Source organism: Coptis chinensis, chromosome 4, assembly GCF_015680905.1.
Source record: "Coptis chinensis isolate HL-2020 chromosome 4, ASM1568090v1, whole genome shotgun sequence".
Taxonomy (NCBI): Eukaryota; Viridiplantae; Streptophyta; class Magnoliopsida; order Ranunculales; family Ranunculaceae; genus Coptis; species Coptis chinensis.
The window spans coordinates 105004728-105148906 of NC_141459.1; the positions used below are offsets into that span (position 1 = coordinate 105004728).

Consider the following 144179-nt stretch of genomic DNA (forward strand, 5'->3'; position numbering starts at 1 on the left):
GAGGCCGAAGTAACCCCCGCGTCGATACCGTTGCATACTTGTTGTCCGCGCCGCCGAGTGGCTCCCACAATCCCTTCATGTAGCTCCTCGCCTCGAAATTCCGGCCCCAAGCATTTCAACAAAGGTCCTTTTGAAATTCCTCGGTATAACTCTCCTCCCTACTAATGTGTATCTCCGGCGGTCTGTTCCAACCTTCTCTCCACTCGGACCAATATTCTCCCCTCTGTCAGAACCGCTTGATAGGCAACATCCATCCTTCGGCTCTGTGGTATTCATTATTCTCGATGATTCCTCGGTGCTCGGTCAGTCCAGTCTTCTCACCTCTATAGACCTTTCTTCGGACCCTGGCATGGTTGCGGCCACATATGCTAGAGCATCGGTATTGGTTCTCCCCGCGGTTAAAATGTACAAACCCGATCGCTGTGAACCGCGCCGCCGACCGGAGGACCCCAAATATCTTGCCATCCAGGACATCGTGCCGCGAATCCACCATTCGCCTGGCACACGACTAAATTGGAGTCGGAGTACACATTAAGTTCCTTCACCCCCAAGCCTTCTGCCATTCCCATGCCCGCAATTACCGCCTCATACTCTGCCTCGTTATTGGATGTCGCGAACCCTAATTTCATCGTCAGCTCTAGCCTGTTATTGTCTGGCGTGACCAATACTACGCCAATTCCGCTGCCTGCATCCGTCACTGACCCGTCGGTAAACACTCTCCAACCGTTACCTTCGTCCCATGGATCCGAGCTATCTCGCTCTTTTTCTCCCTCACTTTCCAAAACCATCTCCTCCCCCCAAGTAGGGTCCTCTGGGGAACTCATGAAGAACTCAGCCGGGGGCTGAGCTTTCTCCATTTCCTAAACACGGTATTGGATCTCATATGCACTCAGCATCACGGCCCATTTCAACATTCTCCCTGATTTCTCTGCCCTCAGAGCCTGATTAAGGGGCAAGTTCGTGACCACGATCATTGAGTGGGCTTCGAAATAGGGCTTTAGTTTCGGGGCAAAAATATCAAAGGCGATTTCTCCACGCCGACTATATCTGGTTTCCGCATCCAACATCGTCTTGCTCACGAAAGTACACCGGGTCTTTCTATTTTATCCACTATTCAGCGAGGACCCGGTGATTAAGTAATCTGTGACCCCGGATCTGATACAACTTTTCTCCCTCTTCCGTCGCGACAACAAAGGGCATCTCCCCAAATAACTTTTAAGCCCCCGAATGCTGTTCACACTCTGCCGTCCATGTAAAATCCATGCGGTGTTCCTCGGCATGCAATGCAATGGCCCGCATTTGTCGGATGACCCGATATGAACCTATTGAGAGCAGCGACCCTTCCAATGACGCGCACTCTTTCTTTGTCTGCGGGCGAGGGCATCTCTACCAATGACCTAATCTGCTCTAGGTTTGCCTCTATCCCCCGCTGTGTCACAATATACCCTAGAAATTTCCCTGTGGTTACCCCAAATATACATTTCTCGGGGTTGAGCTTCAAATTGTGGGTTCGCAGTATCTGGAATGTCTCATCCAACCCCTCCAAATGTTCCTGCTCCGACATGCTCTTCTCCACCATATCATCGATGTATATTTCAATGCCTTTGCGAATTTTGCCCTCGAACATCTTCTCCCCGGTTGGAATGTGGCCCCGTGCATTTTTCAACCCAAAATGGCATCCTCATTATAGCGATATGTGCCTCCTTCCACCACGAAGGAGGTTTTCTCCCGATCCGGACCGTTACATCGCCACTGGTTGTACCCCAGATCGTCCATAAACGCGAGAACATCGCGGAACCTCGCCGTCCTCGCTACCAACTCACAACTCGCGGCATTGGATAAGCGTCGCCGGGCACTCTAAATTTACATCCGTGGAAGTCAACACACATCCGACCTTCCCATTTTCTTCGGGGACGCGACTATGTTGGACAACCAGTCCGTGAATTCCACCTCCCTTATAATCCCCGCATTCTTTAATCTGGAAACTTCTTCTCGGATTCCTTCCGCGTATTTGGGTCTCATACCCCTCATCTTCTGTCTCACTGGCTTCGCGTCCTCCCTCATATGCAGGCGATGACATGCGAATTCCGGATCTAAACCAGTGATATCCTCTATCCCCCACGCAAAGACGTCTTTGTTTCTCACCAAACATTGCACCAGCTTCTCCCTCCATTCCACTGCAAGACTCGACCCTATCGATGTGAACTTCTCTTCCTCTCCCTCTCCCAGGTTTACCATCTCTATCTCATCCAAAGTTTTTGGGACCACCGCGGCTTGCTCCCCCCCTTCCACGGCCCCGCACTGTAATTGCTACGCAGACCTCTTCCTGGAGCTCGTCGGCTTATCCTCTGGTCCGCGGGACATCCTCTTGATTGTATTCTGGTGACTGTTTTTGGATGCCACCTGATCGCCGCGGACCTCGTATGTTCCCGTTGGGGTAGGGAATCGAATAACTTGATAGTACGTCGACGGCACCACCCTCATCTCATGTATCCATCTCCTCCCCAGGATCGTGTTGTACTGGGAGCTGGAATCGACCACCATAAACCTTGAGAACACTGTCACATCCGCGAGTCCCGTTGTTCTTGGCGGCGGGGAGTTCCCCCATAGGCTCAGTGACACTTCCATTGAATCCGTACAAACTTGTCTGCGGAGGTCTTAGTTGCCCCGGTTGATCCCCATCTCCTCAAAGAGCCCCTCGAACAAAGAAATCCACGGCGCTACCACGCGTCTATCGGGGACCGCTTTTGACCACATAATTACCCATCACAACGATAATGACCAACGCGTCCTCATCGCGGTGTATCCACGGCTCGGAGGTCTGCCTTGGAGAATGTAATTGTCTCTTCCATTGACTCCACTCTGTATCTCTGTCCTCGGTGTGACTCATTGACCTGCTGGATACTCGCTGTCCTTCTGACCTTGTCCCGGTGGGCATTATGGCTCAGTGCTTTCCCGCTGAAAATAACATTTATAGTTCCCGATGTTAAGCCTCGCAATGCTACCGCTCCCTGTTTGGAGGCTCCCCCACAAATTCCCTCAGCATCCGCTTCTCCACCAATCTCTGGACTAACCATTTTAAGGCATAACAGTCGTTGGTTTCATGATTGTGCACCTGGTGATAGTCGCAGTATGGCTTGTTAGGCATTTCCGCCGGAATGGTTCGCGACCCTTCATATCCTTTGCAAATTTTTATCAACGGGCAATATCTCACTCGGCCGTCTCACCCGGTAGACGAACTCTAATTAGTGGTATGGCTTCCTCTCCTCTGCTCTCTTGGCTTTCCTTCCCCTTTCCGCCTCGATGATTGTCCATGGTATCTCTCCTTGTCTCGATCCTTTCCCCCCTTCTTCACTGCGCTCCCTCCCTTTCTCCATTCACGATCTTGTCTTGACTCCCTCTTCGATTCCTTTTCCTCGCGATGGTATCCTCATTATCTAATGTACTTTTCTACCCACGGTATAATTCGTGCAAGGTCACAATCTCGTTCTTAGCCACGGATCGATGGACCGCCCCGGTCAGCGACCCCTCTCGAATGCTATTACCGCGTCCTCTCATCCGTCATTTTTCCACCTTTAAGGTCTCCGCCTTTGAAGGCGACATTACGGATACTCTCTGACAGACTCAGCGGACCTTTGTCTAACATTAAATAAGGCCGCGATATCTACCACTCTCCTTCTTCATGTATAAAATGGTCAATAAATGCCCTTTCCAAATCTTGAAATTGGTTATGCTCTTTGAGGTAATCGATAGTACCGACCGGAAGCTCCACCCTTAAAATTTAGCGGGAACATCATGCACCGCAGACCATCATACTCGCCTCTTGCCGGATAGGCATCTGCCGTCGAAGTGATGGATGTGATCTGCTGGTCACCCGCGGCTGGGCCATATCTCGAATCTCGGCCGGTTGGGCGTTTTGGGTACCTCGGAAGTCCATATCGCGTCCGCCAGGGGGTTGCGATTCAGCCCCGCCACCACTTGACTGGCCGCGCCCGTTTGGGCCCTTGTCTGTTGAAGGTTCGCCTCTCTGTCGCTGTTAATCATTTGCCGGACCTGCTCCATCGTTAACCCGGTCACCGAATTGTCCACCAAGGTCGGTCCTTGCTCCTCAGCCTCCGTCTTTTCTTTCTCCGCTTCCTCTTCTGTCTCGTCCCCGGATTCTTCCTCCATTCTCTCTTTTTCTCTTCTCAGCTCCTCATTTTCCTCCCTCAGCCTCCCAATTTCTTCTCGCATGAGCCGCGCCTCCTCCTCTGCTCTTCCCTCCTCTCGTCCCTCTCCTTCTTCCACCGTCGCTTCCGGAATTTGTTCCGAGACTCTCGTCTTTCGGGGCCTACCCACCGCCTTCTTTGGTGCCATTTCTACCTTGTTCCCACAGACGGCGCCAAATGTTATAACTCAAATGATATCTGCAAACACTGTTCACTCACAAATGTTATAACTCAAATGATATCTGCAAACACTGTTCACTCACTCTCCATCTAGGCAGTATTACCACTCCCTTTTTTCTCTCCTCTTCCGCCTCTCCCTCCTTTTTTCCTCCCTCTTTCTCTCTCCCATCTCTTCTCTTTTATATCCCCTCCATCTCTCATCTCAACCCTCCACCTGTCCCTCTATCTCGCGGTCCCCTCCCCTCCAAGTGTAGGGTTTCCGTATCATCCACTACCACGTCTTTGTCATCATGATCGTCTTTAGCGGCCTTGTGCGTTATGTTAAGTCCGGCCCCTTTTCCCCGTGATATTACGGGACGGCATCATGCCACTACAGTCCTGTTTTCCACATGACACATCCATGGATGCCCCCTCCCCTGCGCACTTAAAATGGAAAAAACGAACAAAAAGCTAAGCATGCATGTCTACTTATTAATCTGTTTTTCGAAACAGCCAATTCCACATTATGTTGCAAACAAAACTGATAACTAAGTTTCTTAAAATTAAGTGTAAACAAAATGAATGTGCGACAAGAGTATATAATGAGTTCTTGCAAGAGAGTGCGCAAACACAACAAATTTTAGTGCTGAGGAAATCATATAGTAAGCCGGGTTCAGTCAACAAAACAATTATTATTGTCACTAAACAATTTGAGAGTAAAATAGAGATAGAGAGTGAAATATGTTGACTTTAGCTCTACTTTATTGACTTTAGCTCTACTTTAGCTCTATTTTAGAGCTACTTTATTGACTTTAGCTCTACTTTATTGACTTTAACACTACTTTTAAAGGGATAGAGAGCCATTGGACTCAGCCTAATGTGAGCCTATAATGTGCCTATATAATGGGAAAACTTTTATATATTTTCAGTTCTATATATAAGAAGATGAACAAATAAACCATGTTTTCATTGGCTGCCATTTTTGGATAAAAATAAATTACAACCTTATGTAAGGAAACGAAGCATGACAGAATACTATATACAATAAGTTAGAGAACAATTTAGTGTGGACAATATATAAATGTAAAAGTGAATGGGCATAAATGAAGAATAAGTTAAATATGCTACGTACTAAAAGTCAAAGAAGGGGAGAAGTTTTTGGCTATGTTGCATTTAACAATGGTGAAATGAGATAATGTCAAAAGCAATGCATCCAAAGTGCAAGAATAGTTCTTTAAAATGAATGAGATGTCTTATTACATTGTGAGCCAACACGTAAGATGCACAAAGAGCCACAAAAGATTGGTAGCAGACACCCAAGTGAAAATTAATAATATAATAAACAAATAATCCAGAGACAAAATTTTTATAAAGCACTATGAAATCATTTCCAATAAAAAGAAGAAACTAAAGATGTAATTACTATGAAATCTTGAACTGTGTCATGCCTAGTGCAACTTTACAATGACTGCTATCACTCTAGTGTGTAATGGTGAAAGTTATTCTAAACCATTGGCATAATGATCATGAAACATAAAATCGTATTGTGTAATCTTTTATGTGGAAATCATTGCCACTAACTTTCTCGTGCACAACAATTCTACTAATCAACTAATATGTGAATTACATACAAAAGGCCACCTACTAACGACACATTTTATCCAATCCAAATTTCAAGTATATCCTTGGGTGCTCAAAGAGACCCAAGTGGAGAATCTACTAAAATGGTGCGTGTGAAACTCAAAAAGGTATTTACTTAGCATTCTATTGTTTCCAATAGGTGGTAGTGCCATATAGACACAGTTGTTAGAAAATTAAAAAGTTCATATTGCAGTCAACACGATAAGTATAATCAGTTGGCAAACAAACTATATGACAGGAAAAGAATAGAATACGTGATGAGAATGAATATTCAATAACCTTAATAGTTTACTCGTTGGTTTTGAAATAGGTATAAAAAACGTTGAAGCAAATCAATCCACTTCTTCTTATTGTAGGTTAAGTATCTTCTCTTCAACTTAATTCTTCCCATAATTGATTGAGTTGTAAGGATTTGTTCAACCCATGAATCGCTTCTTGGCGAGAGGATGTCTTCAACAAAAGAAAACGGGTGAAGGTTCATTCACAACTAAGTTCATTAGCAATTAATAACACATTACGTTCAAGATCTACTCAATTTCCATCATAACAAAGGAAATATAATGAAACATAATGAACCAAGATTAATGAAAACATTATTTACACTTTCCACGGTTCATGAAAATAGATTGGAAGAGAGATGAATCTAAAATGGATAGTATGGTTAATAATATAATACAATATTCATAGTACCATCCTCAAAATGTATACCTAAGACAATGATTATAGCAGGAAAGACTAAAAATGGAAAAAATAATAAGTAAAACAAATATAACCTGTTATTCAATAAGGTAAGTTATTCAAATGTTTTTTATTGCTTTAGCATCTAAACAAATGGAGAAAAAAATCCATATCAATGGAAAAGTAGTAGTGGCTTTAAGCGACAAATAAAAGAGGCACTTCGTAGTAATATTATAAACTCCATATTTAATTACACATTGTTAAGTTTGTTCAATACTCATGGAAAAAGATATGTTTACGGAAAACACAAATGCAAAGTACAGAAAGATCACTCTCTTTTGGTGCCTAGGAGAAACTGGTTCACACACAATCAATTAGAAATCCAGAGACAGCTATAAGCAAAAATACATAAACAATTTTTTTTTTGGATACGCAAAGCCACCAGTAGAATAAAACAATATATAATTGGAAGTCATAAAATTAATATGAAAGTACCAAGTGAAGTCAAGTCAATGGCAACAACCCAAACAGTGCACTTTCTTACTAAGTAATAGATCAGAGTTGTATATTCGGACAAAACCGTGGTGTTTCCATGATGTATCTAGATATTTGAATACCTAAGCGTACTTTAAATTGGTCCATAATCCCATTTTGAGCGAAACTGTAATGAAGCATTCCTTCACCCACCCTGTGTTTGAAATTAACTCTAACAATACTAAAATGAATTAATAAAATGTTTAGAAAGAAATCCAAGAGTAATATGAATTAAGAAATACTAATGAAAAGAGATTTTAAATTTTTTTTATCTGTCAATCAATTCAACTTTTTTCTAAACTCTACTTGATAACAAACTAAACAGTGGAAAACAATAAAAGTGCAGTACACGCTTAATTCCACGTAACAGAAAATTAGGAACATAGTGCTATTAGTATTACACTATCAAAATGCATTGGAAAGAATCGAGTGACAGTATAGAGTGAAGCATGTAATGGAAACAACAGAGCAACATGTAACAGAATTAACAATACCAACTATAAAATGAAGAACATAAGCAACAATAGTATGGCAATCCATTAGTATAAAGAAACAAAGAATGCACATCCAATCTAGTTCACACATAGTACGTCTTAGTAACAAATAATGCATTAAACTCTGGGGATAATCACCAAGGACGAAAATTGAAATGAACACACCTGAAAAATGGTAGTTGCGAAACACACACCATTGGATTAACTGTTGATACTGCTATTGTAATCTGAAAGTACAATAAAATCACTCTAAATACAAATCTGATCTAAACAAAAGATAAATGCAAAAAATGAAATTGGAAAATAAATTGTGGGCTAAAGAAGAAGTATATATGGGTGAGAGAAAACAAACCTTTTTGGTGGTTGTTCCATTTTGATTTAGAAAATGAAAGACACGAAGTGAAAGAACCTTGATTGTTTGAGAGTAGAAATCAATTCCATCAAACTAATGCACATGAACATGCCTCGATGCTATGCAAATGCATGAAAGGGAAATGGCAAAAGAAAAATACTATGTGGACTTTTATTAAACTACAAACTATGTAACAATTAAGAGAAGAAAAAAGAAGACAGAGACACTACTTACCACGAATTAGCAAAGACGAAGGCGAGGCAGAAGCAAAGAGTAAGAGGATCACATCATTACTCGCAAATTTATGATCGACTGTCCAGAATCCCATTTTGAACGACACTATTGTTAGTAGTCCTTCTAAGTTCTAACAGCGACCTGTGTTTGACAAAAATACGAAAGCCTCAAACAGATTTTGGGAAGCGCTAATTGATTAATATTAAACAATCCAATAGTAGCAAAATTCAAGTGAAGAAAAATGAGGAAGAAGAATAAGAGTTATTCAGGCATTTTTTCAAACAATTAAAAGTTATGTGGAAGAAAAATGAGGAAGAAAATGCAATCAAACCTGTTTCTGAAGATCGCCATGGAACATTGTACGCATCATTTTTTAATCTGGAAACGAGGTCTAAATGGTGAGAGCAAAAGAAGGAATTAATGAATTTGAGAAAGATAAGTGATGGAGTTTCGTTATTTTGTTTGGAGAAAGAAGTTTTTTTTTTTTCTTGATGTTAATTTTATACCTGTAGATAAACTGGTAAAGTACTCGAAACGGTGCGTCTGTTTCGGTTTATTATTCGGCAAAAAGAGAGTGATTGCAAACCGGGGAACGGGAACTAATTGGAAAATCGGAAATATCCTTGCACTTAAAGCCCCTTGCACTTAAAGCCTTCCGAGAATTTCGCGGGTGAAACTTTTGGGTACCCTTTAGATTAAAAAGTTTGGTCTAAAAAATAAAATACGGGAACTAATAAATGGCGGCTAGTTTTCCCATTATATATAAGATAAATTTAAAACAAAATGTACTCTTCACATAAACCTTTTTGCTTCTATCCATTGATTAACAAACTTTTCAACAAAAAATAGCTGTGGAAAGAACATTCTCTTCTCCACTAAAATTCAAAGTTATAAACTTAGGCTTTGGATCACACAGCCTATGATCAAACATGATTTTTCTACCAATAAAATCACTAAATATAATTAGAATTACACATGCCTGGGTGAGAAATGCACCAAAGGGGTTGAAGGGGTTCAGCCGCAATACCTCTGCTCACCATTCTATAACGCCATTCATTCAACCTATCAGTTGCCTCAGCATACCTCTTCTTACCACTCTCATCCTTGTTCCCTGACCATAATGTTTCAGCCATTGCTGAAGTTCGAAGCCATAGTCTAGCATCTAATACTGTTGAATCAGCTTGTTCTGACCAAAGTGCAACTTCTCCTCCTATAACCAACTTTGCTTCTTGCCCATTTAAACCATATGTTATATCATAGTCATATATCGTTTGCCATGTCTTAAATGGCCCACACCATGACCCACCATTTTTTGGAACAGGTCCTAAAGTCTCATAGCTACTATCATTTCCCAGAAAATCGCCATGACCACAATCCAAATAGTAAAACTCAGATGATGAAACTATTGCTCTGTATCCCGCGGAAACAATGAGTTTAGTGTTGTTTGGTCCATTGTTCCATGTTTGTAAAATGGTGCTTCCAGTGGGGAGAAGTGAAGGGTCTGCCTTCACAGTTGCATCCAATAAGACATCTTCCCAATAGACCACAGTTCGGTTATGCGACGTGATATATGGTAAAGTTGAATTTATAAAGATATCGAGAAGTTGACTAAGAGTTCCACCATCTGATAAGAACTTTTGGATGCTTGGGTCAGCCTTCCAACAACCGGGAACAATCTCATCTGCTCCTCCATGGTAAAAGTTTTCTGGGAATATAATAGAGTTGTAACATCATGGATGACATTTTTGAGGACTTCATAGGTTTTTGGGTGAAGTGGGTTAAGGTGACCAGTTCCAGGTTCAGATGCAAGTCGATCTTCCCAAGCAGTTCCGGATGGTAACCAGAACATGTTTGCACAAGCGACGATTTCAGGATAAGCTTCAGCCCATGAACCTGTATGCCCTGCAACCAGAAACAAGAACCATGAAGAGTCTGAAGATAAATTCTGAGGAAAATGCAACTTATACAAACCATGTTTCCAATCTGTCAATTAGGCCTTGTTATTTGGCATATTTTGGCCGGCTCCAATTTACATACACAATATAATACCATTTCATGTTCATAAACGATTAAATTAGGGTCCAATCTCTTTTTTTTTGCATGCAAGTAGGATTTAGGGTCCAATCTCAATAGGTAGTACAAACTTGAATTGCTAACTTCCCAAACTAACCGATGATTCTATCTAGCAATTTGGTCGGAGTCTGATCGCAAAATGCTAATAAGCATCCGTGGAAATTCTATCAGATGTCACCTATCAGTATTCACTGACATAGCACCACCATGCCCACAGCCCATTCACGTTACCAAGGCATGCAATAAAAGGAGTTGACTCTTACCAAAGTAACCAGCCAACAATGTTTAAAAATCAGAACTGTTAGTACGTAGAATTGTAGAAACCTAACTCCTCAATCAAAATCCTATTATGTATTTATGTGGGGATTTTAAAAAATTTGACCAATCAGTCTTTTCATAATCTACATCAGCCAAAAGACCCAAAGGTGTTCACAAAATACTATCTGTAATATGTACAAACTCATCCAAACTCTTAAGAACCTTCCACTACTCTCTAACACCAAGTAAAGCCGATCTAACTCGGTAATCAATAACTTGCTGATATTATGAAAAAAAAAAATAATACATATAAGATAAATAATTAATTGGTCCAACTCAACTAATTAATGCATAATATTCAAAATATTTAATCAAAACTAATTAATTACTTGAAAATTAGTCACTACACTCGACACGGGTTTTGTATCACGTGTAGAAGACACAACTTGCATATCAAGTGTTTCATTGGGATTAAATTGTCAATCAAAGTCGTTCAATTGATACTCAAGTACATAGAGATGTCTATCATCGGTCAGTAGCGCGTCAACTTCTTTTCCCAATCGCCTTGTACTTTCTGGGTTCTTACCTCTACATCACCAATGTCGTTTGGTAATCTTGCAATACTCATCGTCAACACTGTCGAAAGGTTGAAAATGATCCATATAAAATTTCAAGAGTTTAGGTAGGTTTTTGTTTTTTTTACTAAAGAGAGGGTTTATGAATTGAGAGAAAAGTTAAAAATGAATAAACCACACGGTTTTGGTCATGTTTATAAAGACATAGCACACGGTGTTTCAAACACCGCGCAGCTTCTGGAAAACCGCATGGGCTTGGGCTTTTAAGATGGGCTTCAATAACGCGGTTTTGAGAAAGCTGCGTGGGCTATACGATGCGGGTCATTTGATGTCAACTATTTGATATCGCTCATGAAGTTTGTTAGTGTTTTTTTGGTTTTGTTCAAAATTTTAGTGTTTTCTTGGTTTCTCTCCTAAAGATGCTCCTAATTCCAACTTAACCAAAAAAAACTCATTAATTCCAAAACTAATGCAAAAATGTGCTTGGTGAACTTTTAGGCAATGACCCTTTTCTGATAAAACCAGTGATTGTCTATTTGTTTTAGCTCTTAATTATGTAATTATTAGGCAAGTAATTATGTAACTCATAACGAATTATTTTTAATAACCTTCAAATGGATTTTGGATACACATGCATAGTGCCCAATTAAGATATTGGGGTGCCTAAGGCTAAGTCCAATAGTTTGGTGTGCTATCCCACCAAATCACAATAGTACAGTGGATAATGATAGCGGATTAGCGTTTCCAAAACCAATGGTTTTTATGACAGCAGCCAGTACCAATCGTGCGTAGGAAGGAATTTTGTTTTTTTTTTTTAGACTCTCCACTCTCGAACAGCGTGTGGGAAAAAAGATTTTTTAAAAAAAATCTACCCGCCATCCAATGTGGGGGTGGATCTAAATTAAATTGGGGCCGAAACTTCCAGAACAACCGAGAAACTAGGAATTTAGAAAGTAGACTCCTACTCGAACAAGTAGTTAAAACTTGCTATAAATAAAAACACTGCCAAGGGGTTTAGAAAAAAACATACAGGTCTCTTTGTTTGTGAGAAATCGAAATCAATCGAACATGATGGATGATCCTTTTTTTCAACACTATTGGAATCAATCTCCTTATCTACACCGAGAAGCACCAAGATCTCGTCGACGTGAACCATCAGTCGACAATCTTGGTCAAACTCAGACACCAAAGGTTATTCATATACCAGTTTTTGGGCCAGAGGAAACGGAAGCAGTATCGAAACCAGTGGCAGCGACGAGAATTCAGAAGGTTTTTAGAGGGTATCTTGTTAGGAAGTGTGTGAAAAAGATTAAGGGAATAAAAAAAGAAGTCGATGAGATTGACAAGGAAGTTTCAGTTGAGTTGTTTAGGAGAGATGATAAGAAAAGGTTGAAGGTGAATGAGCTGTTGATGAGATTGTTGTTAAAGTTGGATTCTGTACGTGGGGTTGATTCTGGGGTTCGAGATTGTCGAAAAGCGGTTATCAAGAAAGTCATCATGTTGCAAGAGAGACTAGATAATGTTCATGATCAAACTGAGACTAATTGCAAAACCCAAGAGAACTGGGAGATTGTCGATCAAGTGATGCAATGTGAAAGCTTTGGGCAAATTTCAATAGAAGATGATTATTGCTCTGCTGCTAATCAATTTGAATGCACAGAATTCGAGCCATTATTGGTTGCAAAACAAGTATGCGCGAAAGAGTTATCATCTGCAGAAAAAGAGAACCTGGAAGAAGCTGAACATGAAGAGGAGGATGATAGCGAGGAGGGCAAAGCAACTATGGACAGAATTGTCAAGGAGAACGAGAGATTGCGTAGAAAGGTAATGCTGTTGTGTGACAGTAACAAGCAGCAAAATAACTTGATTAAAGCTCTGTCCAAGAGGGTAGACCATCTTGAGAAAGATTTCAAGAGTGAGAAAGCCAAGTCTTCCAGGAAGAGAAGACAATCACTTCTAGCACAGGAGCTATTTTTTTAGAACTTGACTGTGCTGTGTTACATAGCCAGATTATTTAAGAGTGCTATCAATTTCCTGTTGTCGAGAGTAGAGAGGACTTTTCATTCTGTTTTTTTCCTTTTGAAATTTTGATGTTTTTAGAATGTAACGACTCTTAGATTATTATTATATGGTGCTAATTTCGATTTCATAGATCTGTTTTATGATTGATGCATGAATGTTTCTGTGGATTAGATTTTAAGTTTAACGTACCTTTCAGCTGATACAGCTGATAAGATTATGTAGTTAACACGCAAAAATTAGGTTTCAAACGCTAAGCTGTGACAGGTTGTTAGGTTGTACAGCTTAATCCTGAGATCAAAGCATTATTATGCATCCCAGTATTCTTGGTAAGCTTCAGAAACTTGCTGTTCTGTAGTCAATTACAAACGGAGGTATTTATTTAGCACTTAAGAGTTATGTCCATCAGAAAAATACAAGTATGCTAGAATTTCCAAGGGAAGCATTGCTATTGAGGTAAACGTTGACACTTCCAAGAGGTATGTAAACGGTTTTACAATCAATCTCATTTGTACTGATTCAAATAGACACTTCGAAGAGGTATGTAAATGGAACATCTCTCTTAAAGCATACTTAATTGTACAGTCTTCATTGTGCAAGATGCAAGTGGCACACAGAAGCTTTGAATCTCTCAGTCCTTGCTATGCCTGGCCGCATTTGCTCAAACAACCAACTCCCTCTTCTAGGTAATCCTGCCTCGAAATCCAGAACTCAGGTGCATCCTGCATTTAAGCCATGTAAAACTAAAGGTCTCAACCAAAGAGGCAGAAGAAGTCATTGTACAAGTATCAAGTGTGTGTGTGTGACTGACGAGAGAGAAAGAGAGAGATGTACTTCCATGATCCCTGCGAGGACTGCCCCTCCAAGGTATACCATATGCTTTCTTCGTGGAGGATCCTCTATCCGTAAGCGCAGATTCTGCTCCAAAGAAACTTAGTTTGATGAGTCTTCAAGTGATTAATATAATTTACTTTGATGTAGGTGGGGTACCCAGCACAAATTACAATTTTTTTTTGTCAACGACAATTTTGTAAAATAATTTTTTTTTTGGTCTGCCCAACACAAAATGCCCAACAAGATTAATATGATTAGAGCATTAAAATAAGATTAATATTTTTCCCTAAATCCACTTAAAGAAACTTTACTCACCAACCCAAAAAGGTCCTCTCAACTACCACAAAACAATAGTCAATATCCTCTTTCCTGTTCATCTGTCTTTATGTGTTTGGTACATTAGTACAAGTCTCATTTCACCCCTCTCTCTCTCACACACACATTCTTTGTCTTCTACTCTTTTTCTCATCTACCCTCACTTCATTCCCATCTCAACAAACCAAGAACAAGTTATGGGAAGTGAAGGCAAAGTGTTTACTCTAGCTGAGGTTTCTGAACATGACAACTCTAAAGACTGTTGGCTTGTTATTGACGGCAAGGTATTGCTCTGTTGTTGAAATCTTTTTTAGTGTAGTCTAGATTGGAAAGATTGTTTTTTTTTTTTTTTTTTTTTTTTTGAGTAGTTGAATCTCAGTTGATTCAATCTGAACTTTTAGATTGAAAAATATGAACTTTATCCTACTTGCTTGGACTTTTTACTGACTGTGTTGATTAAAGGGCTTAATGTTTACTTAAAAGATTTGATTAAGAACTAGGAATGATGGTGGTTAATTAATATAATTTGCAGTATATTTGTGTTTAGCATTTTAACTGTTACTTGATTCTTAAATTCTATGGTGAAATGCTTTGCTATTGAGGGATGGATCTATATGTAATAACTCGGATCCCTGACTTTGATCTCAAGGAGGCAGTCTGTTTGCAAATTTAAGCACATGAACTCTTTTAAGAATTAAGGCACCCCCCAAAGCTGTTGGTTACAAATGGGACAGAGTGTACAGTATTTTTATAGGATTGTGATGCTTAGCACACAGGTGTTTTACTATATTCGTAGATGGCTTAGATAACATAGAAGTTTAGAACTACAAAAAAGTAAGAGTAATGCTTCATGTAATATCTGTATTATGTAATGTGTATACTACTTCATAGACTTCTCCTTTATGAAGTTCACTTTGTTTTTATTTTTCTTCATCAACAAATATTGATCTCATTTGCATTTTTCATCTTATTGAGCTAGGCGTAATGAGATTGACTTGAAAGTTTTTCGTGAACAATGCTTTAATTATAGTTCAAACTTCAAACCTGGGTTAGTCATTCGTACCTATTTATAGAGCATGTACTTGTAGCCTGTTGGTTTGTGCAGATCAGCTATAGGTTAGTCACTTAGTTGTTCAAAAGTTTCCGGACATAGTCAAGTGGTAGAAGTTTTGGTTATTCTCCCTCCAGAAACAGCTAAAAACGTGTAATTGTAGCTAACCGTATTTAATTATTAGACAGACTTCATGCAGCTGTACCTCTATCTCATAGTCATACCACTTGTAGTTATGCTGACCTCCTCACCAAAACCAATGTCTATGAAAATTGGAAGTAGTTGTCAGGACTCTTATTAGTTTACCCAAACCAGTTGAAAGTTAAATTCTTTATGTTAGCTGCATAATATTTCGACGAGAATGTTTTGAATAGTGCCCACCTTCATCCACTTTTTTTCGGTACAATGTTCCGGGGGGAAGGCGGGCATGCTACCCCTGAGTTCTGGGGAGGTAAATATTCATTTACTATACCAACATATACCATTTTTTCATAGTTCCTAAGTATTTTGAAATTAGTCCATAACTCAAGTCTTCACTTGTCCAAATATTATTACTGAGTAGCACTTCACTTAACTTTTATAGGTTCTAGTTGAACATTTATCAACTCCCCAAAATCCACGATTAACGAAACAATGAACATTTTTGAAGATTAACATTTTTAGGAAAAGAATGCACTCTGAGAATTCCTTAGTTTTCATAAGCTGAGTGCAAAGCACGATCTCTCAAAGGAGACTGAGCAGTTTGATGGCCTATGTATAAATGAGTTTGGGCTTTCAAGCCAAGTGTCTAATTAGTGACACTAGTCACTTAAGGAAGCATCCAAATGAATTCTTAGGTTTTAACTACCATATCAGTAAGCTAAGGTTGAAATAAATAAAAATTAAAAAATTGACGATTTAAGATGGACCAACACCTAATTTGTTTGTCAAACTTCTTTGGACATTTTAGTTTCTCTTATTCTGAAAAGAATGCTTCATTTTGGAGTGTATTGCATACTTTTTTTCGTATGACTTAAACTTCATGAGAAAACAAATCTATGTTGTGCTCACCCTGGAGTAAATTCCTGGCTCGGCCACTGTGGCTGCCAATACGGAGTTGGCACAGGCATTTTAAAATGATCTGAAACATTGCATTGCAAGTGGAAAATCGGGAACTGACTTTTTAGTCAAGGAAAATACTAGTCACAGAGGAGTTAGTACTTAGTAGTGCTTTCCTATTTGAATCAAATTACTACATATTTCTATTAATTATCAACAAATTATGATATATATTGCAAAGGTTCATGTTTCCTAATAAAATCCAAACTCTTGTGATGTAGCAATCTCTCGAAGGAGAGCACCACCTAGGAGAGAGAATTGCACCGTAAGCGTGGACTCTGCTTTGACGTATATGGATTATTGGACATAGGTAGAAAGAATAGAATATACAGAATAGATAGATAGATAGATACATAGATAGGTTGGTCGGAATTATGCATGAGGTAAACCTTTCATTTTGGTGGTTATCTGTAGTCATATTTGCTTTCTCCTCCTATTTTTGTAGCCAGTTAAGAATTTATTTGATTGTTATAGGCTCATACACTGCAGAAAAGGAAGGGAAAAAAAAATTATCTTTGGCCTTGAAATTCTAAGCCTGAGACTTCTCAGTATCCCCTTCTTCATGTGCACTAGCTGACCTAATTTGCTTTAAGTACTTCTGGTTGGGGGTAAATAATATGGATTATCATTTTCTTTAACTTAAGTAACTCATGGTCATTACTTGTAAATTCTTTACTTCTTGCACACATGTACACAACTCCTTAAACATATTCATGCTCCTTTTGACTATCCTTATTACTTATCCTTTATCCTCTTGTTCTCCTTAAGCTTGTGTAGTACAACAGTCTCATTGTACTTCTTTTCTATGAAAGTTTCATTTTTTATTATTTTTGGTTTTCCCCCCTGAACTATTGGTGTCACACTGATTCGTGGCTGATCTCTCCCCTGAATCTGAACCAAATTACATCATACTCTCTCTTTCTCTGTTCCTTGACGGCTTGACTATCACTCTGAATATAACTCACTGACTGTGCCCAAGTTCTGCATTTCACTTTTCTGTTTTTCCACTCAATCATTTGTCTTCCTCATCTACCATCTCCATTGCAGTAAGGCGCAGCCTGAAAATTAGAGAAAGTGGCATACTTTCTCTTGTGATAACACATGGACCTTGCGATCATATATGTTTTTGCTGATGTGTTGCCATCAACACTTCTTTTTTGTTTGAAATAGGTATATGATGTGAAGTTTCTGGAAGATCATCCTGGTGGGGATGAGGTGTTGCTATCAGCTACAGGTAATATTGCCTGTTGAACATCTCCCAGATTGATTTCTAGTTCTTTTAGAAAATAAAGTCAAATCGACTGGTTACTGATGGTTTGCAGGTAAGGACGCCGACTGATGATTTCGAGGATGTTGGTCACAGTAGCAGTGCAAGGGCTATGATGGATGAATACTATGTCGGGGACTTTGATACATCTACCATCCCTCCACGCATACATATACCCCTCCCTAAGCAGCCACATTATAACCAGGACAAAACATCAGAGTTTCTCATCAAGTTACTCCAATTCTTTGTTCCATTGGCAATCTTAGGATTGGCTTTTGCAGTTCGATTCTATACAAAGGCAACCTGAGGATCTGGAGTGTTGCTTGGAAGACATGTCAAGATAAGCCGGAGGACTGGATAAAAGACCATATTTAGTTGTTTGATGTCTTAATGTTTTCGTTGTTGCATTTTCCGAATTGGGTGGTAATATATGCTGTGAACTTATCTGTGGGTTGCTTCACCTGTTGGAAGTATTTTATGCAATCTCTCACTTTCTATCTCTTGCCTTTACATATCACTGTCGAATAAATTTTCCTCTATTATTTGCTAATACACTACGACGTTACTTGATATAAATCTCAATGGACATGATTTAGATAATTATCAGTATTTGTGCCAGCCTAATTCTAATCTGCTGCTTCTGAAGAGCTTCACTTCACTGAACCACCTTTCTCATATCATGTTTTGTCATGAATTATGCATGCGGTAAACATGTCATTTTGGTGGTTATCTGTAGTCACATTTGCTTTGTCCTCCTATTTTTGTAGCCAGTTAAGAATTTATTTGATTGTTATAGACTCATACACTGCAGAAAGGAAGAAAAAAAAAATTATCTTTGGCCATGAAATTCTAAACCTGCGACTTCTCAGTATCCCCTTCTTCATGTGCACTCTCTTGCTGACCAAATTTGCTTCAAGTACTTCTGGTTGGGGGTAAATAGTATGGATCATCATTTTCTTTAACTTAAGTATCTCATGGTCATTACTTATCCTTTATCCTCTGGTAGTACAACAGTCTCATTGTACTTCTTTTCTTGAAAGTTTCATTTTTTATTATTTTTGGTTCCCCCCATAAACTAAAACACTGATTCGTGGCTGATCTCTCCCCTGAATCTGAACCAAATTACTGTTAAGTTGCCAACAGACACACATTACCTCGCGAACGACTTTGTATTGATCTACATATCATTCACGATCTTTTATATTTTCTCCGGTTTGGTTTAGGACATTAGCCACAGCTCAACAACTATGGAGGGAACGAACAACCCTCCGCTAACCCACCTGCACCCGTTGCCATTAACAGGTTTGACGTCGGCAACATACAAATGATCCACCCTATCTACATCCGCAATGGAAACTTCGAGCAGGCCAATTCCCTTTTGTCCAGGCCGTCATACCTGCCATGTACCATTGGGCACCCATAGCGAACATGCCTCCGTCACTGGCGCTGAGCGAGGCCGACCTGTTCATCAGGAGCGCATATGTCTATGCAATGGCTGCCGCGGTGATGGAGCCCATGGCCAGGAAGGCTGCCATCATACTCGGGACGGTCAGGGCTGCGGTCACAAACCTCTACGACATTGCTGAGGGTGACTTGATCGTGGACGAGAGGCTGGCCCCCCTGATTGCGGTTGAAGTGGGAGAGGGTAGAATCACTGCCCGCACGACTGTCCCTGCTGCTGTGAATGCCCTGCCGGCTGATGTAAGGGCATATGTGATTGCGAACTTTGAGCTGACACAGGCGGAGATGGAAGCCATGACTGCAATTGTACAGTGTGCAGCCGGGTGCCTGCCCTACAGGGTGGTCGTTCATCAACTGCCAGCACCACTACCTGATTGATGTGAGGGACTATTCACGGAAGGTCTTTGATGTCGTGGAGAAGCAGTTCTGGAGGTCGGCAGCAATCAGGCACTTTTTTGAGGATGGGGTCGACGCGGTGCGGGACCTCATGTGGCACAAGTCCTGTCACCCTATCAAGGTGGACCTCAAGTACAAGTGGGCCACTGACAACAATGTGCGCGCCATGCTTGAGAAAGCTGGTTGTGGCTCTGCGGCCGCAAGGCTCCCTGCTGTGGAGGCCATCCTCAAGGCGGCAATGACTTAGGAGACCTTGATGACGACTGTGAGGCCCTTCTTTGCCGGCTATGGTGGCGTGCTGGACTTCTCTTACCTTATTTTTTCCATTGACCGTGACCAAGCGCTTCCCTGTTGGTAACGCTGAGCTGCCCCAGGCCTTTGTGCGCACAGCTGTTAACCCGATGAACCCTGCCAACCCATTTGTGATCCCAGCCCACATCATCACTAGGACACAAGCCCTTGAGCGGCTGAATTGTCTCATGAAGAACAACCAGGACATAGTTGCGATGTCATACGGCTTCTATGTGGCCCTGTCGGACAAGAACGCCATGATGGGAGCAGAGGTGGTGGCCGACACACTCAAGGTGGCCTACTCCCTGAAGAAGCTCAAGGCCCAGTGCATGGCTGCATACATACAGGGGCAGGAGTGCCACAGGGACCACACCCCAGTCAATGTATCGTTCGCTAGGGTGGGGTTGGCTGTAAGGTGGCCAGATGGGCCTGTGTTTAGGGGTTGTGCGACTGTGGCAGGTGTAGTCCCACTGTGCCTGTGCACTTGGTAGAGGCCAGGTGTTCCTTGCTGCTGTGCAGCGCCACCGAACATGTGGTCTTTTTAGCTTGGGCTAAAGTCTAAAAGTAAAAAAAAAAAAATGTAAAATTGCTAGTTTCTCCGTAAGCTTAAATTTATGTAAAAGGTAAATTATATTAATATACAAGTATGTAAACCGTGCTACACATCAAGGTTTTTTTTTCCCTAAAGTTTTGAAACCTGTCATTCGAGATCAATAATTAGCATTTTTTTTTTTTTTTAATTGTAATTACATAGGGGAGGCACATCTAATTTAATATAAGGAATAATTATATTATTTAAGTGATATTAGAGAGTTTTTTTTCTAAATTATTAATAAAAGAGGGCTTGTTCTAAATTCAAGGAAAAAAATGGAGAATAATTATATAATTTAAGTTACATTAGGAGGGTTCTTCTAAATTATTAATAAAAGAGGGGTTTCTAATTTTTGTGAGGGAGATGTTTATAAATTGAACAAATAAAGAGATTTCAATTTGCTTGCTCCATAGTGGAAAAATTATTAATAAAAGAGGGCTTGTTCTAAATTCAAAGAGAAAAATGGAGAATAATTATATAATTTAAATTACATTAAGGAGGTTTTTCTAAATTATTAATAAAATGGGAGTTTCTAATTTTTGTGAGAGAGGTGCTTATAAATTGAATAAATAGGGAGATTTCATTATTTCAAGTTGCCTACTCAATAGTGGAGAGTGGATTCCTCAAAACCCGGCTATCATATAATGAAGATTAGAGTAGGCTCGGGACACTCATATATGTCAACAATTACATCATACTCTCTTATTTGAGGGCTTGACTATAATCTAACTCACTGACTGTGCCCAAGTTCTGCATTTCACTTTTCTGTTTTTCCACTCAATCATTTGTCTTCCTCATCTACCATCTCCATTGCAGTAAGGCGCAGCCTGAAAATTAGAGAAAGTGGGCATACTTTCTCTTGTGATAACACATGGACCTTGCGATCATATATGTTTTTGCTGATGTGTTGCCATCAACACCACTTCTTTTTTGTTTGAAATAGGTATATGATGTGACGAAGTTTCTGGAAGATCATCCTGGTGGGGATGAGGTGTTGCTATCAGCTGCAGGTAATATTGCCTGTTGAACATCTCCTAGATTGATTTCTAGTTCTTTAAGAAAATAAAGTTAAATACGAGTGGGTACTGATGGTTTGCAGGTAAGGATGCGACTGATGATTTCGAGGATGTTGGTCACAGTAGCAGTGCAAGGGCTATGATGGATGAATACTATGTCGGGGACTTTGATACATCTACCATCCCCTCCACGCATACATATACTCCTCCTAAGCAGCCACATTATAACCAGGACAAAACATCAGAGTTTCTCATCAAGTTACTCCAATTCTTTGTTCCATTGGCAATCTTAGGATTGGCTTTTGGCATTCGATTCTATACAAAGGCAGCCTAAGGATATGGAGTGTTGCTTGGAAGACATGTCAAGATAAGCCGGAGTGACTGATAAAAGACCATATTTAGTTGTTTGATGTCTTAGTGTTTTCGTTGTTGTATTATCCGAATTGGTCAGTAATATATGTTGTGAACTTATCTGTGGGTTGCCTTCACCTGTTGGAAGTATTGTATGCAATCTCTCACTTTCTATCTCTTGCCTTTACATATCACTGTCGAATAAAATTTCCTCTGTTATTTGCTAATACACTACTATGTTACTTGATATAAGTCTCAATGGACATGATTTAGATAATTATCAGTATTTGTGCCAGCCTAATTCTAATATGCTACTTCTGAAGAGCTTCACTTCACTTCACTACCTTTCTCAAATCATGTTCTGTCATGAAAACGAAAAATGTAACTATCAAATTCTTAACAGCGTTGCACGTCTTCGCTAGAGGATGCGACATTTGGAGGATAGCCAGAAATCTTGTGGCTCTATTGGAGTATTGCTCCTTGGCATTTTGTCTTTTAGAAAGGGTCTTTCATGTTTTAGTCTTCTTAAATAATGGGTATTTGGGCATTGGTCCTCACTAATTGACTTATTTGGCTCTGGTCTTCCTAAATCGTCTTAACTAAACAGTCAACCAAATTGACTGTCACCCATTAGTCAAAATGATTTAGGAAGACCAAAGCCTAATAAATCGATTAGTGCGGACAAAATCCCAAATACCAATTATTTAGGAAGACCAAAACCTAAGAAATGATGAATTATACTTGAAAGTTGTTTATTTCTTTACTTATTTTCGGCAAGATTACAAGAGAAGGCCGGGGTGTATATAAGAAATCGTCCCTTACTCAGTGCAATAGTGAGTTCTTACATTGCTTATCTTAGTGATCATGGTTAATGTTGAACACCTATTACTTTTAAGAGGGCATGCAACTGAAAACCTCATCCTAATTTCACCTTGTGAGTAACTTCATATTTATTTCATAATTTATGTCCCTCAATTGTTTTTTTTTTTTCTTTTCAGTTGTAGCAGTTATATATGTCTAAAATTGTATTAGGGAGAGTTCATTGATTGGCTAGTGTACCTATTTAAATATTTATCGAAGACATTGCATTAGTATGATTGTCTGGAGGTTAATGATTCAATCTAAAAAGATTAATGATAAAATGATTTTTCCATAATTGAAACAACTTTACTAATAAGATCAAAGTTTGTACTAGGTAGAAAAGATAGCACACATTCATTTCTTATAAATGAATAACAACTTCACCATAAATCATGGTTAAGTTATTAACTTATTCATAGTACCAACTATCAAAACACGTCTTTCCTATTGCATGATACACTTTCAGTTGAGAGACATAAATATGACAGATAAATTATGGAACAGATATGAAGCTCACAAGGTGGAATAAGGACGAGGCTTTTAATTGCATGCCTTCTTAAAAGTAATACGTGTTCAACATTAACCATGATCACTAAGGTAAGCAATGCAAGAACTCACTGCTGCACTAGTAAGGGACGCTTTTTTATATGCACCCATTCTCTTGTAATCTAGCCGAAAATAAGTGAAGAAAGAAATAACTTTCAAGTATAATTCATCATTTTTTAGGCTTAATGAGTCGATTAGTAAAGACCAAAATACCCATTATATAGGAGGACCAAAATCGAAAAGGCCTTTTGTAAACACAAGCGGAGGAAGTCAAGGAACACGGAAGTGGCTAGTTTTTAATTTGGTGGGCTGAGACCATAATCAAAACTGGACCATGGGCGTTTTTGCTATAGTCTGGAGCTTGGATAAAAGATAGACGGGTTTGGGTTCGCAGTTCAACCGTTTTTCTGCCCAGTAAAATTTAAAAGAATGGGTTCGTGGTTCAATCTTTTCAAGTAACATGGTTAATTGTAAGGACTTTCTTCAATGCAGTTGAAACATAGCCAAAGTATTTGCATTGAATTGATTTCTTGACTTAGAGTCCCGGCCTCTCAAAACTCTTTTGCGTCTCTCTCTTGCTTCTTTGAACCTCCTAATGAGAGAAATGGTAAGTACTCATTTCACTATCTCTCTGTTGATGGTGTTTGTTTTCACCTTTGTAAAGGGTAGGGTATAATATCATATGTATACTTGTTTTACTACTGGGATGATTCGAGCTAGTCACATTGTACTTAACCATTCATAATCAAGTGTTGGCAAAAATGATTCTATGTGATGTGTTATTGTAACACCCGTATTTTTAAATACGTATTTTTCTATTTATTTATTAATTAATTTAATTATTTATTTTCAAAATTGGGTTTGATTGGATTCGGATACGTGGAGTCCGGTTTTGGGCCCGAAATTAAATGTTGGGCTTTAAAGTTTGGGACCCAAGTATATAAACACATTGTTATAGAGAATAGGGTTTTAAAAATAATAAAAATAATGAAAATGGAGGCAGAGCTATAAACGCGTTGGCTAGAGCGTTGGAACGCCGACGCTTTCGGACTTCTGGATTATTCGGAGCTTGGGATAAAGGTGAGTAGCTATTTTGCTATTTCACCGGATTTGTAGTTTTTCGTATGTGGTGTATCACGGTCCTCTTCGTTTCTTTTTTGATATTGCTCATTATCATATTGTATTGGACTTCGTGCCTTTTGTTTTATTAAACTTTGTTACATTTCGGATTTGAATTTAACTGTGGGAACTGTTGGAACTTCTAAGTCGTCAATGGCGTTTCCAACAATGGTAAATCGCCCATATTTACGTCAACTTTATGGCCGGTTAAGGGCAGCTAAAGCCCAATCTATAATCTATAGAAATCGTCATTTGTTTTTCTTTGTTCACTACACCAAAATGGCCATTTTGTAACAGGGCAAATATTCCATTTGTAACGCTTATATCCGTTACTGGCTTTCTAACGGATATAAGCGTTAGGCATTACACTATCCATTACTGTACATTGTTTTTTATTTATTTTCCAAGGATTTCTTTATTTTCTAATTTTGAGTAACAATTATATCTGTTAGAAAAGTCGTAAGTGAAAATAAAACACACTTAAAAGAAATTAAATAAAGTCCAAAATCCAAAAGGAATCACCTCTCTCTTCTCTCAAGCTCGTCTCCCTTCACGAGTTCAATGTCCTCCTCTCAAGCAATGAAGTCTAGGGTTCCAGATATATCAATCAAAGAGGAAGTCAACCAGTTTATTCGAAATTTCTCTCTTTCTTTTTTGGTTTAGGGACGATGAATCAGACGAACCAGATCGAGGAGGAGAGCTTAAAGGAGGAAGACGAATCAGGTAAACCCCCTTTCAGTCTGATTTTTCTCTTCTCTAAAAAATTCTAATTATTTTTCTTTTTGGGTTTTTCAATTTGGGGCGAGGACCTTAATCTCCCCCTTAAAATTACTTGGGAACTTATTCTGAACGATGGCTTCTAAATATTAATCATTTTTCTGTTGTGGAATTTTTAGAAGTGATATTCAAGTGTTGGTAGTTGGTATTTAACTTGCTTTATGGTTAAAATTCACTTTTTATGAGTAACACTACCTGATTTAGATGTTCTGATAGGAAATCGCTCTACTGATCGAGTTGCTTGAGGCATCAGAATATAGTGCAGTAGACGGTATGTATCCATGGGACTACCAATTCCTGGACACTCCTTTCTTTGTTATCTGATCCAATAATGTGTTAATGTTGTGTGTGTGTGATTACCAATTCCTGCAATATCACAGTATGTTTTAAATTTAGTATCCTGTGTGCATGATTCTCGTTTTTTATTCTCACCAACAAGCACTCCTTGTTGCATGGGTCATAACTCGTAGCTTCGCCAAGCAAGATGTGTCTAAATGGATGAGAGTTCTTGTTGATAGAGCTCGCAATATTAATCACTCTTGGAAAGTTAGTGGGTTTCTTGTTGACGATGTAGCTGCCGAATACGATCTAATCAGGCAAGATGCTCTGAATTTAAATATCTGGATTTATTTAGATGATTTTGCTGTAAAATCTTTCTGGGTCTTAACCTGATATGTTTAATTTTTAGGGAGATATTTTGTTGTCCTGTTATGTTTTGCCTTTGGCGTGTCCGTAGGTCATATGGCTGAGGAACATTGTCATGAAATGCAGTAACATTGAAGTTTAGCGAGAGATTTTTAAACGTCTTGGGAAAATTGTGTATGGCATATGGAGTGGAGTTGATTCTGTCAGTTCCATCGAGGAATTCATCCAAGATTTTGTTGATCAAACTGCTTTCATTGACAACTTTAGAGCCTCTTGGGTGCCTAAGATTGGTAATTGTCCCCCCGAATCATTTGATTGTTAACAATTTTTATTTTTCAATATTGTAATCATCTCTCTCTCTCTCTCTCTCTCTATTGTTTTATTCTTCTTTGAGTTAAGGTTATTAATGGCTGAAGCAATCTTCAATTTCATGCTTCCATTTTCTGCAGTAGCTGGAGGTTATTATTGATCGGAACAAGCTTCAATATCACAGGTTTGTATCTTCCATTAAAAAAATATGCTTCTTTTATTTAAGTAGTATATTGGGTGATGCATCTTTCTTATGAAATTTATTGGCGTGGTTTATTTCTGATATGGTGGTATTAAAAAAATGTTTTCTGAATATTTCAGTGCTATTGGGGTGAATTATTAAGTGAGGAGTTTTAGTTGGTTCAGTTGACTGGATTTATAAGAGATGAATGATTCAAAAAAAAATTTTGAAGTTCTGAAATTATATGTAAGCCTGATACTGTAGCTTTCTGCACGGCTCCATATTGTTACTCAAGAGTTTGAAACAATTGAGTGTTATATCCTAGAGACTGATCATATAAAGTAGAAGAGAAGTACGTGGACAGACCTATATATGCAGTACGCCACTGTTTGTTTAGTAGAGGTACCTTTGTTGTTGTATACTAGGATGCTACGAGATGTAGTCTAGTTTTAAATAGTGATATGCTCTCATTACCTAGCTTGTTTTAGATGGAATGGTGAGGTGCTTATGGTGTGCTCAACCACACCATTCGCCCGTAGTTTTTTTTCTCTCCAACTTTACACATACCGAACCAACTAGGTAGTTTTGCTTCTTGGGCAGATTTTCTCTGGAAGTTGTAGTACAATACCCAAGATTCAAAAGTGTAGTTTCACTTCTTCCTCCTGTTGTCCTTTTCCATGGAACTGCAGATTATTCCATTCCATTAGATTTCGGGTACAGATCTCCTAATAGAATTAGTTAGCATGTCTTTAGTGTTTATCTACCTGCAACCCTTCACTAAAGGTACTGCGCTTTGCTTTTGGTTGATATAAAAAAAGGATTTGTTTTTAATCTGTAATGTGGAGACTGGAGAGTAATCAGTAGAAAGAAATAAAACAAATAAGCATTTTATATATTAATTTATTTGTAGTACATAACTTAGATTCCTTCATGAGATATTTAGTTCATACATGAGTATTATAAATGAGAAATTATAGGAGTCATGCTTCCTACTCAATTGATTAAATGAATTGTGGTATCTTTGGTTTAACTCATTGTAGCAATGACTAGCGAGTGCATGTACAGATGACTTGGTCAAAGATCTAATTTCTTTTATTCATGCTGGTGATCAAGCACTCATGCCAAAGATGTAGTGTAGACCTTATATACAGCAAGTTCTTACTTCTTCAGAAACTTATGTTACTAGGGGATGGGATACCTATGGGTAAACCTTATATACAGCAAGTGGAGGTCTTTAATCTTAGTCACTGAGCATTCTCATTCACTTATATATTTGAAAAGGCTAACCATAACAAGTGAAATGACCTTAGCCGAAGTTTGCCTCTCTTGCAACTTAGTTTTGACTCAAGTTATTACTGCTATATTTAGGTTTATCATTGTGGATATATGCTGTTTGTTCCTTCATTTGTGCCGTGCTTGCTATATTTAAGTTCACCGTGGAGTAAACTTAAATAAATAATGAATAGTATTTTCTGAAGCAACTATCTTATATGTTTGTGAGCTTCTGGATGAATCTAAACATAGTGGCAGCAACTGGTTGTTAGAGTTGGACACAAGAATAGGTCTTGGTAGTATCTTTTACTAATTTCAAATGTTACTGATAGGCTATCACTTGGTTCCTCTTTCATTAATTAAGCATAAATTATAGGGAAGGGGCAGTTGATACGTTTAGTCCCTTTATATAAAAGGCTTTTAGTACTTATATCTAATATTGTTGCTCTTTTCTTTTTACCAGCAGATCTTACCACACTTCTCGTTGGCCTTACTATTGTTAGTTTTTGGTTTCATGTGTTCCATTTTGTTTCGACTTAGTTGCATTTTTACATTGACCGTGTTCAAATGTTCTCTCTCTTTTGGATAGGTTTGGAAGAAATTTGAGAAAGTAGTGACAAGAAAACAGTTTCTGCCCATCTTTGTCAAATGATAGAGATTCATATCTTGTGTTCTGTTAAGGTAAATTTCTTCCTTTCATTTTGAGGTCCATGTTGTGTCTGTATTTCATAATTTATAGATATTAGGATGTGAGCTTTACCTAATGAAAAGTCCATGATAGATCCATTAGGGATCCCCTTTTTTTTTTTAATTTACATTGATGTTTTGTCACCTTTTAGTGTAATAGTTGCACTCTTTCAAGTAATGTTGGTGGTCCAGGATGATACGTAGTTTTGAATTGAGTCATGATTGTTAATGTTTGACTTTTGGTACCATTTTCACTTGTCAGATTGGATATGGATTGGAGCTTTCTATATTAGCTCTCATACTTGCTTCTGGCTGAGGGACTTTCAATGACTCTAAAAGTCCCACGAGGACAGACTATAGGGATTTGTTCCATGTCCTCAATGGCTGGAGGAAGTACTTAAGTGGATTTGCTGCCACCATTTTCTCCATTGATGTGTATCATGTACATCTTTTATGTTCGATTTGTAAATTTTCTTATATGTTCGATTTGTAAATTTGGAATTGGATTGGTGGGTTATTTCTATAAAATGTTTAATCGGGTGGAGTTTCTCGATTTTCACTTTTTGATTGAGTTGATGTGGAATGGGAGATCTTTGTAAGATGGAATAATGAGATGTTTGCTAGATTAAGCTATATGTGAACGGTGACTTTTTTTTTGAATTATTTTTTCCACTTGACTATAATTTAGTAACAGATATATCTGTTAGTAACAATGTTACCATGAGAAGGACGCCAAACTTTAGTAACACTTATATCCATTACAAACAAACAATTTTAGAAAATAATCAACAGTTATTTATTTGTTACAAATATTTATAGTAACGGATATAAACGTTAGTAAAATTAATTGTAGTAACGGATATATCCGTTACTAAATTTAGCCTAAGTGACAGTGACGCTCCAGAGCTAACGGATATAACCGTTAGTAAAAATAGAAGTAACGGATATAGCCGTTAGTAAACGTTTTTTATGGTGTAGTGGTTTCTCTGTTGTATTGTATTGAACTGTTGAACGGTTCAAAACTCTGGAGCTTTGGTAATGGAGGCTTTGCCCCCATGGGTTAAATCTTGCCACTTATATTAGGGCGTTTGTTTTGGTGGGGCGTTGGTGTATTGGAGAGTTGGGTGGGCCGTTTGAAGCTTGGTAAAAGCTTGAACGGCTATTAATGGCGACCAAGAAATCGCCAATGAATCTATTATGGTTGGTTTTGTGTTTTTTATTGTGGATGAATGGGTTGATGTTTGGTTGTGAGGGGGTGTGTTTGAGGTTTGTGTGAGGGTGTTTGTTGGAGTGGGGTTTTGGAAGCTTGAGGCCCGACCATTAATGGCGGCAAGAAATTTGGATCTAGTTTGGTGAGGTTTGGATTGTATGAGTTGGGGTTTTCGCTTTCATTAATGTTGTTGGGTTTGTTATGGGGATTAAAACCGCTTTGATCAAAGGGGGTGGTCGATTAGTGCTTGGTGGTGGCGGATTTTGGTGCCCAGTGGAGTTTGGAGGAAGGAGATGACCGGCCGGCTTGGGCCTGGCCTGGTTTCTCCCGGCTTGTTTGGTTGGTTACTTTGGGCGAAATGTTTTGTTTTGGTTGGGCCCGATTTGTTTTAAGTTGTTGGGCCTTACGGTTCAACTAAGTTTTGGACCAATTTGGATTAGTTTTGGCCCGTTCTAATATTTCTTGGGGCCGTCCATGGGGCGTAAAATAGTTCTTTTGGTTTTTCAACTTTTAGACTTTTCGGGTTTTAAGGTTTGGGGGCTTGGCGAATAGGTCCGAATCCATTACCTTGGCACGAGCCCCGATGAGCCATGCACCATTGACCTTAGCCATGAACCATGGCTATGACCCTGGACTTGTCGAACACGAAAACGATAGTTTGACTTTGACCATGACATGTTGACTTTGACCAGGATAGTTTGACTTTGACCATGACATGTTGACTTTGACCGTTGACTTTGACCGTTGACTTTGACTGTGGAATGTTGACTTTTCCAGTTTTTCACATATTTGAGTATATGGATAAATATAGTAATAAAATATTGTCGAAGATTATATAACTTTGTTTGTCATTATCTAATTTAGATTTGACGTGAGTAATGTGTAAAGCATATAAATATTGGGCTTTGATTGTGACCGCTTGGATTTGTTTTAATTGAGCTACGTTTTATGTTGTATATTGTATGGACAAATCAAATAATAAAATGCTGTGGAAGCCTGCATAATTGGTTAGTCATTATCTAAGAAAGATTTGACATTGATGTTGTGTATTTTTGACACGTGACGATATTGAGATGTTAGGAGACATTATATTCCTAATACGCTATAATAAAGATATATGCGATACGTTTGAAGCAATTGTGATATCATATGATATATTGGGATATATATATTGAATGCAATAGTTTTGGAGAAATAAAGGTATAACCGCTCTATTATTATATATGTGAGATGCTACTATGAGGTAGCATAGTATTTGTGAATATTTCCCACCTGTGTGGTGTAGTCTGAATAATATATTGGCACGTGAAAGTATGAAAGTGGTTATGAGATATAATTGAGATATTTCTAAATATTATGGCTTAGTGCAATAAGGTAATTGACCTGCACGTGATATAGTGGATTTATTATGAGTCATTAATGTATGACACTTGAATAAATTACGAACAAAAATCCTAGAACCTAGCTACCACAACTCATGTGATTGGCCCTTCCGGCGTTCGCTTAATCCCGAATGGCTTTTCGGGCATAAGTAATGTGATTGGCCCTTCCGGCGTTTCAGCTTAATCTGAATGGCCTTCGTGTAAGTAATGTGATTGGCCCTCCGGCGTTTGATAAAAATTTGAATGGCCCTCCTGGCGTAGCCGAATAGTGGCTTGATTATTCCGTTCGCAAAATATAGATGATGACGCGATATTTTTATGCGAATAGTGGCATTACTTACATAATGGCTTCCGTGTGAGGATTTACAGTGTCGCGGCATCCCGCCAGTGGTAGTTACGCATACGAGTGGTACATTATGTAAGGGGAGACATATGGATGTATATGTTCGGCGTTGGGTAGCGATTGTGGTAGCCGGGAAACTAGGTAAAGACATAGATACGACGTGATTTTAGGGACACACAAAGAAAGTCTAAACAAATAAAATTATGGTAATATGTTGGTAAATGATATATCTCTAGATAGATGGTTGTATATGTTTGGGGTTAGTAGTTTAGCTCGAACCTAAAAGCTCGTGGGAGGAACTAAATGCCTTTTATTATTATCGTATGGTATGTTGTATTAGTTGTTGGAAGTTAAAGGCCGGTGGAGGAACTAACCTAACCGTATGGTTTTGTGTATATATTGGTATAAGTATATGTTGTATTTTAGGGCTACTCACACCAAAGATTTTTATAATGCTGACCCGATTTGCATGTTTGCTTATCGGGTGTGCTCATTAAATGAACACAGTTGATAAGTCTTGACAGGTTTAGTGTTGAAGAAGATTGGTTGCTGCTTGTGGCTCGCGTTAGCGTCGCATTTCAAGATAGTCTTTGTTTTCCTTGGAGGTGATATAGAGTTTCAGTCGAGACAAAGTTATTTGTATTTTCGTTTGTAAATTTTTGTAATGAAGAAGACTTTTGTTTAAGTTAAAAAATTTTATTGGTTTTTTTATTATCCGCATATTTAAACTGTTTATGGGTTTTTGGGAGTTGAGAGTGCGTCACACCTCGGAGATCGAAGAGTCGGGAACAAATAATGTTTTCCGAATTCTGTTGAAATTCGGGGCGTGACAGTTATAGTGGTGAAACTTTGTTATTCTTTGCAATATAAATCTCAATTTTATACCCTATGTTATGAAAATGCAGTAAATTTTTCATGCAATATAATTCCAAATGCACGCTAGTCACAATGTACTGTTGACAGAAAGTGGTTCTGGGGAATGTTTTTTATTGCAAGACTTTATTGGTTTGTGATATTTTTATTGTTAGTTAATAATAGTATTGGCTTTGCGAAGGTGTTCAGTACAATCTTATAGGAATCTAAAAATTTGTTATATGAGAAATGTTATAAAATGCATTGCAGTTTTAGTATTGGGATTCAAGCTAGTGACATTATGCCTAAACAATCACACTGAACTATGGACAATAAATTGAATCTGTGGAATGTTTATTTGTGTGAAACTACCTAGCAAAAACAAAGTTTACTTGTGTGAAACTGTTGTGCTTTGGGTTATCTTCAATGTTATTTATTTGTATTTGATTTGTGATTGTATTGAGTGTTTGGGGTGTGTTGTTATGCCAAATGCAATATAATACTTAAGGCATTGAAGTTGTATATCGGAATTCGAGCCTATAATTTTGTATATTTTGCATGTAACCACTGACATTAGATTGTGAGCTAAAAAACATTCTGGGTGTTAGTATTGTGATAGCTGAAGCAAATTCATGAGATCGATTTAGGATTTCCTTCTCACTGCAAGAAGGAAGGATGCTCGTTCTGTTAAGATAAAGAAGAGAAAGGATGTCATCAAGTTTAAGGTTCGCTGCTCCAAGTATCTGTACACACTTTGTGTGTTTGATTCCGAAAAGGCTGATAAGCTGAGGCAGTTTCTCCCACCTGGTATGGCTTTGACTCTTATGTATTGCTTTTCAGTTTTCCTAATCTTACTTGTACCAATGAATATACTTGATCTGTTTGTATGGAAAACCCTAGTTGCATATTGTACTTTGTGGTCATTGACATGTTTTAAGCCCCATTTGGGATTATGTTAAATTTGCACATGAACGGATAACTATTATCATTGTTAAAAACAGCTAAAATTTTTAATGGAGCGGTTGCCCACACTTCTTAAGAGTTGTACGTCTTTAGCGGCTGGATTTTATGTAAGCTCAAATTTTTAATGGAGCACAACTATCTGTTGTGCATTTTGATCGAGAATGTGTCAACTCCAGCCACTATTTTGGGTGTTGTGAGAAAAAATGTTATTCTGTGGAAGCAGTTACTCCGTTGCTCTGATGTCTTAGCTCTCTAAAGCTCCCCCCAATGTAAATTTGGCCAGGATTTTGGTGGCAAATCAAAGTATCAAACAGTGGCAAATTGGTCTTTTTGTGCATTCGCCACGATTTGGCATGACAAATAGGACACAGCCTTATTCCCCACGAAAAAGAGAGAAAGATGTATTCCCCACTTCCACTTTTCCAACGAAAAAGAAATGAATAATGCATTTGGCTTGGATGGTTCACATTGCATACTCGAGTCCAGTCTCGGATAAGGCTGTGGACTTGACTCGAAAAGCTGCTCGAGCTCCATTCTGTCTCTCCTTGATTTCGTTTTCCTCTGCCATTAGTCTTCAAAATCTCATTTCTTCTTTGTTGATAAGAAAAATAATGGCTGAAGCGATACTTTCTTCTGTCATAGGCCAGTTGGCCCCAGTCATTCGAAATGAAGTTGAACAGGAGGTGCGGTTGGTTGTGGGGGTTCGTAAAGAAGTAAAAAAACTCGACACTAAGCTTCGTTTGGTTAAAGCAGTGCTTGAAGATGCTGAAAAGAAGGAAATTCATGATAATGCAATAAATATTTGGTTGGAAGATCTCAAAGATGTGATGTATGATGCTGATGATGTATTGGACGAATGGAACACGCAGATTCTCATCTCGCGGATAAATGGATTTACTGTTGGCTCTCACGTGGCCAACATGATGCATTCCTACTTGTTATCTATGTGTGCTTGCTTTAAACATGTTGGCGTACGCCATGACATTGCTAAGAGGATTAAGGGCACAAGAGAAAGACTAGATGAGATTGCTCTCAACAAGGGTCAACTAAGCCTCGTTCAAAGTCATGGTCATGAGGAACCTTGACAATTCACTAGCTCTGTTGTGGATGTATCAGAGATATATGGTTGGGATCTTGACAAACAAAAGATACTACGATACTGCTTTGTGAGACTAGTCAACAAGAAACTCAGGTTTGTATACCTATCCTGTCAATAGTTGGAACTGGCGGGTTCGGTAAGACAAGTCTTACGCAGCTAGTGTTTAACGAAGGAACTATAACGACCACTTTTAGAGCTGAAAATATGGGTTTGTGTTTTTGATCATTTTGATCGTGAAAGGGTTGCCAGAGAAATCATTGAACAAACTATTGGGAAGCCACCAAATGTGGTTGGGTGGGAACCTCTGCATCAACTTTTGTGCAACTCAAGTAAAGGGAAAGCGGTTTTTGCTTGTGCTAGATGATGTTTGGACTGAAGATTCCGATCTTTGGGAGCCATTGAAGCTGTCTCTCAATGGTGGTGAGCAAGGAAGCAAAATCATCATCACCACGCGCAACGAGGTAGTTGCAAAGATGATCGGCTCAACTTACATACATAGGCTTGCACAGTTGTCAGATGATGACTGTTGGCACATATTTAGACGTATAGCTTTTTGGGGAAGAGCGGAAGAAGAGACTAAAAGATTGAAGGGAATTGGACAAGAAATCACGAAGAAATGCAAGGGTGTTCCGCTTGCTGTCAAGACATTAGCAAGTCAAATGCGATTCAAACAAGCAGAAGAAGACTGGATAGATGTATTAGAAAGTGACATTTGGGAAACGCAAGAAAGGAGTTTCTTACCTGCTCTTTTGTTAAGTTATCATACTTTGCCGCCAATTCTGAAACAATGCTTTATGTACTTTGCAATCTTCCCAAAAGACCACAACATACAGAAGGACGAGCTGGTGAAGCTATGGATGGCTCAAGGTTATCTGAGCTCTGATGGAGCAAGAGAGCTAGAGAGAGTTGGTGCCCAATATTTTGATGATTTGGTGATGCGTTCATTCTTCCAAGATTTTATGAAAGACAAAGTTGGAAAGATTTTTGGATGCAAGATGCATGATCTTGTACATGACTTTGCCGAGTTCCTCACAAAAACTCAATACTCTGTTTTGGTGAATAATGAAAACATCAGTAGTCCAAATGTTCGTCATTTGACTGTTGATGATATAGAGAATCCCTCTATATATGAGGTGATGAAGTTGCGCACATTGGTAGGTAAGTCATTCAAGTTAGCACCTTCTGCATTACTATTCCACCGGTTGACTTGTCTTAGGACATTGGTTTTGAGTCCTCAAGGCATATATTCTATGTCTGTCCTTGAAGTACTTCCAAGTGAAGTGAATAGATTATTACATCTTCGGTACCTTGATTTGTCAAATACAAAATTGAAGGAGTTGCCTGAGACAATGAGAAGTCTAGTTAATTTGCAAACATTGAAGCTTAACGGTTGTTATCTTCTTTGCAAACTGCCAAAAGGAATTGGGGAACTTTCTAACCTAAGATATCTGGAAGTTAAAGGCACTTTGAGCCTAAAGTATTATCCGCGAGGAGGCATTGAGAGATTGAGCCAGCTTCGAACATTAAGTAAGTTTGTTGTGAGTGATGGAAGCAAAGGGTCCGTGATTGGGGAACTAGGAAATCTCAATTTTCTAAAAGGAAGGCTAGATATTAGAGGGTTAATGCATGTAAAAAGTGTGAATGAGGCTAAACTTGCAGAATTACAGAAAAAGAAAAACATCCAGAACTTAGGGTTGAATTTTGGAGATGATCAATTCTTCCCTTCGTTCTCGAGCGAAGAGGAGATACGAAGGATGGAATGTGTTCTTGAAAATCTGGAACCACATAAAGAAAGCTTGGAACGATTGTTTATACGATACTATGTTGGCTTCATGCTCCCTTCTTGGATGTTGCCAGTCGAAGAATCTGTATTGTCCAATATTGTCGTCTTGTGGATTTTCCAGTGCCCAAATTTGAAGGTGTTGCCCGCTCTAGGCAAATTACAATTTCTTGAAGAGCTCTCTCTAATGGCTCTAAGTGCGATGAAACATTTGAGTGCGGAGCTTTTGAAGATTGGAAATGGAAATTCAACGTCTTCGTCATCGTCATCATCAGTAGTGCTGTTTCCAAAATTGAAAAAGCTTGAATTGTCTGGATTGCCAGAGTGGGAGGAGGAGGAGCATGATGTCCCAACAACAAGTGATAGTACTACTATCATTGTCATGCCCCGTCTTCATAAACTAGAGATTTGCAATTGTCCGAAATTGAAGGTGGAACCGCACTACCTTTTTCCTCCTCTGCTTGAAACTTTGAAATTAGAGTTCAATGTAGGTGTTCTTTCAAAATCGTTAATTTCCCTCACCCACAACAACAACCTCAAGGAACTTAAATTTTTAGCTTTTCCGCATTCCTCTCTCCCCCAAGGATTAAACCAACTCACGTCACTTCAAGAGTTGACTTTTTTGAATTGCGAATTCCTTGATTTCAAGTCAAAGGAGTTGAAACCACTCACCATGCTTCGCAAATTTCAAATCTACGACTGCCCCTATTATTAAGAGAGAACGTAGCAGAGAGGAGGACTGGAGCATCTTAACCCACATTCCCAACATGGTCATATATTGACAGCTTAGTTCTTGCACGATGACTTATCTCTCGAAAACAGGTGACAAACAATCCCAAATATTAACTTTTGAACTCTTAACTGTTGCTTAATGCTCTCAAGTTTACTCTTCCTTCGTAAATATTCACTTATTTAGCCTGGTTGCAGGGGACCTAATGAAGTGCCGAATCTTTTCTTGCCTCGCTCTTATCTAGTCAAGTGCAATTTTGTTTAGAATGGATGAATTCACTTCAGTGTTTTCAGAGATACAAGAGCATGTAGCTAGCCTTAAGTCACTATGGATGCCCTCGATGAAGTGTTTGGTGTGTTACTGACCTGCATATTGCATCATTTAGTTGATTTTAGGGAGATGGAATTGCTTGGTTTATGCTTCCTGCTTCTCTTTTGTCCATTTTGCAGTTAAATATGAAACCCAGATTGAGGATTGTACAATGGTTTCCAAATATGAAGGGGTGGAGTTTACCGTTGGTGATGGTGGGAGACTGGGAGTTTTGTACCTTACTTTAGGGTGAATACCAGTTGGTTATCTTTGTTGCGACTTCGCTAACAGGATCTGCATGTTCTGCCTTTGCAACCAGGTTAATTCATGCCCAGCACTATGGAACGCTGCAAAGACAATGAAGGGAGAAAAGGCTCTCCTAACAGTGAAGCTACAGTGTAAGTTTGCTTGAAACGGATATCACTGACTTGTAAAGATTGTGGAACCTGTCACTTACATTACATTTTTGTACATTCAAATTGCTTTGTGGAGATGGGTCGACCAGCCTCTGGTGTTGAAGGCGCTGTGCCACCAAGTGCCACACTTCTTATAACTCTTGAATTGGTTTCGTGGAAAACTGTGACTGAAGTAACTAATGACAAGAAAGTTATAAAGAAGATCATCAAGGAAGGAGAAGGTTATGAGCGTCCAAATGAAGGAACGGTGGATAATAAGGTGTATTAGATCGTTTTATATTATAGTAAAAAGTTATAGGAGTTCTTAGTGGAATGGGATACTTTGTAGTGTTCATAATATTATCTCATTTGTCTGACAGTGAAACTTATTGGGAAGTTGCAAGATGGAACTGTGTGTTTCTGAAAAGGGTCATGATGACGATGAGCTATTTGAGTTCAAGATGGAAGAAGGTAATTTTTCATGCCGGTGGATTTGGCATGCTTTCTTTGTTATCATGGTTAAACTTGATACTGAAGTATAGATTTACATTTTACAGAGCAAATTATTGATGGACTTGATAGAGCTGTCATGACAACAAAAGAAAGGGGAGGTTGCAGAGTTGACTATATGGTTTCAGTTCATCTGAATCCAAGCAAGAATTGGTTGTTGTTCCCCCGAATTCAAGGAGTTGAGCTTGAATCCTTTGTCAAGGTATCTACAGTGAGATTTCTCTTTGTACGGCTCTTGCAATGTGCTTGGTATGAGTGAGTTTGAAATTTTCCTTTTCTATGGTTAGGAGAGAGAATCGTGGGACATGAACACACCTGACAAAATTGAAGCTGCTGGTAAGGAGATAGAGGAACAAAATGTAACATTCAAAGCTGGAAAATATGCTAAGGCTTCAAAAAGATATGAGAAGGTAAGAGAGTTTTTAGTAGGATCGAATTATATTATTGACGATTTCATTTTATTGCAACTGACTGAAAATCTCCTTCTAATCAGGCTGGAAAATTTATTGGATATGACACCAACTTTAGTGAAGAGGAAAATAAACAATCCAAGGTTCTGAAGGTAAGCTGCAATCTGAAGAATGCAGCTTGCAAGCTGAAGCTATAGGAATACATACAAACAAGCAGAGAAGCATAGTGTTTCATTTTAAAGTGCTTTTCTACTGCCTTGCATTATGTTCAAACTATTGAAGGACCAAAGGACATCGTTAGGGGTTATCTTTCTTTGCATTTTTGTAAATGAATTATTGATTTGTTATTAATTAAGAGAAGAATATGGTGTTGTAATCCAGCCGCCTGTAGATGTTGTTTTACATGTGTTGGACCCTAGCACTTATCACAGGCACATGCATCTATGTATAACAAACACCCTATCATAGTATCTATGTAGTAAAACTAGTAATATGGGTGCTACGCAAGGTAATATTTTTATCTGTATAAGGATCTATATACTTCATTATGGTATATATTGGTACATCCTTATTTAAGAAATCAATGCTAAAGGTCGCTGCTCTTATGGGAAGTGTTGGATGAATGGGCATGCATCAAGTCTGAAATTCGGATGTAGTTTATTTGCAATAAGGGTTGGAGATTGTTGCGTGACAAACTCTTTTATGTGGCTCTTCACTGTTCCAAAACACTGAACAAGCATCAAGTTATTCAGGATACCATGAAACGAAAGTACAAAACATGGTGTTTTGGAAACACTTGATGGGCCGATACCATAATCAAAACTGGAGCAGGGGCCTTTTCGCTTTAGTCTGGATAAAGAGTAAACGGGTCTGGGTTCGCGGTTCAACCGTAAAGCCAAAATTGCAATTTGAGCTCACTCATCAACATCACAAACAACTTGGCACCAAAATTGTGAATTTTTTTTATGGATTTCTCATCATGGTTTCGAAAAACTCTGTTAAAAAATCACATACCAAAACCAACTCAACTTCCCACCACCCCAACCACCAAAAGTTCACAAAACAAAGAAGAAGAAGAAGAACTGGGCATAACAGAGCAGTTACAGAACTTCATCAAGTCATTCACCTTAGAAACATTCAAGAACTATTCTTTACAAGGTAAAATTTAAGTTTTGGTCTAAAAGTTTGGTATATAAGTTGTTTATTGAAAACAATAGACAATTGTTTGACTTTTATAATGTTGCAGATGGTCAGAAAACAAGTACAAGCAACGGGGATATTGTAAATAGTTCTGATAACAATCAACAAGACCTTAGTGAATGGCAAGAAGGACATGCTACTCTTGTTCTCTCCAAAGTAAAGGTATTAATGATGCTTTACATACTATTTTATGTATGCATGTTGTAAATATATACACTTTAAAGTTCAAAGCAGTGGTGGGAAATTATACTGCCCCCTCATATACCTTGCCTCCCTAACCTAGCTTCCTGGTTTCGTCCCTGGTGGAAGGGGATGCCAATGGGGAAGTTATTAACGACAAACTGATGTGCTCCAGAACAAGGGAGTTGTGATAGGAGAAAAGTAAGAGATTAAATTGGTATTTCTAGTGTCAAGGAAACTTGTTAAAGACTATAGACAACGATAAAATGCCTAAATGAGACTAGAATAGGAAGTATTAATCACATTACTGAAGCCTGGAGAAATGAAATTCTATGTGAGGATCTCTGAGCATCAATAAAGGGAGATAATGCGGAAGTAATTAAGCCAAAAAAAGTGCGCTTTGATTGGGCAGGGGGTTCTCCTTTAGATGTAAGACAATTGGAGAGACACAACACACAATTGCTTCACTAATTTGTATGTATTAATATAAGTTGTTAATCATACAGTAAAATTTGGTAGTTCACATTTTTGGGAAAGTCCTTCCAGCTCGGTCTCTCCCCCTATTAAACCCTCTTTTTTCTTGTTACTCTTTTGCTCTCCTCCCTTTAAGATGTTAAGCTGTAGGAACGTTGTATTATTTTATTTTATTTTTCTTCAAAGAGAACGTTGTATTAAGTACTACATATTCATATGTATATTTGTAATCAAGGATCCTTGTTTAGCAGGAACTATGTATACTGCATTAACTGTGAAAAAAGAATTTCCAGTAGTGTGCTTATCTGTGGCGCATGTAGTTTCTAGAGTTCTTCAGAGTTATCCTGTTTGTTGTTTCGGAAAAAAGTATTTTAAAAGTATCTTGCAGCAAATTTTACCTTTAAAACTCTGCGATATTAATATATAATAAGATGCAGTTGCAGATAAAGTAGTGGTACTGATATATGATAGAGAAGTTTGGTTCCTTACCTTTGTGTTGGATTTTAGTTGCTAAAGTGAAATCTTCATTTCCCATACCAATGTGTGTCAAAATCCGTATGTAGGACGTGCCATTATTGAACACACTTACCTTGCTTAGTCTTCTGAAATTATTAATCCAATAATCATTTAATCTCATATTCTCTTTCAGGAAATTTCACAGCTTAGATATGTTCTCTGTCCTCGCCACTTAAAAGAGAGAGAGTTTTGGAGAATATATTTTGCTCTTGTCAAGAACTATGTGACTCCGTAAGTATCTTCCTTATTCTTGAAACAGCCTCCCGATTGTGGAAAATTTCGCTGAAAGGAATTGCACATGCTTGGATACACTATTGATCACCTGTTTGTCATTTTATTTATTACTAGCCACTTTGGACCTGTAAATTACCACAAACATCTACCACAAGTTTTTCAACTTTTATGTGAGTCACAGTATCCAGCCTTCTAATGTCCAGGGAAGGGGTTTCCAATGACCTTAATTTCTTTACACCGTTCTCGGCCGTTGGTATCTCTGAGGACTTGTACCCTATTCATGACATGGATTCTGAAAGTTTGTTATGATGAATATTCTGTCTGAACGTTTGGCATGTTTTACACCTATTGGTTTCTATATACATGTTTTCCACTTTGTGGTTTTCATATACAATTTAGTAGTTCAAGGTTCATACCTCTAATAATAATGTCGTGTAACAAGAAACATTGGATGACTAGCTGTGTCCTTCCAATTGAAAAAGTTCCTGGGTGTGCGTACCATGACTAGCATGGATACCTCATTAGTCTAAAACACCGTTAATAGCTTCTCTGTTTCTCCTAAGGAGTTACAGCGTCTGATATTTTTAGAAATCAACAGCATTGATGAGATGAAATATCATAATTTGATTAAAGATACTTGTCTAATACTGTAGAAAATAATGGGCCCTACCAACATTCCCCAATTTTACTAGTAGAAGGCAGGGCAGGCAACAGACATCACCTGTTGAGGTCCTACCCTCCAAAGACTTCTAGAACAGAATTTTCTTTCACTTGGCGTAATTTTAGGCCAAGTAGTCGTAGGGGTTATGAATTGTTTAGCAACATGTAGTTTCATGTCTTTTCACCAGCACGCTTAAATTTTAGGCTAAGAAATAGTAGGGTGTTCGAAATGTATAGACTATAATGTGTAATTCCAGTCTTCTCAACTTAACAGATAGGCTTGAGTTTTTATTTTGTTGTTCTATTTTGGTTTTATTGTTTGTAATGTTATCAGTAGGTGAATTTGGTTTGTTTTCACCTGTCTAGTAAATATGTTATTTTTTCTCATTGTTGAATATTAGGTATGAGATCCGTGCTATACAGAAAGCAAAAGTAAGAAGGATTGGAAAGGAAGATGAGAAGATAGTGGCTAGTGCATATGAAGTGGAGATGGCAGAGACAAAGGGAGCAATAGCAGTGTCACCCTCTTTTGAAGAACACTAGTAGAGTTGTTTTTAGTAAATGGTGGAAACAGAGTTGGCAGCAAGTACAACTTAAGAGCACAGTGACCGACTATTTCCTCTTTGGTGAGAACATAGGTGTGTGTTGTGGTTTAGACAGGTTAACACTGAGAAGGAAATAGTGAAAATAACTCTTTAGATGGGAGCATTAAAGAGATACCAAGATCATTCAAGAGGAACATATAGCCATTTTTGGACTGAACCAGGTTCCAAAAGATCTGCAAAATACATCATTAGAAAGTTGTAATTACTTTGAAAGGGTGCATGATTGATTATTGACAATCACTATCATAGTTTGTTTTATATCATATTAAATCTGACATAGATCAGTTTTGATGTTTAAGAGATACATGTAAAATACAAGAAGTAGCAGACCTGATCAGGATCAGTTAACAATATGGGAATTGTCATTTATCATTTAACTGAGTTTTTCATGCAGTCAGTGTTTTGGATACACTTGTATACTAGTGTGAAGTTGTGAACCACAATTCTAGACCCAAAGTCCCAAACATATCACAGAAATTCGAGTCTTCACAGGTCAACCATATGAAAGACAAACGGCGGTTGTCCTAATAAGTAACGCTGTTAAACCAAACCAACACATTTCTCACCCGAACCAAAATAGAATATTCCCTTCAGAGTGATTTTTTGCTCCCAGCGGGATTTGCTCCAAGAGCTCCGAGCGAAATAGGAACCAGCCACGTGTCTACTAAAAAGAGATTGACAGTTATCAAATTTCTTTTTTTAGAAAAAATTTCTTAATTTGCCCCCACTAAAAATAGAAATAAATAAAAAAAAAATAATTAAAAAAACTCTCATTGTAAAATATATAGGAATTCTTTCCATCATTAGCTAAAGATTTTTTTTTTTCTTTTTTAGTTTGAAAGAAGTGTCACTAGTTCAGCACTTCAAATTTTTTATTCATTTTTTTTCCCAACAATTAAAACCAAAAACTAGATTTTATAACTAGTTAAATTTTTTTATTTTATTTTTTTAAGGTTCGGGATAAATCAGGAAGCATATATTAAGGTGGAAATTGATAACAGTTGACCCGTTTTCAGTGGACACTTGGTTGGTTCATGTTTCCATTGGAGCTCTTGGAGCAAATCCGCTGGGAGCAAAAAATCACTATTCTCTTCACACACAACCGAACCACAACACCTGTTAACAAACCAACAGATTTCAGCTTCGGTTTATCCAAACCTCAGCTTTCGGTTACCGAACCAAAACTCCAGTTCACTATTCTTTTTCTCTCTCCCTCTTGAAAAGTCGGTGAAGTATATAAATAGCAGCACACACACAGACACACACTCGTTTCTCTTTCTGTCTCACTTCTTCTTCTTCTTTTCTTAAACTAATAATTTTATTAAAAAGAAATAATCTTTCGAAACATTTGAACTGAGAATTGAGAATTGTTGTCTGGTTGTATTAGTTTGGATACTTTTTTTAAGGTTAGATCACGATCTTGAACTATTTTTTCTTTTTTTTCTTTTGATTTGATTCATATTTGATGTATTGGAATTGTGTTTGCATGTGTAATGCAGCTTGAATTTCGTTTTTTTATTGGTTAAATTGGTTATTGAATTGAAATGGTTTGATTTATTTTACAGGATTGTATGTTTTGAGAGTAAATTATGGCGCAGAGTAATTGGGAAGCAGATAAGATGTATGTGAACTTAATTATTTATTATGGTTGAATTGTTGTTTTGAAATTATAATTCTTTTTTTGGTTTTTGGGGCAGGCTTGATGTGTATATTTATGATTACTTGTTGAAAAGAAATCTTCATAATTCGGCAAAGGCTTTTATGACAGAAGGGAAAGTAGCTGCGGATCCAGTAGGTAATAATAAACAACCAACTGAATTATATTGGAGTCTATAATGGAAGTTTTAACTATAGAGGTTTGAATCACTGTATTGTAACATACAACTAATATCAGTTATGAACAGACAATATAGCTGTTTGTCTGCATGCAAAGTGATCATGTAGTAATAATAGTATTCCATGAATTGTGTAGTTATGGAAGTTGCTATTAGAATGATGTTTGAGCATATTAGGGAAATGAAAACCTTTGTGTTGGTATGCAGCGATTGATGCTCCTGGAGGGTTTCTCTTTGAGTGGTGGTCTGTCTTTTGGGACATTTTTATTGCAAGGACGAACGAGAAACATTCTGAGAATGCTGCAGCTTATATAGAGGTATGTGAAATCAGTATCGAGTCATACATTAGTTTCCAGAGTGTGTCTCTTACTTGATTCATAATTTCTGTATGGAGGGACAGACACAACAAATCAAGTCAAGAGAGCATCACCAACAGCTACAAATGCAGCAATTGCAGATCATGCAGCAACGTCATGCTCTGCAGCGAAGGGATGGTAATCATCCTTCAATCGGTGGGCCTGGAAATGCTATTAATGCTGAAGGAATGATTGGAGGGTCTACAGCCAGTGTATTGGCAGCAAAAATGTATGGTGAACACATGAAGCATCCGCACTCAATGGAATCAGAAGCATCACCACAACTTATGGATGCTAGTAGAATGGCCCTTTTGAAATCAGCAACTAACCATCCAGGGTAATCTCTTTCGTCACAGTTTTTACTTGCTTTGCTTGAGTACTTCGGTGCTCCTCCTCCCTCCACGCCGATATGCGACTTGATCATCTTTTGCTCTTCATGACACAGCCAGTTGGTTCAAGGTAATCCAGGAAGTGTCTCCGCGGCATTGCAGCAAATTCAGGCGCGAACACAGCAAACCACTGTAACTACTTGAACCACATGTCTTTTCCATTATTTTTATTATTATTATTATTTTTTGCCTGTTAATTTTTTGTTTTTGGTTGGGTTAGATTGCATTCACTTACATGTTTTTCAAACAACTGTAGGACATCAAGAGTGAAGTTAACATGGGCGCCACTCAAAGATCTTTGCCTATGGATCCATCAGCAATTTATGGACAAGTTATGCAATCAAAATCTGGAATGGGCAGTGCAGGTAAACTTTTCCAAGATCTCCCAATGTTAATCTTTTCACATGCATCTACGTAGGGTCTATTGCTTCTTTTTGCAAGTCTTGAAGAAAGTTGTGAGCCAACCTTGTGACCAGTTAGAATTTGAGAGTGAGTTTTTTGTAGACTTCAGGTATGATTCTATCTGAACAGAAGTCCCTGTGAGAGAAGTAGTTGATGGCCCAAAATGATCTATTGAAGCATTATTTGTCCTCTTGGTTATTGAAACTTGGATCAAGATTGTGAGGTTATAAAGCTTACGCTGAGGAAACCTTGGAGAAGGTTGGATGTCACTTTGGTGATAAGGCGTTAGAGTTCCCCTTGATCTGTCCTTTGTCCTTGACATGTTGCTAAAAATGCCAAATCATTGTGTGGATTTTGAGTAATACTGCATGTGAAAGTTAAGTTATTGCCCTTCTATAGATGATGTCCAGAGTGTATATGGTTGGCACCGAGCTTGCATATGTTTCTGGTTTTGTAACATATCATTCATCATTGGCATTGGACACATGTCTTCGCTCCTCACTATCAGGCTATTTAGAATCCACTCAAAAGAACATACTTTGTTTGTTGACTTTTAAGAAACCAACAGAGTTTTCTGTTTTATCTTTGGTGATTAATTTTGTCTGGAACAGTTTTAGCGATTTATTTTGGTGGTGCTGTTGAATGAACAGTTTTAGTGATTTATTTTAGTGGTGCGGTTGAATGAACATTCCCCATGTCTTTTCCTACAGGATTGAACCAAGGTGTTGGTGGCCTACCTTTGAAGGGTTGGCCCTTAACAGTAAGTGTAATAGTGAATTTCTTATTTTTCTCTGTTGGACACTATCTTCTTATTGCGTTTTGAATTATTCTGCATCATGTAGGGCATTGACCAAATACGACCAACTTTAAGTGCACAAGTACAGAAGCCATATCTGCAGAACCCCAATCAGTTTCAACTTCTCACACCTCAACAACAGCAACAGATCTTAGCACAGGCTCAGGCACAAGGCAACCTTGGCACCTCTCCTAACTATGCAGATATGGACCCTCGAAGGTTTAGGGTTTTACCTCGGGGAAACATTAATACAAAAGATGGTCAGCCTACAGGGAATGAGGGCTCTATAGGTTCTCCCATGCAATCAAGTTCACCGAAGGTTAGAGGACTTTCTCAAGATCAAGCTGAATATATAATGAAGGTCAGCATTAATGACAAATTTGTGTATATGTAGAGTATGAAATTTGTTATTGAAAGATGAAGTAAACAAATGAGTAAGAATAAATTCAAATAATTTGAGAACGCGAAGATCAACAATCTTAAAATGGTTGAATGCTATCTGTCTAATATAAAATTTTGCTTCATATATTTTTTCATTTATATGCATCAAGATACTATTGATTTTAATATGACTGCCTTTGGCGGCTCTAAGCAGATGAAGATGGCCCAAATGCAACAGTCTTCCTCTCAGCAACAAGACCAGCTCCAACAGGTTTGTATGGTAATTTCAATTGTTGGTTCAGTTAACCATGTTGTTTTTTCCTTACCCTGGAAAATATATGAAATTGTGATAATTTTTTTAGTAGATTTATCTAAACATCACTTTTCGTTGTTTTTCTTCTGTCATTTTTTTTATAGAGTAACAAAAAAAGGAGACAACCTTCTTCTTCTGGAGCTGCTAACAGTACTGGTACTGGGAATACAGTGGGTCCTTCACCTAATTCACCTCCTTCAACTCCATCGACTCACACACCTGGTGATGGAGTGGCTATGGCAGGGAGTATGCAGCATGCAAACAATATGCCAAAAAGTTTGATGATATATGGTTCCGATGGAGCGGGGGGTCTGGCATCATCTTCAAATCAGCTGGTATGTGTAAACCTCCCCTGCTGCCTACACAATTGATTGAAGTTGACAATGAACAAGTTATTCGGTCAGAGGTTTTCTCAAGCGAGGACGCGTTCTATGGAACAGACCACGCGAGAAAGTAAATTTAAGGAAGAACACTGATGTGGTCCCCATGCTGTAAATTCTTGTTTTAATTGGAATAAAATGTCCTCTTTGAACAAAATAATTTAGGCGAAAATTCTCCATATTTAAAATTCAATTTTTGTTTGAAGAAAACTTCTTTTATCTTGTTCCCATCTGTTATGCTTTATATTGATTTGAAAATTTAATAGTTTATTATCTATGTTACATGGACGCGCCATATTTTGAAAAAAATCCGTGTTGGATACGTATCCACGTCTGTGTCGGACACATATCGGACGTGTCTGTGATTTACCTCAATTTTTTAAATTTTGCCGTGTCAGACACTTCGTATCCGTGTGGGATACCAACAGACCTATCTGTGTCAATGTAACTTAGTATATTATTGTTAAAAACAATAGGTTATGCATTGACCCAGCTGGGGTTACCACTAATTTCTTTTTTAAATTGCAGGAAGAAATGGAACTTGGTTCTTTGGATGATCATGTGGAATCCTTCCTGCAAGATGATGGAGATGGTAGGGACCTTTTTGGAACGCTAAAGAGAAGCCCTACTGAGCATAGTACAGAATCTTCGAAGGGTAATATATATGGTCTTTGTGTACCTAGTTTCTACTATTGCTTAGAGTGACAGTTGTTATGACTGGGACCTCTTTCAGGGTTTTCGTTTAGCGAAGTTGGTTGCATGCCAACAAGCACTGGCAAAGTTGTCTGCTGTCATTTTTCATCTGATGGAAAGTTATTGGCTAGTGCTGGGCATGAGAAGAAGGTATTTCATTGTAGCATAGGACTAATTGACTCTTTTGAACACGTGGCATCTTTCTTGTCATGCTTTTATGCCTTCAATTCCGTTCCTTAAATGAATATATCTTGTCCATGAAGTCCTTCACCATTATTTAGATGCTTGTGATTTTCCAATCAAGTTCTGAATTGTTTAAAAGCTAAAAAATGATTACTCATCTATTTTTCCATGTAACTAGGCCGTTCTTTGGAATATGGACACGCTGCAAACAGAGAGTACTCCTGAAGAACATGCTCTTTTTATTACCGATGTTCGTTTTAGACCGAATTCAACTCAACTGGCAACATCTTCCTTTGATAGAACTGTGCGACTATGGAATGCAGCAGAAGTAACAACTCTTCCTCAATTCCTCTTATAAATGCCTGTTCATATCTTTGAACTTTGTGCTTAAATCAAATAGCTGACAGATTATAGACCATTAATTATTGGGCTGGTTTCACCTGTTGAATAAATTTTATTTGACTGGCAAATTGTTATAACATATATTAAGGACAAATTTTGCTTGAATTTGAGATTGTATATCAGTATTTTTAGATGTGAAATTAAGATTTAGAGGTAGACAGATTTATTCCTCATCGATGCTAGTATTGATGCTGACATATTTGATATTTGCAAAAGCTTTCCCAAGAATGCACTCAAAGGGTGTTCCACATGATAGTGTGGAAAACTATCCTTGCTTTTGGTTCTTCATTTCTAAGTTAGACTTCTTAATATGTGTCTTCAATGATCTCAGTCCTTTTTGAAATTCCTTGCGGATGATTTGGATCGACCGCGAGGCCGGCGAGGGTTGTTTAAATGGAAACATTTTCATTGGTGTTTAGGCAATTACGTGCAGTGGACTCTACACAGCTGTACACATTTGTATATGATATAGCCATATAAGTGTGTGTTTGTGTGTAATTGTGCATGTGTGTGTTGGCACTTCTTTTCTATTTTGTCATTCTGGATTGAACATTTAATTGAGAAACTTAATTCGATAGAACTCCTGAAATCTTTCAAATGAATTCCATTATAAACTACAAACTACGGGAGAAAAAGAAAAGAAAGAACAATAACCCAAAGGTGCAACAGTATGTGGTGCTAAAGTTGGGTAGTTGTTTTTTAATGTGAGAATATTTTGTAGGGACTGGCAATCACTAGTCTCATTACTAACACACAATGGTTTGGAGACATTATTTTAGACGTGAGAATAACTTAGTCGTTTTTAGGGGATGAAACTTGACTGAATTAATGTTATAGTCATGTTAAATTTGCATTTGGCAATGTTATAGTCTGGCACACATGAAGAGAGGTGATAATGATCACGTGTGAGAGAAAGAATCGTTTTAATTGGCTTTTTAAATTCTGCACTTTTGACTTTTTATACATTGGGTCAATCGTTTATAATATCGATATATGCTGGCGGAATATCTGCCGTGATCTTTCATATGGCTTCTATAATTAGAAACAGATTTGAGGAATAAATTTTTAAATTTTTTGTCAGTCACACGTGAGAGTATTGAAGGCATGCACAGGAATGCATTCAATTTTTTTAAAATTGCTGTAGTGTCAATCTTAAGAGTCTCAATAAACATATTTTATCAGAAATCGACCTTAGAAATTGGCGGAAGGTTCTGGACAAGGAGAAAATAAAAAAAAAACTGGAAAGAAGGGGAGCCCAGAGCCTACTACCTTGTTGTGCTCAGCTGAGGCTATAACAGCTGTGCACCTCGAGGCCATAATCCTAAGGTGTTCTTAGCCTACTACCTTGTTGTGCTCAGCTGAGGCTATAACAGCTGTGCACCTTGAGGCCATAATCCCAAGGTGTTCTTCATCTTGGAAGGCTTCAAGCCATACAGAACTTATGCAGGTTTATAGCCTCAATGAGTTACGCGGTTCTGGCTTTGAGGTGTGCTTCGGTGCATTTTCTTAAATACTGATACTATTCAAAAGGTTGTGAACTTCCCGCTCGATCTGAAGCAAGGAATACAATATTTTCCGATGTCTTGCAGAATATTTCGGTTTCTGAAGCTATTGAATTGTTTAGTTGCACAAATTTCAGGGTAGGAATTTCATTAGTTTTAGAACATTTTTAAAACTCTCGGCCTCCTAAAATTTTGACCTTCAGACTTTTTGATGTATTGGTTGTATAATATTGATTGATATATTAAAAGAGTTGGTGACTTTTGAAAATTAAAGATGTCAAAACATCTTATTTCTTTGTATAAATAGAAAAAAGTCCCCCTTCCTTGAGCCGAAAAAACCTAAAAACAATTTAGAAACTAAGACACTAAGTCCAAGCACCCTTGCTCTTTGTTGGTAATTAATTGCTCAGTGTTGCCTATGCAATTATGCATATTGTATTCCCCATCAAAATCTCTAATCACCAAGTATATCGAGCATGCTTTTCTCCAGACATTTGTAGATGTATGTAAACATGTGTTTGTGAATTTCTCCTGGACACATTGCTAATTTTGTTGACATCCAATTGTGGTTAAGAGGAGGATATCTCCTCCCGTAACATGTTCACTGGTCTTTCCTTTTCCACTTTACCCTTATCAAGTATATATTTTTTTAAGTAATAGCGTAACTTAGAAAGTAAATGGGTGTTAGCAACAACTTCACATCTCTTCAAGGTGATATTTAATCAAAGCCACAGTGTAACTCTCATTGGGACCTTTTGCTCGTTAATCACAATTATTATTTTTACTTTTTTTTGAAGAGAAGATTTGGAGGGACACTTCTTTTTACTGTATAGAGTATATTCACTTTGCGTCTTACATTTAGCTTATCGTCTATTTCATCTAACTTTTCATGTACACATTACTGCATTAAATATTTGTCATTAGCACATTCGGAATGCAAAGTTTACAAGCTGCATCCTTATATAATACATTACACATGTGGTTTAATTACATATATACATATATTTCTATACGACAAAAGAAGACCAATAAGTGGAGAGTAACGAAAATGACAATTTTACAGTGTAAGGCATGCACAACACTGGGTGTAAAGAGGCATGATATCATATGCCTCAAGGAAATGTGTGCTGGAGGTAGGTGGCTGAACTTTGACGCCATCTGAACTGCCACTATATGTCTATATTTAGATTGAAATATGTGTTACATAAGAATATACTATATAGTTAAGGTTTCGTACTTGAGTAGTTTAGTGTTATACGTGCGTCTTATTATTAGATATTGCAGAAAGTTTCTTTCTTTTGTAGTGCAAAATATTGTCCTCAAAATTCCCTGAAAATATTTCGTCTCTTTAGAAGCTCAAGATTTTGATTGAAATAACTTTTTTATAATCTGTAGTTTAAGATATGAAGAAAATGCTAATGCAGGTTATTTTAATTCTAACGAAATTCATATTGGTTAGATTTACTTATTGAATATCAAACTTGTGGTACTTATTTTCTTTCACTTGTCGTTATGATATCTAGGAATCATATTGCACGTAAGATTTATAAGCCAAAAAAGGTGGGTTATGATTGCTTGAAAAGATTATATACTAGGGCATTTCCAGGGTAAATTCATACTTATTATCTCCCAAAAGTATAAAAAGGAAAGAACTCTTATAAGGTATGTTTTGAGTAGGAAAAAGAAAAAGTAGGCCTATAGTAGTTGTCTATTATATAAGGTAGCTACTTAATGTTAGACACATGCTCTTTATAAATGATCTCATGCTCTTTATAAATAGTAGAATTGCACCCGATAACACGTTGATGTTAAATGCTCATGATCTTCCCGCTGTTGATTTATTCCTCTTAAATATTAAATTGTTCCATAAATATTTACATCATTTTAAAACTTCCCGAAGAAAACAAATGTGGGTTAGATTTACGATATGATCAATGACCGATAACATTTAAAGTTTTGTACTTTGTTGATTCTCTGTATTGTAGAAGATTGTACTTGGTAAAGTCAGTGGGAGTTATTACAAGCCACAAGTGGGTTCTTAAACCTGCTGCCAAATGTCCACTTATCCTTTAAAGAAAAAAGGGTTCCTACTATATTGCTTTATCATTTATTTGGCTTTGTGAGATAAACTTGAATCTACTGGATCTGAGTTTTTTTTTTCTTTTTTTGTTTGGGACACGTCATTTATAGGGTCTGTTTTTGCAGCCAAGTTATTGCTTACATGCATATACCGGGCACAGTTCACACGTGACGTCACTGGATTTCCATCCCAAAAAGACTGATCTCTTCTGCTCCTGTGATAGTGGTGGCGAAATACGCTTCTGGAATATCAGTCAGTCTTCTTGTAGTCGTGTTTCCAAGGTTTGTTCATGAACTCTTGCATGACCTTTACTTTGATCTTCAGATTGACTTGGTTATAACTACCATTGTTTGGTGGAGCAGGGAGGTTCAGCACAAGTGCGATTTCAACCAAGAACGGGGCAATTATTGGCAGCAGCAGCAGAAAATATTGTGTCCATCTTTGATGTTGAGACGGATAGGCAGACACATGCCTTGCAGGTGTGCAGTGGTTTACTCTCAAATCCAGCTACTTATATTGATTACCGTTTTTTCCTGAAATTTATATGAAACCATCGATGGTAGTGACATAACCATATATTTTTGTCAGGGGCATACCAAAGAGCTACACTCTGTTTGCTGGGACGTTAATGGAGAGTACTTGGCATCTGTTAGTGAGGATTCCGTAAGAGTATGGTCATTAGCCTCAGGAGAGTGCATTCATGAGCTCAACTCTAATGGAAACAAGTTCCATTCTTGCGTCTTCCATCCAAGTTATTCTACCCTTTTGGTGATTGGGGGATATCAGGTATTCCTTTAAAACTATATTGAACATGACAATGAGTCCAAGTTACGGAATACGTATGTATTTGAAATAGAAGCAGGAACATAAGATACATAATGATATGGATACTAAAAGCTAGTAGCCTTGGTCTGATATTTACGCAACTTGTTGCTTGCAGACAATGGAGTTGTGGAATATGGCAGAGAATAAGAGCATGACAGTTCAGGCACATGATGGTCAGATTGCAGCTTTAGCACAATCACCTGCTACTGGGATGGTTGCATCTGCAAGCCATGACAAGTCTGTTAAGTTATGGAAGTGATTCGATGGTTGGCATTAAGATCTTGCTCTAGAGCTGTTTGCATTCCTTCTCTTGTTCCAAAGAAAAATTGAGGGATAGTATGAGGAATAGGCGTTGTGTTAGATTTTCGTTCCCTGTCATTATCTTTCTTTCTTTCTTTTTAAATGTAATAATCTGGGAATTTTAAGTTCCCTTTGCTTTCCTGAACACTGGTTGGTCAATGATGGGTTTGTTTAGGGCAGTAGGTGTGGGTATCCGGAACATGTGTAAATTGGAAAGCCGTAGGTTGTTCATTGTAGCAATAGAAAAGAAATATACCATGGGGTGTTCTTTTTTCCCTTATTTGTTTCATCTAATGATCGGCAATATTCTTTAACATTTGTAGTCTCAATTTTATAAATTGCAGAATCATTTTATGGTGCTAGTCATGCTGTCCCTCTGATAGAGCTTACCAAATGCCCTGCTTCTTGTTTCAGACCCAACAACATAAGGTCGAGTTCAGTTGGAATCAATTCTCTGACCTTTGTTCGTAGGTTAAATAATTTCATCCAGAGCATATTTGTGTTTTATGTATGTACACACACAAGGAGTATATGATCTTTGTAGGCATGTAAAAAAGAAAAAAAGAAAGTCTGTTTTTCTGAGCCTCTGAATGCTGAATGACCCCACTCTCTGAATGTTGATTGTTGAACTCTAAATAATATGTTTGTTTTCTATCAGAGTGATCTGGTTTTGAATGCTGAATATAAATTGGACAATTTCACCTTTGTTATCTATTTTGAATACAAACTTGATTATTTATGAAAACAAAATATCATAATTTTTGTTTAATAGAGTGCTTCTATATATACTAGAATTATTTATTAATTAGTATATTATTGAGTTAAAAATTATTACAAGGTTTTAGATCCGGCCATATAGGCGGAATCATTTTCTAAAATTTTGTGAGAAATTCAATGACTAATAATTATTAGCATAAGCTTTTAGAGTTGATTTAACAATGTTTTTCTTATTGGAGTCTAAAATTTTACTTGTCAGATGTTGGTTAGGTGGGACAAAAGGTTGTTGTTTGGTAGGTTTCTGTTTGTCTGTCCTTACTTATCCCTCTCAACCAAACCCTATCTCTCTCTCCTCACCCTCTTCTCTACCCTCCGCTCACGCCTCCACTGCTCAGCAGTTATCTAATATTATGAAACTTCTTATAATTAATTAAGATTTAAGTGTCCATGTGGCATATCCATGTCTCAAGAATGCACTAGAAAATAGATTGTCCACATAATATGATTTTCATAAAAATATCAAAATGAAAAAATAAATTAAGAAAAAAAAACACTATATGCCCAAATCTTATATTTTGTTCAAAAAGTAGTTGACACTTGACACTTGTTATGATCACCATGCCATCAACTGATTGCAGAGAAGCAAACACACCTACTAGTTTTTAACATACCCTCTCTCTCCCCATTTTCAATACCATAACTCAACTACTTCAACTCTATCCTATATTTTTTATCACAAAATCCATCATTGGATATAAGTTAGAAGAAAAAATGGGTTCTACACTTGTACACATACCAGAGAGAGAGAGGGGATAATGAAGGCAGGAACAAAGTTGGGTTCTTTTTTGTTTCAGCACTCAGGAGGAGGAGGAGAGAGAGCAAGAAAAAGAAACAAGTTTGGGAATGCTGAAACTTGAAAAAACAAACAATGATGATTGTTGTTTGAGAGGTAAAGAAGAAAACTTGCATGATAAACATTCTTCTCGGTCAACTCAAGGTCTCAAACACCCTATCTTAAACCTTCCATTTTTATAGGAACACCCTGTAGTTCAACGCTTTAGACTTAATTTAACAAAAAGCCATAACAGTATTACACGTTTACACCCTTCACATAATAGCCTGTAAAGACTTCCATCCACGTCTCATTCTGCCATCCAAAACCAAAAAACTCCCACCACCTTTTTCGCAAGAAACATACCAAAAAACTATTTGTTTGTTGTCCTTGTTCTTCATACTAAAACCTGCCTGTCTTTCATCATGCCTTCTTCTTCTGCTTCTTCTTATCATTGTTTTATTCCTTGTGGTTCTCTTGGGGGACCTTCTTTTTTGTCCTTCTGAATCCGACCTCTTGGGGTGTTTATAGTGCGTGTAGTGCTGGATGTTTAGGTGGTTGTAGAGTGAAGGAAATGATAGACGTTTGGCAATAGTGGGATAAAGAAGCTGCATTGTATTAAGTTTCATATTCGCTCAAGACATGAGCTGCTTTCCATGTTTTGCATCCCATGAGAAGAAATCTGTTAGTAAGAGAATAAATGATAACAGAAGAGTGCAATCAGAAGCAGCTCTTGATAAGCAAAATGTTGCACCACACCATAATGGTGAGTTATAGATTTCCTGCCCTGGTAATATTGCGTTTAATTTGGTGTCCTATCTATTCATCGTCCATAATATAATTATTTGTTTCATCTTCGTGTGTCTTTTCTTTGATTTGGATTATAAAGTATATATGGATGAACCATATAATCTTCAGGTAGGACCTGAAATGCTACATTTATTATAATTTATTTAATTTATGTGTGGCTATAATCTGGAACATTATCTTGCAGCAGCACTAGTGATTCAATGCAATGCATTTGCTATTGAATAACACATGTATTATGACATAGTGTGCATTCCTTTTCACCCTCAACCCCTGCCTCAGCCGTTGATCAAATTAACTAATGTAATCTTCAACGCCACGACTATAAGAATCACATTTAGAAAAGGAGAAAAAGAAGAAGTGAAAGAATGCTGTCTATTAGAACCCAGATTATTTCCTGTTTGTTATTGGTCGTATCAACTAGTCTTCAATTTTCTCATTTATTATTTAAGTTGCGAGACTGGAGAACTTCAAATTTTTCACGTACTGTATTTGAACTTCAAAGTTCTCCTATTATACTGAAAGTTCTCTTTGAAGTAGATAGCATGTGAATGTGCAACACGAACCCGAAACCTACTCTAGTTGTTCAAATGACTCTGCTTAGGTGGTTGTGATACTAGTAGTAACCACGATTATCATATATAAGATAGATGGAAACATGTTCAGTTGATATTATGATATTTGATATGCTGGTTTTGATTCCTTCCTTGTGTTACTTTGCACTTTCACTTGCATTTTAAGTCTTTTCGTAAAAGCTGTGGCGCAGGAATATGTTCAATGAAGAGATCATATATGCAATAAATTGAGCGGAATAATGAGGGTGTGTCCTTGTTGATCATCTGACAAAAACCTCATGTAGATAAGTTGTCACTGTTACATGTAGCATCGACTCTGAATGAGATGTATGACCTGTATATGATGGCTTTCCTAGGGTCCCTTATATAGGTTGCACACTATTTGCACCTTGATTTCAATATAGTCATTTTATATTCAATTTTTAGTGACTCATAATATCAACCTCCCCTCTCTTCTAGGAATAGGATGAACATCTTTGGTTAGTTTACCTCCGCAGTGTGTGTCATTTCCATCTTAAGATTCTCAAGATGACTATACTAAGCCTACTCTTCCATGAACATTAAGTAAGTTTATTTATACTAGTGAGAGGGTAGAAACTTTGATTGGAATCAACACTTAGAAGCTTCTAAACAAGACGTCAAGGCATTTTGCAAACAATTTATGCTTATTGAAGAGAACTTACTGTTGGAATCATTCTTTCACAGATAATAATCATAAAACAAAGACTTCAGAAACCAGAAACAGAAATGATGCTTCAGACAAAGCTGGAAAGGGAAATATTGCCGCTCAAACTTTCACCTTCCGTGAGCTGGCTGCAGCAACAAAGAATTTCCGACAGGAAAGTCTATTGGGAGAAGGTGGATTTGGAAGAGTCTATAAGGGGCGCCTTGGGAATGGTAACCAGGTAAACGCCGAACCTATCTTTCTAAGCGTTTTAGAAAACCTAAGTGGCTAAGTCCTTTTGTTTGGATTCTTAAAGAAATGTTACAGTGATTCTGCTTCATTCTGATCAGCCTGCAGCTATCAAACAACTAGACAGGAATGGCTTGCAAGGAAATAAAGAGTTCCTTGTTGAGGTTTTGATGTTGAGTCTCCTTCATCATGAAAACCTGGTCAATCTTATTGGATACTGTGCTGATGGAGATCAGAGGCTTTTAGTTTATGAGTATATGTCATTGGGATCTCTAGAAGATCATCTACTCGGTACTACTCTGATGTACTATAGTTTACAAATTCAGTGGAAACTTTGACTTTATATGTACATTACGCATCATATTTTCATCTGCAGATCTTACACCCAACAGAAAGCCATTAAGTTGGTATACAAGAATGAAAATTGCTACAGGTGCAGCTAAAGGTCTTGAATACTTGCATGATAAGGCCAACCCTCCGGTTATATATCGTGATTTGAAGTCTTCCAACATCTTGCTGGACGAAGAATTTAATCCTAAACTCTCAGATTTTGGACTCGCAAAGTTAGGTCCTGTTGGTGATAAGACACATGTATCATCAAGAGTAATGGGCACATACGGATATTGTGCCCCAGAGTATGCTAGAACAGGTCAGCTGACATTGAAGTCAGATGTATACAGTTTTGGAGTTGTTCTATTGGAGTTGATAACAGGACGTAGAGCAATAGATACCACCAGACCAACAGAGGAACAGAATTTAGTTTCTTGGGTAAGTCGCCTATTCCCTCCTATTCATTTTCGAAGTTTTATTAATATTGTCCCTAAACTGCTTAGACAAATATGTGAGGGTACCTCTGTTTTCAAAAGACAGTAATCATGATGACTTTATGACTTCAACACTGTCGTATTACTTAACAACATAGTTTGTGTAAATTGATCAAACCTGTGCAGGCAGGGTATATCCCGTATGTTAGTTAAAGTTGTTTTGGGTACATACATAAGATCCGAGTGTAAGGCATTGTCTAGGCTAAAGGGTTAGAAAGTAGCATCTGCATAGCATGATTACTACTTGTTCATACAGTTAGTATATTCAAAGTTTTTTTGCCTAGCCATTAATGACCTTACATGCATGCTTCACACATAAACATATTTTCTGCAAAAAAGCCTCCAGATAAAATGCTTCTTTCGGATATTATTTGTCTGTTAATGATACTCCGAAACATACATGTTCTATATTCACAAGTTGAAGCAAATTCAAACTCCTCTCCCTATCTTTTAATCACAACAACATGCCATTACCTTGTCCATTTAATTGTTTTATGTGTCCTTTAACAGGCACAACCATACTTTAAGGACCCAAGTAGGTTTCCAGCTATGGCTGATCCACTACTTCAAGGGGATTTCCCTGTGAGAGGCTTGAATCAAGCAGTTGCCGTTGCTGCAATGTGTCTCCAAGAGGAAGCAGTTGTGCGTCCCTTGATGAGTGATGTCGTAACTGCCCTCAGTTTCCTTGCTGTGACTCCACCAAATGAAGGTGCTTCTGCACCCCATCCCGCTTCTTCTTCACCTTCACTGGACAAAATGTCTGGTGATGATAAAGATAGACGGGATGAAGACAGTTCAGAAGAACGCCAGAGAGCTGTTGCAGAAGCCATTCAATGGGGCTCGAACTCAAGGGACGAGCAGAAGAGAAGATCCAAGGGTGGAAGTGGTTTTTCTTTCTGAAATCTCCATCCTGTTGTCGTGTTATTGTGATGAGTGTATCTAAATTTGGTATATATTCTGGTCCTCTCCAATAGTATTTTATGTACCTTCTTCCGAGTGCAAGAATGATACTTTAATTGGGAGTACCATTGAGAGCTGAGCTATATAACAGAAGCGGATTTTGAGTGAAGTTCACTTCTCTGTCTATCTCATTTGTGTTATACATTGAAATATATATCCCGGTATGCCTACTCTGTACGACTTTTAGGATAGTTTTTGTATATGTACAAATTCCCACCACCTTTTTCTCCGGATTTTGCAAGAAACATACCAAAAAACTATTTGTTTGTTTTCCTTGTTCTTCATACCAAAACCTGCCTGTCTTTCATCATGCCTTCTTCTTCTGCTTCTTCTTATCATTGTTTTATGCCTTTTGGTTCTCTTGGAGGACCTTCTTTTTTGTCGTTCTGAATCCGAGCTCTTGGGTTGTTTATAGTGCGTGCAGTGGTGGATGTTTAGGTAGTTTATGTTTGTAGAGTGAAGGAAATGATAGATGTTTGGCAATAGGGGGATAGAGAAGCTGCATTGTATTAAGTTATCATATTCGCTCAAGACATGAGTTGCTTTTCATGTTTTTCATCCCATGAGAAGAAATCTGTTAATAGAAGAGTGCAATCAGAAGCAGCTCTTAATCAACGAATTGTTGGACCACACCATTATGGCGAGTTAAAGATTTCCTGCCCGAAATGCGTTTAATTTGATGTCCTATCTATTCATATGTCCGATCTCCGTCCATAATATAATTATTTGTTTCATCTTCCTGTCTTTTCTTTGATTTGGATTATAAAGTATATGTGGATGAACCATATAATCTTCAGGTAGGACCTGAAATGCTATATTTATTATAATTTATTTAATTTACGTGTGGCTATAATCTGGAACATTATCTTGCAGCAGCACTAGTGATTCAATGCAAATGCATTTGCCAGAAAAGTTTTCCTTGTTAACAATCTTGTGTTTGTAACTCAGAGTCTCAGACTACATGCTTTTGAATAACACATGTATTATCAGAGATCGTGTGGCGTTCCTTTTCAAACTCAACCCCTGCCTCAGTCATCGATCAAATTAACTTCTTCATCGTCACAATTGTAAGAAGCACATTTAGAAAAAGAGAAAAAGAAGTTTGAAAGAATGCTGTCTATTTGACCCAGACTATTTCCTGTTTGTTATCAATCGTTCCAGCTAGTCTTCAATTTTCTCATTTATTATCAAGTTGCGAGATAGGGAACTTCAAAGTTCTCCTGTTATACTAATGAAAGTGATAGTAGTAAGTAGTAACAAAACAATATTATCCTAGAAACTAGGGAACGAAGAAGACCTTAGACCAACAACAACATACAAAATTACAACAGCCTGACATAGACGATCCTGTGTTGTATTGGCTTCAGTGGCATCCACTGCCTTTGTTCCTTCTTCAGCAGCGTCTCTTGTTTCGTTGGGTTTGATTCACCTTCTCAATTGGCTGCTCTGCTACCTCGGTCTTGATGCCCACAAAGATGCGAAGAAAGGAAGTCAAGCTCGCAGCAGATCTGGATCTTCCAGACTAGTAGCAATCGGTGAGTTCAGAACTGCCCGATATCGGTCGAAGCTTTAAATCGCAGAGGTCCTTGTGATCAATCCATTTGAATTCGATTCGTTCGCCCACTCAGAATGCTTACTGGACAGACCGGCTTAGCCCTTATCCCTTATCCCTTATCCCTCCCAAGACTTCTGGTCACAATGAGCTCGATAAATCTTCCAGTAACACCTAGATATATGGCACAGACAGCTGAAACCCTTCAGCAATTCCAGCCAAGAATTTTAATAAACGAACATAAAAGTGTTCCCTTCTTACCTTCCCCTCAGTGATAACATTAGTGGGTCTTCTTAAGTCCCATGGTGGTAGGCATCTTTTCAAAGGCGTATGTAGATATAAAGATGTTGATAACTGTTTCTGCCGCATTGAAATCGAACACAAGCAACTGAAAGCACTAGTCAGCCTCCTTTTCTCGCTGTGAAATCCTTGGTAATTAGGCTCGTGTTGTACAGTAGCCACCTTAAGTGCCTCAGGAAGTAGACAGTTGTAGACTGATCCTGTGACAATAATTCATTCAATTGAAGAAACATGATTTGTAAACTATAGGTGCTCCAAAAGTTAAAAATGCCTATACACATCAAACTAGTTATGATATTATGATATTTGATAGGGTTTTTTAGACTTTGGTATCACTTTTTAGACCGATATTAGGAAAGAGTACCAAATTTCAAAAAAATTAGGAAATAGTACCACTTCTGTCAGTTGACCGAGTTGACCGAAGTCAAACTGTTTCAATCTGTTAATATTTTCATAATGTCCACAATACCCTCAATGTGGTTTTCCCCAACCACCTAGAAAATCTGGAAAATGGTACATGTTTGACTAGTCATACCAAACAGGCAGGCCACAAGTTAGTCCCAAATGCCATGGCTTCTCTTCCTCCACACCCATCCCCATCTATAATCCAAGACTCAAAGTTTAAAACTCACAAACCACTTACTGTTTGTTGAAGGAAATTCTATACTTTGTCACTTGAATTATCAATATTCTTTTTGAAAGGATGAACGACCTTTTGTCATGTTCTCTCTTTCCATCTAGAGAAGATGCCTATAGTGTTGAGATGCGCTCAATCGGGATTAGCTTAGATAAGTTTTTCGAAGATATTGAAGGGATCAAGGGTGAATTCAAAGAGGTAGAAAAGTTGCACCAGAAGTTACAAGCATCTCATGAAGAGAGCAAGACTCTTCACAATGCTAAGTCTATCAAGAATCTTCGTTCTAGGATGGACGGACGCCGATGTTATTCCTGCTCTCAAGAAGGCTAAAACGATCAAACTCCGTCTAGAGTCCAGTGACCGAGCCAACGCAGCTAACAGAAACCTCCCTGGTTGTGGTCCAGGCAGCTCTTCTGACTGCACTCGAACCTCAATTGTGAACGGCCTAAAAAAGAAGCTCAAAGAGTCCATGGAGAACTTTAACATGCTTAGACAACAGATCGCGTTAGAGTACAAATAAACAGTTGAGCGTAGATACTTCACTTCTCCGTCCATCTCATTTGTGTTATAAATTGAAATGTATATCCTTGTATGCTTACTCTATATGAGTTTTAGGATAGTTTTTGTATATAGTCTAAGTATCCTTCAAGGTTTAAACAATGATTTACCCTAGCAAAAAGTCATTGGAGATCACACATGCTTTGACCAAAAAAACTACTTTTAATTTGTGTAAACTAATCACAATGGAAGTATAACAACAAAAATGTTTAAGAGGATTAGGTAATAAGCTGCTTACAGTTGCGAATATGTCAGCTTACAGTTGACGTGGAATTATAGCTCCACCAATCAATTTCTTCAGCTCCTCATCATCCGTCAGAACTCGCAACAAGTGAAGTGGTTGAATTTGGGTGTCACTGTTAGCTTTGGCAACAGAGCCAGCCAAGCGAAGGACCTGATTGACATCAAAAACAAATAAATGGCCAAACAAAAAAAAAAAAAAATTTGGTACAATGAAGAGAATTGTGAAAAGTGATAAACTAACTTCTTCTACTACGTATTGAATTGTTGCAGCTAGATAGATTGCAGCATTTCTGGAAACACGCCGTGCATAGTAGCCTATCTTCAAACCGCGTCGGGTCTGACCAACAGGAAAGATTAGACCTTGTCTAACACTTCCTGTGGTTTCTGCTCCCCTGTTTGCACGCACACAGTATTGCCTCAAGCTTCGTGCTCGACGACGTGGAAATGTTGCAATTAGACCTTGTCCAGAACTTGTGGTTTCTGCTCCCCAGTTTGCACGCACACGGTATTGCCTCAAACTTCGTGCTTGACGACGTGGAAATGTTGCAATCGAGGCTGCTCCCCAGTTTGCACGCACACGGTATTGCCTCAAGCTTCGTGCTTGACGATGTGGAAATGTTGCAATTGAGACTGCTCCCCAGTTTGCACGCACACGGTATTGCCTCAAGCTTCGTGCTTGACGACCTGGAAATGTTGCGATCGAGGCATCCTACAATACAAGCACTCTGTGAGACAAACTGACAAAGAACAAAGAAATAAACATGATTAATTTCCACCAAAACCACACTTCAGAAAAACGCTGTGTGCCACCAATTCGTTGAGGGGCTGAGCACACCAACTTACTCATAAATGATATGAAGACTTATTGATATGTAGTGTTTACTCACTATAACAACATATAAACGTGAAGCTAGGGCTATGCTAGATAGACTTGGGTTGCAATTGGAATATTAAGCTGACCAAGTTACTTAGTGTTCATGTATTAACCCACAAGATGACTTTGTGCCACTACTTACAGAGCACAGACATGTCGTTGGATAGATGTGGCATTAGAGGTCATGTTAGAGACAATAATGGTGAAGTACTGCTAGCATATATGGTCGAGATGGAAAAATGCCAGTTCCTTTTTAGGAGCTTAAAGCTATATGAAGAGGTTTTCAAGGGTTCCAGATGATTAATCAGGTTAAGGTAATAATGGGTACCGACTCCCTAAGAGCAGTCCAGGTTTCCTCAATGGTAGGAAAGCCCCACCTTGGTACTGCATGAATGTCGTAGCTGTGATCAAGCGTTGCATTTCCACTCTTGTGGGTCTCTTTTGTGCATGTTTTCAGAGAAACTAACAGAGTGAGCGGATTGCTAGTCTGTCCAGTGAGAATGATTGTACTTATTTCTTTTCTCCACTGTTTACACGTGTTATCTATATTAGAGGATAATCCTAAGACTTATGTTCGGCTTTATTACTGGAGAAAAAAAACAAACATCTTTGAGAACAGTAAATCTTGACCACCTTTTGACTCTCTCAACTGAAAATCCTAGACCTCCTGTTCCATGAAGACTAATTTCTAGAACCTCGTTTTCAAGAGCACTAATGTTTTGTTTTATTCTTTGGTGAGAATTACAAAGGTTTCAAAGTAACAACAAAATGACACACCTTTTCTTTTTCATAGATAAGCATGCATGCATCTTTCTTTTTGCCATCTACTTTTGTAACTTCTCCCTACAAAAGAAATTGAAAAATCAAATAAAATTTAAGGATAAAACGATTCTAAACTTAGTTTTTAAATTAATAAATGATGTTTACCTCATCATTGAACCAGCCATTTTCAGTTTTCACAATACAACGATATAAGCCACCACCACGTTTTGCTTTACTTACAGAAATGACTCCAACCAAGTTATACTTGTTGTGTATGTGTAGGGTGAGAACCATAGGAAAAGAAAATACATCACCAATTTGTCTGTTGATCTTAAAGCATACAACTTCTCCTAAGCTTGTAAACTCGGTTTCTTGAAACGCCAATTGCTTTCTCAGACATTGAGAACAGTCATACTCAGGAATTGTAGACTTCTTGTACAAATTTATGGACTCCATCAAACTTCCAGCTGCTCCTAGACATGTCAATTCAATTATTCGACACATTGAGTCCTCTGTATACACTTTATTGCACGCACATGTTATCTAGAAAGTATAATAAAATCTTAGTAAACAAATTAAAAAACTCCAAAAACATTAATATCCAAGAACTTTATGTAGTATGCATACCTTTTGCCTATTTTGAATCTGATATTTATCAATACTTAGATAACATCCAACTGCCATGTTCCAGAAACGAACACACTTGTCTTCCTTATACTTGACAGATTCACCTGGTAGGAATTTGAATTAACAACATCAATAACATCCATCGTTAAAGGCCCTCAAGCACATAAAGAAAACTATGCAGTACACTAGATACTTAATAGCTAAGGGAAACAAAACTAGTCTTCGGCATAAGTCATGTTCTGCAATTATTCTTAGCTTGAACTCTCAGGCAAGGAGTCTACCAGATGATACTAATGTTAGTTCACTGGTTACAAATGGGAGATGGACCCTTCATGTTGACACTCTACCACCTAGTGGCCTAAGTAAACAAATTAAAAAACTCCAAAAACATTAATATCCAAGAACTTTATGTAGTATGCATACCTTTTGCCTATTTTGAATCTGATATTTATCAATACTTAGATAACATCCAACTGCCATGTTCCAGAAACGAACACACTTGTCTTCCTTATACTTGACAGATTCACCTGGTAGGAATTTGAATTAACAACATCAATAACATCCATCGTTAAAGGCCCTCAAGCACATAAAGAAAACTATGCAGTACACTAGATACTTAATAGCTAAGGGAAACAAAACTAGTCTTCGGCATAAGTCATGTTCTGCAATTATTCTTAGCTTGAACTCTCAGGCAAGGAGTCTACCAGATGATACTAATGTTAGTTCACTGGTTACAAATGGGAGATGGACCCTTCATGTTGACACTCTACCACCTAGTGACCTAACGGAGAGATTAATTCTGACCAAAATGAAAACTTGCTGATTTGGTCTGCTTCTAGCACTGGAAAGTTTACAACTCTCAAGCACAGAAAGGTAAATGTGAAGTGGTACACACTGGTATTGGGAAAGGGAGGTATTTCTCCTAAGCACTCCATCTCTAGGCAATTGTTTCTCTGGCTGTCTGTCACTCTACCCAGGACAGGCTTGCTTAAATGAAGGTCATCAACCACTCTAAGTGTACTCTGTGGCAGACAAGAAGAACTCTAAACATTTGTACTTAGTGTCCTTTTCAAAAGGCAGTTTGGTCAAATGTAAAGGTTTCTATGGGGATCAATGCAACTGTACTACCCTCTTCTTCTGAATGGTACAAGGTAAAGAAGTCTACTAGAGTCACTACAACTGATGTGGAAACTGTCAGAGCCATGGTACATGCAACTGTATATGCCATATGAATGAAAGAAACAGTTGAGTATCTTAGAAGAGAAGTCATGGTGCTACATCTATTCCAGCCATATTCATAAACTCAACTCCCTTGAGGTAACCGTTTTCAACGTTCGTCAACTTTAGATTGAAATCTTAACAAAGCAAAATCTTGTTTCCGAAATAATAGTGTGCAAAATACGTAATTCTCTCTTTTAATGGGCAGTTTCTTAACTGTTTATCATGATTTGCCCTATCTACAGTCTTACCAACTCCTTCCTAATGAAACCCGCTTCTCGCAAAGATCAAAAAAAATATTCGTGCTTGCAGTGACCAAAATAAAAGAGATATCAAAACTGTAATCAAGATAAGGTAAGAGAAAAACTGTAATCAAGATAAGGTGCATTTTTCTTTCAATTTTACTATTCATCCTCTCTTTCTTGCTATGATGCACGGATACGGGTACGGATACCCGATACGGCGACACCAGTACGGGGTACGATACAACTTTTCTAAAATATTGGGATACGGGTACAGCCTATGGGTACGTCTAATTATTAGGAATATTTTAAAATATGTGTATTACAAAAATTCTCTTAGTAGTTCTTTGAGTAAAGTAAGTTAGGAACATGTGAAAAACAATTATAACACATGCCAACTTCAATATAGCTTAAAGCCTCAAGAGACAGTTTACATTTTCAATGGAGCAGAACTCTCGGGATCAGGTCTATTTCATGGATTCCAGCTGGAATCCATTTAGAGAAGTTCAATATCTTTCGAGAAAGAAGAGGGATTTGGGAAATTTTGGTAATTCAAGTGAAATAACTTTGCTAAATCTCCTCCGCCAGCCTCTCTCTCAAAATTTATTGGGCTTTGGGTGAGGTATCCTAGAAGTATCCGGTACCCGTATCGGTATCGTACTTGACCAATACAGGTGCAATGACATTTTAGGAGTATCCGTGCATCATAGCTTTCTTGGTGTTACGGAAGAACCACGTGTAATTTCTTTTCCATTTTGGTAATGAGTTCTCTAATGGAGTACAAACTAATGGGAGAATTCGAGAACAAGTATCTTATAAGAAAATGGTAAAGACTCAACAATTTCAATATCTCTTCTACTTCCTTTCACCACATTAGTCAAACAGAGCAAATATCAAACAACCACATTGCCACTTGGTACCATATTTACTCTCCATAATAAATATAATTAACCACATTGTCAACAAGAGGTAATATTTTTCAATAAGAGTAGACATCAAATATCTCTCCAATGTTGCAAAGGCAAAGGGGATATGGAGTGATTAAGGAAGACAACATACGTAGAACTAAAAAAAGATACTAAAAACAACAAGCAAAGTTGTGAGGAAGACATCAAGATCAAATTAAAAAAACGGAAAAAAGGAATCTTCCCAATATTTTTAAGTTCTACTTAACTAATTATTATTATTTTTTTGCTAAAATAATGGTACTAAATGATAAGAGAATAAAAATTGCAAAGGAGTGCGAAGTTACATCACAAATTACATCGAAGGATACACTATCCCTTACAAAGGAGTGATCAAAATTACATAACAAATCTATAGTAGGTGCTGTTTTGATTCCCTGTACCCTTTAGCAGAGTAACAAATAGCTACTTAGGACTGGGTGAAAACAACATATAGCATAGGATCCTTTAAACAATGGAAAAAACTACCGATATGGCAATAGAATAATACTAGTGACATATCAGTATTGATTCTACTTCCATTACACTTCTCTGGAAAACAAATTGCTTCCTTAATAGGTCCACTGTTAAAGATCGAGGGAGAAGATGATCAGGTAATATGGAATGCATCTTTACATGGGGAATACACTATGAAGTATACATATGAAGATATTAGGCAGACAAGGCAGCCCATACAATGGCATGCTTTGGTCTGGTTTCCTAATAGAATCCCAAAGGCGCTCCTTCATATCATGGCTAGCTCTCAAGGAAGGACTCAAAACACTCTCTAAACTCAAAGAATGGAAGGTCACAAGCTTTTTATTATTAATGAAAAGGGGTAAGGGACCTCTTTAACAACCCTACTTGCTGATTAAAAAAAATAATAATAAAAAATAGGTCCACTGTAACACCCAATGTCCAAGACTGAATAGGAAATGAGTACTACAAGGGATGCATGCATACAAGTAGAAAACTAGAATGCGATCTACCTATATGAACTTTAATGACATCAACGATGTGAAATATTAGCTAAATGCAGTGTATTGTATTCACTTTTTTTTTCAACTACCTCAGTGACTCAGTGTTCTCTTTATAATTTTTTTAGCTCCAGTCATTATTCCTTTATCTAATAGTACCTCACAATAAATTCAACCATCATCTCCAATTATTTTATTATAAGACCATTCTTTTTCCCACCTTCTTTTAAAGGAAATTTTCAACATATGTAATAGCTATGTTCAGTAGGGAATAAGGACTGTTTTATTTATTTATTTTCTTGTTTTGTTTTGTTTTTTAATTGTGCAAGAATGGGCTGATGTGAAATGATAACATCTAAACAGGTTTGACTTTCATAACAAGTGGAAAAAAACATTAAAAAGTGAAAGAGAATACAAATTTGGCTAGACTTTTATCTACTGAGTACTAACCAATTGACTAATCACATCTGTGTCATGCAGGCGCAACGCATGGGCCCAATCACTACTAGTCAAGAAAATGAAGCTTTACTTGCAAGCACAAACAATACTAATCTTAACCTTTTACACTCAAATTCTTGGAACACGGATTTTTATGGCCTTACTTATACAAATCAATCCTTAGAGCAAAAGAAATCATAATGAGAAAGCAATTAAGCTTAAACTAAATCCTACTAAAATTACAACTACTAACCAAAACAAAAACAAAAAAACATGAAGAATACCAGGTATATGATGTGCAATTCCATCACAACAGATGCTTGAGTTAAGTTCAAAGCAGTATTGTTTATAAAGTGTGGTCAAGAAACAGCTGAAGCATTTCGTCTTGTTGCATTTGTGCATATATAGGCCATCTGGCTCCCGTTGAAACAAAATTTGCAAGACCACTGTGATGTATGAACTGCCCAGGATGCGTCTTACCTGCGAAGAGAATGTGGGGGTTAAGGGATAATCAACCCTTTGCTGTTTTATTTGCATGTTAAATTAAAGAAGGGGATCGGATGCAAACATCTAGTCTCCATGTTTAAGCACATATAGTCCAAGTCAAAATTGTTGAGGCAAATGTGTCTTGTAAAAACTTTGTTTCCTAATGTTCTTTTATTTTCTAGAAGCCATGTTGGAGAGCAGATCCACTTAAAATTATGGTTATTTTCTATTTCCAAGTTCAAATGGATTGCTCGATTAGCAAGCATATCCAACCTATTGTTAGGGCCATCGTTAGTTTCAATGTTTTCTGAAAATCAGATTCTGAAAATTTAGTGTTTTGCGGTTTTCCCCTTTTGTCAAACTTACTTAAATGAATTTGGTTTTTTCAGTCAAAGCTCTTTCCACGATCGATTACTTTATTAACAAGTTTTAAAGTGAAGAACACCAAGTTTAATTAAGTAAAACTCGACTACAGGGTTTCAATCACTACAGAAAGAGAAAATAACTCGATTCTCAAAATTCAACTGTTGTAAAACATCAATACTACCAATGACAAACGGGAGCCTTCGGTCTTACGTAAAGATGGATTCCCTTGCTAATCAACTAATCAAGCAATCCGACTAAGACGCGGACTTGGATATAGAAACTAACAAGGACTCGTAATTGGACCAACACCTCTAACAAACAACATGACTTATTTGTAATACTCGTTATCAATAAAATTTCCACTTGATTAAATAAAATAAATTTAAATTAAAAAATAAAAATATTAAACAAGACAGATCTTGACAATTTTGAGTTGCCCTTGGGCTTACTTTGACATGGAGACAAGATGTTTGCATAGTTTTCCTTCTTTGAAGAATTCGTCCATGACTCAGCAGATTAAAAGCAGTAATTCCAGAAATATAGCATACGCATCAACACATCATAAACTCTTTCAATTATGTTACGCATGAAAAAAAATGCTACAAAATAAATTACGTCTCATAACTGCTATAAATATGATAATGCGATGTGCGCAAAGTTCCATTTAAGTTGTGCTTATATACTCAATAGAATAGTCACTCCTAAACTAATCACCCTCTGCTATTGCTATTACTAGCAGTTAGGCATGTCCAATTCACATAAATTTCTTTTTGGCTAATTACAGAGTTATTCCATTGTTAATTAAATCCATGTAAAATATGTAAAAGCTTATTGCTTACCACTGGCCTTTTTACAATGAGAGATGGAGGAGTCTGCAAAAGAAATAACACCATCATTTGGTTTAGTCTAACAAACATGCAGTAAGCACATTGAAACCCTGAAGAAACTAATAGGTTTGAAATGAACACCATAGTCTTCACTAACAAATAAACTTAATTAACCATCAATTGATCATTAATTAGTCATGAATCTTAGGAATAATTAAAACACTAATGCGGAGATGATCTTTCATGTGCATTGTGGAACCAGTAATCTGGTATTCCTACTCATCTCATAAATTGTTTTGGGCGCATTTAAGTCTTGCTGATAAATCTAGTACACAATCATCTGAAAAGCATCCACTTTTACCATTACTGGCAGATCTACAAGTACCTTGCATGTGCCAGACAATGTTGGAGATGTTTCTGAACTAAATAGCAAAGATTGATGCCAATTTTGGTTTTGATTTGCATATCAGGTATATCGTTACCATCTCATTTTTTTATTGATTTGCATATCTATCATAGAGGATGCACACACAAAAGGTAGATTAGCTGGTCATATGTATTTATTACATCATGCACGCCTAATTAATCTGTAATCAAATGTTGGAAACAATCAGTCAACCTGTTTTTTGTATTTTTGGGTACATGAGATTTGGAGTAACTGTAACCAATATTCAATAATATAACAATATTTTTCATTAAGTGCCATGAGTCATTTTAACAAAGGTAAGTCTTGTCTTGCATATATGTTTAAGGCCAGGTGGTGAACATGAATTTTTTTTCATACTGTGCTGTGGATTTTTCTTCCACATCTGACACAATGATCAGAAGGCCCTTTTGTAGATAGGTCAAAACCAAAGAGATACCCTCACGGAAAACCATATGACAATGCATCATTAAGCAGTAGTTTTGCAAAGAAATACATGTCGGGAATTCATCTCAAAGTTTGAAACAAATATTAAGTAAGAAGTGCATTCCCATTGTAAGCAGCTACCTAAAGTTGATGACTTAGGAATGCCACAATTTAAGAGAAGAGACAGTTGCTATCAAACTTTCAGCTCGCTGTTTAAGAGTTGTAAAGATTTTGTGCAAAGTACTTACATACCAGGCATAGCTTAATGCTGAAATGAGTTATAAAATGGATATACTAAATATGAGAACTTTAAAGATAAGCCAACACTAATAAGCTAATCCAGGATGACTGGACTACCTATAGTATACATGTTACCCTGATACAAGTGCCCATAACATACCAATATTACCAACTAACATGCAGAGTCCCAGATATCATAAAGTTCAATCCTTATCATCCAAACGTACATAACTATAAAATTTACCACATAGGTTATAATATATGAGTGTCCATCATCACATTTTTACTCATATGATGTTAATCACATATTTCCTTATCGATAACAACACTACCATTACAAGATGTATCTTAAGATACACACATGCTCACAAGATATATCTTGCTACAGAGAACAAATCCCATCAAACTACTAACCAGTACAAAGATAAAATTTTCATAGATGCATGATTCATACAATTGACTAGCTACATAAAATAAAGCAATTAGCATATTCCAAGCAATATTTTAAATGGTTTCTAACTAGTACTACTATACAATGATGGTTCAAACCTTGTCCTTCCATTTCTTTGAGATAAACAACACTAAATATTAATATCATCTCATGATTTCTAACTCCACTCATGACAACAACAGTGACCTATTAACTCTTTGAGTTCTTCTCAATGTTTGCACTAATCAACATAAAGTAGTGGCATATTTAATGACCTATTAAGATCATACACCTACATGCTCATGTGCTTCACATAGTTTGACAATTATAAAATCTTTCAATCTAAAATATACTACTTCAAACTATTAGAATGTCTGTAACACACCAATATTACCAACTGACAATGCAAAATCCAAGATCCCATAAGTCCATAAGATTCATCCTTATCATCCAAAAGTACACAGCTATATACCCTACCACATAGGTTATAAGGTACCATCGTCTATCATCACAATCGTAGCCAATATGACATCAATCAAATAATTGCTCGTTAACATCAACACTACTATTGACTATTTAAACTATTATGGGGATGTCAATCTTAAGATACATGCATATTCACAAGATATATCATGCTACCGAGAACTAACCATATCTAAAACATAACCAGTACAAACATAATATTTTTGTCGATGCATAATTCATACTAATGCCCAGCGACATGAATTAGAGTGTTTCTCACTAGTACTATTTTGAAATGATGGTTCAAACCTTACAATACAGGCATCTGATCCATCCTCCCCCCTCACCAGCTTTCACTTTAGGTTAGGCCACCCCTATGGCCCTATCCCACCAAATCTCTTTAATGGTTAGAACGTTTTAGTATATGAAACACAACATTATATGCTAGGAATTCTCAATCACATGGTACCAGACTTTTTCAAAAGATTAAACATCGATACAGGAGATTAAATATGTGAGAATGAGGGTAATACCTTCTTGAATGTATCCCAAAACTGACACAGTGCTCCACGAACCTGGAAAGCTTTATTTTAGTAAATAAATAGGTGCAAGTAAACCAAAGACCAAGACAAGAAAAGGATAAATCTTACCAGTTTGATTAGATGTTTAGTATCTTCTGGTATCACCAGATCCAAATCCTCGTAATTTTTCTTGTCTCCCAATAATGTCTTCACACAAGAAAGTACACAATTTGCCAATGAGTCTGGATCGTAGCCTCCCTCCAAAGTCATTACAATTTTGCCTCTAGCAAACCCCATCAACTAAACAAACAAATCATATTCTACATGTGAACTTTGATATATAGAAATAAATGATAAGATGTGCTTCACCAAAAAAATGAAAAATGCAAAAGAAAAAGAAATATTGTAAGGGGGCATGATATACCATAAGAATAGAAACCAATCCCAACAAATACATAAAGGAGAATAATTGCACAGACCATTAGGTAAAAAATAAGCACTATTGTGAAATTATTCCCAATAACAACCACCTTTGAATATAGCCACAACAAAAGAACTTGAGAAACTGAAAATCTTCTTCCTCTATGGTGGAAACATCCACCACAAATCGGTATAGCCACAATGAAAAAGTGGCTGAAATATAACCCCACAATTGACATAGCTTAAATTGCATACTGAACTACTTGTCAACTATGAACATCTTTTGACACACAAGTCGATGTGAGAAAATCTGTGTATATGATTAACCATGATCTGTGGGCGTAACTATAGAATTGCCAAGTTTTGAAAATGATATGGGACTATGGAATAGCACTTTCAGCTTCTCTCTTGCTCTCTTTCCAATCTTTGTCTCTCGTTCTCCTCGGTTCCAAAGTTACAACCATTTCAGGAGTAATTTTCCTCGATTCTTCTTTCTCCTATCTTTTCTTTCCTATCCTCCCTATTTTTTAAACTATGGGTAGTGAACATAAATGTATATCTGAGGGTTGTGTATAGCTGTTCATGTGCTTGGAGTTTTATAGGTGTGGGTTATAGAACATATTTAGTTGTTCAAGTCATGAATCTGACTCCAATTTTTCTACCCAAATTCTTAAAGCAAGTGTGTTATGTGTGAAGCAGCATGCCTTACTTGTCTACACAGGTCATTTGCGGTGGTTGTTTGTCAAATGGCAACCTATTCATTCAACAAAAACTCAAGTGGGTGTCTTTGTTCTTAATTAACAAACTCAAAGTTGTGATTGAAGAGAGCATACCAGAATCACAATAAGCAATCGCTAAAAATAAGGGTATTTTGATTTTAGTCTCCAGAACGTGGGTTTGACTATCTAGAAAGAAGACCAAAAGAAAAGACAGTTTAACCTATTAAGAAAAACAGAATGAAAGAACTATAACCAATTAAACCAGCTAGCTTGTGTCTTGCACAAAAAGGAAGATGGGGTTGTTTTTCAGAGATCTGTAAGGGAGAGAGACAGCCTGGCAAAGGACATTCTTGAGTGACTTTTTCGAAGACAAATCAGGAATAAAGTGTTCTATCAAACATATTTAACCACTGGAAGATGTCCTCAAGTACCTAACTCTTAAGAGGGTACCTCGCTACCAATCTTCTATTGAAACAAAACATTAAGATTATGCAAAAGATATCTTTTATGAACAGAAAAAAGTAACTATACTAACCTTCTCTAACAGTCTGGCGAAACACTGTGGAGTTATACGGTAAGTTAACCCAACCGGATCATCTGTCGCTGTTGAATAAAATACACCAACGATATTTAGATTACCAGATGAGTACTTACATCATACATAATAAAATAAACTAACACCATAAACCAATCAGCAATGTTCTCAGTTGCCTGCATGGTACAGCTAGTTATATCTTATGACTTTCGTTTTTGATAATGTAAGAATTATAACTATTTAGCATAACAAAAAGTGATTTAATGAGCAAATGAATGTATAAATCATTTATGTTAGCCTTCCAAGGTAAGCGTTAACAAGTTAATCACTTAAAGCTAGAGAGTCATGTAATTTATGAGAACATGTTAGTATGTTACATGCAATGGTAGAAGATTAACAACAAAATGCATAGAGTCCTTGTACAATATTTAGAGAGTGGGTGACATTTATATCCGTCCAACATATAAAATACATTTTCTACCCTGACATAGATGAAACTTGAAGATAGAAGACATCAATGTCCAACTTAATATGTGAATGAACAAGATGTAGGACTGAGAGCCTTAAGGTGTCAAACAGATATTAGGGAAGACAACATATTTAATAACTTAATAAGCCTAATATTTCTCTAAAGGTAAAAATCCCATGGTCACACATAACTAGATTACTGCAAAGCAGTGGGGACTGAGCACTGAGGAGAGAGAGAGACGAAAGGGGGTCAAGAAACATTCTCCCCCCCCCCCTCACACACACACACACACCCAAAAACGTTCTCGATTATTTAAGTATCGGTTCTGAGCAAAGAAAAAGTTTTTAAAAATTCACAACTAGACAACAATAATGGCTCCTGCATCGCAGGATTCACACCCAACTAGATGAGTCACTGCAAGGAAAAGATCTATATATCCAAAAGCAATTAGCAACATGTGCCGACTATGTTCCACGACATCAGCATACTGGATGAGTCAAAGCAATGAAAAGAATATGTAAACAAAATACCAGGTAAACTCGGTAGCTTGATTTTATAATTTATGTAATAGTAGTATCAATCTCCCATGCCTTTGACACTGACCGTAACTGACGTATTTGGTACGGAATTTTATGAACAAAAGTTTCCCTCCTAAAATATAGTTGGGGATTTCTAATTTACCCAATATTTAGAACTTTATAGTAAGTACAATTGTAATTGGCGCCTCAACCTGTGTTTCTTAGGAAGTTTTTACTTTGTAAACCCTACTTTTTGATGTATCTTGTCTGCGAAAGCTTCAATAATAACAAACCAATTAATTTTAATGAAAGAAACACCTTAATCTAGGGTTTGACATCCAAACTAGAATAACAATTCTTTGAAAAATAATATTCAGTAAAACCAAACATACAATGATGGCTAACATGCTTTTATATACTAAAGTTTACTCCTAAATAAAATAGGAAAAGGAAATAGTAACTTCCTAGTTACTAATTAATAAACTAATAATTAAATAAGACTTAGGAGGAATTTATAACAGTTCAGCAGTTCAGAAGGCCGTGCAAAAAGATGTAGCACGTCTATGTACCCCCACCCCCTCTCTCTCTCTCCTCTCAGGTCAAAGAAAATTTGCCATCGATTTTTGTCCAAATATTGGCTCACAAGTAAAATGAACGGAAGGCTGCAACACATGAAATAGGCGCAGAAACGCTTTTTCTTTTTTTTCACAGCTCTGAAATTTTGATGCCTAGGTATCAGAAAACCCACCCTCAGTTCTCTTCTCAACTTCCAGACCAAACTTATACATCACGTACAGAATCCTGACATTACAGGTACCAACCTCTAATTCATCGTGAGCATCAATACTTCCCCTCTTTTAATCCTAAAAGTTGTAATCTAGTATCTTCTACATCAGAGCCTAATGTACCTTCAGAATCAGAATAATCTGGAGATGCTGAAACAGATTGCCCTTTCTCTGCCATTGTCTAGGAGAAAGTCTTTTATTCTGGTTCTGTTAAACCTGCTCCCCCTCCCCCCCATTTTTAACCAAATTCAGTACTTCCTCGGGATTGATACTCTACTTAAGCGGGAAAAGAAGGAGGACTGATAGCCTTATTGTTGTTGTTCTTATTGTAGTAGTTAGAAGGCTGCCCGATGCCGCCATCAGGTTTTAGAGCAGTTCTGAAGTTAACAGATCTTTCATTTACCATCTATAACGAAACTTCATAACATTCTTTTGACAAGATTGAAATGTTGGAACCAGCTGAGTTTTACGAAGATCATGTTCACGTTGACAAGATCAACTTCACAAAAAATAACCTCTTAACTAATGTGACATGGCTTCGATGAAATAATAGCCAATAAGGTTATTAATTGATGATAACTATGGACGTATACTTTTTCGTGCCTTGAACAAATTCAAAACAATTACCTGCGTCAAAGCCTGCAGATATCAAAATTATATCTGGATTGTATTCCAAAGCGACAGGAAGTACAACATGCTCCCAGACAGCTAAATAGTCAACATCATCACAACCGGATCTCTTGCTGAATGGCACATTGATATTGAATCCCTCACCAGGGCCTTCTCCTATCATATCGTAATTTGCTTCTTCACTACAAGGATAAAATGTCGCCTCATCATACCTACATAAATCATTAAAAATAATATGGATTTACAACCCAGAACTAATAAGCACCAGAGAAAAAAAAATTATAAAGTGAGAAAAAAAAAATCCAAAATAGCACACCAATGTATAATAACATCAGTATACAAAATTTAAAAAGAACAACCACTAAGTTTTTCTTGTATGGGAGCACGAGGAATAGTTAAGAGAGAGGAAAATTGTGAAAATCTCAATTAAGGAGTCCCAACGAAATTATTTGTTTTTCGGTTTTCTACTTCTATTTATTATATCTCTTACTGTAATTTTTTTCCTCTTATTTCTCTTCGAGTAGGTTACATGAGTTGGCTCTCATAAAGAAGACGCCAGATGTCACATTCTTATTGTTTAATAAGGACTATTGTGGTAAAACTATATTAAGAACGTAACTAAGGACTAGCCACATAGTACATTCAACAAACTACATTCTTTTTAATACTCGCTACCATCTTCAGTACCACCACAACCAACTTCAAGCCACCACCCTATTATACACTAGTTAATGCCTGTGCTAGTCGGCACTCTAGAGACAATGCTTGTGCTTGTTCTTCTTTTTCGCGAAATAACTCCCTAAAAGACCATATCCATTGGTAGCAGGGGGTCAATGTTATTACTTATTTCACGTGCACACTCAAGTGGGCTTAGAGGAATCTTATATATACGTTTCATTTCTCGTAAACAAACTCATGGCACCTACTGCTACATACCAATTCACGGCAACTCATGTGCAAAACAAGCTGCATGGACCATACCAAATATTAATGATTGAAATCACTTTCAGCTACGACACGAAAAAAAAATGCTATGATACGGAACCTAAAAGTACAAACTATAAAATGTTTGCAGATGCGACCATGAATCGAACCAGCTAGGAAATGCAACTGAAGTTTATAATCAAACAGAAAAAGGAAGCAATCAAAAGGGAATGGTCAATCATTGTTCGATTTCTATAATTGATTGAGCTTACACAGTCTAAATGAGACTAATTACTTAGTAGATGTATAATATACCCACACTACAATTATAACTCACAACCTACTAGCAAGCAAGTATTCACACTAACTATGACACAATGTTATCAACAATTCCATTCATTCACCCCATTGCAAATAACAATTATGCATTATACATACCATTATAACTTGAATCCAAACATAACCAGGTAGAATATGCTATTTATAGTGCACATATTCGTGAGTTTTACAGGTATGGGTTATAGAACTTAGCAGTTGTTCGAGTCATGAATCTGACTCCAATTTATCTACCCAAATTCTTAAAGCAAGTGTGCTCTGTGTGAAGCTGCACGCCTTACTTGTCTACACAGGTCATTTGCAGTGGTTGTTTGTCAAATGGCAACCTACTCATTCAACAAAACCAACTCAAGTAGGTGTGTCTTTGTTCTTTAATTAACAAACTCAAAGTTGCGACTGAAGAGAGTATACCAGAATCACAATAGGCAATCACTTAAATAAGGGTATTTTGATTTGAGCCTCCACACGTGGGTTTGACTAAAAAGAAGACCAAAACAAAAGACAAAACAAAATGAAAGAACTATAATCCATTGAACCAGCTAGCTTGTGTATTGCACAAAAAGGAAGATAGGGTTTTTTTCAGAGAGGAGAGAGACAGCCTGGTAAAGGACATTCTTGAGTGACTTTTTTGAAGAAAAATCAAGAATAAAATGTTATATCAAACATATTTAACCATTGGAAGATGTCCTCAAGTTGTTTTCTGTTGTCTTATATTGGGTATTAAAGTTCCTAACTCTTAAGGGGGCACCTCTCTACCAATATTCTATTGAAACAAAACATTAAGTTTATGCAAAAGATGTATTAGATGAACAGAAAAAAAGTAACTAAATTAAACTTCTCTAACAGTCTGGCGAAACATTGAACTTCAAAATTTCTTAATCGCTTTCTCTAATACCTATACTTCTTTTGCTCCTACATTAATTGACTTCGTAGGCATCCTTGGGAACAAGATTTGTCTATGGGTGTTTGATTGTTCTGAACTTGGTTCACAGTTTAGGTCTATAGATAGACTTTCCTAACAAAAGCCTCACTGAACTTCAAAATTTCTTAGAAACATAAACATCTGCAAGTGGAATGTTAAATTTTACCTATGCAGTGAAAGATACAAAACTCTAGGATCCTTCCAGAACATCTTTTGTATTCCGTTGCCATGGTGGATATCCCAATCTAACATCATAATCTTGTTGATCCCTAGATCCTGAAACGGAAAGAAGAAACCCCAACATTTAGATACAGTTCATGATATTTGAAACAAAAAAATATTGACTTATAGTGCACATACTCAAAACAAAATAATAAAACATCACTTGTCTATAAGTCAATAGTTGAGTCTAATAGAGTAATAGTAGCCACTTAAACTAATTAAAGATACTCACGCTTTCAAGGAGATGGGTAGCAGCAATGGCGTTGTTATTGAAGATGCAAAAACCTCTGGCTCTATCAAACTCTGCGTGATGGCCGGGAGGTCTGACCAACGCAACAGCAGACTGTACCTCTCCCCTAGCGACTGCTTCACAAATCTGCCTAAAAAATGTTCCATTTAGAATTTAATAATAAAAAGGTAAAATCAACTTTTCGTTATGAGTAATAATGATTCCTCCCAAGTTGGAATGTTTTTAGGTTGGACTAATGCATTTAAAGACACTCTCCTTTCATGGTTGGACAAATGCAATGAATGATGATATAAGTGCTTTACAGAAGAAACAAACAAGGGACCTTGTACCACTTCCACCTGAGATGCAGAATGTGGATTGTCGTTGGGTGTATACTATTAAATACCTCCTTGATGGTTCTGTTGAGCATTTCAAGGCGCGGTTGGATGCTAAAAGTATACACATACATGGAGTTGATTACTTTGAAACTTTTTCACCTGTGGCTCGTCTTAACTCTCTAAGAGTTTTGTCTGTTGTTGTAAATTGATCACGACCATTATATCAATTTGATATCAAAAAATGCCTTCCTACATGGAGATCTACAATAGGAGTTATATATGAAACAACCACCTGGTTATGTAGTCCCTGGTAGTGAGCACCTTGTGTGCAAATTGCAGAAGGCTAAATGGCCTGAAGCAGTCTCCTCGTGATTGGTTTGATCGTTTTAGTGTCGTGGTACTGACCTATGGCTTTCGACTATCCTAGTATGATCATTCTTTTTTTCTTCATAACTTTTTCGTTGGTACTATTGTTTTGATTGTTTATGTGGATAATATAATTATCTCGATCTGGCGATGATGCTATTGGGATTGCCTCCCTCAAACTGCATCTGAGCAAGAACTTTCAAACCAAAGACTAGGGACAGGGACACCTTCAACATTTCCTTGGAATTGAGGTTGCTTGCTCTTGTCAAGGATTATATCCATCTCAACGATATGGCCCTGATTTATTGTCTAAAATACGAAACTTTTTTTCCCTCTTTCTTGCCTGCTTGAAGCTACGGCATCCCGCCGATCCTATCCGAAAGGATGAGTTGATGTTAGGGTCGTGCCTTGCCCTAATTGTTTAGTTGCTAACCTAGCTAAACCATTCCCACCGCTCTTCTTTTGGAAAATAAAAAATAAATAAAAAAGAAAAAAAAAAAAAAAAAAAAAAAAAAAATCCCAAGTGATTTGATTCATCAATAAGGGACCCATACCATAGGAAGTTGCTAAGGGTGTCGAACTTCAAAGGGGAATGCCAGACCTGATCCAAACGTGTTATGCGATTCTTGTTTTGGTTCTTCCGAGTGACAATGCTAGAGTTTGGAGCTATCAGGAATTGGGAATTGTCAAGGTTGCTGCTGATCAGGTGACCATAGCTCTCTCCCATGCTGCAGTACTGGAAGAGTCTCAGTTGAAGAGAGAAGTTGGTGGAGCAGAACCGAACATTGCAACAGGCTAAGAAAGATGCTTTGATGGTGAGTCAGGCAAGGAACGCCTTTCAAAAGGTGATGAGCTAGGGGCTGAGGAGGCCAATGCATTCGATATCAGGTAGGTGGATTGGGTGTAGGGGTTTTATATGCAGGGGGGATGCTGTAGAGGCTTAACCAATGTATGGTTGCTTGTATCACTTGTAGAGTGAATCTCTCACACTACATCACAAGTATTAAATATAATATAATATATTGTTTTGCTGATTAAAAAAAAAGCATGTCATAGTGTAGGTTTTTAATTTTTTATGCTATATTGTAATATGCCCCTTGTATGGGTGCCCTTATTATAATACTTCTCGATAGTATATAAATCTAATGTCTACAACCTTAATTGATAAGGTTTAATTGATAAGGTTGTGTGACTCTTTCCCAGATCTACTCTTCTCCTACCTTCTAAAACACCCAAGCTTAGATTTTAACTGAAATCTTACAACAAGTAATATTGATATCAATTGTACCTCAATCAAACCACCTGCTGCGAGAAGAGCAACCTCATTTGTAAAAGCGTTCATATAAACATCATCATTAAAGATTTGTTTGATGTAATCCGTCCTTGTTGTTGAATCATAACTTTCAGAGCATAATTCTTCTATCTTAGCTACATATTTTTCTTCATGAACTTGAACAACTGATTGAGATGGTGCTTTTCTAGCTTCGAAAAGCAAACACCTGCTTATGTAAAAAAGTTAAATAGAATTAGGCAAACTATTTCCTAAATTAATATATAGAAAGAAGTGATAGAATGTATATATATATACAATAAAGCTCTAGTCCGGACTCCCGCACAAAATAAAGTCAGGACCTAAAAGAAAACACGTGACCGATTCCTCTCCCCACTTTTTTCTCCCTTCCAACCCCACATACTCTCTCTCTTTCTCTTCAACAAGTTATCAACGTTAGCCTACTTCTAGATTCAGTAAGTTATCAACGATTAGCCTACTTTAGCAAATTGATTGAATCGTCAGTATACAATCCAGACGCAGTGGATGTTCTGGCACTCTTTATAGCCCATGCTAATAATGGCAATGGAAAACCGAGCATTTGAAGACTGACTTCTGGACTTATTGAAGGAAGCATCTGGTGAAGGACTTGTTAATTAATTCAAGTAAAAGAAAAAATAAAATCAAAGCCTTCAGAAAAATAGTGTCGACAAAGACACTCAATCTCTTTAGCCAACCAAGGACCCAGCCTATAACTCAATCTCATCAATTCAGTTGGTATTTCAAACTGGGTGTGTATGCAGGTGTTGGAGCAAGAAGCACAGATGGGAGAACCACAATCCCTTTAAGACCAATGCTACAGCTAGAGTTTATCTTTTATTCTATTTCTATTTTGAATCCTTAGTTAATTAGAATTAGACCAGTTTCTATTTTAGTTTCCCAGGTTCTATTATGATTAGGATTTATTCTTTTTAGCAACTAGTTATCTTTATAAGCAGATGTAAACCTTAAGATTTTCAGACTTGATATTATTATTATTGAATTAAGAGAATTCATTTTTCTATTCAAATACCTTCCAGGGATATCTTCTGATTGAAGTTTCCTCCAAATAGCCTTCCCCTTTCTGGGTCTTCATAATGATCTCCAACTTCAATGCAATGATCGTAGAATCGTGGATCAAATAGAAGACCAACATGTAAACTGTTCACAGTCACATAATTACCATCAGTAGAATGTTTGCATCTTTACTGCCATGCCTAGATTCAGTGGATGATGATATTTTTTTTCTGGAATTGATATCAAGAGAAGCATTAATAATTTAATATCCTTGGGAAGCATATTCAAGCTAAGTGTCAGCCTGTCAGGTATCATGCAGACATGCAGTCCTTATTTTGTCATAGTAATTATTAATACTAAAGATTTGAAGAAAGTATGGATTACCTATCATGATCAAGATCATTCTCTCCATGCCCCAATATAGCAGATACGCCTTTCGTTGCAGCTAGATCATGGGATTTGGATGCATGATCCCCAGCTTGGGCATCACTTGATTGACATATATTCCTGTTTAAATGATAAAGGATATTAGTAAATCCATAACATTGAAACTAAAAAAAAAAAAAAAAACAGCCGAATAAAGGAAAACTAAATATAAAGTAAAGGGAGCACCTTCTTGGATCTGCAGAACTTAAAATACCATTTCCAACATTTTTCTTTGTGACAGAAGAAATTTCCTTTGAGCATTCTACTGTATCGACCACTGGTCTGTTGAATAACTTTGACTGTACAGTCCCACTTCCCTTCTCTTTAGGAGGCTGAGGAGCTATGCACTCACTGCATTAAATTGAAATCTCAGTTGCCTGAACCCAGTTGATCGTGCTAGCATGTGAGAATTAATTCCAACACACTGAGAATATCGTTTAATGTATCTTTTTGTTCTCTAAAGTGGTTGGTACATTATTAGGACAAAGGAGAGTGCATATATGCAAATGCTAACAAACTAAAAGTTTTATGACCATGCCTAACCTTGTTGCAAGCAGAAGCATGGGGGCTTTTCCTTTTTCTGTTGCAGTTCGTGTACTGTGGAACATCTTCTGTGCCAAATTTCCACCTGTAGAACATTTCGTATGTTTACTAACATGCATAGCCTTATCTCCTCGTGTATCTTCCATCTGACCGTCAATTTGGTCGAGCACCATCTTATCACTTTCATTCATTGTGCTCTTTGGTCCTGAGATGCGTGTTGTAGGTGCCTCAACTTCATTTCCCTCTTTCGATCTGTTCCATTGATAGATTCTTTAAATTGTTTTTTTACTTTTTGGGGTGTATAATTTATGAATAGCTACCACTATATATTTTCTTTTTGGGCAAAGTTAGGGGGGCTATAGTCCCGGACAGCCCTAATGGAAGTTAGAACTACGGCTTACCTAGCCAGAAATTTCATGATCATTTAAGTTTTTTCGATTTTCCGATATAACATGAATGCTTTTTTTGCCGGGCCAGCTGAAACACGTGAATTCGCAACTTGGGATTCCGGGAGTCAGGTTCCAACTCGAATTCATCTGTTTCAAGAGGACATTTAGTACAATAATTAGTTTCAACCATCAAACGCGAAAGAAAAAAAAAGGATCAAGAATTAACATACATAGATTGAAAATTTTCGTCTCTGATTCCTTCATTTAAAATATAAGGAGGTTTGAATATCTATTATCTAAAAAAAAACACTAAATTTGATTCGGTTTGTAATTGTTTTCAAGAAACCCTAAATTATTATTAACTGAAATAGAACAAAACGAAAATGGAGAGAGAGAGAGTAAAATGAGTTACTTACGAATTTCCTAAACAAATTTTAATATAAGCACAAATGAGCTTATATTATTAAATTTTAATGGAGGTTCACTTGGAGCTCAACTTCAAATGAGCGCTATTTATAGAAAAGTGGGCGCCCATTGGATACTGCCTCTAATTACCAAATTATCCTTGCGTTTTGTTATTTTTCATGCATATTGGTGGTGCCTAGGTAATGACGACTACGGCGGGCCTAGATCCACTGGGCGTCGAAAGCCCATAAAGCGGAAAAAGATTTTAACTTAAAGCCCATTAATTAAAGAAAGTTTACCCATCATACGTGCAATAATATTCACTGGTGCCATTATCCATGGCCCATAAAAGCTAGCCCATTGCCTGGCTACAGCTATCATTTGGTGGTGGCGTGGTGCATGTGTGGAATAGTCATGGTGCATTGCTAATTAGTGTCATTGTATTTCTTCTATTTTTATGTTGTGTTTGTTATTTATGAATTATGATTCAGTGTTCTCTCAATGTTTGCTATCCTACCTACTGCGTTTGCGTTTGATTTAATAATTGAGTTTCTACATAATAGATTGTGTTAGTTGTTGATACGTATCAAAGAAGAAAGTAACAACTACTTGCAGTTGCTAATTGCTATCCTCGTAACACTTCTATGCTAGTTTTGAAAGAAGAAAGACTAGTTGTACTTGTACATGTATTTTAGTGAATGTAGATGGAATCCTAACAAATCCATTGATGTACACCTTTAAATCTTCTTCTACATAGCGTACGCTTTTTTTTTCAAGAATTTCTTTGGTACAATTTATTGAAACTGATAGTCATATACTCTTTTTGGGCAAATAAATATTTTTGGAGCCCTAAAAGAGATACGAAAGCACTTCGTGCTTCCGAAGCAGATTCAATTCACAGATGACGACCATTGCAATTGAAACTTTTAGCTCTGTTGCCTTTACTGAGGTGGTATCCTCAACACTAAAGTTCGTACGTTGTATGCTATCCATGGCGGGCGCTTTGTTCTAGCCCTTCTTTCGTCACTTCTAAATTCCAAAAGTCCCCGAGAAGCATCTTTGGATTTTTATCAGGGGATTTTTTTTGTTCTTTATTGGCATTTGCTGGTGCGGTACTTCCACTGGAAAGTGAGTACATATTGTTGCCACAGACGGCGATTGAACCTTTTAACCTTTTAGCCTTTGGTGGTGGCACAATTGAAGTCCCAATGGCAGCTATTGTTGATTCAGTAACAGGACATGCTCCAAATCTCATGGATTAGTTGCTAATTGCTATCCTCGTAACACTTCTATGCTAGTTTTGAAAGAAGAAAAGACTAGTTGTACTTGTACATGTATTTTAGTGAATGTAGATGGAATCCTAACAAATCCATTGATGTACGCCTGTACCCTTAAATCTTCTTCTACATAGCGTACGTTTTTTTTTTTCAAGAATTTCTTTGGTACACTTTATTGAAAATTTGAAACTGATACTTATATACTCTTAACATAAAACTAGGTTCAAAATCCTGATTCCGGCTTTTATTAGCCTAAAACCTATTGACTTTATGAATTATAGCTAAAGCCCACCCAGTTTTTCAAAATATGAAATAAAGGTTCCAGTTTTGGGTAAGTTTAGAGTTGAAGTTTTTTATTTGTGTTTCATTTTTTCAGAATACCCATTTTACCTTTTTTGGGTTTTTTCTCACAAACACCTCCCCTCTCAAAATACATCTTCCTTATTGCACTCCAACGCACACTAGATGCCGACCTTCACATCTCCCACAATCAAAGTAATCTCCTTGTCTCTTCATCTTCTTTTCTCTCCATTCCTTTTTTCCCTTTAATCATTCCAAAAAATGGGTGTTTTTATTATTATTTTTATTATTTATGATTTCTGTCTTCAAAATAACCTTTGAAATTTGGCATTGATCGACCTTTTGGATTTCATATTTTGAATTTCATATGTGATCTGTGTCCACATGGGATTTGTGTAGTAACAATTCAAATGAAACACTCCTGAGATTATAGAATAACCTTTGAGTTTTGTAATGTTTCTTTTGTCTTCTAGGAGCTATGAGTGGAGAATATGAGAGTTCATGGCTGGTCTTGTTTAGCCGCAAAAAAATTCTAGACGAAGGTCCTTCGTTGCCCCTTGCCCCCTCCCCTCCGCTAAAAACTCTGTATAGATTATAGACACGTTTTTTTTTTTGGTAAATGATAAGCACCCAAAACTATAATATTAAACCCCGAGAGACATAACATTTTGGTCGATTATGTGTTTAATAATCATGTAATAATTATATTTTTCGTTATTTTTTTCTGTGGTTTCCGCATTTAAAATGAATATAATGATAAAACATGCATCGAAATACGGGAATACTAGAATATTTGAAGTTTCCCACTTAACCCCAGTGAAGCCCAATAGAGCCTGACTAGAGCCAAAGTTTCCAAAAAGAACAAAACCAAAAGTAAACGGTCCACATATAAAGAAGCGAGAAACTTCCGAAACTCAAATCGATAAATCGAAAGCGCTAGTGCCGACATTGGCTAGTGAAAACGCCAGAGCAACCCACTCTGTGGCCCAAAAAGGCATGAAACTCTTTTCCACTAACCCCAAAAGGCGAAAGTTGTAAAAGTTTCGCAAAACCAAATCGATGCTTCCACTTCAATCGACATACTAAGTGGACCCTACTCAAGGGCCTAAAAGGCATGACGAAATACTAAGTGGACCCTCTCTCAAGGGGTCAAAAGGCATGACATGTGACAAGTGATGATGGTTTTAATTTGGTGCCACCTCGCAATATAGAAGACACGTACCAATTCAAACCAGGTGGTTTGAATTGAAATTAGCTAAAGGACGAAACCTTAATAAGGTAAAAGACAAAATTTAAAACAGATAAAAACAAAACTTTGATTCTCAAAGTTTTGAACGTTTCAATTAGCATAAGGCCAAAACTCAATTAATCCGTCTCCAGTATCCCGCCTATATATATGAGGGGGTAGCCTTCATTATTTTTCCTTCAACATTTTCATGCTTTAGCTATACATTAGTTTTACTTTAACGTCTGTAGTTTCATTCCAGCACTTAAACTCTGTCATTTTTCATTCCAAATGGGTTTAAATCGTAAGTCATTTTACCCTTAATAACATCGTTTCTTTTTCTAGTTTAATTCCGCCTTGCATTTATTTACTTAATGTATACATCAAATTTTATTATTCCTTCAATGACCATGAGCTAATCCCCCCGAGGGGGGTTATCTTTGCTTTCGTGTGAGAATCCGATTGACTCTTTTTAATATTCTAGAATCACTACTTAGGAATTAAGCATAGATTAGACATCCGGTCCCAAAATGATCGGATCTGCACAAATTTGGAGTGTTGATGCTCCATAACATCTCGGGGCGACCAAAATGTCTCGCGTGAGACTCTATGGTGTCGGGCGACTCTCCAATTTGTCCAAATGATGTGGAATCGAGCCAGAGTCTGAAATGATATTCCGTAGATGAAATATTAGTTCAACTCCTTATGCTAGTGTGATGCGGCGAGAGATGTGGGCATCTTGCTAGGGATCAATACTCGGCGCCGTCTCCTAACACGTGGCCGAATTAGAGATGTAGTGATGTGGTAATATAAACCTGTTAAAAATGATTCTTGCATGAGTATGATTAACTCTCTCCCTGTTTCTCTATTTTTGTTTACCTACATATAATCACCGTAGTAATTTACATTATTTGCATTACCGTTAATTTAATTAAAACCAACTAAAAAACCTAAAATCCTACTCACCAAAAGTTGTAATTCCAGTTGTGAACCTTTTCCGAGCCCTAAGGTTTGGATGATCCCTTACTCGACCTATTCTACCAAACCCACGTGAGTAAGGTAACTTGACTAAAACGTACGACTATACAGACGTTGGACTTTGGACTTTGGACTTGGGTCTTTGGATTTCGGACTTTGGACTGTGGACCTCGGACTTAAGAAAATAAGTAACTGAAAACAATAAACGTGCAATAAAATGCGTTTTTATCAAATGGCGCCGCTGCACGCCGAAGGACTCTGGACTTAACGTAATAACTGGAACACATCACGTAAAACTCCCTCCCCTACCTCTTCAATTTTTTTTAATTTCCATTTCTTTTACGATACTAACGTGTTACGTAACTGTTTGCCCTAACTTTTTCTACTAACAAATATCTGTGAACCAAATCTTGTTTATTTTCATTAGCACAGTCTAAGTATTCCGTAGGAACTTGAAGTACTGAATAGACAAAAGAGTCTCGGACGAGACTAAATTAGTAGCGCGCGAGACTAACCTGGAGTATCAACACTCCGGTTTTTAGGTACATGCCACTTTCCTTTTCAGTACTCTTTTGGACTCTCTGGTCCTGTTTTTCCAATAAGTTCACGAGCTCGAGAGTTAGTTCGATCGTGTACGAGAAATCGCGGGACGCCAGGTTTCAAATTCTTAAACTCCTCAAACTTGTCGAGGATATTATTTGGTTGTTACTATAACCTGTTTTACCTTGCATGTTTGTGTGTTGGCATAAGAACTCTTTGCATATAAATGTGATTCATCATTACATATTCACATTAACATGATCAATATGATTCGAATATATTTGGATGTATGTGTAGTTTCAAACCACCTGTTTAGAATATTTTTGTATGTGTATGTTACATCAATTCAATGTGACGCGATATTCATTTGTATGAGTTAGTTCTCTACATTCCCCAGCTCATGTATAACTCACATATAGTTGCATGTATAAGTAATATAGATTTGCATGTGTAGACTTTCTCAGAACTAGTATATGTTAATTAGTTTCTATTTTGGCATCTATCGCTTTTAATTGCATATTTCATAATCATGTCTCCATAATACATTAATTACGTAAACTAAAAATAAAAAATAAAATAAATAAAAAAAATAAATAAAAAAAAAAAAAAAAAAAAAAAAATAGTAATTAAAAATTTCATCTAAATCATCTTAATAACACCCCGCATAATACACCATCATAAATCATCATCCTATTCCATCAGTGCCTAGGAAACTTGAAAAAAATTGAGGTTGCCTAATTAAGGAACGTGCTAGCACGAACAACCTCCCTCAATTCTCTCAGGTGACTTGGCTGCTGGAATATTCACACGTTATCCTAGTTTACCTGCTCAAGTTAGCAATAGCTTAGGAGGACGTGCTTCACCTCTCTCTTTCCTTAATTCTAAAACCTCCAGTCGTAATTCGTTCTTTATGAGCCTTAAATTAAAATTTATATTTGTATGAGACTACGGTCTGGTAAACATAAGGAATTAGAACTTATATATCGGCGTCAGAAATACAATAAACAACTTGCTTATGCTATCTCCTAGACATAGTTCCTCCTCCGTAAACCAACCTCGTCAAACATCTCCGTTGCCATCATCTCCCTTAATTATTGCCCAGGAAAATCTCATAGTCGAGAAACCCCTTTCGGATTTCTATACTGCCTTACAAGAAGGACTTGCTTCTTGCATTAAACTTGATGCTATAGTAGGTGATTTTCGAAAAACCGCCAAACATTTTCGGTTTGATCCTTAGAAGGCGCTACATACCTTGATGAGCTCTTATGCAAGCCAATTGTTGGGGCTACTGTAGCAGCATCCGTAAAAAACTCAGTCTCATTCTCTAAGAGATCATCATCTTTATCCTCATATCTAGCAACTAGCCCTTCATACATGTTTCGTTCTCTACTACTTGGAAGTTGGTTAATCGGAATAACTCTAGGCTGATGACACTATGTTGGTGTAACCGTATTACTCTTATCTCTCTGGTTATTTGAAGCTCCTCTTTGCGATTGAAGAGTATCCATAGTTTCACCAATCCTATTTACTATAGGAGTTGATATCTCATCAGGCACATAAAGTGCTAATTGAAGTCCAATGGTAGGATCAGCTCCAGTATCATGTCCACTAGCATCAAGCTCTTCAACCACTGTTCCATTCCCTTGAGCACCAAGTACTGCGGCGGATTCTTCGTTCTAACGATGGAAGGACCCACACAAACTATTGGTAATGACTCTTCAAGAGGAGAGTTCGGCACCGCAGTAACATTCTCTGTAATGGTCTGGACCACCACTTGAGTAGGAAGATGACCAATCCTTGTTGTTGTTTGCTGAGCACCAGCATCACTACTCTGACTATTTACATTTCTTCTCGAAGTCCAAGTATTAACTACAATGTTATTGCATTTGTTTGTACTGTGTCCAAACTTCATACAGGTGGAGCAGGAGGAAGGTTTCCATGGATACTCGACACCAATGCTTATTTCCCTCTCACCAACTTCAATACTAACAGATTTTGGGTAGTGAAAGAGTAATGGAATCTCAACACATACCCTCGCAAACAATAGTCTCAGCTTTTTAACGGTGGCATCATCTATACACATGGGTTTCGCTATCAAACTAGCAAGAAAAGACAGTCCATTTTTCGTCCACAACTCTTTCGGAACATTCGACATCTTAATCCATACTGGGATAGTAGAGATTTTGTTTCTCATCATTTCAGCCTCAACATTCCAAGGTATGATAATAAAAATTCTCCCAGCAATAAAGATTGCCCCTTCTAGAGCCATCTTCCTGTCCTCATCAACAGTAAAGGTAAAATAAAACAAGTCTCTATCTGTAGTTAGTTAGCTCCATCAAACCCTTCAATTTCCAAGCTTTCTCAAGTGAAGCTTTCACACAAGGAAAAGCTAGTCTTTTTTCTAGAAAATACCCTACCAAGGTATCTTTCCACTCCTCAATGCCCTCATCAATGAGGTCTTGAGGTACTACAACTACTCATTGGTTAGTTAAGGTGTATAAATTCTCAAAGGTGTAGTATTTTTAGAAATACAAGGATTACTAAAAAGAGAGCTCCAAGACATAGGTTGTCTTGAAATCGGTTGAGAGATAGAATCCCCCATGATTAAACAGAATATTGGAAGAGAAAATTCGGATCTTCTTCAACCTGCGCGGTCTTGAAAGATACCATAAAAGGAAAAAAGAAGAGTGAAGAAGAAGATACGAGTTTCTTACCTACTAACTTTTGCTAGAAAAGGAAATTTTTAGAGCACTGGATCATAGGTTGCAAGATATCCTATCTAACAGCTAGTCGCCTTAGAATCGCCTCAAAAAGTGACCCCATCGCTATTACTTGTGCACACTAGTTTTGGAATTTTTTGGCCGAACTACGTTACAAATTGTGTTGTAGTATGTTTTATTTTCTTTGCATTATTAATTGTTTGTAAAAATTGTTTAGGAGTTGGGCATGCTAGTTTAGTTGTAGTGAAAATTTAGATTCTTGTATGGAAAAGAAGTTGGTTCAATTGCAAGTTATCTTAGTAGTGGGGATCGATTGGTATCGTGTCCCCAACACTAATTGAATCCAGTATATGATTACGCTGTTTGATTCTCCTCTAAGCAAGTCACCGAAAACAACTAAAGTAAATAGGGTAAGTAAATATTTACAGTTACACTGTCTATTTTGGATGAATTGACTGAAAAATGTGACTATTATGTTGTTTCTTTTGCATTTTTTTTTTTTTGTTCAGTTAGTTTTGTTGATGACTACGAGCCAGCTGCCTCAAGTATATTTGAGTTGGAATTCACACAATGTGAATAAGTCGAGAAATAGAAAATTCGTTCTGGTAGTGCAAATGACAACTTGCTATTGCCTATTAGCAATATGACTACAACAAAACTTTTAAAGAAAATGGCACTTCCAACTTTGCAAGCTTCTACATCCTAAATTTCAAAGAACATGTGAAAAGAAGTCCCAATCTTACTTTGAAGGCATTGTCACAAACACGTTGGGAAAGTCGTGTGAAAAGTGTTAAAGCGATTAGAAGTCAAACTCCACATATAAGAGATGCTTTAATTGACTTAATGGATACTAGTGATGATCCGAAGACCAAGAGTGAAACTGAGTCCCTAGCCACACATGATATTGAGAATTTTGAGTTCTTGATTGGTATGATTGTTTGGCACACGATATTGAATGGTGTTAATGTTGTTAGCAAACTCTTACAAACTGAAGATATGCAGATTAATGTCGCTATTAGTGAATTGCAAATGTTGATTTCCTTTTTTGAAAAGTATAGAGAAACCGGATTTGAAGAAGCAATGATAGAAGCTAAAGAAGTTACAAGTACTATGCAAATTGAGCCTATTTTTCGTGAAAAACATATCATTTGTAGAAAGAAACAATTTGATGAAAACGCGGATAAAGAAGTGCCACAGTCAGCTGAAGAATCATTTAGAGTCAACTACTTCATTTTTATTGTTGACCAAGCTATTTCTTCTCTTAAGAGTAGGTTTGAACAATTTCAAGTATATGAGAAACATTTTGAGTTCTTGTTTAATTTGGAGAAGTTAAAGTCTATAGACAGAGATAGTTTAAAGGCTTCTTGTGGCAACTTAGCAGAGTTTCTAAAACATGACAACATTTTTGATATTGATGGACATAGTTATTTTTGGAATTGCAACTCTTGAAACAAGTTTTTCCAGATGACGCAAAGAAGGCAATTGAAGTACTAAACCATTTGAACTTAAAAGCTAGTTTGCTTTCCAAATGCGTGGATTGCTTAAAGAATATTATTAACTATACCCATTACAGTTGCTTCAGCAGAGAAGAGCTTTTCAAAGTTGATTAAATCTTACCTTCAATCGACCATGTCGCTAGATTAAATGGATTAGCTATGCTATCTATTGAAAAAGCTTTGGCAAAAGAGCTTGACTATGCAAATGTAATAACTAATTTTGCAGCTAAAACTGTGAGACGGAAAAATTTTCGATGATATTTTACTTAATGTAATTAGTTTGTAACTTGGTGGGGTTAGATTTCATTTCCCCTATTTTCAAAATAAATAACAAAAGAAAAAATTTTGCCTATATAATTTTCTTCTTTCTTTTTTTTTTTTTGTTAAAGCTGAAGGCCCCGCTTTGAGAGCTTGCCTAGGGCCTCTCAAATCTCAGGGCCGGCCCTGCTTGAGGAGCTGTACAACATCAATAATTTCACCAAAAAATCTAGGTACAGCAGCAGCTTATGGATCCAAAAGTAGCTTACCCAATGAAAAGACTCCACTTTAAGTATCTTTTCTGCGGCAAACAACATCAGTAGTTGTTCCCGGCAGCTGGTAAGATAAATAAATTACAAAGGGAAGAAAACGATAGAGAAACTGAAGAAAACAATATATTAGATTGGAAAAATAGGAACAAGGGAAGAAACAGACAGACGAAGTAAGAACGGAAGCTTGCATGTAAAAGAAAAGAGTCCAAACGGAAAGAAGAAGTGCAAGACGAGATAAAACTATATAGAGGGAGACGTGAAAAATGTTAAAGACTTTAACTGTTACAGACTTTGAAGACAAATAAGCTACGGCCATGTCTAAGACCTCTCTGTAGTCTGTAGTACAAATTGCAAAACCTTAGATGCAGACTGAAAAAAGTAATAAGGCCTAAATTCAAGAGCAATGCTGAAATGCAGTTCTTAAAAGAGAATAGAGGATCAAAACGACAGGGTAAAGACATGAAAGTTCACAGGCCTGACTCAGCAGTTCTAGTTTGACAGCATAATTAAGATAAATACCATGACAAGATCTATCATCTCTGAAAGGTCACACCCAATTACGCACCTCCAACTGTCCTCTTACGCTTCTTATAAGTGCGAGCGAAAGGATATCCTTTCGCTCGTACTTGTAATAAGCTCTTGCTATAGGGCAGTACAGTTAGAGGCGTCATAAACCCAACCAATTCCTCGAAATAGTCATATACGTCCTCCATATTTCCTGTTTTGATGTCATAAGCGCACAAACTCCCTCGTACCTCCATGAACAAAACATCATCTTGGAAAGCGTATGGGCACATAAGTGAACTAGGGTGGTTGTTACAGTCTGCTGGCCAATTTTGAATTCTTTCAAAATCATTCAGGCTTGGATGAGGCATTTCAAAAAGAGGCTTTGAGTGCTTTAGAACCCATTTGGGTACCGAATATTCATGGTGAAGGACCCAAACCATTAGTTCAACCATGCTGAAGAATATGTAGTGCATCTTTCCTTCTGACACTCCCAAGCAGGTCCCATCACTTCCCATATTCTCATGACCTGGCAACTTGATAACCTGAGATATTTCCTGTTTCAAATTGAACGAGAGAACACTGTGGGCTGTAGTCAACCAGTAAAAAAACCCATTCGCATAGCAACCTTGGTGTAAGTGTAATCTATGAGAGAGTGCACAAACTTCTTTGGATCGCCTCCATTGACCAGTCATAGAAGAATAAATTAGGAAGCGATAAGGATCTTTCCCAAGTTGCAGTGGTCGCTGGACCATTAAAACTTGAAAACTAAAGAAGCTTCCTTTCGAGATCATAGAGGAGCCAACAGGGTCGTAAGCCAATCCAAAACAACAACCGGTTCTATATTTACCTCTTGGTTTTAAAGTCATCCACTCCTTGGTAAAAGGATTGCACAGATACAGAACAACCTTCTCAGGGTCGTCTTTTTTCTGGCTCCATGGCAGATTATGAGGAACAGACTTTCTCATAAAATTACGACAAAGAAGAACTCCATTGGACGATGCTATAATGCTAACCTTTTCTGGCAAGAAGTCCAACATTTTTGCTAGTTTTATCTCTGCCCTCAGGCCCAACTGATATATACTCACTTGCTTTGAGACCTAGGTACCTTTCACAGCAAATGCAATAAAAATGCCCCTGTACAAAGAATCCAGAGATGGTTCCAGGGGAATTTTGGAAGTGAGAAGTGACGAAAGAAGGGCTGGAACAAAGTGTCTGCCATCGTTTGCATACACACTTTAACTGAGGTACATCCTCAATAGGCAACTTGGAAAAAATTTCAATAGCAGTGTCATCGTTTGAGAATCTGTCTTTTGTAGCACGAAGAGTTTTCATATCTCCTTTGAAAAGAAACCTGTATCACATAAACATGTTTCAAGTTAGGTGAATAGATGAAGCCTGACTTGAGCAAGTACATTTATCTCATTTAAAATGACAATAGTAGGGCATGTGTGAATGTGTTTTCCGTGCATTCAAATGGGTTTTTAATCGGTTCAACTTTTGTGCATTCACATACAGACAAGAGAGAAATAGAAAATTACGCAGAAACGAGATAAAAATTGAAACTTTACAGCAATTTGCTATTAAACTCCAATTACACAAAATAAGAATATAAATCATTATCAAAGTCAAAACATAACTGACCTGCACAATGGATTTGTTTTTCTTCTTGCTGGGTAGCGGATCTTATTCCTCCACTATAAATAAATAACAAATTCTAGGAATAAGAGATCACAGAGATATACATATACAAGTAGATCTCTTATTCTTCTTCTTCTTCTACATCAACAAGTTTTGAAGACAAACTTGTTTCCAAATACAAGCAGTACATCTGTTCCGATGACTCCTCGAAATGAGAACTTACTTATTTGGTAGTTGGTACGTATGTTGCTATAAAAAGAAATCGTTAAAACTTTCCTGTTCTGAGGTTCTGCCCGAGCCTCAAGGCCCTTATTTAGAACGGCTATTTTGTGTCTTTCGAGGATCAACGGCTCTGTTGTTATCGAATAAGCCCAAGCCCAATGAGTGGTTTAGTTCCTACGATGAACAGTTTTTGTTTTGGGATTTCAAAATTTCAACAAGCAGTTTTCAGTTGGCTCGACTCACAAAGTGCGTTGCGTGCATGCTTGATGTATGTCTAGCTATACAGCCTATACTTGTAACTCAGCTTCCAGTAAAAGCTCGTATACTCGATCACCTAGACTGACAAATGGGTTTGATGCTCTCAAGGTGGATCTACGTAAATAGAAAAAAAGAAAAGAAAAATCGGATGTACTTAGTCATGAACACTCGCATTAGACTCGAATAAGATTCTATGGAAAAATAATGTCTTATTGCTGTCTTGCATATCAAGTCTTCGAGTCATTGTGGTCGTGATTGTTACTCAACTTATTGACACTACTCTTCCCATCACTGAGATACTTTCGATCAGCCAGCCAGGTTTAATTTACCTGTAGAAACTCATGACTTCTAGGGCGGGATCCATCTAGCAAAATAAGCAACAGCTTAAGGCCCCGCAATTCAAGAGCCCCCAATATATTCTAGCGGTCCAGTCCACTATCGCGGTAAGAGAAAAAAAAAACCTTTTTACATTGGAAACTAAAGAAAAAAAAAATGGTATACGTCAGAGAGGAAACAACAGACACTTTGTTTCTCTCGCCTTCAGCTTCTCCACCGTTTCCCACGCCTTCAATTCTCAAGAAAAAAAATGCACGCCTCCATAACTAATCAACGTTCGTTCTTCTTCACCTCTTTATAAAACCAACAATATACTCTTACCTCTATCATTTTCTTTTTGCCTTATTTGGTTTTATAATCCCTCATTCTCTCTGACTCTCTATATTTTTCTTATTCTCTCTATTTTCAAGAAAGATAAAAGAAAAGAAAAGGTGGGTGTCTCTTTTTACTTTAATTGTTAAATTGTTATCTTCTAAATTCTAATTTAATTCCACTCAAACTCATTCTTTTCTTTTTTTTTTTGGATAGTGGATAGTGGTTTTAACAAGTATAATTGGACTAGTTGCTTAGCTAAAGTGGTTGTCGTGGTCTCGTGGATTGTCTACTTTTTTACCCTATACTTCGAACGCAACTTCGGCTATCAATTAAGCTTCATCTCATGGTGATTGTTTCCATTTTATTTTATTTTTTGGTATGTTATGTGACTATGTGAGGACTTATTGCTTGTTGTTTGCATATTATTTTACTATTTTGACATGAACCGAAAGTATAAATCCGGTAATAAAAAACGTCAAGAAAAGAGAAAAGTAGATGAGGCGATTGAATCTCAAAGAGGATCTATTTTAAATTTATAAAAAACTATAAACAAAGTGAATCGGTTAGTTCAAGTGATAATTTAGTAAATGAACAACCTGACCAACCAATAGAAGTGGATAATAATGAAAATATAGAACACATTGATACTGATCCTAATGTAAATTTTGCTCCTAGTGTTTCTATTCAAGATAACATTGAAGAAAATCAAACAAATAAAAGAAATGATAACTCAACAGAAGACTTGCTTGGCTAGTATTGATGAGAACCTCAATGAACAATCCAACTCTTTAGTTCAAGATATTTATGACCCTGGACGATGGGGTAAAATTAATACAAAACTAAGAGATCTGTTAGTTAAGAAGGGTCCAATTAGAGTTAATGACGTAGAATTTCCTATTGATATGAAGACAAAAAGAAAATTTTCAGCTAAATTTTACACCCAAGTAGCACCGAATGGAGATAAGTTTGATAGAAATTGGTTAGTATATTCAAAATATTGCAATAAGGTATTTTGTTTCTGTTGCAAGTTATTTAACTCAAGTTGCACCCAATTTCAATTAAACGGTAAAGGGACTGATGATTGGCAAAATATTGGTACCAAACTTAAAAAACATGAACTTTCTATTGGTCACATTGATAATTTGACACTTTGGGATAAGTTAAGCGAAAGATTAAACAGAAAAACAACAATTGATAAGCATATCCAAGAGCAAATTGATAGGGAAAAAGAACATTGGAGTAATGTACTACTAAGAATTATTGCTGTTGTCAAGACAATTTCTAAAAACAATATGACATTTTGTGGAAATAATGAGAAAATTTATGAAACTAATAATGGTCTGTTTTTTAGCTTAATTGAAATGATTGCAGAGTTTGACCCAATTATGCAAGAACATCTCCGGCATATCAAACATGATAAATTAAAGGTTCATTATCTTAGTCACAATATACAAAATGAATTGATACAATTGTTGGCATCTGAAATAAAAAATAAAATTATTCTAAAAATTAAGGAAGCAAAATATTATTCTGTTAAATTATACTTGATTGCATTCCTGATATTAATCACCAAGAACAAATGATTGTCATATTACGTTGTGTAGATGTTTCCTCAAGTCTCCTAAGAATCGAGGAGTATTTTCTAGACTTTATATATAATAGTAGAAGACACGTCGGGTAAAGGACTTTTTAATGAGCTATTACGTGTTTTAGAAGAATATAAATTAGATTTTAACGACATAAGAGGTCAAAGGTATGATAATGGATCAAATATGAAAGGTAAAAATCAAGGCGTCCAAAAAAGATTGTTAGATATAAATCCTAGAGCATTTTACTCTCATGTGGATGTCATAGTCTTAACTTAGTATTATGTAATATGGCGAATTCTTGTTCAAAGGCAATATCATTTTTGGAATTTTGCAACATATTTATTGTTTGTTTTCTTTCTCTACAAAACGATGGGATGTTTTATGTAAGTATTTAACTAAATATACGGTGAAGACTTTGTCACGAACACATTGGGAAAATCGAGTTGAGAGTGTTAAAACATTGATTACTCAAGCGCCAGAAATTAGGGATGCTCTACTTAAGCTAGCAAAAATTAGCGAGCATCCAAAAACAAAGAGTGAAGCCAAAAGTCTAGCATTGCATGATTTAGAAAAGTACGAGTTTTTGTTTGGAATGGTTATTTGGTATGATATATTAGCTACTATGAATTTGGTTAGTAAGGATTTACAATCTAAAGATATGCCCATTGACATGGCTATAAATCAAATAAAAGGTTTAATCACATTTTTTTAAAAGTACAGAGAAGAAGGATTTGAAAAGGCTAAAATAGCATCCGTGGATATTGCACGTCAAATGGATATAGAACCGGTATTTAAAATGAAAAAAAACGTAATTAGGAGAAAAAAGACAATTTGATGAGAATGTTGACAATGAAGTAACTCAAACACATGAAGAGTCATTTAGAACTAATTTTTTCTTATATATAATTGATCAAGCGATATCATCTTTTAATAATATATTTGAACAGTTAAAAAGTTTTGAAGAAACGTTCGGATTTTTATTTGACGTGAAAAAATTGAAATCAATAGATGATGATAGGTTAAAAGAATATTGTCTTAATCTTGAAAGTTTTCTGAAACATGGAGAGAGTTGTAATATTGATGGTACATATTTGTTTTTAGAATTAAGACTACTAAGAGAAATTTTAGATACCAAAAATGAATCCGTAATTAAAATATTGAACTATCTAAAAAGAATACAATCTTTTCCAAATGCTTATATAGCTTATAGAATATTGTTGACAGTACCTATAACCGTTGCTTCAGCAGACAGGAGTTTTTCAAAACTAAAGTTAATTAAATCTTACTTAAGATCAACCATGTCACAAGAAAGATTGAGTGGATTAGCTACATTATCTATAGAAAGAGATTTTCTAGAAGAACTTGAATACAAAGATTTAATTAGTGATTTTGCAGCTCAAAAAGTAAGAAAAATGATATTTAATTGAAGTTTGTGAAATGTAAAAATTTCTTCGCGTAAAAAAAAAAAAAAAAAAAAAAAAAAAAAAAAAAAAAAAAAAAAAAACTCCGCCAAAGTATTTTGATAATACATTGCCGGTCCCAAGCCCGGATAAAGGATGAGGGTTTGCACTCATATGATGAAATAACGTAAATAAAGCAATAAGTTGTAAACAATTTTTATTGGTATTAATTATAGAAGGCCCCCTATTCGAACTTCGTTTAGGGCCCCAAATAGGCTTGAGCCGCCCCTGATGACTTCGATCTGCTCGCTACAATACAATTGTAAGAAAAGAATTGAAGAAACACACAACTTATTTATGATTTAAGGAGGAGAAGAAATGTACGTGATTATTGCACAACCACTTTCATCAACACTAGTATCTGTTGAACTGATAAATGAGAATTGAGGATTGAGAATTTTCTCATTTCATTGATTGGTTTTACTCATTACATCACTTGTATTTATAGACAACATTTACAGAAAAACAGAAAATAGGGAATCTGCGCGCAGTTATTCAAACTAATAACAAATTTTGTTGACTAGCTGTATAGATAGACATCTGTACATATATCAATGGCTTAAATACAGAAATATACAACGTACTTATGTCCTATTAACACTTGTATCAACATAGAATTTTTTTCACAAACGTATCAATGTACTATGCTCGATTTCACAAAAATAGTAATCTGTTAGCATCTGTCAGTTAAGTGATGATGTGTCAGTTTTTTTTTTTCAATTTCGTTTTATTTGTATTTTCCACTTGGCATACCACCTCGGCCGAATCTGACCCATATAACCTGTTTTCATCATCTCTTTCACCCATTTTTGAACCCATTTACATATAGACCCATTTACCAAAATCATCAGTTTCGATAATTGAATCAATTTTTTTAATTTATTCACTTACTTAGTATAAAGATTTAAGTTAGAAAGAACCAGTTGGACACCAAACATACTCACTGTGTGATGATTTTTCCTAATCTAGAAACACAAGTATTTTGTTGATGATCAAAGAACAATGAGAAGTATTGGATCAAGAAGAAGAAGAGATTTAGAAGATGATAAGTTGAACCACGTTCTTTAATGGCTGCCTGTGTATCCTGTGTATAGGAATCAAACTCAAAGCGTAGTTCAACTATTCTATTTATAAGAATAGATGAGGTTTTCCAATTAATATTTAACTAGGAGACCGTCTCTTGTTAAGTCTCATCTTGACTCTTCTAGAAGCCCCATGTTTCCCAAGTCAAATAGGTCTCCTTTATTGACTTAAACAATAGAAAAACATGTTTAGGTTTAGAGTAGTCGTTAAAGTTCGAGCCTAGTAGTTGAGTTTCGGATTGGGAGTTCATAGTTAGGAGTTGGTTATACGAACCTACAACTCCAACTAGTTCCAAAGCCCACGAACCTGCTCCGAACCTAGTAGTTGAGTTCCAGATTTGGAGTTCATAGTTAGGAGTTGGTTATACGAACCTACTACTCCAACTAGTTCCAAAGCCCACGAGCCTGCTCCGAACCTAGTAATTGAGTTCCGGATTTGAAGTTCATAGTTAGGAGTTGGTTATACGAACCTACTACTCCAACTAGTTCCAAAGCCCACGAACCTGCTCGAACCTAGTAATCGGGTTTCAGATTTAGAGTTCATAGTTAGGAGTTGGTTATACGAACCTACTACTCCAACTAGTTCCAAAGCCCACGAGCCTCCTCTTCTTGTCTCTCACTTCCGAACCTAGGAAGTTAGAGGATTTGGACTTGAAGTGTGTTCTGGTACTTTCTACCCATACCAAGACCATATCCGAGCCTTAAGAAGATGCTACCACGTGTTACATATCTATTTGCTAAAATATGTACACACAGATGCCCCCCTTTTTTATTCACGGGTTGTGAATCAAACCCTTAAGGAAAAAGGCTGGGTAAAAATATATACGCAACGTCTTATGCCTCGATTTTCTCTGTGCAATGTATCGGCAAAATTTTGCATTACTTCAGTGCAAGGAACTGTAAATTCGGACTTGCCATGACCATGCCCCGAACCTTGTATATTAGGCCGAACCTGGTGAAAACCGGTCCTGCCATGCCTTGTGATGATCCAGACTTAGAGATTAGGAACTTAGTGAAATCCGGACATGCAATGCTTTGTGACGACCTGGACCTGGTCAGATCAATCGAGCTTTACCAACTCCACTCTGAGCCGGACTTGGGTAAGTCAGCAACCCATGTTTCACAAAGATCCAGACTTGGGATTACATTCCGTAACTAAACTTTGTGAAAGCCGGACCTGTCATGCCTCGTGTTTACCCGGACCTGGAATACTAGCTCATGTAAGGGACCGAACATGGTCACATGGCCTGGACTTGGGCAGATTTCACTAAGTCACCTTGACTTGGACTTAAACTCTTGCAAGTGCGACCCGGAACTGAGCCTTGCGAAACTTGAACTGTTGAACATGAAACTCTTTTAGGTTTGGGCATGTTTATATTATATAACCCGGAATTGTAACTCTTTCTTTAGGTCCGGACATGTGACCCGAAGTTGTAACTTTTTTTTTTTCTTTAGGTCCGGACATGGACCTGAACTTGGGCTCACATCTCATAAGCCCATAATTGGAACTGTCACTTATTTATGTTCTTTCTTCACTTGGTCAGGAGGTGGGAGCCGAAAGTGCAACTAGCCAATCCGGAATAGAGATGCTCAAGAAGTCCCTTCGCTCCTTACTTTCCGAAATCCATTTCTTTTTAAATATTAGAAACTAGAAAATAAACTTATTTACTATCTCATCCGCATGTAAACTTAAGCACCCACTTCCTCAAAGTCCTTGCTGCCACCAGAACCAATTTGGTTGTGTCCTCCCTTTGAAGCATCCCATACATCTCTTTAAGTTTGTAGCATTGTGCTTACATCTAACGTCTGTCGATCTCGCCGAAAAGAAAATAGTAAGCTCAAATTTTGGCTATAACAGTTTACCTTGGTCTAAAGATTCGATTGTTTCTTCTCTATGAAACCACCATTAATGGGTTGTTGAAGCTGCTTGGTTGCCATGAACACAACGCCTTTCTCTTTGCGGAAATTGAGGCTTTTGGTGTAAACAACCACGTCTTTTTCTTCAAAAATTGAATTGTCAAACTTGGTTTTGATCAGTTCTGAGTTTGGTAATCGAACCACAACTCCTAGTTCGATCAAGTAAAAAGAACCAGTTCCGGCTTTATCAATTGATCGTGTGCTCTCAATTCCGATGTCTCACCAATCAGTTTTTTAGTTCTCCAATTGGTGAGGTAGTTCCGGATTTAGTACTGGACAATGTAGTTCCAAATTCTTCAATCCACAAAATAGTTTCGGGTTTATTACTCGACAGAGCAGTACCAAACTTGGACTTCCCATAGAAGAAGTGGAGTTCCAAATTTGGAATTCTTGACTAGTTAGGAAGTTGACTTCCAAACATGGAAAATTTTCGAACTAGTGAAGAAGTGGAGTTCCGAACTTGGACAAGTTCCGAACGTGGAGTTCGAACTTAGACAAGTTCCGAACATGGAGTTCTAGGCAAGCTAGGAAGTGGTGTTCCGAACTTGGACAAGTTCCGAACGTGGAGTTCCAGACTAGCTAGGAAGTTGAGTTCCAAACGGGGAGTTCCTAACTAGCTAGGAAGTGGAGTTCCGAACTTGGACAAGTTCCAAACGTGGAGTTCCTGACTAGCTAGGAAGTGGAGTTCCAAACTTGGACAAGTTCCGAACGTGGAGTTCCTGACTAGCTAGGAAGTGAAATTCAAAACTTGGACAAGTTCGAACGTGGAGTTCCAGACTAGCTAGGAAGTAGAGTTTCGAACGTGTTGTTCCTAACTAGCTAGGAAGTGGAGTTTCAAAACTTGGACAAGTTTTGAATGTGAAGTTCTAGACTAGCTAGAAAGTGGTGTTCTTTTCTCCTTATTTGCATAAATATGTATACACAGATGCCCTACTTTTCTCTCAGACGATGGTTGCACATTCGACCGTTGAAGGAAAATGACAAAAGTATCGAATTATATTTTATACAAATTTGTATTCTAAATCTTAGAAAAACAAGGTGTTGTAGGAAAATAGGGTTTGTCCCTATGTCAATTCCTGTAAATACCTTTAGTTTTGTTAAGAAATAAGACTTTGTAGGAACATAAGGTGTGCCCCTATATTATTTCCTGTAAAGTCCTTAAATGATCTAATATCTAATGCATACACTAACACTTATAAGCATAAGGCATTAGAACTGCTCTTAGGAGGATAACATCCAAGCTAAGTTAAACTTTCTCCATCACATGGGGAACAACACATGAGATCTTTCACTCATCATCCCGAGAAAGCTTTCTAAAGGTTTTGATACAACTTTGGCCAACATATGGGATCTCTCCCCCAACATCCAAAAAGTATCCCAGTAGAAAATTATAAAAGAAACAATACTCTGAAAAGAGAAATATAACTTTTATTGAGAATTGATTGGCATAGATCATGCCCCTAGTATAGTGGAAGCAGATCCAAATTTTATCTCTTAGAAGCTAAGAGTAGTGTAACATTACTTGGAAACAGTAATGTTAGCATCGGGATTCATTGCTAGAGAATCTTTCATCAACATCTTGGTTCCTGGTTAACTTCAAAGATGTCCTCATAAAGATGAGTTAAAGTGGTAAAGTCCTTATCCAGTGGGGGTAGTTTGCCACTTTCGAACGTGTCACTAGTCTTCTGTCTCTTGCACTTATCATTATAGAAATTCTTATCGAATGACTTTTGCTCCGACTGTGGTCCCTCGGACTTCTTATCATTAAAATGATTAGTATAGCTCATACCAGTTTGAGCGGAGGTGACACTAGTTATCACTCTTTTGTGAAAAGATTCCCTATCCAATTGGTCCTCTTCTAGTTTGGCATACTTATCGATATGACCTTGCAACTTTGTCATGTTCGTAGGCTTCTTTTTCTTCAAAGACATGTATAGACCAGAAGTGGGATCTAATCCCTTTCTAAATGCCACAATGGCAAAGGTCTCATTGACGTTGTCAACATGCAATTGAACCTCGTTAAATCTTTTGGTGAAATCCCTGATACGCTCGTCCTTCCGGATCTTCATGTCAAACAATGCATCAGCGGTTTTAATGTAGGGTCGGTTGCAACTGAATTTCGCAATGAAATTGATGGATAACACCTTAAACTCGTGAATGTTGCCCCTGGGCAGCTTTGTGTACCAGATAAGTGCCGAATCTGTCAAACTTGAAGCAAAATACCGGCACAAATAATGATTTTTGTTAGAAAGACCCACCATTGCTTGACGATAACCGAGCACATGAGAGACTGGATCTCCTTTGCCATTAAATTTAGAGAACTTTGGTGGTTTATAATCATGGGGGATGTATCCACTCATAACATGCCGTGAAAAAGGAGTTCCAATGTCTCCCTCGATTGCTGACTGAACAACTGACTTATCCAACTTAGTTGGTTTCGAACCTCGCAGTTCCTCCAGTATTTGCACCTTAAGCTATGCAAGAGTAGTCAGTTCATGAATTGGAGTTCTCTCGTTGTACCTCGAACCTGAACTCTCATAGTTCTCATCTCGATGATAACGTGGTTCCGGTTCCCAAGATCGAGTGGAGGAGTTTGCAAAACCGGATCGGGGAACTGAGGGATTCCGAGGCAATGAAGGTTTCCTTGGAACTGAAAGTCTTATTCATACCGAGGGTGACCTTGATAGTTGTGGATTCTGGGCAAACACATTCGGACGTCCATCCTTCGTACCTCGAGAACTTGAATACCAAAAGAAGTCAGTTCCGTGTGAACTCGAGTGTCGGGTTGGATCCAATTCCGGATTATAATCCGAATCTGGTTGGTCGCTATGTGATACTACGGTAAAAATGAATAGTCTTACCTATGAATTAAACGATGAAATTCAAAACGCAAGTAAAACTAAACTAAACTCAATGCTCGATTATCAAAGATATCTACTCTCAATTCTATCGAAATAGAGTGGAGTAAAAAGTTCGTTCCACTCCTAGTTCTTTAGCATTCAAGGTTTCTACAATTGACGAGTCTATTTAAAGTCTAATGAGAGTAATGGTGGGAATTATACTACGATGTGAATTCGAATAACAAGGTAATGCAACTACGAAATGCTATGGAATACTGAAGTGTGAATCTAGATAAAGAATTAGGGGGGATTAAATCCACCTTAACTCGACTTAATCAACTAACAAAGATTCGTCGTGATCCAAATTTCAATGCTTTGCATATCAAAATGGTAATTCTAATCCCTAATTATACATGGCATCTCTACCAATTCATAACTAGCATATGAGGACGTCCACCCATTCTCATGGCGAATCAACGTCCTTCTAGAGTGGAATGGATTATCACAACGATTTCTAAGTTAACAAAGATCAAGCTTCATCAATGCTTCTTCAACCCCCTCTAATGGAGGTTTAGCCTAGAATCATTATGCTATCATTTCCATATGAAATTGAAGTACACATAATATAAAGATTCTAACTTTATTAAATTCAACTAAATGACAATTGAAATCTAAAGTAATAACTAGGAAATGAATAACAAACAATAATTGAATTTAGATCTAAACAATTGTAAATGACAAAAATTGAAATGATCAGGAATAAACTATTTTATTTATCTAATCAAGGATAATGATTCAAATAACTAATCTAAAACAATGTATGAAACTAAATTAATTAACTAATTGGATTAAAAAACTAGATCTACAAGCTATTTTAATAGCTACTTTCTATTCTAGATTATCTAACTATATCTAACTTAAGAGCTAAGTCTTGTTTTATGCAAAGGAGGAGACCAGATCCACAATTTCGTGCATGGGCTGAGGAGCCATGTTTTGGGCCGGAAAATCGAGCCCAAAGCCCAATTTCTTCAGTCCACAGAGCCTATTTCAGTTGGCTTTGACTTCAGTAGATTTTTCGTCCACTTTTGCTCCTCTAATTTGGTCAAGGCTTAGACCATTAGAAAGCTCTTTCCGAGCCGGTCGTTTTGACGTAAGGTAGGCCCAAATATGAGGCCTGAGTCCAAAGATATGGTCTTCGGAAGTTCTATTGACTTGTACACTGTTTCTGCCCGTGTTGACTTTTTAGCTTTTGATCGGGCTTTACAAAGGCTTTGTCTCCTTGAATCTTTGCCTTTATCACAAAACTTCTTAGCAACCAACCCTTGCTCCTTTATCTCGCCAAAATGGCACATTTATGCACATAATCGACTTTACTGCTGAAATACATAAAAACACGTAATCAACATTAACTCTTATTTATTACTAGCATAATTGGTCTAAAAGTATGATTGTTAAGGGGTTAAAACTACAGTTTTGGGCTTATATCACTATAATACCCAACGAAGTAAGGGATATAAGGCGTAGGGACGTAACCCTCACCATGGTCGAGACTTGGTGGCCGAAACTGCCCCCTCGAGTTTCCATCAGTAGGCAACACCTTTAAAGATGAACGACCCTCCTTCGTGCGGTAGTAGTCTTGGAAAAAACATAAACGAGCCTCCTGCCAACCACGTTCGGCCATCACAACATCCATAATGGCTGGGTTGGTTATGGCAGATTGGGGAGTATCGTTGTTAGGCTCATCTTCTTCACGCTCTATCTAAAACGGCGATCTCCTCTACGTTCAAATTGTCTTTGAGAAGTAACATGTAGGTTATTGATCTCGTTATTCCCCTCATTACCTTGATTCACGTTGGCTCTTGTAGTAACCATGATTTTGAATCAAAGTGAAGAAAAGAATTATTATTATTATTATTATTTTAAAGAACAACAAACCCAAGAAAAATTGGTGGGTAGGAAAACTTAGAACCAAAAAAAATTCGACCAAGAAATCAAATCAATTCTATATGGTGTCCCCATAGACGGCGTCAATTGTGTGATGATTTTTCCTAATCTAGAAACACAAGTATTTTGTTGATGATCAAAGAACAATGAGAAGTATTGGATCAAGAAGAAGAAGAGATTTAGAAGATGATGAGTTGAACCACGTTCTTTAATGGCTGCCTACGTATCCTGTGTATAGGAATCAAACTCAAAGCGTAGTTCAACTACTCTATTTATAAGAATAGATGAGGTTTCCCAACTAGACTGTGTTTGTTTGGTGGCAAATGGGAGTGGCAAATTTTATTTTCCCACTAGATGCACCATTTTCAAGTGTTTGGATATAGTTAAGGACACTCGCAAACACTACCATTCTCACTATAAGTGGGAAAACAGAATCCACCTCTCCCCTGAACTCTTTTGCCAGTGGTTATTTTCCCACTAGGGAAACAAAAATTTGCCACCGTCAATCTATCGCACTCATCTCCTTCTCTCGCTCGCATCTCTGTGTTTCGACAAGTAATCTCTCTCTCATCTCTCAATTCGCTCAATTTCTCACTCAAATAACTCAAACAACAATCTCTTTAATCAATTCAATCCGTTTTGAATCGACCAACAATTTAAAATTTGACATGTTTTGTTGTAAATTTAACATTCTCGCATCTCTCTCTTATTTTCTTACTGTTTTTTTTTCTCAGATTTGGATTCATTCTCACTGTAATCTCTCTCTAGCTCTCTCTAGCTCTCGCCAGCCATCGAATTATGATTTTGGGTTTGATTTTTTTTTTTGGGTTTTGATTTCGTTTTTGATTTTGATTTCGTTCTCACTGTAATTGGTATTATTTGGTTTGGTTTGGTTTGGTTTGGTTTGGTTTGGTTTTGATTTTGATTTTGATTTTACTGAAAATAGTGTATGTTGAACAAGGCTTATAGATTTTGTTGAACTATTTCGTTGATGGATATTGTATGGTAATAATGATAACAATGCATCACCAATGGTAAGTAAGTTGTATGCATCATTACATATTCATGGTCCTGCTTCATTCTTTGCCTTCAGATTGTTATTTAGAGTTGTAAGCACTTGGCCTATATTCACTCCAAATCCCCTTTTAAGAGCTGAAAACCATTTCAAATATTTGAATTCTACAGTATTAGGACCTGCAATATTAGTAAAAGTGCAATGCTAGTGTCATCTCTTAGTACGCAACCCTGCAATAATTATGCATTTGGAATCAGGCTTAGCAACTTTAGGCTCACCAATGAAGCCATCTATGTGTGCACTATATGAACAGTGCAACTATAAGCATTGTGAATTTATTATAATCACCTAACATTAAACGCTTGAACTATGGAACTATGGATAATGCTGACAGTCCAACATTTTGTATCTTTAATGAAAAACTGTAGTCATTCGCATTCTGCAGCTTAAGTAGGGGTGGGAAGCCAGTAAAGGAATGGAAACAACAAAGATTGTTAAGATGGAAACTTGCCCATCCCTCTGGAACTCTAGATGAATATTGCAACTGGATGAGGAGCGCACACAATTATTTAAGTACGAATACCAAAAGCAGGATCTAATGTTGGAGAAAAAGCAATCTGAATATCAAGAACCATAATATGGGCACCTCAAGTGGTAGAAGCTGACTGCAGTTTTTGAGAGTTCATTAACTTCGCCTAAATACATTAGGTATGCACCTTGGATTTGTGGCAGACTCGCTGAAAAAGAAAATTGTTTACGCACTTACCATTTTCATTTGGATTAAACACCAATTTTTATTGCACTACTTTTTCTAGTAGCTTTGAGTCTGTTCCACACCTAAACACTTCCTATAAGACATACTGAAAACTATCCTTGCTAGAATTCTTGCTAGCACCAATGCATCCTTTTTTGTTTATATTCTACTAATATCTCAAATTAAACTGTAGAATTTGTGGTGGTGGTGGTGGTGGTGCTGCGTGTGTGTGTGTGTGTGTGTGTGTTGGACTGGTGATGTATGTATTGAGTGTGCTGGACTAGTGGTTTGGTGGTGGTGCCCTCTTTTTTCTTGCTTTCGGTGTTGTTGGGTGATGCTTTTCTATGTCTTTGATGTTGTTGTTGTCTGGCGATCTTTTCTTTGTGTTTGCTTGATATGTGTGTGATAGTGTGATAGTGTGACTGTGACTGTGACTGTGATTGTGATTGTGATTGTGATTGTTTGTACCTACTTAACACTTGTAATATCTGTTGACTTGCATGCTGCATTTTTTATTTTTTATTTGTAATTTTTTAATCACATTAACTTTTCTATGTTCTTACTAGTATTTGTAACGACATTTGGACCAAGTTTGAGAAGAAATACTATGAGTACTATTAATGTTGAGTTGTATTGTCTTTAATTTTATTTATTTTGTATTTTGTATTTTATTTTTTTTTTTTTTTTATATTTCATTGAGTTTGAAAACTAAAAAATATATATTTCCCAAAAGTTGAAATATTATTTGTCATGGGAAAAAAACCATGTAAACAAACACGGGCAAAACTGGGAAATCTAATATTTTCCCACTATAAATTTTTTCAAACAAACACTGGCAAATTGAAATTTTCCCACTATAAATTAGCCTGGCAAAACTCTAGTGGGAAAACACTGGCAAATCTAATATTTTCCCACTACAGGTTTGCCAGTAAACAAACACGTGTTTAACTAGAAGACCGTCTCTTGTTAAGTCTTATCTTGACTCTTCTAGAAGCCCCATGTTTCCCAAGTCAAATAGGTTTCCTTTATTGACTTAAACAATAGAAAAACATGTTTAGGTTCGGAGTAGTAGTTAAAGCTTTGAGCCTAGTAGTTGAGTTTTGGATTGGGAGTTCATAGTTAGGAGTTGGTTATACGAACCTACTACTCCAGCTAGTTCCAAAGCCCACGAACCTGCTCCGAACCTAGTAGTTGAGTTCCGGATTTGGAGTTCATAGTTAGGAGTTAGTTATACGAATCTACTACTGTTCCAAAGCCCACGAACCTGCTCCAAACCTAGTAATTGAGTTCCGGATTCGGAGTTCATAGTTAGGAGTTGGTTATACGAACCTACTACTCCAACTAGTTCCAAAGCCCACAAACATGCTCCGAACTTAGTAATTGAGTTATGGATTTGGAGTTCATAGTTAGGAGTTGGTTATACGAACGTACTACTCCAACTAGTTCCAAAGCCCACGAACCTCCTTTTCTTGTCTCACTTCCGAACCTAGGAAGTTAGAGGATTTGGACTTAAAGTGTGTTTTGGTACTTTCTACCCACACCAAGACCATATCCGAGCTTTAAGAAGATGTTGCCATGTGTTACATATCTATTTGCTAAAATATGCACACACACTCACCTTGTTAAATTAGTGCATTGTCATTCGTTTTTAAAAAAAAAATCCAGTTTTCGTCAGTTTTCGCCCCTAGTCAGTTTTCGTCAGCTTCTAAGATTTCAATTATTTGGATAAGCCAATGTTTCAACATCTCAGTACATGATAAAAGATAAAATGATAGTTTACCTACGAAATGAACGATAAACTCAAAATGTAAGTAAACTAAAACTTATTCCGTTGTGTCTAATTTTATCAAAGATTTCTACTCTCAATCCTATGAGATATAGTAGAGTAGATGATTCGTTCCACTCCTAGTCCTTCCATGCTGTGTTCTCTACGTATAAGTAAACTTAACTCTAAAGTCTAATGAGAGATTTACGAAATGGCAACTAGACTACGATGCAACTACCCACAAAAAGCAACTAGTCGACTATTAGAACAACTATGGAATGCTACGTCGATTCTATGATAAGGAGTTAGAGGGGGATTGATTCTACCTCAACTCGACTTAATCCTACTAACGACGAATCGTCGTAATCCGAATTGAACTGCTTCGCAGAACAATCTGGTTACTCCTAATCCCTAATTACACATGGCATTTCTACAAATTCATAACTAGCATGTGAACGATTACACCCATTCTCATAGTGAACTAATCATTTCTAGAGTGGAAAGGAAATTACGACGACTCTACGATAATCGGAATCAAGCTTTCATCAAGGCTTCTCAACCCCCTCTAATGGAGGTTTAGCCGAGAATCATTACACAATCATTTCCAATGGGAATCAAACAAGACATGATATAAAGATTGAAACTTTGCTTGTTTAAACTCAATTCAAAACTACTCATGCAATAATTAATTGAAACTAATAATGACAAACAATTGAATCTAAGAATTTAACTAAATAAGTAAATGGAGAATGAACTAGATTACCAAGAACACTATTTTATTAATCTAATGAATAATAAAACAATGATTCAATTACTAAATTAATAATCTAACTAATCTAGGTCTAGCTATCTACGTAATAAGGGAATTTAGCTCTAAACAATTGTAAATGACAAGAATCGAAATTGACAAATAGCTATTTTATTTATCAAACTAATTAAGAACAATGATTCTAAGAGTTTAATCTAAAACAAGAATTGAATATGAACTAAACTTAATTTAATTAAATAAAAACTAGATCTAGAATTAATCTATTGTTTTAGGTCTAACTAGCTACCCTTAACAAAGAGTCAAGCTCTTGTTTTTATACTTTCAGATCCAAAAATTGTGCATGGGCTTGGAGACATGTTTTGGGCCAGAGAATCAGGCCCAAAACCCAATTCTTTCAGTCCAAAAAAGCCTCTTCAGCTGCAGTTGGTTTCAACAGACTTTTCGTCCACTTTTGCTCCTCTGATTGGGTCAAGGCTTAAACCATTGGAAAGCTCTTTCCGAGTCGGTCGTTTTGACATAAGGTAGGCCCAATTCTGAGGTCTGAGTCCAAAGATACGGCCTTCGGAAGTTCTGCTGACTTTGTGTGCTGTTTCTGCCCGCGTCGACTTTTCAGCTTTTGACCAGGCTTTATAAAAGCTTTGTCTTCTTGAATCTTGGCCTTTAATTACAGAACTCCTTAGCAACCGACCTTTCCTCCTTTATCTCGCTAAAGTGGCACATTTCTGCACATAATGAACTTTGAAGCCTGAAATGCATAAAAACACGTAATCATTATTAACTCTTAATTATTACTCACATAATTAGTCTAAAAGTATGATGGTTAAGGGGTTAAAACTACAATTTTGGGCTCTTATCAAACCACCCCCAAACAGCATTTTGCTTGTCCTCAAGCAAAGATGAGAAATTAGAATAAGTGACCAAAAATGGAGTTCTATCTACTCGTTTATTTGAGTCGCGATTGCATTGACCATATGCAACAAGGCCTTAAACCACTAGGAATTCCCTAGTGGACGAGTTATAGCCTCGTGAGAGTTTTCCAGTGAAGGTACTCACAAACTTCACCTATACTACAACGACTAAGAAATAAAACTATTGTTTCCTTATTCATGCTCTAAATTAACTATACCTCTCACTAGCAATGCATATAGAGTAATCAAGTCGAAACCTAAGCTAATATATGCATAATAATCAATCATATACAATAAACATATATACAATGAGTAATACTATGAAATGTCTAGCGTGGTTCGTTTTCTGAAACTTCGGAATAAGCGTCCTTAAGTAGGTTCTCACAATAATAGTCAAGATACAACACTCGATTTTTCCACTCAAGTTTTAGTTACTCCGATTAGCGTGGGCACACTTTACCTTACAATCTCAATGACAACAAGGAAGCCGGAGTCGATCAAACACATCTGCCACTTACTATCACACTAGCCTATTCCTAATTGAGCTAGAGGTTTTTATTAGGTGTTGCGGGGATTAGGAGATGGTTTAAGAAGGAAGGAAATGGATATTCAAAAAAGACAAGTCTGAGATAATAGAGTCTTCCTATTATGTAACTAGAGAAAACGTTGTTATTTACTTTTGCTTCTACACTTTGTTTCCATCCTTAGCCATATATATATTTTTTTCTTTGGCTTTTGACCCCTTTTATTCTATTTTTTTGGAGTTTTTATTTTATTTCTATTTTTATTTTTTTTCTTTGGATGGAAACTTCTTTTCTTTATTTTCTGAAGTAATTAACTAACTTTTGTTTACATAGGTTTTTCTCTTCTTCTTTCTTTCTCATTCTATTCTCAGACTTATTCTAGATTGGGTAGGCTGAATTTTTTATTTTGTTTTGTTTTTGTAACAGGGTAAAGGAATTATGGTTTATGGAAGGCTAAAGAAAGGCTCAGAGGGGAGACTAGCGGAATATAATTCATAGGTATGAATTTCTGGCTATATCGATCCAAAGAGGGCCTAAATTCTCGCTTAGGATATGGTTTAGTGATCAAGCAAGTGGACGTGTGATATCTCTATCCAGATTTTACTTCTCCCTTGTGTCATTTCTCAAATGTTTCGCTCATATAAGGCTTTAGGCTATATTCTCACAGGATTTGTAGAATAAGTACTCTAGCCTAGATTTCAGAAACTCACTGCTAACAATCATAGATACTCATGTAATATATTTATAGATAGATGCAAAGATTATTACCTACACCTACATATTAACCTAAGTTTCTAAAAATTATTCTAATGCAAAAGCTACGTGAGACTTCTAGATTATTAAGAGCATAGAGAAAGAAAACAATACCAATATTCCTAAGTGTATAGCATAACTTATTTATTTATATTTTTGATTTTTTTTTTACTTTTAACTAGAAAACAAATGCATATTATACCTATCTATATCCTAACAGATGCCTTAATTACACGTGTTTCTATGCCCCCTAACAAAGAAGCATGCTTTGTCCTCAAAGCATTTTAAATAAAGATGGTAGGAAAAATACCATTGAATCGCGTGAAATTCAGGAACATCTGCAAAACAAGGTTAGAACGTACTAATATAGGAAATAAAAACTGACTCAACTCTATACGAGTTCTACCCATTATGGGGTTAACAAGAATGAAATTGCTTGGGACATAAGCAGACACTAACTAGAATTAAAACTTATCTTATCTCCTGCTTTACCCATCATCTTCCTCATCCTCTTCTTCTATAAAAAAGTGAGGTTCCTTCGCATCCTGCCATGCCATGATAATTTTCCAGGCTTCCCGCCATTTATCGTCTATTATCGCTAACCTATTAAGAGCCACTTGGTCTGATGGGGTGTAGGGTGCAACCTGATGAGGTTGTATCCTCAACCCTTGCCAAGTCATTGCACGGAAAGATCGAATAATACTATTGGTGGGTCGTACAGTGTCGACCGTAATCCAATCCGTGAAACGTGTACAAAAAACAGGAAAGAAACATAGCATAATACGGGAAATTAGAACAGGCATAAGAAGGTACTTATGCCTCATGCTATGGGATCGAGCTAAACTAGACATCAAGGTTCGGGGAAGGTCATGACACATACGTCCCGTGGCTAAAGCAAGGAAGACGCTGCAAGTGGCATCATTCACGTAAGAAAAACGCCATTCCCTAAAATGTTTAGCATGATCCAAAACATAACAGTTCCTATGTTCATGGACAAAGCTACTACCAAAGGTGACGTTATATTCCCCTTGGTCCTCGATATCGGAAAATGCTACCATACGACTCATGCAAAACTCATAAGTGTAGACATACATATTATCTACCCAATAGCACCATGGGTCTTGTATTTCAGCGGGCATAGCAAGTCCAAGAACAAATGCTAGCAAGAACCTGGTAATTTCCATTGGTTCATTATCAATGTTGATGGAGAACACTTGTTCTCCATCTGGTCTCTCAAAGAAAATGTAGTTATCGTAAAAATAAGATGCTAGTGTTGGAGAATATAGTGCATCAGGTCTTACCAAAAGCGGTTCCCAGCCTACGTATGTGATCGCTTCGCGAAACCAAGCACCGTAAGTAGTGCTTTGGAACAAATCTTTGAAAGACTGTTCCGGTATCAATGTAGGAGATGTCATCTCAAAATTATGCTCTTAAATAGCTGCGAATGATCCGGGAACAACCCGCAGAAAAACTGGGATTTTTCTGGTCCACGGAAGTCGTATGAGCGAGCTCTTCTACTTGAAGCCTTGAAAGCGCTGAAGATTTTGGAATTCCAGTGTTTGAGCGCCAGTCGCGCTTACCTTGGGTGCGAGTGCGCTCTGTTCAAAAATTCTGAAAATGTGCGGGCGAAAGTCGCTTCCTCCTCAAGCGCCCGAGGTGCTGAAGATCGAAAAATGAGACGAAACGTGGGAATCGTGGAAGTGAAAGGTGAATGATGGAGGTTAGGTGTAGTGTGAGTTGTGAGTGTAGAATGAATGAAGTTTATATAGGTTTTAAGTTGCTAAAACGGATCGGGAAGTTGCCAAAAAGTTTTTATGGCAGTTTCCGAAAATACTAAAATTTCCAAACCCGAAAACGGAAACAACTCATATTCTTGATTCTAAAACAAACCTAGTAACTTTTAGGTTGAATTTAGGATAGATCTACCTATTTTATCCAGATTTCATTCTACCATGATACTTATTCATAGATATGCCTAATCGGCTATATTCTCACCTTGACTCCGCAATAAATTCTAAAACGAGGGTCATATAAAAATCATGCTGGAATAGATAACACCACCCCCAAACAATTTGGGAAGGTGGGATCAATATTAAACAACCACACACAATGAAAATAACCGCATTATATTAAAATTTTCATTCGAAGTACATTTCACTACAAAATTCAAATTACGGAATTAAACTTACATTAAAATAAATAACAATAATAAAACTACAAATAAAAAACATCAAAATATACTATCCCTAACCACTTCGGTACTGGTAGCGGAGGGTACATGCTCAGGAGATGGCTCCCGAGGCTCGATGGCCAAAGACCATTCGCCTTTTCGGCGACGGCGCTCGTGCCTCGATGGTGTGTCCTCGGAAGGAGAATCCCCGTGAGGTGGGAATCGTGCAAGCATGTCGGCCCTGAATCGGCGCCGAGTTTCTAGCTCGCCCTCATCTGTTCCCACCTCTCATCCTCTCTCGGGTACGGATCTCGGTTATGGTGGATAGTTGCTGTCGAAATCCGGAGGTCTTTGCAGATAGTGTTGAGTGAACGCATGCCACGATGAATCATAGCCATGCGTTCTGCATCTGACCAACACCTCTCCAAGGCATCCGCATCAAAACAAGTCAAATCCTCCTCATCCTCCGAGTCATTCTCATTTCCCCCATCCTCCTCGTTATTCTCATTGCCACCATCCTCCTCGTCCTCTTCTCTATCCTCAGGCAACCTCCAAACTCGTTGGACACAATCCTTATAGATCCGAGGATTTCGGTGTAGGGTGATGTAAATCCTATCGACGCGAGGGCTCCTCAACTTCAAAGATGATCTTGGTTATTAAAACAGGGGAGAGGTGCCATCAACTTTCCCACTCCCCTAATCATGCTAAGCAAAACTCCAAGATACGAACTTCGTTACTTCGCTCCTCGGAGTATCCATAAAATGTGGAGGCGCTTCGGACCGATGTCGCCGACCTTCTTCTTCCCAGGATGTTCCGGACCAATCCACCGAGCCAGCCACCGGTTTGATTCGAGGATGCCCGCGAACACAATCGCGATCTCAGATTGTAGTTCCTTCGTAATCGCCATGTTCATCAACGGCTCTACCCCATTATATTGGGACTCCCCGTAGCGTGACATCGGATGGATTCTAGGCGGAATGCCTAGAATCTCAGCCAACAACCCAGTAGTTACTTCTTTCCTCCTCTTCGCCACCATAACAAAAATTCTAGTCCCCTCCAACTCCCTCGTGTTATAGAACCGTCGGACTAAGTCTTTGTGGTAAAAGGCTTCGGTCGAGTACCACAAGCTATTCCAGTCTCTACTAATCATTTCGTCACCGTAAAACGGCGCGAAGTGGTCGGCAGTAAATGCTTGCTCCAGCAAAATTTGACGTTGTTGAGCCATTGTAGTGTTTGGAATGTAGTGGGGGTTTAAATGGGATGTGGTGTTGGAATTTGAGTCGACCGAATGAAACAAACAGTGGTGGTGGCGCGACAGTTCACAATTTTGAAATTTTCGGTGGTTTTGGCTATTTTTACTTGGTGGAGGTGGTGGTGGAAGGATTTATAGAAGATTTGAAGTTGATTTGAATGTGGGCGTGGGTTTAATTAGGTATCTTTTTAATTTTTTTTTTTTTTTTAGGTTTTGGAGCTATGGTGGGCGTTAATGGCGGTTTGGAAGGATGAACGCGACTGTTGGGGCAAAGGTAAGGGCGCGGGTGCGCTGCCGGTGCGCGCGGGTTGGGCCCAAGCCCAATTCGAAATTTTTGAATTTTTCGATTTTTTACGAAACTTCAAACTAAAATTGCCGCTTCGTTACCGGTCCGATTTTTGCGAATGAGATATGGAAATGATCAGGAGAGAATTTCCAATCCAATGATCCATAAAACACTCTATTCTGACCGTGGATGGCATATAAGATAGTGGAAAACGCCTCAAAGTGTGTACATAACATACGTTATGCGAACGAATGAACTATAAATTCATAGAATATGTCAACCCGAATTGAATTACAATTAAACGGCCTAAACAACTCTAATGAGACATAAAATATTCTAGGATGGAAACACGAACACCGCACCCCCAAACAAATTTTTTACAACAGAGTTTAGAAAATTTGTTTTTTAACAGTGGGTCTTTTAAAGTCAGATTCCCGAGACTTCCTAGATTACTATGTTTATTATTTAATATTTTTTTCTTTTATAAGGAAAAATAATAAGCAATAAGGACATAATTCACTCCATAGAGAAACATGACTCAAAAATCCGAGAAAACATGCAAGAGTGGAAAACGTGAATTATGTTAAACGTGGACTTAGGATCCGGTACTTACAATCACACACTCCATAGGGAGGGCCCGGTTACCTTAATGGTGCACTCACCAATATATGGAAATGAAAGGAAATGCATGAAACACAAAAGTTGAGTCGGTTATAGTCAGATACTCGAGACTTTATCTAAACATATGTATGAACATGCAGTTTATCATATATCAACAACCGAAATAGTTGTGGATCATTCCATAAATAAATATCACAGAAAACATATCCAAACACAATCAAGCACCAAGATTTCCTATGACGTAACCTAGTGAAATGACAGCGAAGTCGGATAGACCTATAACGTAACCTAGCATGCACCTTCTTTTTCATTTTTGCACGAGAGGGTGTCCTAGTGAATAAGTGTGGAAAAGTGAATGGTTGTGGAAGATATGGTGGATATGGGTAAATTGTAGAAGGAAAGCATGTAAACAATGAGGATGTGGGTTTAGCACAAAACTCATTCATGGTGTAGTTAGGGACTGTCTCAAGTCTGAAAATGAAGGTGTCAAATGGTTTGTCCTTCTGAAGTATTTGTTTACTAGCTGGATTTAAAAAATTATGAAGCACAGGAGAAACAAAGGATCGAGTGCAAACTCGAGATTTCTTTGAAAGGGTGGAAGGAGGGGAGTCGAGGTGGATTTTGTGCAAAGTAGTTCTTGATAGGGTGAATCATCACCTGCTCTAAGAAACTCATCGAATTCCTCATCTAGATTGGTCATATCCACATTACTATGGTAGTCCTCTATATCTTTGAGAAAGTCATCTATCTCGTCCTCGTCCATAATATGTGTATCGACTAGTGTAGGGATGAAAATGTTGGAGTCTGAACTTCCAAAGAAAAGAAATTTGGGCATATGATTATCAAGGAACGTGTTGTTGAAATAATCTCGAGCGAAACTCTCGATCATGCTAACCTCTCCATCCATAGACGAATCGGGTACATGTGTCTTTGTTTTAAAAACATTTACGTCAACTTCAAGATGGCCAAAAGACGTGGACATTGAACCATCGCAGCAATTAATGAGCGCATTGGCAGTTGCCAGGAAAGGACGCCCTAAGATGATCGGGACAGAGTCGTTAGCGACTTCTGTATCGAGGATTACAAAATCATCCGGATAGTAGAAATCCTGAACTTTTACCAGCACATTTTCGACCACACCCTTAGGATACTTAATAGACCGATCAACTAATTACAACGTTATTTTAGTGGGTTGTATCTCGTCTAGACCTATTTGTTTATACAAATAAAACGGGAGTAAGTTAACACTAGCCCCGTGTCTAATAACGCGTCGTCGTATAGGAATCTCCTAATGTGCATTGTACAAGAGGGATCTACCCGTGGTCCTTGTACTTAACAATTCCATTATGTTCGAGATAAAGTTGGGAATTGTTCTATTAAAAAGCGCCTTTTGGTATATTGGTCTTACGCCTAGTGGTGGTACATGACTCCTTAAGAAACTTAGCATGGTGTGGTAGCTTTTTAATAGCTTCGAGGAAGGGAAGGTTTATAGTTAGATTCTTGAAAACGTCCCTAATCTCCTCATAATTTGTATCCCTAGTTAACATGGCTAATTTTTGTGGAAACGGTGGTTTCGTCTATATTTAGCAATGGTATCACCGGATGTTTAACCGTGGCTTTCTACGTTTCTTATGTTGTGTTGTAACCGGTACCTCTACGGTGGTAGGCTCTTCGTTTCTATTTTGGTATCTAGTAAAATAGCGGGTGTAGGGGGACTCTTGGTGGGGTAACTATAGGCATAGTTACTTTGTTATCAACGACTCTGCCAGAACGGAGAGTGGTGATGGCATTTAGCTCACCTACATTTTCATATTCATTACTAGTATTATCGATTACCTCAAAGGCTGTGTTTGTTGTTTTAGGATTAGGTATTGCGTGACCTGGCAACACACCTTTGGGTTGGGCTTTATCTTGGGCCAACTGTTGGGTTAAATTATTAACGGATTGAAAAAGCTGTTGGTTAGATTGAGCCATGGTTTGGAAAAGTTTTTGGCTCACTTGTATGAAGGTGTCAAGACGATCCGGTTGTGTGGGTGTAGTAGTCATGGGTGGTGTGACTGGAACTATTTCGCGTGAATTATTTATGGGCGGATTTTGATAGTTATTATTTATCGGAACAATTCCTCTATTAGCATTATAATTATTATAACTACCTTGACCTTGACCTTGTGCTTGACCTTGTATTATGATTATTATAATTGTCCTTGTCGTGGTGGAGCTTGGATAAAACGTGTGTTGGCCTAACATATTGATTATTGTACCGGAGGTGTGGCGTGTTGGTTATTTCTCCAACCGAAGTTGGGATTTTGTCTCCAAGGGCTTAGGTTCACTATTAATGGAATAAGCCCTGTTCATATGCTATAGGGACGTGGGAGTCGGATGGATCTTTGAGGGCTCCAAATGTAAACTACATGGATTTGAATTTACATTCATGACGGGATATGCTTTTGTTGAACGTAAATGGCCTCTACCTTTTAGTGAGTGATTCGATTAGAGTTTTAAGCTCGGGATCGTGTTTAATTTCAAACATACCGCTGCCTTTAATCAGTATTAGAAGAACTAGCGGAGCGGGATATCGTCCACTACCCCCAGGTTGTTATTTAAACTTTAGTTTGATCCTCTAAAATTTATAAGCCTCCGAGGCTCCTTTGCTTAAGAAACTACCCCCATTCATTATGTCAAGGACTTCTTTATGGTGGTGTAGAAGTCCTTTGAAAAGGCACCGAACTAACGTGTCTTTAAGCTAAGTTATGATGTGGACACTCTATAAGGAGATCGGTGAAACGATTCCAAGCCTCTAAAAAATGATTCATGAGGATTTTGTTGAAAGAAATGAATCTTGGAAAGCATCTTCATCCGTCTTTAGGGGTGGGTAAAAATGTTCCATAAACAAATGAACAAGTTTAGCCCACGAGTCCACGTAATTAGCGCTTTGGCAGTTAACCAAGACGCCTTTATCGGCTAAGGTGAAAGGGAATACCCTTAGTTTAATTTGTTCCACACCAACCGTAGGATGATGGAATGTTGTAAGGACTTGTTTAATCCCACGCGATGTAGCCGATAAGGTTTTTCATGGTCTAAACCATGAAAAACGGGTAACAAATTAAAATATTTGGGGATTCGAAAATCCCCAATCGGGTCCGCTAGAACGATGCAAGATTTGGGGCTATCGCCAAGGCTTTGTAGAAGTCGAGAGGAGGAGTCTCTCCTTCTTCGCATTATATCGTGGTGTGTGTGAAATAGTAGTTAGAGGTGTAGTGGGTGGTATACTAGATAGAATTGTTTGTTGACGTTGTTGTGTAATTACGTTTGGTGTTTTTGTTCGACCAGACCTTAATCTCATACAAGGCTAAGACCAAACTTAGCTAAACACATCAACACTCCAAACAATTCTGATATACTAGTATAAACCTCTAACAGGAGATGTGAGGTGTGGAAGAAAGGAATACCTGATTGTGTCCTTGCTTTGCTTATGAATAACGTCTTGTTTACGCGTGTTCAGTGTATATAACAAGTTAGAACACTGAAAGACTTGAAAAATCAAAGTTCGAAACAAACCTGTAGAAATCCGAAAAAATTTAGCTTAGGGCACGGGTGCGCTCGCTTAGGGCGCGGTCGCGCTCCGTGTAACTTCAAGTTACAGTGATTTAGGGTGGGTCACGCTCCACATGGGGGCGGGTCACACTCAAGGTTCCAGGCTTTTGGGCGCAGGTGCGCTCCGTTTGGGCGCGGGTGTGCTCAGTGTAATTTTTCGAGGAACTTTTCAACGCTGAAACGGACAACCACAGTATGAATCAAACAAGGGTGGGTGGGTGAAATGGGACTTTAAGAAAAGTACTTATACTACGAAAACAATGCGAAAGTGAAACTAAGATGGCAGCGGCGCCATTTGATAAAAGATAAAAATGATAGTTTACCTACGAAATGAACGATAAACTCAAAACGTAAGTAAACTAAAACTTATTCCGTTGTGTCTAATTTTATCAAAGATTTCTACTCTCAATCCTATGAGATATAGTGGAGTAGATGATTCGTTCCACTCCTAGTCCTTCCGCATGTTGTGTTCTCTATGTATAAGTAAACTTAACTCTAAAGTCTAATGAGAGATTTACGAAATGGCAACTAGACTACGATGCAACTACCCACAAAAAGCAACTAGTCAACTATTAGAACAACTATGGAATGCTACGTCGATTCTATGATAAGGAGTTAGAGGGGGATTGATTCTACCTCAACTCGACTTAATCCTACTAACGACGAATCGTCGTAATCCGAATTGAACTGCTTCACAGAACAACCTGGTTACTCCTAATCCCTAATTACACATGGCATTTCTACCAATTCATAACTAGCATGTGAACGATTACACCCATTCTCATGGTGAACTAATCATTTCTAGAGTGGAAAGGAAATTACGGCGACTCTCTACGATAATCGAATCAAGCTTTCATCAAGGCTTCTCAACCCCCTCTAATGGAGGTTTAGCCGAGAATCATTACACAATCATTTCCAATGGGAATCAAACAAGACATGATATAAAGATTGAAACTTTGCTTGTTTAAACTCAATTCAAAACTACTCATGCAATAATTAATTGAAACTAATAATGACAAACAATTGAATCTAAGAATTTAACTAAATAAGTAAATGGAGAATGAACTAGATTACCAAGAACACTATTTTATTAATCTAATGAATAATAAAATAATGATTCAATTACTAAATTAATAATCTAACTAATCTAGGTCTAGCTATCTACGTAATAAGAGAATTTAGCTCTAAACAGTTGTAAATGACAAGAATTGAAATTGACAAATAGCTATTTTATTTATCAAACTAATTAAGAACAATGATTCTAAGAGTTTAATCTAAAACAAGAATTGAATATGAACTAAACTTAATTTAATTAAATAAAAACTAGATCTAGAATTAATCTATTGTTTTAGGTCTAACTAGCTACCCTTAACAAAGAGTCAAGCTCTTGTTTTTATACTTTCAGATCCAAAAATCGTGCATGGGCTTGGAGCCATGTTTTGGGCCAGAGAATCAAGCCCAAAACCCAATTCTTTTAGTCCAAAAAGGCCTTTTCAGCTGCAGTTGGCTTCAACAGACTTTTAGTCTACTTCTACTCCTCTGATTGGGTCAAGGTTTAGACCATTGGAAAGCTCTTTCCGAGTCGGTCGTTTTTACATAAGGTAGGCCCAATTCTGAGGTCTGAGTCCAAAGATACGGCCTTTGGAAGTTCTGCTAACTTTGTGTGCTGTTTCTGCCCGCGTCGACTTTTCAGCTTTTGACCAGGCTTTAGAAAGGCTTTGTCTTCTTGAATATTGGCCTTTAATCACAGAACTCCTTAGCAACCAACCTTTGCTCCTTTATCTCACTAAAGTGGCACATTTCTGCACATAATGGACTTTGAAGCCTGAAATGTATAAAAACACGTAATCAGTATTAACTCTTAATTATTACTCACATAATTAGTCTAAAAGTATGATGGTTAAGGGGTTAAAACTACAATTTTGGGCTCTTATCAGTACATAAATTAAGAATTGAAGGAGTGATTGTGGAAAACAAAAGGACATGAAACTATTAAGTAAGCAATCAAGAGATGATTTCACAAATACCAATGTTATGATGAGACTATACGTTTCACTTCGTAACAGAATGAACTTGCAGGTCATTTCACTTAAATTTGGTTACCATTCCATCTCCTAAAACAAACTTTCTTACATCAAAGCAATCAACTAAGGTTAACTATGTTAATCAATGCACCACCAGCATTTACAAAGCAGCATAAACATAAACATAAACATAATCATACTCGTACATTTACACATTCAACATACAAGGCATCTCATACATCCATCACATCATGCAAAAGGACTTGAAAAAAAGTCAAAATTCAATCAAGCCCAACAAAAAGATGAAAACACATCATAGTTCAATGCAACCATCGTATTAGTCTCTCCAAATTTTGGAAAGAATGATACATAAGCTCCACGACGAGGATCATTCACAACTTTTGTCAACATATAGTTCAAGATGAGCAACATCCACTTGAACTTCTTGCTGGAAGTCGTCTAAAATAGTCCTCTGGTATCTCTGAGAGGAGAAGGTGCTTAAAATCATCAACCACCATAGTGACATCGTTCCCACTAGTATTTATAGTGTAAGCGTTGCCTGAATAGCAGCACTTCACATGTTGGGGCAGGTGAGTTTCCCTGTGTTGGGGTTAACACCGATACCAATCGATCCCCACTATACAGATAACTCGCACTAGGATCAATAATAACTCCAGACAAAGATCTAAATATTCCCTACAACCAACCTAACATGCCCAACTCTCTAAACAACTATTAACAACAGATAATAATGCAAAGAAAATATAAAACATACCACAACACCAGATGTAACGTGGTTCAGCCAATGATGCCTACTTCCACAATAGCTAATCCTTTTATAAAGTGGGAAGGACGATTACAATCACTCCTTTCAGTCTCTCACCTTATTAGATCACTCCCCTCTCCTTACAAGCTTGTCTCTTTGTAAAGGTTATCTCTCAATCTTGATTGCTTTCAACATTGGGTTTTCTCTCTCTTGTGTTGTCTGGTTCGTGTCTTAGGTTTTGCTAAAAACCCAAACTCTATATTGCAAACTCGCGGTTTCACAAAAATAGAAATTCTGACGAAAATAGGCATGGGCGCTGGCGCGCACACCCTCAAGTGCCTGTTGCGTTGTCTAGTAACGTTGGCGCGCGCGACCAATCTGAGCGCGCGCACGCTCAAACCTTTTCACACATAACTGATTTCTTTTCTTCCTCATTCTCATGTGAGGGATAACTCCAACAATCTCTCCCTCCCGAACAATGAGGGGGGATACCTCCATTCAATTTCCAAATCAACAGGAGGAGTTTGCTACCATTCCGGCGGTAGCACAACAAACATCAAACTTACCTTTCGGTAAGACCTTGGTCATCATATCCGACTCGACTCGGTATGGATCTTCTCAATGCACAAATGCTTGTCTTCGAGTACTTCTCTAATCCAGTGATAACACACATGTATGTGCTTGGATCTAGAATGAAAACTCGGATTCTTGCTCAAATGGATGGCGCTCTGATTGTCATATAGAACTACAAACTGTTTATGCTTTATCCCTAGTTCATCGAAGAACCTCTTCATCCATAACATCTCTTTGCAACACTCAGTGGCTACAATATACTCGGCTTCTGTAGTGGAGAAGGCAACACACTTTTGCAACTTAGATTGCCAAGAAACTGCTCCCCCTGCAAAAGTAACCAGATAACCAGAGGTGGACTTCATCTAGTCAACATCACCTGACATGTCTACATCGGTGTAGCCTTCAAGTAAGGGCTTACTTCCACCAAAACACAAACACGCTTTAGAAGTGCCCTTAAGATATCTCAATATCCACTTAACACCTTCCCAATGCTCCTTCCCCGGATTTGACAGAAAATAGCTTACAATTCCCACGGTGAAAGCAATATCCGGTCTTATACACACTATTGTATACATTAAGTTGCCCACTGTGGATGGATAAGGAATCTTTTTCCATCTGACTCTGCTCATGCTCACCCTTTGGACACATCTTTTTGGTCATATGGAACTGGCCACCAAGCGGACAACTGATTGGTTTCGCTTGATCCATGTTGAATCTCTTCAACACCTTCTTAATGTAGCTTTCTTAAGAAAAGCCACAACTTCCCACTCTTTCTGTCACGAGTAATCCGTATCCCAAGTATCTACTTTGCTTGACCCAAATCCTTTATCTCAAAGGACTTACTCAAGTCTTTATTCAGCTTGGATATCTTGTTGATGTTCGGGCCAACTATTAACATATCATCCACATACAATAAAAGCACTATGAAATCCCCATCTGGAAATTTCTGAACAAACACACAATGATCGGAAGCAGACTTCTTGTATCCATGCTTCGCTATAAAGGAATCAAACTTTATGTACCATTACCTCGGTGCTTGCTTCAACCCATACAAGCTCTTTATTAGCTTGTATACTAGGTGCTCCTTGCCTTTGACCTCAAACCCCTTTGGCTGGTCCATGTAGACATCTTCTTCAAGGTCTCCATGAAGAAAAGTTGTCTTGACATCTAGTTGCTCAACCTTTAGGTTCATACTTGCGGTCATACCCAATACCACCCAGATAGAAGTCATCTTGACTACAGGAGAGAAAATCTCATCAAAGTCAATACCTTTCCTTTGACCGAATCCCTTCACAACAAGGCGAGCTTTATGCCTTGGGTGTGGATTATTCTCTTCATGCTTGACTTTGTAGATCCACTTATTCATGAGAATTTTTCTTCATTCCGGTTTCTCAACTAACTCATAAGTGTGATTCTTATGCAAAGAATCCATCTCATCATGCATGGCCTTCAACCACTTCTCTTTGTCTGTACCTTTAAGAGCCTCTTGATAGTACATAGGTTCTCTACCATCCGATAGTAGAACATACATATGTGGTGGATACCTGGTTGAAGCTTGTCTTTCTCTGTCTGACCTCCTTGCCCCATCTACTTGTGCCTCAGGAGGATGCACTTCTGCTTGCTCTAGTGGTGGTTCATGCATTTCATCTGCATCTTCTATATTAATAAGTTCTATCCCATCATTAGCAATAGGATTCTCATCATGAGCTTCATGTAGGAACCGTTATGGTTGTAACGAATGATCTATGAACCATGAAAACCCACGCACAACGGAATAAGGGGTTCTCACGATTTTGGATAGAAATCATACCTTTAGATCGGAAAAGATAACTCTGAGAATCCAAGATCTACGAATCCGAATCAACCTCTTGATCTTCTGTTGTATTCCTATCAATGGAATGGACGTTGTGTGGGCAACGATCTACCACCCTCTTCTTTCTCTCTTGGCCTCTCTCACTTACAGAATTTGAAACCAATTTTAGATCTACTTTTCTTGAGCAAAACCTTGAGAGAAAAAATGGCCAAAGAAAGAGGTTTCTATTTATAGGCTACAACAGGGAGCATGAGGAGAAATTAAGGTTAGGCCTCCTGACGGGCTTACGCTTCCCATGTTCGCCCAAAACACACGGCCCAAGTCCATCAACAAATGGCTTATTCTACTAAAGGCCATTGTTGCACTACCGCCCTAATCCAAAATTACGTGTTACGTATATGGGCTCCATATTATATGCTTGTTGATCTCCCCGTGTTTAAGATATCAAATGCCCGTTGATTAAGTCAAGTTACTGACAACTATATTAATCAACTTCTTATGTCCTTGAGTAGTACCACTCAACTTCATTGTCATGTCGGATTAAATCCACCTGCAGGGTTTACATGACAATCCTTATGAGCTCCTCAAGGGGACATCATCAACCCGACTTCTTGTGGTCACGAATTCCTTCTATAATCAACAGCACACCTTACATACAATGTCATTACCCAATCCATCGAGTTTGTTGATTCACAAATGAATCTCACTCATTGATGATTTAAAGCAATGTACAATGCACATAAGTGTCCGTTATTATATCCGGATTAAGAGGACAAGCATCCATAATAACAGAGGTGTTTGTTTTCTTATATAGTTAGTATAAAGAGGAACAACCTCACTTGGTCCTGTTCAATACACACAAAGTGTACTAGTGTAATCATGTAGTCAAGATAGACTAATACCAGATTATACTACAACCGTACCAATGGTTTGTCCAAATCCATTTAGGTTGTGAACGTTTATGTATACTTTATAAAGATGCGATGATATGATCTTACGTTATGTCACCACACACCATATCATCTACAACATAAAGTATTAGACACATGCATATAACTAATAACATATATAATATGCATAACATTTGCCCATATGATTCTCATTCAAAATATAAAGAATTAGAGTTAATACAAAAGTAATGCTTTTAGTATATAACCCTATCACTTTAGGCCCATGGTTATCTGCATTCTCAATGCCTTTTGCAAGTTCCATAGTAGGAACTTCTGGTTCTTAATCAACAAGATCATTAGTGAAAGCTTGTAGCTTCTCACCCTCCTCAAAATCTGCTATGGTTTAGTCTTCCAAGAACACAACATCTCGACTTCAGATTACCTTCTTGTTAATCGGATCATAGAGTTTGTAACCAAACTTCTCATCCCCATAACCCAGAAAAATGAACTGCTTGCTTTGTCATCAAGCTTGGATCTCTCATCATATACACAAATGCCCTGCACCCAAATACCCTAAAGTATCCATAATCAACATCTCTGCCTGACCATACTCTCTCTGGATAATCACTATTCAGAGGCTTCGACGGCGATAGGTTGATCACATGTACGGCTGTGTGCATTGCTTCTACCCAGTAGCTTCTAGGCAGCTTATAGTGAGACCGCATGCATCTCATCCTCTCTACAATGGTACGATTCATCCTCTCGGCTATACCATTTTGTTATGGAGTCTTGGGAATGTTCTACTCATGACAAATCCCATGACTCTGGCAATACTCTTCAAACGACCTTATGTACTCACCCCCATTATCTGAGCGAATACACTTCAAAAGCTTCCCTGTCTCTCTTTCCACCATGCTATGAGAATTCTTAAACACACCAAGTACTTCATCCTTGGTCTTCAGACTGTATGCCCATACCTTTCTTGACACATCATCAATGAAGGTCATGAAGTATAAAGCTCTCCCGTGAGACTTTGCTTTTATAGGACCACATAAATTTGTGTGCACTAGTTCAAGGACATTGTCCTTTCTGTGAGACAGGAATCTTTGGAAAGACACCATATGTTGCTTTCCAACCAAACAGTGAGTGCATCTATTTAAATGTGTATCTTTGATGTCTGGCAAGGCCTTTTGCTTGGCAAGAACTTTCATGCCTTTTTCACCCATATGACATAGTCTCTTATGCCACAGTTCAGAGGAAGCTTCTTCTTCTACCGCATTTACTTCTGCTTTACACAAACTAGCCTGTGTTTTATAAAGAGAGCAAGTTTTCTTCCCTCTGGCTGCTACAATGGAACCTCTGCTCAGTTTCTATACCCCATTACCAAACGAGTTTACAAAGCCATCATCATCTAACTTCCCAGCAGAAATTAGGCTTAGCCGAATGTCAGGGACATGTCTTACATCCTTGAGTGTCAAGGTGTATCCGACATTAGTTTCTATATGAACATCCCCAATGCTTGCAATCTTCGAGACTTCATTGTTGCCCATCTTCACCTCACCAAAATCACCCGATTTGTAGGTAGTGAATAAACTTTTATGGGGTGTGACGTGGTAGGAAGCACCTATATCTACCACCCATTATGTACCCTTGCAAGAAGTGCTCAAGCATAACTCATCACTATCTGACACAATTCCTACTTCACCTTCTGAAGTGATGTATGTGGAGTCTCTACCAGTGGTGCTTTCTTTTAACTCTAACTTGTCTTCATGTACGGTACAAGTCTTCTCATCCCTCTTCAATTCTATGCATTCATACTTGAAGTGGCCATGGATATCGCAATAATTGCACGGCAAGTCTTTCTTAGGAGGTCTGCTCGCTCTCCTAGATTTTCTTTTGTCATCACCTCTAGAATGAGATGGTTTTCTTCTTTTGCCTCTCTCTTGCTTTTCTGTAACAAGGATCTCTGAGTGACAGGAGCTATTCTATGCGTCCCTTCTTGTCTTCTCGTAGAGGTCTTCTAAAGTCTTCCACAAGCTGAAAGCTGTGGTCTCTTAGGATACAAGGCGGATTACATTGTTGTCAATCCGTTGTCTAATGCACCCTATCGCTTTTTCATCAAGCGTCTTCCAATCGGCATCGAATACTGTATCCGGTTTTACTCCCCCATTCTTAATGGGTTATATCAGGTCCTCGTAATAGAGCAAGTTTTCCATCCTGGCTTTCCATATAGTGTAGTTACCTCTATTCAGATTTGTCATGCAAGTGTTCACGAAATGGTCCATTTCTACAAGCTATTATAACTCAAACCTCCTCTCAGGAATTTGTCAAACACCTTCCGACCAAGATTTGGATAGCACCCTAGGTTAATCTAACCAAGGCTCTGATACCACTTGTTGGGGTTAACATCGATACTAATCGATCCCCACAACACAAATAGCTCGTACTAGGATCAATAACAACTCCAGATAAAGATCTAAATATTCCCTACAACCAACCTAATATGCCCAACTCTCTAAATAACTATTAACAATAGATAATAATGCAAAGAAAATATAAAACATACCACAACACCAGATGTAACGTGGTTCGACCAATAATGCATACTTCCACAATAGCTAATCCTTTTATAAAGTGGGAAGGACGATTACAATCACTCCTTTCAGTCTCTCACCTTACTAGATCACTCCTCTCTCTTTACAGGCTTGTCTCTCTGTAAAGGTTATCTCTCAATCTTGATTGCTCTCAAGATTGGGTTTTCTCTCTCTTATGTTGTCTGGTTCGTGTCTTAGGTTTTGCCAAAAACCCAAACTCTATATTGCAAACTCGCGGTTTCGTAAAAATATAAATTCTGACGAAAATAGGCATGGCGCTGGCTGAGCTCTCGCAAAGTCAATGTCGGCGCTAGCGTGCCATAAATCACGTGCTTGTTGTGTTATCCAAGAATGGTATGGCGAAATGGACTAAGACCTATTGAAGGTAGCGGGACCTTTCACGATAACGATTTCTTTTCTTCCTCATTCTCATGTGAGGGATAACTCTAACACCCTGTATGTCAAAACATCATCTTGGGAAAGACTTGGATCCACGTTTTGTTTTTTTATCTTGCACAACCTTGGCTGAGATTTGAGATCAAGTAGCAGGAACAAACCTCAAAATCTCATAGACAACTTCAACAACTTGTCTAGGAACATCACTACTGGCATACCATCTGTAGGGGGGATTTCCTATCACTGAACAGATGACACGTGCATAGGAAATAACCTAAGACTATAGATGTCCAGAATGAGACAAGGACTATCGGATTAGTTCTGTGAGTAAGTGATCTCGTGCTCAGCACGAGTGTTTGGTAGACATGTGCCAAGCACATGACTGACAGCCTTTAAACATAACAGTTACCCAGTCGTTAGGAACTGATATAGATAGTTCCTGAACAGAAAGAAACTAAAGATAGCAATCTTTGATGATAAGGAAGGAATCGTGATGACATATCTTTGGAGTTTCCTTCTGAGATATAATCTTCCCATACATGATGAGACATTATTATCAACAAGGAAACTTACCTCTCGTAAGATATGGTCTAGATTCAGACTTCCATAAGAAGAGGAATCCTAATAGGAAGGTAGAGTCCAAAGATGGAAGAGAACTTACAAGCAGTGAGTACAGCCCTAAACCCTAGGACTCTCGTCACCCTTCCTATATAAACTAGAGGGATTCACTCTTAGAAACTACGCAAAATAGGATTTGATTCTCCATAATAAATAAGGAGATACGTAGGCAGTCGTCAAACGATTCAACCTTGAACTCACCATCATCTCATCCCTTCTCCATTCATTTAAAGGTTCCAAGATCACACGACACAGAGGAAGATCAGGAAAAAACTCAAAAAATCCCCTACACCATCTTAATGGCTCTAGAAGTTTTTCAACTTGAGGAATCAATGAAAGAGGGTATTCACTTGAAGAAGCTGCATTGTTAATCATGGACAAGACTTGCTCATAAATCTCAATTGGGACAAAAGCATCTCCCAGACTATAAAAAGCATACGTTAACTGAAACAGTGCACGTAATGGGTTCGAAAATGGGTGAAAAAGATGATGAAAACGGGTTATATGGGTCAATTTCGGATGAGGTGGTAGAAATACTGAGGTGGTATGCCGAGTGGAAAATACAAATAAAACGAAATTAAAAAAAAATGGACACATCATCACTTAACTGACAGATGCTAACAAATTGCTATTTTTGTGAAATCGGGCATAGTACATTGATATGTTTGTGAAAAAAAATTCTATGTTGATACAAGTGTTAATAGGACCTAAGTACGTTGCATATTTCTATGTTTAAGCCTATATCAATATGCCCCCTCTGTAAAGATGAGATGACTTAGGTTTAGAGTTCTGACTCTCTCAAATGTAGAGAGTGTTTACGTTTCTATATATAAACAATGTGGTTACATAATTACAGATATCTCTCCAATAAAGGCGGAGAAGATAAATGAAAAAAGTACTACTCAACTAGCTAACTAAGTGATAAGTGTGAACTAGATATGACTAGGAGTCCGGAAGAACAGGGTAATCTTATCACGTTAAGACTCCCGCTCAAGGTGGAGCGCATGTGAATATGGACAACACCCAGCTTGGAAATCAAAGTCTGAAAAGCATCCTTTCCCAATGGTTTAGTAAAAACATCTACCAATTGAGAAGACGAAGAAACAAAACGTGGCAGAATAAGCTTGGACATGATCTTCTCACGAACAAAATGACAATCGATCTCTATATGTTTAGTCCATTCATGAAAAACCGGATTATTAGCAATATGTAAAGTAGCTTGATTGTCACAATAGAAGAGATAGGGAGAAGGACTTAGAAGACCAAAATCTTGAAATAAAAACCGCATCCATTGTAATTCAGAAGCTAAAGTAGCCATGGCCCTATATTCAGCTTCAGCGGAAGACCTTGAAACTGTGTTTTGTTTCTTTATTTTCCAAGAGATCAAATTAGATCCCAAGAAAATGCAGTAGCCAGTCGTCGAATGACGTGTGTGAGGGCAACCGGCCCAGTCAGAATCACAAAAACCACGCACATCCAATGTGCTAGAAGAGGATAAGAGAATGCCTTTGCCAATGGAACCCTTTAAGTTACGAACCAAACGATGAGCATCATCCAAACGATGAGCAACATCTAAGTGAGCACTCCGTGGAGAATGCATAAATTGGCTTAAGACATGAACCGCATAGTTAATATCTGGTCTTATCACAGTAAGATAGATAAGGCGACCCACCAATTGCCGATAAGAAGTAGGATCAGCTAACAGAGTTCCATCATCTGGAGATAAACGAAGATGTTGCTCCATGGGAAAAGGAGAGACACGACCCCCAATAAGACCAATATCACGAAGAATATCAAGGACATATTTTTGTTGTGACAAAAAAATGCCTCTCTTAGAGCGAGCTACTTCAATCGCCAAAAAATATTTAAGCTTGCCGAGATCCTTGATAGAAAATTTAGATGCTAAAAAATGTTTGACACGTATAATAGCCATATCATTATTGCCTGAAATAATAATGTCGTCGATATAAATCAAGACAAATGTATGAGAAGTACCTTCCCGGAGAATAAATAATGAATAATCTGCCTTAGACTGAGATAATCTAGCACTTAAAAGAACAGAAGAAAGTTTAGCAAACCATTGACGTGAGGCTTGCTTTAACCCATAAATAGACTTGTGAAGATGACGAACTCGCCTCTCCCTCTTTCGAGAAAATCCTGGAGGAAGAGTCATATAAATATCTTCATCTCAATCACCTTGTAAAAAGGCATTGTTAACATCCATTTGGTGGAGAGACCACCCTTTGATAGCAGCAAGAGAAATGAGGGTCCGAACAGTTACAAGTTTGGCAACAGGAGCGAAAGTGTCGTGGTAGTCTAAACCTTCAACTTGTGTAAAACCCTTAGCAACCAAGCGTGCTTTGTAACGTTCGATAGTGCCATCAGATTTGTACTTTATGGTGAACACCCATTTGCACTTAACTGGTTTTTTATGAGAAGGAAGAGATACAAGACTCCACGTATGGTTCTGTTCAAGTGCCATAATTTCTTTCTCCATAGCTTCCCGCCAGTGGGGCACTCTTATTGCTTCATAAAACGTTCGAGGCACCTCTGAAGAGTTAATGGCAGAGAGAAAACATCTATGTGCTAGATTTTCTCATACATTTGTCTTTTTTTTTTTTTTTTTTATGCTCTTGATACCATGTGTAAGGGGGATTTCCCGTCATTGGATAAATGACACGTGTATGAGAAATAACCTAGGACTATAGATGTCTAGAATGAGACGAGGACCATCAGACCAGTTCTGTGAATAAGTGATCTTGTGCTTAGCATGAGTGTTTAATGGACATGTGCCAGGCACGTGACTGACCGCCTCTAAGCATAACAATTCTCCAAGTCGTTAGGAACTGATATGGACAGTTCCTGAACATAAGGAAACTTAATAGGGTGATCTTTGATAATAAGAAAGAAATCATGATGGCATATCTTTAAGAGTTACCTATTAGATATAATCTTCCCATATACGATGGGACATTATGATCAGCAAGAAAACTGTCACACCCCGAATTTCGACAGAATTCGGAAAAACAATATTTGTTCCCGACACTTCGATCTTCGAGGTGTGACGCACTCTCAATTCCCAAAAACCTATAAACAGTTTAAATATGTGGATAATTAAAAACCAATAAAATTTTTTAACTTAAACAAAAGTCCTCTTCATTACAAAAATTTACAAATAAGATTAGGTTACAAATCTCTTTTCAATAACTTTTTATTTAAATTTACAAATAAAAATACAAATAACATTGTCTCAACTGAAAATCTATATCACCTCAAAGGAAAACAAAGCCTATCTTGAAATGCGACGCTAACGCAAACCACAAGCAGCAATGCAACCAACCTTCTTCAACACTAAACCTGTCAAGACTTATCAACTATGTTCATTTAATGAACACACCCGATAAGCAAACATGCAAATCGTGTCAGCATTATAAAAATGCTGATGTGAGTAGCTCTAAAATACAATATATATTTATATATATATTTACACACTAAATAAGGCAATTAGTTCCTCCACCGAGGCGCCTTAACATCCAACGAATAATACAACATCCTTAAGTACCATAATTAAGGCAGGTAGTTCCTCCACTGAGGCGCCTTAGCTTTCCGACAATAATACCACATCCTTAAGTACCATAATTAAGGCAGGTAGTTCCTCCACTGAAGCGCCTTAGGTTCTAACTAAACTAATAACCAGCCAAGCATATTCTATACTTACCGCATTCCATGCTCAATTACAGAGTGGGTCGTCTCTGCACAAGTAATTAGTTTGACCCACCCTTATGCAAAACCATATACAATCATCTGTCTAAAGATATATCATTAACCAACATATTACCATAATTATATTATTTAAGGCTTTCTTTGCGTGTCCCTAAAATCACGTCGTATCTATGTCTTACCTAGTTTCCCTGGCTACCACAATCGCTTCCCAACGCCGAACATGTACATCCACATGCCTCCCCTCACATAATGAACCACTCCGTGCGTAACTACCCTGATCGGGATGCCGCACACCAGGTAACCCTCACACGAAAGCCATTATGCAAGTACTGCCACTATTCGGCATAAAATATCGCTCGTCTTGTTCTAATTTTGCGAACGGAATAATCAAGCCACTATTCGGCTACGCTAGAAGGGCCATTCAAATTAACTGAAACGCCAGAAGGGCCAATCAAGTTACTTACGCCCGAAGAGCTATTCAGATTCACTGAAATGCCAGAAGGGCTAATCATATCATGTACGCCCATCACAAAGGCAAATCACATGAGTTGTGGTAGCTAGGTTCTAGGATTTTCGTTACGTAATTTATTCAAGTGTCATACCTTTATATCTCAGAAACATTTCACTATATCACGTGCATGTCAAATACATTATTGCACTAAGCCCAATATATGTATAATTATTTCAATACATCTCATAACCGCTTTCATTCTTTCACGTGCCAATATATTATTGCACTAAGCCACAATCCTGTGGAAAAATATTCACCAATACTATACTACCTCATAGTAGCATCTCACATATATAAAATAATGGAGCGTTTATACATTTATTTCTCCAAAACTATTGCATTTAATATATATATCCCAACATATTATATAATGTCACAATTGCTTCAAACGTATCGCATACATTTTTATAGCGTTTTAGGAATATTATATCTCCTAAAGTTTCTATCTCATCACGTGTCAAAATATTCCCAATATCAATGTCAAATCTTTCCTAGATAATGACAACCAAATTTATACAAGCTTCGACAATATTTTATTACTACATTTGTCCATATTCTTAAATATGTTAAAAACTGGAAAAAGTCAACATTCCACAGTCAACGGTCAAAGGTCAAAGTCAACGGTCAATGGTCAAAGTCAAAGTCAACACATCATTGTCAAAGTCAAACTGTCGTTTCCATGTTCAACAGGTTCAGGGTCATAGCCATGGTTCATGGCTAAGGGCAAAGGTGCATGGTTCATGGGCTCATGACTAAGGAAATGGTTCGGACCCAACTAGCCAAGCCCAAACCCAAACCTTAAAACCCAAAAGTCTAAAAGTTGAAAGACCCATTTGGATCTCTATTTTAAGTCCTAAGGACTAGCCCCAAACAATCAAGCTAAACTGGCCCAACAACTTAAAACATAACCGGGCCCAACCAAAAATAGAAATTTCGGCCCAGCAACTAATCAAGCTTAGGCCCAAGCACCGAGCTAACCGGTCATCAGGTCTTCTTCCTCACTAGCTACCACCACCACCAGCCATCACCTGCTCAACCCACGTCCGGCCACCCCTAAACTCCAAACATAACCGAAAATGAAGAGGGTAAAAACCCCCACTACTTTAACAAATGTGAAATCCTCCATTCTTGATTTCAACATCTTCAACCAAAACTAGATCTGAGACAAATTCTCGCCGCCATTAACGGCTTCTACAACCTCCGACAGCCCCATCCGACCCAGCATTCAATCACCCATCACTACCCAACCTCAAACCAACCAATTAAACATCACTACAACAACCATAGTTCAAAATAAAAACGGACAGGCGACGCCATTGACGCACCTTCAGAGCTTGAACAGCTCCTCAACAACCGATTCTAAACCCACATCACCCACCAAAACAATCAACCTGATTTATGTCTGTACCCTTCCTCCAAATCGAGACCACCAATCCGAAACCAACCCACACACAACACAGTATAACATAATAATAAAGGTTCAAATAGAAATACTGGCGATTTCTTGCTGTTGGACTCGTGACGCCGCCATTGACGCTCTTTCAAGCTTCAACAGCCCAATAAGCCGCAACAGTTCAATAATAACCCAAAACAATATACCAATATTTAACTAGTTTAATAATAACGAGACATGATGAAGAAGAATGAACAATAAAACTGTTTCTGTATACCGGTGAAGTAGAAAAACTAACTACTCACCTTAATGAACAGCTCGATGAATCCCTCCTAGTCCGAATCATCGCACTCCACTCCCTAGCAATCGAGCTTTTATCTCCGCCTCCATTTTTATTATATTTTATTCTCTAAAAATCCTATTCTCTAGAACAATGTGATTATATACTTGGGTTTGAAACCCAAGCCCAACACAGACTCGGGCCCAGAAACCAGGCCCACATATCCCAAATCCAATCCAATCAAATTTTAAATAAATAAATAAATAAATTATTAAATAGATAAATACGTATTTTAAATACGGGCGTTACAAAAACCTACCTCTCATAAGATATAGTTTAGATTCAGACTTTCATAAGGAGAGAATTCATAATATGAAGATAGAGTCCAAAGATGGAAGGGAACTCACAGGCGGTGAGGATAGCCCTAACCCTAGGACTCTCAAAGCTCTTCCTACATAAACCATAGGGATTCGCTCTTAGGAACGACGTAAAATAGGGTTTGATTCTCCTAAACAAACAAGGAGATACATAGGCAGTTGCCAGGCGGTTCAACCCTGAACTCACAATTATCTCATCCTTTCTCTACCAAGTAAAAGGCTTCTAGATCACAAGGCACAGAGGAAGATCAGGGGATACTCGCGCGGAAATTCCCCTACATCTTGTGGCGTCGTCTGTAGGGATGAAAGCAGGTAAACATTTATTTCAAACGACTGATTTAGTTTAAAAACTCTTACCATTGTGATGGCAGGAGCAAAGAAAACAAAGGGTGACGCTACTACACGTAGCTTGGCTGTCAGAGAAGAAGAGCACGAGATACCTGACAAGGGTGGGAATGTCGGTCACCATGATGCGAACAATCCCTTCCAAGGACCTGTGACCAACACCGACGGACTAGCTGCTCCCGGTGTCGGCCACAAGAATAATGCTCAAGAGGAACGTCAAGATGGTGATAATGCTGTCCTTACCAACCCAGAATCTGTTCAGGTGAGCTAGGCAGTACAGGCTCAAGAAGCAACCTTGAGTGAGAATTACAATTGCTGAGGCATTTGTATCAATTTGATACAGGGAAGGAGCCACTCATCGATCTCGATGATGACGACCTTCTAGAAGGCGATCGTGCTAGGAACCCAAGGCGTGGGGATCCAGTTCGACACGAGCCATCTGAGTCAGAATATAGTAACTTAGATGAGGACTCGGATACAACATTAGAACCAGAGTCAACTGACCAGGACCATGATGTCGACCCTCGGCACCGAAAAAGAGCTCAGGGCAAGAAACTTTCTACCAAAGAAAGTGCGTGAGAAACTGAGAAGAATGATCTAATCCGCCAAATGCATCGGATGACAGGCAAGGGGAGAAAAATGCAAGACTCCCTTATTCAATCCGCCATAATGGGGGCAGGCAGATCTCCTTTCACATCATGAGTGATGAGAAAGCCATATTCTCGTGGTTATAGACAACCAAAGTTTAGTGTCTTCAATGGCAAGTCAGACCCGGTAGATCACGTATTTAGATATCACACCATGATGGGACAATATGAAAGGTATGACCATGTTATGTGTCAAGAGTTTAAAGCCTCCCTGTTTGGATCTACGCTCTAGTGGTACCACAGGCTACCTGAGTGGCAGATCGGGTCCTCAGAAGAATTGTTTAGGACTTTCATAGATAGGTACTCATGCAACAAGCACCAACCAAAGCGGATTGATGCGCTATTCAACATCAAGAAAAAGGATGGAGAGGCATTAAGATCCTACATGCAATGATTCATGGAAATTTCAATCCAGATAGAGTCTTGTGATAAGCAGACTGCTATAATAGCCTTCAAACAAGGGTTGGATGAAAACAACACCTTACTCGGGTCCCTCTCTAGAAAACCACCTCGTGATTTAGAGGAACTCCTGGATAGGGTTGAAACGCATGCAAGGTGGGAGGAAGATGTCCTGAACAGACGCCAGGAAGCAAAAAAGGCTAATCGGACAACCCTTGTGGTCCCACGAGAGGGGAATGACAACTTTTCACCTCAAAAGCCAAAGAGGGACCGTCATCGTGGTTGCCAAAAAGCTGAATCCCCATCCAAGGGACGAATGCCTAGAGGGCAATATGAAAATGTAACCATCAACACAGATGGAAAACCACAAAAGAAGCCTCAGATGGAAGGAGCTGAAGAAGCACTTCCCTCAATGGACAGAAACTTCACCCCCCTTAACAAAATGCCAGACGAGATCCTGGACTCAATTAAGAACCAGAGTTACCTCAAATGGCCAACTCCACTCAAGCCAGGCTCCCTGGGTACCAGAGACCAGAGGACCTATTGCAAGTTCCATAAGAGTAAGGGTTACAGTACCAGAGCATGTAGGACCCTAAAAAATGAACTACAGGATCTGATTGAAAAGGGGTATTTGAAGCAATTCATAGCACACGAATAGGCGAATGCTATACAACTCGAGGAGATCAGCACATCAGTTCAGGATCCCCCAGGTGCTGGGCCACTTGCCGGCCGCCTCCAAATAAACATGATTTCAGGAAAGGCAAGCAAACCAAGTGGGCAAGTCATAGAAAAAGGTACGCGATACCAAATGCGCATTGCCAAGCAAATGATGATCATGAACAGCAAGCTGACTAGTGCTCGAATCGATGTGATACCCCACACAGATATGCTCATCCTTTTTACTGAGGCCAACTGTCTCAGCATCCAAAGCCCACATGAGGATGCACTGGTTCTTACACTTCCCTTTGGAGATTATGATTTGCACCGCATACTGGTTGATCTAGGAAGTTTAGCAGATGTATTATACTATGACGCATTTAAGAAGCTATAAATTCCTGACTCTGAGATGGTCGTCACCAACTCTAACCTATATGGATTCAGCAGAGACAAAGCTCTCATGATTGGGGAGGTCCAATTACCTGTAGCTACTGGTCCGGTAACTCTCATTATAAATTTTTTAGTGGTTAAAGCTAACACACCCTATCATATAATCTTGGGCAGGACCTGGCTACATAGACTCCATGTTGTCCCCAACACATATTATCAATGTCTAAAATTCCTACATAATGGGAAGATTGAGACAATCGGAGGAGATTAGGTGGCTGCCACAACATGCTACGCTCTGGCGACAAAACAATCCTTGTTCCCTTTCGAACCAATGGATGTGGAGTCACCTGCCAAAGAGTGCTATGCTCTGGAGACAGAGTCACAGTCGGATTTTCCTCTCCCGACCTGGTCCCAAAAGAGAGGGAGGATCCCCCCTCACTGGAGCCGTTAGAGGAAGTGGAAATTATGGGAGGAGGCTCACCCGAAACCACTTTCATTGGCACTTTATTGAGTTTTGAAGAGCGCCGAGCTCTGATACACTTCCTTCGAGAACACAAATATGTGTTTGCTTAGTCATTCGAAGAAATGCCAGGAATTGACCCCCATGTGGCATGCCACTGGCTCAATATCCGCCGTGATGCAGTAGTAGTCAAACAGAGACCAAGAAAAATAGGTGCTGACATATCCAAAGCAGTAAAACCGAAGTTGAAAAACTAAAGGCAGCTAATTTTGTCAGGGAAATCAATTTCCCCACCTGAATTTCTAATATTGTCCCAGTACGAAAGAAGAATGGGTCATGGAGAATCTACATTGATTTCACAGATCTAAACCGTACGTGCCCAAAAGACAGTTACCCTTTGCCATGCATTGATAAACTGGTAGATGCAACAGCTGAACATGAATTGTTATCTTTCACAGATGGGTCATCTGGCTACAACCAGATTCCGTTGCATGAGGACGACCACAAGCACACTAGTTTCACAATCGAGGATGGCTTATATTGTTATCAAGTCATGCCGTTCAGACTGAAAAATGCAAGGGCCACGTACCAACGGCTGGTAAACAAAATGTTTGAGGGACTGATAGGCGATATTGTGGAGGTGTATGTAAACGATCTCTTGATCAAGAGCCTAAGAAGAGGGAATCATCTCTCCCACCTGAAGCGTGCATTCGACATTCTCCGAAAGTATCGCATGAAGCTCAACCCTGTGAAATGTGCTTTCGCTGTCTCATCAGGAAATTTTTTAGGGTATCTAGTTACTAAGAGAGGAATTGAAGCAAACCCAGATTAGATCCTGGCGCTCATAGAAATGCCTTCACCTAAAAACATGAAAGAGGTTCAAAAAGTTACAGGCCGGTTAGCAGCTCTGAATAGGTTCATCTCCAAGAGTTTAGATAAGTGCAAACCTCTGTTCCAGTTAATGCAAAAGAATACCTCATTTGCATGGACGGAAGAGTGCCAAAAGGCATTCGATCAACTCAAAACATACTTGGGGGCACCACCAATCCTTTCCAAACCAGTTGAAAGAGAAGTTTTGGGTCTTTATCTCTATTCCTCTGACTATGATATCAGTTATGTACTGATATGTGTGGACGAAAAGAAGGTTGAAAAACATGTCTATTTCTTGAGCCGAACGCTCCTACCAGCAGAAACAAGGTACCCTAAACTCGAAAGAGTTGCTTTAGCCCTTGTTTTTGTAGCAGAAAAATTACGACCATACTTCCAGTCCCACACCATCAGAGTAATCACAGAGTACCAGTTACGATCAATTCTAGAAAGGCCGAACAGATCATGAAGGTTAGCTAAATGGTTCGTACAACTGTCAGAGTATGATATAATCTATGTCCCAAGAATCTCTGAGAAGGGTCAGGTACTAGCAGAATTCTTGGGAGATTTCCCAATGACCTACACTGGGTACGACTCTACAACCCTCAGTTCAAATGATGGCATCCTACCTGAAGCTCAAAACACCCGTCCAGACCCTTGGGAACCGAGCTCCAGATGGTGACTGTTTGTGGATGGATCTTCAAATGACATAGGAGCAGGGGTTGGAGCTGTGTTGGTTGCTCCTAATAACATGAGACTGGAGAAATCCATCCGGTTAGGTTGGAATGCCTCTAACAATGAGGTGGAGTATGAGGTAACGCTTGCTGGCCTCACAATGGCACTCAACCTGGGCCTGACACACCTCACTATTTTTAATGACTCACAATTAGTTGTGTTTCAAATTGATGGAGGATATGAGGCCAGCGATGACCAAATGTCCAAATATCTAGAACTGGTAAGGGGTCTTCAGAGCAAATTTGAGAATATTCATTTCTATCAACTGCCTCATTCAGCAAATCAACATGCAGATGCTTTGGAATATGTTACCTCAATGCTGGGCAACAATGAGTATCAATCCATCCCTATAGAGTTCCAAGACAAACCTAGCATCCAAGCACTTCGATGTTTGCAAAGGTATCGAGATTCACCCTCATTGAAGATGATCTCTACAAGAAGTTCTTTTTGGGACCCCATCTCTGATGTCTCTCCCCAGATCTGGCTGAACAGGTAATGCGAGAGGTTCATGAAGGAATTTGTGGCAACCACGTTGGGGGCAGAACACTAGCCCTCAAGATCCTAAGGTAAAGGTACTTTTGGCCTTATATGCAAAAGGATGCACAAGTTTTTTCCCTCAAATGTGCGAAAAGTCTAAACGGCATGCTCCACTTATCCATGCTCCAGCAATACTATGTTGCACCCGTTGGCTAGCCCATGGCCATTCATGCAGTGGGGAACTGACATTGTGGGGCTCTTGCCACCCGCTCCCGGCAATGTCAGATTCTTACTGGTCGCAACGGATTACTTCACCAAGTGGATAGAAGCAGTTCCCCTTGTTTTAATTCAGGAACAGGAAGTCAGAAAGTTCATTTAGAACAACATTGTCTGCAGGTTTGGCATACCCAAAGTTATCATATTGGATAATGGGCAACAGTTTGCTGCCGGATTGGTTGCTGAGCTCTGTGAAGAGTTTCACATCACCCATCTTTTCTCAACTCCAAGGTATCCACAAGGCAATGGTCAGGCTGAGGCATCTAATAGGGTTATTTTGGATAACATGAAGCATAAATTAGATGACGCAAAGGGTTTATGGGTCGAGAAACTACCTAAGGTCCTATGGGCATACCGAACTACACCCAGACGACCGACTAGTGAGTCCCCATTTTCACTAACCTACGGAACTGAAGATGTCATACCTCCTGAACTGGTAGCTCCCACTCAGAAGTCAGATGTTGTGCACACCCTGGACAATGAGGAATTGTTATGTAGAGAAATGTATCTCCTAGATGAAAGGAAGGAAGGCACTGCGCTGCGCTTGGCTGCCAATCAGCAGACTCTGAAAATATCATACGACAAGAAAGTCCGAATTTGAGCTTTTAAATCTGGTGATCTGGTTCTACATGAGATCCCAGAGCATAACGGCAAGCTTGGGCCCAACTAGGAAGGACCATACATCATCGACAAGGTTGGCCGAACTGGTTTTTACTACCTACGTACTATTGAAGGTGACGTTCTTATCAAACCATGGAACACACATCACCTTTGCAAGTACCATCAGTAAATTATTATTTCATGCTTTGTTATGCATTGTTTATTCCCTCCAGTCATTAATAAAGTTCTTCACCTTGCAATCGAATTTATTCCTTGCACGTTCTTTATTTATTATCCACAATGGACTAAGCCTTTAGGGAATTAGCTTCTCACTATTTGTTCAAGAATATTGTATGCCAATTTACTTTAGAACCAGTGATACTGAGTATGGGGAAGTTGAACTGTATGCCAGTTCCTTTCTCATCCCCATGCAGCTAGAACTGTATGCCATTTCTTTCAAACTGCGATTATCCTCGATGGGTTAAGCCTTTAGGGAATCTGACCACACTAACTGCTCAGTAAACTGTACACCAGTTTGACTTGGAACAAGAGATAGTGTTCTTGAGAGCCTAAACTATATGCCAGTTCCTGGAGCTCTCATAACATCAATCATAGGGGTTGCTGGGAAGATCTGGGTTGGATCCAGTACCTAGCACACAATCATTAGCCTGGACTACATTGGCATGATGGCGCTGAGGAAGGCTCCCCCACTGCTGTTCTGGTGATAACCTATTTATTTTTTTTAAATAAATAGGACCTGTCGTTATTAAACACAGTGTTGTGCTCATAGCACCAAGTTACTTTCGCAAAAGACACTTGTCTCTATTGCGATCGAACTTTCAATTACAGACTTATAGTTAACTTGAATGGCTTCCATGATATCCTGATCAGATTCTGGTTATGCCTTATTTTAAATCTGTTTAGCCTACTAGGGTCACCTATTGTTGTTCTAAATGAACTTTGGGGGCATCTGGGGTAGAGTATGCATAGTAGTACATGTCATATAAAATAAAATGCTGTAAACGTATGCATAAACTAGAAGAGCTGCAGAGCTCAGTAAGTAAATAGTATGCATGCATAAACTAGAAGAGCTACAGAGCTCAGTAAGTAAATAGA

General features: G+C 37.9%; 9 protein-coding genes, 3 long non-coding RNA genes and 1 pseudogene across 21 annotated transcripts; 7 read left to right on the plus strand and 6 right to left on the minus strand.

Moving 5' to 3' along the window:
* Positions 1–7297: 7297 nt before the first annotated feature.
* Positions 7298–8904, minus strand: LOC147506581 (uncharacterized). Of its 2 annotated transcripts, XR_015193835.1 has the most exons (4): positions 8807–8904; positions 8632–8678; positions 8301–8441; positions 7298–7941 (listed from the first exon to the last, which is right to left on the minus strand). It is a non-coding gene; the product is annotated as an uncharacterized LOC147506581 (long non-coding RNA). The 2 variants fall into 2 exon arrangements; XR_015193834.1 differs by lacking the exon at positions 8807–8904 and having other exon boundaries at positions 8632–8755.
* A 196-nt stretch (positions 8905–9100) lies between these two features.
* On the minus strand, positions 9101–11259 carry LOC147506582 (beta-hexosaminidase 2 pseudogene; annotated as a pseudogene).
* An 888-nt stretch (positions 11260–12147) lies between these two features.
* On the plus strand, positions 12148–13357 carry LOC147506583 (uncharacterized). The gene has a single exon (XM_086558673.1). It carries the CDS (start codon positions 12275–12277, stop codon positions 13184–13186), a length of 912 nt encoding a protein of 303 aa, XP_086414799.1. The 5' UTR covers positions 12148–12274; the 3' UTR covers positions 13187–13357.
* A 218-nt stretch (positions 13358–13575) lies between these two features.
* Positions 13576–14295, minus strand: LOC147506584 (uncharacterized). The gene is made up of 2 exons (XR_015193836.1): positions 14060–14295; positions 13576–13947 (listed from the first exon to the last, which is right to left on the minus strand). It is a non-coding gene; the product is annotated as an uncharacterized LOC147506584 (long non-coding RNA).
* Positions 14296–14434: 139 nt separating this feature from the next.
* On the plus strand, positions 14435–22073 carry LOC147506585 (cytochrome b5-like). Its single transcript, XM_086558674.1, has 3 exons — positions 14435–14658; positions 21474–21540; positions 21630–22073. The coding sequence occupies exons 1-3, from the start codon at positions 14572–14574 to the stop codon at positions 21878–21880; spliced, it is 405 nt and encodes a 134-aa protein (XP_086414800.1). The 5' UTR covers positions 14435–14571; the 3' UTR covers positions 21881–22073.
* A 2828-nt stretch (positions 22074–24901) lies between these two features.
* On the plus strand, positions 24902–28856 carry LOC147506586 (uncharacterized). 4 transcript variants are annotated; one of them, XR_015193840.1, is made up of 7 exons: positions 24903–25146; positions 25417–25471; positions 25640–25796; positions 25889–26135; positions 26295–26338; positions 28197–28288; positions 28557–28856. It is a non-coding gene; the product is annotated as an uncharacterized LOC147506586 (long non-coding RNA). The 4 variants fall into 4 exon arrangements; XR_015193839.1 differs by having other exon boundaries at positions 24904–25146; positions 25405–25471; positions 25671–25796; XR_015193837.1 differs by having other exon boundaries at positions 24904–25146; positions 25671–25796.
* Positions 28857–39164: 10308 nt separating this feature from the next.
* On the plus strand, positions 39165–42539 carry LOC147506587 (BSD domain-containing protein). The gene is made up of 4 exons (XM_086558677.1): positions 39165–39435; positions 39524–39639; positions 40781–40878; positions 41943–42539. Exons 1-4 carry the CDS (start codon positions 39243–39245, stop codon positions 42082–42084), a joined length of 549 nt encoding a protein of 182 aa, XP_086414803.1. The 5' UTR covers positions 39165–39242; the 3' UTR covers positions 42085–42539.
* An 833-nt stretch (positions 42540–43372) lies between these two features.
* LUH (LEUNIG-like protein) lies at positions 43373–53263 on the plus strand. Of its 4 annotated transcripts, none has more exons than XM_086558682.1 (18): positions 43373–43552; positions 43712–43767; positions 43844–43941; positions 44189–44298; positions 44382–44674; positions 44783–44858; positions 44983–45091; positions 45839–45888; positions 45971–46243; positions 46520–46576; positions 46723–46953; positions 47527–47653; positions 47732–47841; positions 48053–48202; positions 51984–52139; positions 52221–52337; positions 52447–52644; positions 52799–53263. In XM_086558682.1, exons 2-18 carry the CDS (start codon positions 43736–43738, stop codon positions 52940–52942), a joined length of 2331 nt encoding a protein of 776 aa, XP_086414808.1. In that variant the 5' UTR covers positions 43373–43552; positions 43712–43735; the 3' UTR covers positions 52943–53263. The 4 variants fall into 4 exon arrangements, with proteins under 4 accessions (XP_086414808.1, XP_086414804.1, XP_086414806.1 ...); XM_086558678.1 differs by having other exon boundaries at positions 43395–43552; positions 45971–46285; positions 51969–52139; XM_086558680.1 differs by having other exon boundaries at positions 43395–43552; positions 45971–46285.
* A 1005-nt stretch (positions 53264–54268) lies between these two features.
* Positions 54269–58732, plus strand: LOC147506589 (putative serine/threonine-protein kinase PBL26). 2 transcript variants are annotated; one of them, XM_086558684.1, is made up of 5 exons: positions 54269–55298; positions 56620–56819; positions 56895–57118; positions 57204–57595; positions 58162–58732. In XM_086558684.1, exons 1-5 carry the CDS (start codon positions 55233–55235, stop codon positions 58549–58551), a joined length of 1272 nt encoding a protein of 423 aa, XP_086414810.1. In that variant the 5' UTR covers positions 54269–55232; the 3' UTR covers positions 58552–58732. The 2 variants fall into 2 exon arrangements, with proteins under 2 accessions (XP_086414810.1, XP_086414809.1); XM_086558683.1 differs by having other exon boundaries at positions 54270–55298; positions 56929–57118.
* A 1041-nt stretch (positions 58733–59773) lies between these two features.
* Positions 59774–64322, minus strand: LOC147506590 (uncharacterized). 2 transcript variants are annotated; one of them, XM_086558685.1, is made up of 7 exons: positions 64165–64322; positions 63703–64080; positions 63553–63618; positions 62143–62610; positions 61897–62052; positions 60425–60663; positions 59774–60337 (listed from the first exon to the last, which is right to left on the minus strand). In XM_086558685.1, the coding sequence occupies exons 1-5, from the start codon at positions 64219–64221 to the stop codon at positions 61915–61917; spliced, it is 1107 nt and encodes a 368-aa protein (XP_086414811.1). In that variant the 5' UTR covers positions 64222–64322; the 3' UTR covers positions 59774–60337; positions 60425–60663; positions 61897–61914. The 2 variants fall into 2 exon arrangements, with proteins under 2 accessions (XP_086414811.1, XP_086414812.1); XM_086558686.1 differs by having other exon boundaries at positions 63703–64010; positions 64165–64289.
* A 232-nt stretch (positions 64323–64554) lies between these two features.
* On the minus strand, positions 64555–82653 carry LOC147506591 (histone deacetylase 5-like). Its single transcript, XM_086605794.1, has 12 exons — positions 82517–82653; positions 82289–82411; positions 81921–82048; positions 78878–79021; positions 78590–78699; positions 76239–76453; positions 73840–73907; positions 72295–72465; positions 72178–72219; positions 69675–69707; positions 68268–68463; positions 64555–64691 (listed from the first exon to the last, which is right to left on the minus strand). Exons 2-12 carry the CDS (start codon positions 82314–82316, stop codon positions 64555–64557), a joined length of 1272 nt encoding a protein of 423 aa, XP_086461920.1. The 5' UTR covers positions 82317–82411; positions 82517–82653.
* Positions 82654–91550: 8897 nt separating this feature from the next.
* LOC147506592 (uncharacterized) lies at positions 91551–92156 on the plus strand. The gene has a single exon (XM_086605795.1). It carries the CDS (start codon positions 91551–91553, stop codon positions 92154–92156), a length of 606 nt encoding a protein of 201 aa, XP_086461921.1.
* Positions 92157–92839: 683 nt separating this feature from the next.
* Positions 92840–95161, minus strand: LOC147506593 (F-box protein At5g49610-like). Its single transcript, XM_086558687.1, has 2 exons — positions 94882–95161; positions 92840–94591 (listed from the first exon to the last, which is right to left on the minus strand). The coding sequence occupies exon 2, from the start codon at positions 94275–94277 to the stop codon at positions 93291–93293; it is 987 nt and encodes a 328-aa protein (XP_086414813.1). The 5' UTR covers positions 94278–94591; positions 94882–95161; the 3' UTR covers positions 92840–93290.
* Between the last annotated feature and the right edge of the window lie 49018 nt (positions 95162–144179).

What these genes read in the sequence shown, in the direction of transcription:
- LOC147506583 (XM_086558673.1), top strand. Translation starts at nt 12,275, where the DNA reads ATGATGGATGATCCTTTTTTTCAACACTATTGGAATCAATCTCCTTAT.
- LOC147506585 (XM_086558674.1), top strand. Translation starts at nt 14,572, where the DNA reads ATGGGAAGTGAAGGCAAAGTGTTTACTCTAGCTGAGGTTTCTGAACAT. An exon ending in GGCTTGTTATTGACGGCAAG is followed by an intron (nt 14,659 to 21,473) that starts GTATTGCTCTGT and finishes TGTTTGAAATAG; the next exon opens with GTATATGATGTGACGAAGTT. An exon ending in GGTGTTGCTATCAGCTGCAG is followed by an intron (nt 21,541 to 21,629) that starts GTAATATTGCCT and finishes GATGGTTTGCAG; the next exon opens with GTAAGGATGCGACTGATGAT.
- LOC147506587 (XM_086558677.1), top strand. Translation starts at nt 39,243, where the DNA reads ATGGATTTCTCATCATGGTTTCGAAAAACTCTGTTAAAAAATCACATA. An exon ending in TTGTTCTCTCCAAAGTAAAG is followed by an intron (nt 39,640 to 40,780) that starts GTATTAATGATG and finishes ATTCTCTTTCAG; the next exon opens with GAAATTTCACAGCTTAGATA. An exon ending in GTCAAGAACTATGTGACTCC is followed by an intron (nt 40,879 to 41,942) that starts GTAAGTATCTTC and finishes GTTGAATATTAG; the next exon opens with GTATGAGATCCGTGCTATAC.
- LUH (XM_086558678.1), top strand. Translation starts at nt 43,736, where the DNA reads ATGGCGCAGAGTAATTGGGAAGCAGATAAGAT. An exon ending in AGTAGCTGCGGATCCAGTAG is followed by an intron (nt 43,942 to 44,188) that starts GTAATAATAAAC and finishes GTTGGTATGCAG; the next exon opens with CGATTGATGCTCCTGGAGGG. An exon ending in GACTATGGAATGCAGCAGAA is followed by an intron (nt 48,203 to 51,968) that starts GTAACAACTCTT and finishes CGTCATTTATAG; the next exon opens with GGTCTGTTTTTGCAGCCAAG.
- LOC147506589 (XM_086558683.1), top strand. Translation starts at nt 55,175, where the DNA reads ATGAGCTGCTTTCCATGTTTTGCATCCCATGAGAAGAAATCTGTTAGT. An exon ending in GCCTTGGGAATGGTAACCAG is followed by an intron (nt 56,820 to 56,928) that starts GTAAACGCCGAA and finishes CATTCTGATCAG; the next exon opens with CCTGCAGCTATCAAACAACT. An exon ending in AACAGAATTTAGTTTCTTGG is followed by an intron (nt 57,596 to 58,161) that starts GTAAGTCGCCTA and finishes GTCCTTTAACAG; the next exon opens with GCACAACCATACTTTAAGGA.
- LOC147506590 (XM_086558685.1), bottom strand. Translation starts at nt 64,221, where the DNA reads ATGGCAGTTGGATGTTATCTAAGTATTGATAAATATCAGATTCAAAAT. An exon ending in AGATTCAAAATAGGCAAAAG is followed by an intron (nt 64,081 to 64,164) that starts GTATGCATACTA and finishes TATACTTTCTAG; the next exon opens with ATAACATGTGCGTGCAATAA. An exon ending in TTATCTATGAAAAAGAAAAG is followed by an intron (nt 62,611 to 63,552) that starts GTGTGTCATTTT and finishes CTTGTATTGTAG; the next exon opens with GATGCCTCGATCGCAACATT.
- LOC147506591 (XM_086605794.1), bottom strand. Translation starts at nt 82,316, where the DNA reads ATGGAGAGAATGATCTTGATCATGATAG. An exon ending in CTACCCATCTCCTTGAAAGC is followed by an intron (nt 78,700 to 78,877) that starts GTGAGTATCTTT and finishes TTTCCGTTTCAG; the next exon opens with GATCTAGGGATCAACAAGAT. An exon ending in TCGCCAGACTGTTAGAGAAG is followed by an intron (nt 72,466 to 73,839) that starts GTTAGTATAGTT and finishes TTGTTTGTTTAG; the next exon opens with TTGATGGGGTTTGCTAGAGG.
- LOC147506592 (XM_086605795.1), top strand. Translation starts at nt 91,551, where the DNA reads ATGGATACTAGTGATGATCCGAAGACCAAGAGTGAAACTGAGTCCCTA.
- LOC147506593 (XM_086558687.1), bottom strand. Translation starts at nt 94,277, where the DNA reads ATGTTGGACTTCTTGCCAGAAAAGGTTAGCATTATAGCATCGTCCAAT.